We start from the raw sequence: 144,179 nt of genomic DNA, 5'->3' as shown, positions 1-144,179 counted from the left end.
TTGTACAAGCTCATTGCCAAGGTTCTTGCTAACCACCTCAAGATGATGATCGACTCTTTATCAGTGCCAATCAATCAGCTTTCATCCCAGCAGATCCAAGAAACATCCTTCTATGTTCTAAGCTTGTCAGAAGCTTTGACAGACACCTCAATTCTGTTTTTAATGAAAATCAACATTCATAAAGCTTTTGATTCTTTATCCTCTGATCTTATAATCAATGTCTTGCACATGATGTCCTTCCCGCCACCCTATCTTCATAAACCTGTTCTTGTGTATTTCCTCCCTTGTTTTTTCAGTTGAGTGCAATGGTAGTGCTACTACATTCATCTTCTTACACAAGCATCCCCAAACGCTACATGTCTCCTACAACTTCACTTGTGGACTTGAAGTCCTTCCCAAAAAAAGCCAACTCAGCATGGATCAGCTCCTCATTTTCCCTTTGTCAAAATGAAAATTTCTCATTTGGCTCTTGTGGATGATCTCATGATCTTCCCAAAAGAGGACCCCTTTCTGATTCAATCCATTTCATCTGGTCTAAGCCACTTCCAATGTTTTTCAAGCCATGGGCATCCACCACAAATCCGCCTTGTTCCTTGTCGATGCACAAGTGAGGCTGACTCTTCTTGCTTTGCCATCATGACTAAGTTTTCCTTGTGAAGACTTACAGCTGAGTTTACCCTCAATTCCGTCCAGGTTAACAGCTCACTGCTGCCACACCCCACCCCCCAGATCTTGGATTGTCTACACAAACAAAGGTAGTCAGATTTGTGAAGGAAAGTTTCTCCCTTATGCCAACCTCATAGAGTTGTTGAGATTTGTTCCTCAGACTTCACATCTTTTCTAGTCTGCCATTTTTGGTCTCCCTCAGTCTCTTATTTCACAGTTGGAGGGGGTATGTTTCAGCCAGATGCCTCCACCCTGTCAGTTGGGCTTCTGTTTGTGTACAGAAAGATGACGAGCGCCTTAGCTTGCCAAAAATAGAAGATTTTAATTATTTCGATATTCTCAAGTTATTCTAGAAGATTACATCCAATTGGAAGAATGCTACAGTTGATTGAGTCTAATACTCTGTCCTGGGTAAGGATTTTATTTGGTTTTGTTACACCTTCACCCAATGTTTCAAGTGTTTGAAGGAAATCCTTGTACTCAGACATCTTGCTTTGAAACCACCAAATCTCATATTGGCGATGGATTTTCTATCGGATTATTGCTGGACTCCTAGAACCCCAGTGAAGCTCTCCTTCAAACAGCCAGGAGCTTAGCTATTTATAACTTTGATTTCAGCAAACTGGATACAATCTCTAATTCTACTCAGCAGGGAGCTGGATTCTCCCTCCACTGTTCTCCCTTTAGTCCTCTCTTCAGAGTGCTTTGCCCAGTAATCCCAATAGACCTACTAGCAGTGAAGTCTATCAGTCTACCTCCTCATCAAGTCTCTGCAGTTCCCAAGTAGCCTAGGACCTCAATAGGCCTCATGACAGCTTCACAGCTTTGAAGGTTTTCATCCGCACCTACCCTGTCAGTCCTTCATCGTCCACCCGGTAAATCCAATCTCCTCTCCCCCACCACCTCAACTCACACACAAAAAGCTGCTACCATTACTGGATTGCCTCCATATGTGTGGCTCGCCTATTCTTTGGCTACCACTCTTCCTCTACAATTTGGAAGGGTTTTCCAGCCAGGTGCTGGCCTAGGAAGATAATTTTACCTTTGATAAAGAACGAATCTAGATTGACAATCACTTGTTGGAAAATCCTGTTGTGACACAGTGGGAAAATTGGCTTCTGGAGCTTCTGTCTTGCACATCTGGATTTAGCACAACCTTAGAAGTCCTTATTCTAAGGTTGTGCTAAATCCAGATCTCTCATCAGAGTTGAGTCTCTATTCTCCTTAAAGTCAAAGCTAAGATCTCTGGGGCTCCTGGTTGGTGTATTAACTCCCGAAATAAGCTTACTGTAAACTTTGTGTACTGCTACTATAGAATTACACAAATGCTTCCTAAAGCATTCCATGAAAGCAGTCCAAACTAAGAAACGAACCACCGTAAGTTGACAAAATAGTAAAAGAATCCATCACAGAATGGGACCTGAACCACACCCGTAGAGACACATTTCCACATGAAATAAAAAACTATGCAGCAAGAAATTAAGAGCAAACAAACAACAAAAAACAGAACTTATACTGACATTATAGACCAACAACAACAAGCCTTGTCCCAACTGAATGGGGTAGGCTACATGGATTCTTGCCTTCCAATCAGTTTTGTTTGAGGCCATGCTAGATACAAGGCCTAAGCTATACAGAACTTATACTGATGTTATAGACCACCCACAATTATTTAAAAAAAAAATGCATGAACCACTTGGCTAGGTAAACATCACCAACATGCAGCAGCCCGGCAAATGTACTGGTTTGTAGTAAGATTATTATCACCCAACACATGAACATGCTTCACAGGATATGGTCGATATTGCATTCTCCTGGTTTCCAATTATTGTGTTGACATTTCCCCTTTTCTCAAAGCTACCAGATCTTCCGACATTTACTTGGAAGGAATTGACAGCAATAGCTTTGTAGTCTGTGCTCCCTATGCTCCACAAGATCTCCCCTCCTCCACCCAAATGCCCCATCCCCCCCCCCCCCAAAAAAAAAAAAACCCGTACCAGATGGATTTCCCATGCCAAACTCCTATGCCCAAGAACCTTACCATTCTGCAATGTTAATCAAACAGAGAGAAGGTCTTCATTTAATCGATTTGCTTGTAATACAAAATAAATTTTCATAAAGAATATCAAGTCCCATCCCCTTATGGCGATACATGTCTTAAATTGGAGAATAGGATAGCGAGTTTAAGGGTTTCAAATGAGATATGGTTCAAGGAAGTGAAGGACTTAAAGAATCATGAATATATAAAAGATTTGGTGGCTGACAGGTAATAACTAGGATTTTGGTAACTTCAATCATGAATGGTACACTATGTAATATTTTTCAACCCCTTTTTTTGGTGGAATGGGGGGAGATTTGTATATTGGACTTGATACAAGCCCTGCTCTGCTTTCAACCCCATTCATCCATATTTTGCCAGGCTGGGATAGTTTAAGAGAAGCTTTCCAGAATTCTAGGGGTCTGAGTACACATGGATGAGAGGATCGCATCAGGTGAATTGGAGATTTTGGGCCATTTATTTAAGGGTTGTCCTTACATCCCCCCTACTTTTCTTTTTTCCTTCTTTTTTTTTGTGTTAGGGGATGGGGGGGGGGGTTGGTTTTTCCTTTTTTCTTTCCACTAGGAAACAGATGCTGCAGATGTTTTGCTTGGAGAGAAACAGATGAGGATTTCAGAGGCCTTTGGACCCATCTTCCTTCTGTCCATCTTCATCTCCTCATGGTACTTTTACTCTAAAAAAGTCTGTCATTGACTGAGCTATAAACTGATTATCATTGTGTTCACTGCAACACCATCATCGCAGTCACAGATTCGCTTGCAACAAAATGCTGCTTTGGTTAAACTCTTATGATTCTTCCCAAAACTCAAAGGAAAACCTTAATTAATATTTCAAAATGTATGGGAAGCTTTGAATTGCAGAAGAAGAAGAAGAAGACGACAAATTTTTACCGTTAGAACACAAATTTCCATGAAAATGGCAAATATGCATAAACATCTTCCATGAAACCACTCAATCCAACCTATATTACACTACATTAAGTTTAGAGAAGGGTGTTACTCTAAGTTCGGATCTTACAAAAACCTTGCTAATATGCAGAAAGTTGTCGACATGGATGCAGTGCAGTTGTCACCAGTCCTTAGTTCCAAAAGAAATGTGGGTGAACTAGCCATAAATACAAGATCTGGAGTTTTTAATGATTTCCCCCTCTAGCAAGCAAAACAATTTGAAATTCATGAAAGGGGTTGAAAACTGAAATAGTGTGTCGGAATTTGAAGAAATCATTGCTCACAAGGTGTTATTTCATTCATAGGCCCCAATGGGGTATTTATAGTTATAATTTAAGTAAATCCCACTCTGAGTAGGAAAAGAAATACAAAGAACAAGTATTTCTTCCACCGTTCCCTTAAAGTCAGAAACAACCTGAACTCCATCCCGGCTCTCCTCTCTAGGAATGGTTCTTGGATCCTTGATCCTCCGGGAATCAAAGCTGAGGTTGTTTCCTTCTTTACTGATCTTCTTTCTCCCCCCCCTTACTCTCTTCCGCCGCCCCCCTACCCCTTGATTTAATCAATAAATTTGTGAGCCCTCAATCCCTCCCCTCTCTCACTTCCATCCCTTCCCATGACGAGATCATTCAGGCCATTCGCTCCCACAAGACGAATCGTGCTCCCGGCCCTGATGGTTTTAGTATGGGTTTCTTCTTTAGTGCCTGGGATATCATTGAGCACGATCTTATCAGAGCTATCCGTAGTTTCTTTCTCAATCCTTCCCAGCTCTCATCAATCAACCAAACTTTTCTTTGTCTCATTCCCAAAAAGGCTGGTGCATCCTCCCTTTTCCGATTTTCGCCCCATCTCCCTCTGTAATCTCCTCTACAAGTTCATCTCTAAAATCCTAGCGAATCGGCTCAAAAAGATTATGCCTAACCTAGTTAGCGCAAACCAATCTACTTTCATATCGGGTCGCAGCATTGCGGATAATGTTCTCCTTTGTGCAAAGATTGTCAGGGGATTTAAGAGATCTTCTCATTCCCCTACAGCTCTCCTCAAAGTTGATCTCCACAAAGCATTCAACTCCATCCGCTGGGATTTTATTAGCGATGTTCTTTTTGCCATGAAATTCCCTCCCTCCTTTATCCATTGGATCGAAGTTTGCATCTCCACTCCTTTCTTTTCTATTATTACCAATGGTTCGCCGGCGGGATACTTTCCCTCTAGTGTTGGCATTCGCCAAGGTTGCCCTCTCTCCCCCTACCTTTTCTCCTTGGCTTTGGAAGTTCTTTCACAACTTCTCCAAGCCAAGACGGATCAGCTCCTGATTTCTCCCATCCCCAAATGTAAATCCATCAATCTCACCCATCTTGCCTTTGCTGATGATCTTATGATCTTCTCCAAAGCGAACCATTCCTCCATCTCCTCTATCCTCTCTGCCCTCTCCTTCTTTGGGTCCATCTCTGGCCTCAAGGTCAACCTCGACAAATCCTCCATTTTCCATTATGGAGTGTCCGAGCCTCTTCGATCCAATCTCCTAAATCTTTTAGGGTTCAAGTTTGGCTCTTTCCCTGTAATCTATCTCAGTCTTCCTCTTATCCTGGGTGGACTCTCTCGCCATCATTGTTCTCCTATGTTGGATCACATCCATAAGAGTCTCCAACTCTGGAAAAGTCGTCTCCTTTCCTTCGCCGGTAGGGTTGAACTCATTCAATCTATACTCCAATCCTCCTACCTTTATTGGAGTGGCATTTTCCCGATCCCCAAGGCCATCTCGTCTACTATGGAATCTCTCTTTTGTGCCTTTCTTTGGAAGGGCCAGGAATCCAAACATTTCCTTCGCCCCATCAATTGGTCCAATGTCTGCCGGCCCAAATCTGAAGGGGGCTTAGGAATTCGCTGGATCCAAGAAGTTAATTCCGCTGCTCTACTCAAGCTCATCTGGAAAATTGTCACCAAACACGACTCTATCTAGGTTAATTGGGTGCACTCCTATCTTCTCAAATCTAACTCGTTTTGGATTGTCTATATCCCCTCTAATCCTTCATGGACTTGGAGGAAACTTTTGCTTCTCCGTCCCAGAGCTCTCCCTGCCATTACCACCCATATCTCTACTGGTTCCACTACTTTTTGGCTAGATCCATGGCATCCGATGGGAATCCTCCTCTCGCTTTTCCCTCCCCGCACAATCTATGAAACCCGCATACCCAAATCTACCCTTCTCTCGAAGTTTATCTCTAGAGGTTCCTGGGTTCCATCCCCTCACCATAGTCTCATGCATGTTTGGAACTCCCCCCCCATTTTCCCCCACCTCCATGATATTGTTATTTGGACCCCCTCCTCTACCAAATCATTCACTCCCTCCTCTGCTTGGAACATTTTCCGCCTCCCCTCCCCTCCCCTCCCCTCCCCCTCCTTGGCCCACATTGGTCTGGTTTAAAGATCACATTCCCCATCACTCCCTAACCCTCTGGAGAGCCCTGAACCTAGCCCTTCCTACCCATTCTTTCCTCCTTTCTCGCCACATTCCCGTGAGCCAAAATTGTATCTTGTGTTGGAATGGTATTGAGGACATTGAGCATTTGTTCTTTTCTTACCCTTTATCTAGCGCTCTTTGGAGAAAAGCCCTTAGCTATATTTGGCCCCGGTCCCGCCGCTCATTTGGGTTTGTCCGTGACTGGTCTTGGATTTTGAGTAAATTTTCAAGTACCTCTATTTGTGATCGGATTGGTAAGCTTGTCTTTGGTGCAATAGTCCACCATTTGTGGTGGGAGCGAAATCTCAGGCGTTGGACCTCCAAATCCCGCTCTATAGACTCTATTTGGAATGCTATTTATTTTGAGGTTTCTTCTAGGATCTCATTTGCTCCCCATCCCCCAATTGTTGATTCCCCAAGGAACAGGCTCATTGTTGTTTCCTGGGGTCTCAACTCCCATCTCCATACTCCTATTTGATCTTGCTTTTGGATCCTTTGTTGTTTGCTTCTTCGTCTTTAATTAATTATTTATTCATCCAAAAAAAAGAACAAGTAGATAAACTAATCTTAGACTTATTAGGAAACCAATCTAACACCAAATAGGAAACCAATATAGAAAATATCAGATAATAAAATATAATTAAAATAGTAAATTTAAAAGGAAATCTATTCCAATTGGGAAACCTCAGTCATACTTCAGAAACTCCCCCTCAAGGTGAAGCATGGATATCACACATGCTCAACTTGATCAAAATAGGATGAAACATCTGTCCAAGTAAATATCTACAACTTCATCTTCGTACTTCACAAATGAATGACCGCTTTCCAATTTTTGTCTAATAAAATGTCTGTCAATTTTCACTTGTTTCATCCTCATCAGCTGCTATAACTTTAGGTCTCCAAAGAAGATCGTCCAAGGAAAAAGGAAAAATCTTTAAATATTGATAAGACCAATTTTTGCGGAAATCTTAGGAGAAATATATTTTAGAGGGTAACAACTACTAGGGTATAGCAAGAAAAAATAAAACTTTAGATCTGCAACAATGTTAGATCTATAGAGGGAAAATTTGCCAAGGTAAGGGATAATCTTCAAAGGTAATAGAGATTAGGTTTTGCGTAGGATAAACACTAAATCTACAGCAAGGTTAGATCTCCAAAGTGGAAGATTGTCAAGGTAAGGGGCAAATCTCCACAAGTAAACAGAGATCAGATTTTGTGCAAGTCAAATGTCAGATTTATAGCAATGATAAATCTCCAAAGGGTAATAGAGATCAAGTTCTACGCAGATCCTAAGAAAGACACTCAAACAAGAAGAAAACTGATTGGATCTAACCCAAATGAAAAGGAATCACAATAGAACAAATCTAGGGGGAAAAATAAAATCTGAAAGGTTCATGGAAACCCTAGTTCATCTTCTTCATTGAACTAGGGTCCAATTCTTCAAACTAGAAACTCAAACGACTATCAAAACAACGATCTCAAGAAGGCTTTGATACCATGTTGGAATTTGAAGAAATTATTGTTCAGAAAGTGTTATGTCATTCATAGGCCCCAGTTGGGGTATTTATAGTTATAATCTAAGTAAATTCTACTTTGAGTAGGAAAAGAAATACAAAGAACAAGTAGATAAACTAATCTTAGACTTATTAGGAAACCAATCTAACACCAAATAGGAAACCAATATAGAAAATATAAGATAAAAAAATATAATTAAAATAGGAAATTTAAATGGAAATTGTATTCCAATTACGAAACCTCAGTCATACTTCCAACATAGTGTTTTTATTTATAATGCTCTTACCAAAACAGAAACTTTGACCAAAATTCAAAATTTTGACTTGATCCCAGCATACCTACTAAGTTAATTCCATTTCGACGTCAGATGAACCTAAATATTTCAGGAAATCTTAGCGGTTTGACTGAGACTTCAAACTGTCTATTTCCAAGCGATGTTGGTATGTTTCTATAGGCATTCTTCAATAGATTTAGTGCAGATTAATGTGTCTTTTCATCTGGTAGTTTCTTTGATTTGTCTTGGTTTTTCATGTTCTGGGAAGCAAGAATCTGTTTTTTTACCCCCCCACCCCCAAACCAAAAAAAAAAAAGGAGAAGAAGCAAGAATCTGTTTTGTCTTGAAATGATACATGTGGATTTTGCTCTAGGGCAAAAATTATCATTTTTGTGGTCCTCAGTTGTGTTAGCATAGTTGGTGAGTTTGTGGTACAGATACAACCCTAGCTGTGATCTAATGTGGCCAGGACAACCCTGCAAGTGTGAGAGAGAGAATGCATTGCTTCACATCCAACCTCCATAGAATTCATGTATATCTGAGACTTGGGACACTTCATGAAAGGGCTTTTTTCTTTTCTTTTTGACAGAAGAGTATTGATTTATTCAGTTATTTGCTTTTATCAACCGCTCCTTATACAGACAGGGATGAGCCATCCATATGAATGGGCATGTTTGGCAAATAACAATCATAGATATGACTACTGTATTCTTCCATCCCATTTTGTTTCTCCTATAGTAGTCTCACCAAAATTATTAGCAATTCACTCCGTGAAGTAAAACTTCTTCTTCAATGTAATATGGATCAGCCTCTTGGATATTGTATCTATGACTAGAAAATGTGATCAAGCTGATGGCAAGCAGCATGACCACCAAAAATTCTTTGATGAAAGATCAAGCATCAATTGATATCATCGACGTTACGATGTGAGATTGGGAAAACGTTTTAAAAGGCTTAGGAGTTTTAGAATGCTCACCAGAAGCTAAACGGGTACATGGAACTGGACAAAGGTATTGAAACAGGTTTAATGGGTTTGAGCACAATTATCTAGAAAGTTAACAAGGCCAGCCACCTTAAGATGTATGTGTGCCATCAATTCAAATGAAACCTTAACAAACCATGGGATCTTAGTAATATATTCAGGTCACATGGGGACAGAGCCTTGCTACTATTCCCCCCCCCCCCTTTTGGCAGACAGTAACAACGAAAAACAGGCCCACCAACATGATAGAACAAATGAAATGGACTAAGACTAAGAAGTGAAATTTTGCCCAGGTCTGTTAGATAATACAGTAAATTACAAAACAAGTAGGGATGAATTTGTTTTACTTGTAATACTCTTGTAACCTACTTGTTTTGTAAGTATTGTTCAAATCTAGTAGATCCAAGAAATTATCCCAAAAATTAGAAGGAAGGCTGAGACTCCAAGTAACCTAGGTTCACACAACCACTCCAATCCTTTTATGGAGCCAACAATAAAACCATAATTGACCCCATTCAAAAAACTTTATTCTGACTGCATGCCTAGATCTGACGTTTTCACCCTTCTTTTCTGTTTTGAAAGATACCCAGCCTTCAATTTCTCTCAAACTATGAGCACATCAGATTTGTCAGACTAGAATTAAACTTGATGACGACATGCTGGTCATTTTTATCAATAGGAGCAAATGAGTCAAATATAATTATTTTGCGATTAGAAGATTATCTTCTCTTGTTGATAGAATCAGTTCTAACACTACAACTATTCAGATTCTTGGTATGGAATTGGATCAGAAACAGCTCATTAAACTAAATGGCAAGGCTGCACATACACACACACACAAAAACAAAGAAACAAACAAACACTACTCTGAAAGTAGGGAGGCTGAAATTTAGAAAATCAAAGGTGACAGCAAGAAGTGTAAGGCAAACCTCAATGAAGTACACCTAAAAGACATTCCACTTATCAGGTGTTACCATTTCTTCTGCCATTAGTTCATCAAATGCAGATTACAGATCTACCCAAAAGAATACCCTGATTGTGAAACTAAACTTGTCATAGCCATGCTCAGAAGCCCTATCAAGAACCACCTAGGGAATCCAAATCTTGGATATTTACACACATAAAAATGTAAATTCTCCAAAAAACAAAGCCAGCAAGGAATAATTTGTGTGGAAAAAAACCAGCTATATCAAATGGGAATTAGAACTACACAAAGTTGTCACATGATGCAAGGTGACAACAAAAAGGCAAGCACTAAGGTGCCTGGATGCCTAGGCAACACCTTGGCAATTTTGATCTAGAGATCAAGGAAACACTTAAAGGTCATAAATTTGGAGGGGAGATATTATGTTCAACATTAAAAGGAGGGTTTAGAACTAAGATTCTATAGTAGATCCTATTAGGGATAGGCCTTATGAATATGAATGAAATTACAGTTAAGCTTGAATTAGCTTAATCAGGAAGAAAAAAAATGTTCTGAGGCAAAACAAGCATGCTCACGCCATACTTACGATCACAATCCAAGATTAGGTCAATTTTATCCATACAAGAAAATAATAACAACAATAATAAAGCAAGCTTGCCACTTTTTGGAGATAGACCAACAGACTACAGCATCCCTCATTCCAGCTGATATTATACTCGATTACCCACTGAGGACCATGCTGAACTGTGGCTTCCAACAAGTCAGCCTCTTACATACAGTCACAAGTTACTAAGCCAAAGGTGACAAGGCATCTTCACTAAAAGATGAACCACCAAAAAATCATCCAAAAGGCTGGTCAACTTATCATCACCTTAAGCAGATCTAAATGTTCATATGTCCACCTAGTAAAAGCATCCCTGCTAAAAAATGCCCATGTAACTGAATGAGGAAAACACGATCTCCCTTGGTAATGAACAACAGTACAACACTACCACCCCACCAGTCCTAGACACCAGGATACCAGTCCCTATTGGATAAACTGAGTGAGCCACCCCGAACATGTGGAGCTTATCATAAGCCTTTGAATATAACTAAAATCCAAAGTACCTAATATGCCTTGTTGTCAGCATGCTCTATCTCCATCCAATTACAGGAACACAAAGAAAGAACTTTAAATCTATTCTACAGTCAAATTCAAGATGACCTGGTGTTGTGTCATTTAAATGTAGATTGACCATTAAGTAAGAAATTAACCAATATATGAGAGGATGTAATAACATAGTGTTCTGTAACCCTTCAAAGTTTGAAGAAGATGCGGTGAGACAGAAAATTATTGGTTCCTCAAGCAATTCCATGGGTATACCTGATTCATCCTATGCATTGTATCTTCTCAGTATTCAACCTAATCATACTATCAAAAACTAAGAATGATAAAACCAGGAGTCAGAGATGAATAGCAATTGACATGAAAATGAAGATTAATTCTCCTTACAAAGTACCCAAATGCATTTTATATAGGTCATGCACATAGTTGTATCAGAAACAATAAGAAAGCGCATAGTCAATCTGACAACATAAAAACTGAATTGAACCCACTTCACTATAGTAGCAAGTAGAAACAAAGACAAAACCTAGCAAAGAAAATCGTCACCATCACACAATTAAAACCCAGCAAGAACAATATCAATAACATCAACACATGGAACCCATAAAAAAGAAAAACAAGAAATATATACCACTAATCCTCCTGGAGAACCCGTCCCACCAATCAGCACGCTCCTCCTGTTCCGAAGACGCAGAAGCGTTTCGCTCGAACTTCTTCTCAACCTTTCTCCTCTTCTTGAACCCTCTCACTGGTCCCATCGAAAATCTATAACACCCAAAGGATGGCAGCTCAAAAGGCCCTACCAATATCAGCAGACCAAAATCAAACAAACGAAACAATTCATTCCAGCAAGACCCATTACATATTCCATGCCAACAACACAAACCCACATAGAGAGGTGAGGTTTAGCAGAAGAATGAATGGAATGGCGAGTGCTTAAGAGTCCGATCATGCAACAATGCTTAACAGGTGGATGTGGGTAGTTGTGTTAAAATTCAGAAGTGGTAGTGCTTGAAATTTCAAGCTTTGAACAAGAAAAACATGTATTGGAGGAAGGAGAGAAGAAGAAGCGTTGAAGGAATCAGAAAAGTAAAACTAGAAAAAGACTATGAAAGACTGAAGAGAGAAAAGAAGATGCAAAAATTTTCAAGGACGTGGAATGAAGGGTGACCAACAAAAAAGATTGTTGTCTCGTACGAACAATGTAGGAGGTTAGCTATGTTTATAACACATAACTCACAAAAGGAACTTCGACATGGACAGCCACTACTGACTACTGCTTCCTGCTGCTAAAACTCGAAACTCAAAAGCTCTTTCTTTTCATACACAATTAGAAGAAAAAGAACTGGGTTGGGGAGGATGGAATGGAACCAAACACGAGAGTGTCAGAGAACAGTGAAAGAAACTGATCATAGATTCATATGTATCATCACCAAACACGAATAAATAGGGGTCAGAAATCAAACTGGGATAGAATAGCCATGCTGGCGGCTTGGGATTTAAGTGCAAGATCATGAGACATGGTTTAGAAATTCTTTTCGGTCAAATGAGATGGTTTTTAGAAATTAGAATCAAGGAAAAATGCCAAGATGGAGAGATAAATATTGACCAACACTAAAATTTATTCACAATGAAATTCTCTTTTCTTTTTTTTTAATTGTCATTGTCTGTGTACTTTAACCGTGTGGATCTATTTAGGTCATGTTCTTTCTTTCTATATACCATTTTTGTGGTATGAGAGATTTCCACTAGGTCATCTATCATCAATTGGAAGAAACTAAAATAAATAAATAAATCAAGAGAATTTTTTATGGGTAATAACAGAGAATGCGAGTTCTATGGGACTAGAAAGAGATGCTTTTGAGTCATTGGGAAGGAGAAAGAGCATTCTCTCCCTCCACTCTTTATATAAATTAACCTAAAAACCCTTGGTTTGCCTTCTTATCCTATTTATGAAATCAATCCACCAACTTCATCATTTGTTGGTGCACCTTGTTCAACCTCTTTCGTAGTTTAAATAATATTTTTTAAAAGTAATAAAGATATTTATTCAAGAGTAATAACATGTATACAGTTTACAACATTCAAAAAACGCATTTGTGAAGCCAAAGAATGAAATGTGATTGTTCTGTTACACATGATAGATAGAGCCTTCTAGTCTAGAAAGTCGATGATAGAGTTTGTTTTCCTACGAATATAAGAGAAAGAGGCTCGCTCCAATAAAGAACTAAGCAGTATGAATATCTTGAAGTACCAAGAGCACTTTCCTAGTTTAAATTAATTGAGCAAAGAAAAAATAGAAAGAGAGAATGCACCTCGGTGCAACGACAATGTTCAATGATATATAGTCATGAAACAATTCTCTATTAAATCAATAATAAAACGATATACATTATAAACCTCTTCAATAGAAAATGACAATTTTATAATGTAATCGAGGAATGAAAATTTCAAAAATTACTTTTTTAGTCCCAATAAATACCTAATTTGTCAAGCAAATATTCATAATTGATTCCATCTTGATCATGCAATCATCATATGTGATCTTCTCTCTATTTCAAAACTCGACCTAAAGATCAAATCTTTTTTTTGAATCTTTGGAGTTTAAAATTAGAGAAGGTGATCATTCTATTGAGATAAATAAAAGCAAACTACATCTCCAACTAGTTTCCATAGTCATCATCAATTCAAAACTCACCAACTATTACACAAGAGGGGGGGGGGAGAGACCTGTCTTATCGCTTCGCCGGAATTTATAAGAGTAGTTATTGATTCAATCAAAGACTTGGGAGAAGGTGATCATTCTATTGAGATAAATAAAAGCAAACTACATCTCCAACTAGTTTCCATAGTCATCATCAATTCAAAACTTACCAACTATTACACGAGGGGAGAGAGACAGACCTGTCTTATTGCTTCGCCATAATTTATAAGACTAGTTATTGATTCAGACAAAGACGTGAGAGTTTCTCTTTGTGAGAGAAGAGAATAGAAGTGAAACCCTAGAACTGAGAGAGTAAAAGGAAAATAAATAGAAAGAGGGATGCAATAGGGTTGGTTGGATCGAGCTTTTCGAAACCCTTATATTGATCTCGAATTCCCGATCTTAACCTTGACCTTGGCCCTAAACTTGCCAGTCTGAGCGAGCTCAAACACTGAACCTTGGCCTTGACCTTGATTAAAATAATCCAGAATTGCATATACTTGTCATAATTTAACAAAAATGTTCTCAGGGTGGTAGATTGAGCAAATCTAGGGGAAATGCTCAGTCTTAACCCTAATTTTGAACTAAAATATCTTGACTGCTATCGTCCTAAGGACCAAAATTTTGAACCTAGCTCTGCTTGGACTTAGGGTGGAGTGGTGGACCAAGGTGAGTTCAAGCAATTATGGTAAGCTTACACCCCTTTAAATAGAAAGTTGTGATTGTAAAGTGAAAAGTGGGAACACCAACACTAGAAGTAGAAGTCAAAATTTAGGTGTAATTTATGATAAATAATTAAAAATAAAAATGACCATACAACTAGAGGCAAGTTGGGCCAGGCTGATTACCAAAAAGCAAAAAGTTGGGCTAGGCTTGGCCTTCAAAATTGAAAGGAATTCTTCGAAATTCTAAGCACATAAATTTGGGCTTTTCACGAACTTCGTTCTTCACTTCTTCTATATTTCTTGGGCAGAGCCCATATTCTTAATTAGGCCCAATAGGTTCAAGATACAGAAATGCCCAAACCACTGCTAGCACACGCTGGACGGCTGTTTATTGCTGGCCCAATTTTCGTATGGGCTGGTGGCCCATTTCTATGGAAGCAGAACAAATATAAGAGATTTCCTTGGGCTGCTTGGTTAGATTGGTCTCGGCAAGGCCAAATGGGCTGGCCCATCCCGAATGGAAACCGAGACCAGCGTTCAACGGGTTCGAGCCCAAAGCCCAGAACCAAAACTATGGGAATTGAGATCAATCCGACTGATTTAGGGCTTAAATTTTGATAGCATTGGATCCATGGGCCAAAGCTCGAGTCTGGATTCTCTACTCCTACATAATAGAACTTTTTTTGGGTATGGTTTGACTAAAAGTTGAATAAACCCCAAAAACCCCAATTTTTGAAACCCCCCCCAAATATCACTTTAATCCCCTCTTAACTGGACAAATAGCACTTACACCCCCTCTTAGTTGGATAATATCACTTACCTCCCCTCTTATCTAACAAATATATCAAACACCTCCCCTTTCTTAACTTTTTTTGTTAAATTTAACTTTTACCGTTAAATATTTTTCTAAAACTCCAAACTACCCTTGGTTAATAATATTTTTTTATTTTAAACCTTAAATTACTGTATCATTCTAGTAGTTAAAATACTAAATTACCTTCAATTAAAATAATTGTTAAAAACTCAAATTATCTTTAATTATTAAAAGCCCACCATACCCTTTTAAAAAAAAAATTTATCAAGCAATTAAAAAAAACCCAAAATAGTAGTACGGGTTTAATTTTATCAACATAGCTTCTTTTTGAGAAAAAAATTTAACGGTAAAAGTTAAATTTAACCGAGAAAGTTAACGAGGGGGAGGTGATTGATATATTTGCTAGGTAAGAGGGGAGATAAGTGATATTATCCAACTAAGAGGGAGTATAAATGCTATTTGTCCAACTAAGAGGGGAGGTAAGTGATATTAACCTTTTTTTTTTGGGAGGAGGGACTATAAAGGTGCTTTCTATATATAGAAAATTGTAGATGGGATATTACATATGCCGCCAGCAAGGGTTGAACTGACAGCCTCTCCACTAAGAAATGAACCATTCCACTAACCCCTCCATTTGAGACATATGAGATCTTACTTGTGTAGTGCATCTGATGTGGTGGTGCCCACTATTGGATGCACGCCATGTGAATCTATCGAATCCCAACTGCTCAAAATATGGTTCAATTCATTTTAAAGAAAAACTAGTTTTGTCTTGCTTAAGTTGTTTAAATGTACTCATGGTATTTTGAGCGATTTAATGAAAGCTACATGGTATGCATTCAACAGTGGGTATTACAGACACCACCATGTCAAACACACCATAAAGCACGATCACACAGATAGAGGATTGTACTTCTCTCATTCTTTCACCACATATTTATGAGTAAGGCACATCTTTGTGCATCTATGATCCACTTTATTAATGCCCAGACCCCTTCAAATGTGCGATGGAAGATTATGAAGAGAACACTATCCATTACCCATTACCCCCAACAAGTAGATGATCCCAACTTGAACACTAGCTAGCTTTATTTTTTTACCAAACAAGCATAGACTTATTCTTTGGTTTGATTCTATTGCCACAAAAGTAGTCTAAGAAGTTTGAATGATGTCAAAGGTGGGAGGTTGTTGAGTACAAAAATGTCAAAACAGTTGAAGAAGGCATAAGCAAAGATTAATTAATTGATGGCAAAACAAACCATGAATCCACCAAGTATGGAAAAGTAGTAGGAAGGATTTGGAGACAAACAAACTCCCAAATTCTATTTCCAAGTTCCAAAGTCAAATCTGATCCATCAAAACCCGGAACCCGGACTCCCACATATGGAAAGAGACACTAACTCTACTTTCCACCAACTCTCCAGTTCCCAACTTAAATTCTAATGAAAACCATGGAGATTGTAAAGAGATTTTGGAAGAAAGGAGAAGGAACAATCTTCCAAAGTTCCAAGCTTTGTTAGATTGGATCTGAACTTGAACCTTTCAAGACTTTCGTGTGTGCCGTGGCTTACAAGGCATAGCTGAAGATTAGATTTCCTTTCCTTGATTCTCTGAAGTTCCCACTCTCCAATAATTATTCCTGCTTCCTAGAATCAGTACTGTACAGTCACAAGACTCACAAGTCACAACACTAAAAACCATAAAATAAGAGAAATTGTTTCTCCTTCTTCTACAATCATCTGTTATTGATGATCTCATGGGCTACTCTTTCTTTGAAGAACTTCCTTGAATACTCTTAATTGCTGTCTTTGACTTCCTGGGTATGCATTTCGTTCTAGCTCCTTGTATCTCCTCCTCTGTCGCTGCTAACTCTATCCTGCAACCTCTGCAAAACCCACATCATTATTATATTAATGTCAATCAAAAAAACTTCAAAAAGTAGAATGAAGCAGCGGGAAAAGTGAAATTTGATTTCTCACCAGTCACCACCCCACCTAAAATAAACACTATTTTCTGGAACCCGTACCAGTCTCAATTTTAAACGGAAAACAGAGCACCAGGGTTTAAGAAAGAAGAGAGACTGGGTTGCATACATCCAAAACCCAGAAAGAAACAAAGAATACGGAAGCTGGAAAATTGACTGAGGAAAGTAAAGGCAGTTTCATTGAAATTAATGGATTGGTACACCTACCCATCTGCATTGTAGGAAGAAGATCTCTTTAAAGCTGCAAATTCATCTTTCTTCGTCTCGATTAAGCTTCCGCTGAAGTACTCTTTGTCTTCTAGTTGAATCCCCGCAAAACTAGGTTTTTTGCCCATACCCACCACCTCCTTCAACGCTTCCCGAGGAGAAGGAGCTAGCTTTCCTGGGTACCTGTAATGTGAAATCAACGACAAGGCTCCTCCTCCTGCTTCTTCTCCCTTCCGAGGAAGAATCGTTTCGCAATCCTTGACAGCGAATGATCCACATGAAATCAGCTGCATCAGGACGGCCGAAGCCCTCATTCTGCCGCTTGGGTAATTGTTTTCCGTTAGAGATCTAATACTCCCTGATTCGTTAAACCCTTCTCTGTGATTCGCTTTGATAAGAGATTCTAGGGTTTCTGGACTGGAAGAGGAAGGAGGTGGAGATATCTCTTCTCTGCTCAGCTCAGTTGTGTGATTTTGAAATTGTTCCATTTCAGCAATTGCCGCTGCTGCTTCCGCTTTCTCTCTTTCTTCATCTTCATGCTTTTCCTCTTCTTCTCCGACTGCTCGTCTTCTTCTCCTCTTCTCGTAGGTCTGTGTAGAAGCGTCCGCGGCAGCTCTCCCGGCTGTCTCACCGGTGGATTCGGCCTTGTAGACCTTGTATTCATGCAGATCGATTGAACTCCATGACTGGTTTCTCCGCCTTATGACTGGGAATTCGCCGTCCTCGCTGGATTTTGTAGTATCCGACGTTCTCTCAGTTTCAGAGGACCCTGTTGCAGGAGACCTGAAACTCACAGAGCCTTCCAAAAGCTCTGAACCTTTGAGAACGTATTCCTGGCCGTGTGCCGGATAAATAAAGTCATTATCTGACAAATCGTGCCACACAAATCCGCTCTTGTAGCTTCTGAATCAAGCATTTGAGATGCATAATTAATCAGAATCAGAGCGCATCACGCAAGTAACAAGGAAAAAAACTAGAGAACAGAGGAGAGACAGAGCAGAAGAAGTGAATAGACATACCGTTTTGAAGACCAAGAATACATGCTCGCCATGCCTTTACCTCGTAGGAAGTTTAATCGGTTGACAACATCTGAAATACAGAACAACAAATTCAAATACAAAAAAAGACAAGCTTCTGGGTTCTCCAAAACTATTAACAGAAGGGTCGGGGGAGTTGAGTTTACCACTGAGGTAGAGACCCTCAGAGGAAGATAAAGGGACCTCCATGAAATGAGGATGTTCAAGGTGGCCACTCCTGGAGAGATAGTAGACAACAGGAACCTTTCTCTCGGATTTGGACTTGGGTTCAGTCCAAACTCTGGTGCGTTCAGGGCTGATGTCTTTGTCAGTCCGTTTGTTAGACAAAACAGGAAGCTCTGTTCTTCCCCTCGAAGAAACCGCCATTACTGATAGTTACTCTGCAACATCCGAGTTGTAGGGTCGATGAATTACATTTTAATCTTACAAGAAGAAGGAAATTGAAACCCAACAGTTCAAAGGTTTAAAAGATAAAGGTAAAGGCAAGGTATCAAAGAGCAGTAGAAGATATGAAAAGGGAAAAGGAAAAAGAGAAGTCAAAACAACAGTTGAAGGCTTACCGACGCCAATGTGGGTTCCTCTTCTTCTACGCAGAGAGAGTGAGTTTGAGCTCGAAGAGACTTATAGGGTGGAGGGTTTTGGATTCTGAAGAGGGAACAGTAGGATTTGGGAATGGATTCAAAACTGGGTTCTCGCAGACAATGGGAAAGGAACAAAAACAAGTCTTGTTTGTCTATAAAATATCAAAATATATAGGATTTTTGTAGAGAACACGGTGATGGTGTGACGTCCGATTGAAGTCTTTCTTGCCAGCACATGCATTGGGACCCAGTTTGACTGACTCAGTGGGCCCTGCTGGGGTTTATGTCAATACAATTCAAAACGCGAAGAAAAAGGTGCCTAAGAGTGAGTGAGTCAGAGAGGGAATGCTGAAATTCTGGAACCGGCGCCGATTTGGTTTTAGCCATAGGCCCATAGGCCCATAGCTCCAATTCTATTAATAAGAGTGAATACTTAAAATTTTGAATTTAAAGGGTTTCAAAATTTAAAGGGTTTTAGATAATATCCGAAATTGATTCTGATTATTAAATATAAAGCAAATGACACGGACACCCCAAAATACAAGCTTAAAAGCACTTTTTTTTTATTTTTAGAACAAGCCTAAAAGCACTAACACCCCAATTTATGTTTGAACACACAGGTCCTATTCCGTTAACATGGTTAGTTATTCAATTTGAAAGACTATTATACCCTCGTATATACAATGACTCATCAACCTTATATAAAAAACTGGAGAAGACTCTGTTAGCTCCTTCACTCATACCTGCAATAACCATATCGATCCTTGCAAACCTTCCACCAAACCGGTTTCCACCGGCATCTAACTAAAATCTAAAATAACTGAAACTGATGGGTGATATTCGGCAATGAATCTCATCTGATCTACCATCTGAAATCCTCCTCTCTTTCTATCTCTCTTCTTCACGCACGATTGAAGTGAAGAACTGAAACTGAAAAAGAAAAAGGAAAAAAAATAAAAATGAATCTCATCTGAAATCCTCCTCTGTTTCTAAAAAAAACAATGAATCTCATATGAAATCCTCCTCTGTTTCTATCTCTCTTCTTCACCCACAATTGAAGAACTGAAACTAAAAAAGAAAAAGGAAAAAAAAAACAATGAATCTCATATGAAATCCTCCTATGTTTCTATCTCTCTTCTTCACGCACAATTGAAGAACTGAAACTGAAAAAGAAAAAGGAAAAAAAAACAATGAATCTCATATGAAATCCTCCTTTGTTTCTATCTCTCTTCTTCACGCACAATTGAAGAACTGAAACTGAAAAAGAAAAAGGAAGAAAAAACAATGAATCTTGTGATCGCAAGGTCAAAATTCCTCATGCCCTAATCGTTTCGGACCAATCATACAAGGGTAAAAACGAAACAGAGAACAGAGAAGACAATCAACTGATGACGGAGTTCGGCTATTAAGCCTACGTCTCCGGGACTCGAGTGTGAATCCAATCCACTATAGGTTTGGGTGATTACAAACTAAAGAAGAAGAACAAGAAGGAACATATAACCCGTAATACAATGTCTCCGGTTCTCATAAGACCATCGAACGATCGCCTTGCTCATACGATCAGAAGCCCTATCTTTCCATGATCAACAACCACCTAGAACCATAGGTACAGAAGATCGAAGACGAACGCCATGAATGAAACCCTCAAGACGCTTCAAGAACCCGTAGCAGAGAGCAAATCAAAAACCGAAAAACCGAGTTGCATAACTCGTGCGAACCAAAACCCCAGCCTTAATATAATAAGACTTGAACCACATGAACCAAAAGAAACCGGTTCGGTTCAATCACTAAATACAAGATTACCAGATTACCCCAACATTCTCCCCTTAATCTGATCCCCAATGAACTAACTAAGTGAATTGAGAGAGAGAAGAAAAAGACAAAAGAAAAAAGTACAAAACAAATAAAGAAATGCAAAAAAGAAAAAAGAAAAGAAGGAAAAGAGAGAGAGAGAAAATAAACATAAAAACAAACACATACAACAATGAAGAGAAAATGAACAGGATATATCCAAAGAGATAAACAAAATAAGAGTTATAAAAATTGGAGATCTCCCCAAGAACAAATGAAAGATAAACAAACAAAAAAAGAACAACACAATCTAAACAAGAATAACAAAAAAAAAAAATAGAAATATGTACAAAAGAAACATTAAATCAACAAACAAGACAATGTAAAAATTTAGAAAGAGGAAGACTAGTACAAGGATATGGACTACTTTCAACAAAAGGAACAGTTATTTATCGAGAAAGAAGTATTTAATATCTATATGTTTGGTTCATCATGATAAAAGATTTTACATAAGAAGATAGCATGTATCAACAAAGACAAAGGTTAACTCAAAATACAAGTCACAAACAAAAAAAAACAAAAGAGGAAAAGAGGAGGGAGAGCAACTATAGGGGTGCACCAAGAGCAATAGATAATGGAAAGAAATAAGAAGATAATGATGTATCATATACTAGCATAACGAGTAAGATATCCTTCAAGAAAAGATCAGTGTGGACGAACAAGACCAGAAAGACTTTCAAATACCAAAAAAAGAGAAGAATGTCTAGGGGTAGACATAAACCAAAACACAACAGAGAGAAACGGTCAGTAATACATAAGAACAAAGAGAACCAAAAGACTAGAATAAGGGATCTTGACATCACTTTTCAAAATATCTAGGAAATGATCATTTGAGAGTTTAAAAGTGAAGCTAAAGGAACAAAGTACAATCAAGCATGTAAACCAAGACAAAAAAAACCAAAGAAAAGACTATCAGAACAATCCCAAAAGGGCCCAAGATCCCACAAATGATTAGCGTCAACACGAAGGACAGAATCAAAAAGAACAAAACATCAACAAAAGAAAGATAAAAAAGAAAAATGAGAAAATAAGGAAGAAAAAAAAACACAAAAAATGAATCAAAAGTATCATGCCAGAGCCGTAAGCCATAGAGAGATTTCTCAACAAGAGGATACAGGAGATGCAAAGGAGTGAATATATCCTCTCAAATGATGAAGAAAGGGAGAATGTATGCAGGAGAACAAGGGAAAAAAAAAGTTATACGGAAGGAGAGAATATCACAAACCACCCTTGAAAAAACCTGAAAAGTGCTTATATCTTTTGGAATACAATTCCACATCTTGATTTTAAATATCCACAAAGGAAAACCTGATCCGGCTGAAAAAAAGGTTCTATTTAATGAATCTAATTCATCATTAATGGCTTGAACCATAAATTATCGAACAAAGTAAGGAAGGTAAAAAGAGAAAAAGCAGGAAGTGAAAACCTTAGGTGGAACACAGCACAAGGAACACGGAGAACCCACACAAGAGAAGCGGAGAGGGAAGGACACAAACAAACAAAGAGCAGGTTGAGGGAAGCAAGGGACGGTAACAGAATCAAGAGTGAGGACTAAGAAAAAAGCTAAATCAAATGAGTGAAGTGCATTCTTGATCAAGTGGATTCAAGTTGGTATGTCAATGGAAAGACAAGGGAAACACCTCCCTAAAGAGAACATCCCACAATAAAGGTCTTAACACAGGACAGCCATCCCAAGCTTGTATCCACCCCCAGAAACCAGAAAGATGCCTTACGAAAAACGAGAGCAAAGGAACACCAAAACCGAGGAACAAGACGGAGGTTACCCAACATCCCAGGGGTTTAAACCAAGGTAACAGAGGGACTCTATTGATTAGGTGAACAAGGAAAGACCAAACCAGGTAGAACGATGAGCATACATCTAGTCTTGTTTAAAATTGTCTTATTCATTCTTTCAGAATACCATTTGCTGAGGGGTGTATTTAAAGCCTATGCCTTTGAACTATCATTACAAAATCCATTAAACATTTCATTAACAAATCTAACCATTGTCAGCCTAATGTTTTGACTTTCCTATCACTCAAGTTTTCACCAAAGCAACCCAATACTTGAACTTTTCAAAAGTTTCATCCTTGGTCTTCAATAAGAAGATCACACTTCCTGAGTAGTCATCAACAAGGGATAAGAAATAAGAATTTCTACCAAAGAAAGAAGAGCACAAAAGAGAAACTCAAAATCCCGGATAAGGAGAAGCAAAGAACGGGGACCAAGAACAGACCACAAAACTCTAAGTTATCAATGACATCCTGCAAACAGGCCTGTTTACTTAGAGCTGCATCCTTATGCTATGTGTCCAGCCAGCATGCCACACACTAGTGATATTTGATTCACTTGACGGACAACAAGTATTGGAGATATTATTAAGGAATGTACTACCATCAAAAAAACAAAGATGAGAAATGCCCTTAAAAACAGAGATCCCTAGATAGAGGACTACCCGAGAACAAGTTACAAATCCAAAGAGCCAAGGCTACTAATTGAAATCAAGTTTCTCTTTAAGTCGTATGTATCTAACATCATGTAATGTAAAAACAGATTTATTGTGATTTAACAATTCAAAGAACCAAACCAACTACATCACATAAATCATCATTACCCATCATAACTTTGGCATTATTCAACCGACAAGGTGTAAACCAAGGGTAAGTGTGGAACATGGAAGAAATGAATCTAAAATCCATCCTCTGCCACAACCCGAAATGGTAAGCACCTCACCGATGTCTTCATAGACATTGGCTTGACCATCTGGGTCAGGATATCGAATGGGTATTCTCCAATTCCTTCATCTTTCTCTTATAAGCAAAAAGTTTTTCTTAAAATGTCCTACTTTCTGCAAAAGAAGCATCTCTGAGGTTTGTATCGGACTTGTTGTTCCATTATTATTCTTATTGTTAGACTCATGGCTTTAATAACTTTCCTTTTCCTTGGTCTCCTGTTTGTAAGAGCCGCCTTAAAAAGGTTTCAGCCCTTAGTCTTACCGGAAGCAATAGTTCGGACTCTATTCTTTAAGGCATCAATCAATTGTTCTAGGGAAATGTTTTGACATGCATATTTGATTGAGTTCTTCACAACAAGGTAATCATTATGTAATGAATTCAATAGGATAATAGACAAGTCCCGATTTTCCAATTTAGTCTTTTCACCGTATTGGCTAAGTCTTGAATAAGCTTCTTAAATATATCTAGGTTCTTGTCAAGGGTAGTTGTAGGGTCCATCAAACCAAAACCCTCCTTAAAAAATTTTGTTACCAGATTCTTCTTCGGTATATCTGCTCAAGCTTGTTCGGACTTTTATAGGGGTGTTGTCTTCATCATCAAGACACCGATGACCCCATCGTGATATTCGAGCATGCATCCAATTGCATTCTCCATCACTCAGCCTCAAGATCGGATCAATACTTTCAAAGAAAGCATCCGGGTCATCAATTGATCTTAGAGCTTCGTTGAGCCAAAGGCGAACCTTCCTCTTCCAAATCCCAAAGTCCCCAGCCATCGAACTTCTCAATGTCTACCGGAACTCCCCATAGGAGTATCCAAACTTAGGTAACTAGGGTCCCTCCTAGTCCTACAGCTCTACTAGAGCCCGTGGTTATAACACTAACCACACCGGGAGGTGTATCCTCCCCCGGTAGACTAAACCCTTTCGGGCTCCACTTTGAACCCGGTCCAAAACACTAATCAAGATATATAAGAATCCAATTCACAATACCGATTAATCAATTCTGAAAAATGAAGATTATTCTAACAAAGTGTTAAATAATCAATATTAATTAATCACAAAAAAGAATAATCTCAGTTTATACAAATTATAAAAACAGCAGCCTAATAATCAGATGTTAACACCACAGATCAATACATACCAAGTATTAGATCAATACTAACACAGAATAATTAGACAGCATATAGTATAATGAGAAATTCAAGATTAAATGAGATTAATTACAGCCAAAAAACATATCAGAATCATATATCTATACTCAGATTGTTTCCTTAACGATTCTAAACACTTAACAGAGCAAACAAACAAGCTATATGAAGATATAACGTAGATTTATATAACCCGAATCAGAGTCATATCACATACCACACATATGAGATGAGAATCAATTTCATACGTTAATACTTATGACAGAACTTGAATGGAAATTATACAAACAACATAATAATTCATATAACAGAAAATGTCAGCAGCGAAAGAAATTAAAAAGAATTTAGAATAACATGTTACAATCTTAACCGTATAGACTATCTTCACAATTTAGGGTTTAATTGTTTTCACAAAACCTAAACGGAAGAGGACCATGATTAACTAGCTCGATGCCAATCGGATCGCAAGGTCAAAATTCCTCATGCCCAATCGTTGGACCAATCATACAAGGGTAAAAACGAAACAGAGAACAAGAGAAGACAATCAACCGATGACGGAGTTCGGCATTAAGCCTACGCTCGGGACTCGAGTGTGAATCCAATCCACTATAGGTTTGGGTGATTACAAACTAAAGAAGAAGAACAAAGAAGGAACATATAACCCGTAATACAATGTCCTCGGTTCTCATAAGACCATCGAACGATCGCCTTGCTCATACGATCGAAGCCCTATCTTTCCATGATCAACAACCACCTAGAACCATAGGTACAGAAGATCAAGACGAACGCCATGAACGAAACCCTCAAGACGCTTCAAGAACCCACAAGAGCAAATCAAAAACAGAAAAACCGAGTTGCATAACCGTGAACCAAAACCCCACCTTAATATAATAAGACTTGAACCACATGAACCAAAAGAAACCGGTTCGGTTCAATCACTAAATACAAGATTACAAACCCCAAAAAAAAATAAAAAAAAAACCCTTTTTTCTCTCCCTCTTCCCCGAAAATAAAAAAAAAAAAAAAAAAAAAAAAAAAAAAAAAAAAAAAAAAAAAAAAAACAAAAAAACAACACAAAAAAACCCCCCCTCTCTCCTCCTTCCCCCCCCCACAAAAAAAAAAGAAAAAGAAAAAAAAAAAAAAAAAAAATAATAATATCGCCATCGAAAAAAAAAAAAAAAAAAAAAAAAAAAAAAAAAAAAAAAAAAAAAAAAAAAAGAGCAAAACCGAAAGTGCAATGATCAAGAAGAAACAGAAACCGCTAATGATCAGAAATCGAAAGCTTAACAAATTTGGTCTCATCCAGTATCAATAGGATTTACAATGCAATTTTTTTTTTCTCTTACAACCTGCTTTGGATTCTCAAAGAGCTATTGTTTTGATTTTCATTTCAGATTTTGAGAAGATGAATGGAGAGGTAGAAAGACATCGCAGGTTTCGAGAAGATGAATGGTTTTGATTTTTAGTTCAGAGTTTATTTTTCTTTCTCAGATTTAGTAAGGACAATTTTGAAATTCAAAAAAAATAAACAGTGAATTAACAATTTTACTAACAGAATTGACTAATGTGTTTAATGAACTGAGGTGCCTGTGTTTTTTAAACATAAAGTAGGTGTGAGTGCTATTAGGCTTCTATTTTGGGGTGTCCGTTCAATTTGCCTCTTAAATATATTATCCGGAATTACTTAGATGTGAAAATTTATAATCGAATACAAATTTGTTTAATTATTCGAATTTTTGTATGATATCTGATTGAATTTAAAGTAATCGAATGATGAAAATATCCGAATATACTTTCTCGGACATTTGCTTAAGGTAAGTATTGATAGTTTAATATAATTAAATACTATAAACAAAAATCAATGAAGGAGTAATGATTTATTTTTTAAAATTAAACTTTAATTAAATTCAGATAATATCTATTGACTATCTAATAAAATCAAATAATATCCAACTCAAAATTGACATATCCAAATTTGAAAAAAATCAGATTAAATGCTCTTAAAATGAGACAAATACGAAACCAATTCAAATTTTCAACTACCCGTTTACATACTAACTTTTAAAGATATGAGTCGGATCGGCCTTCGGGGTCTAGATTCAATATGCTGATCCGCACTGGATTTGACGGGTTGGTTGTATTTTCGCCCACCCGGGTCGGCAATCCAACCAATTTGGGTTAGACGGATCGGCATTAATCATTTAAACCGGACCAGGATCCGTTTCTATTAAGGTAGATTATTTTAATGTTCGGGAGGTGAGCAGACGACATTGTTTTGGGCTTTTAGCTGCAGTGTGAAACCAGTAAGGGGCAAAATTTTGACGCTTTTGGGAGTTTGTCAAATTCACATGCAATAGATACATAAATCCAAAAAACCAAAACCTAAAATTCTCACATGTTACGTGAGGACTTTGACCATAGGGTAGTCTATACCGATTTGGGGTTTTGGCAGCTCTGGGAAGGACTTACACAGTTACATTACACTCAATTCAAGGTTCAAACTTATTTATTTTTTATCCAAAGTTCATCATGATCAGTTTTAGCCTATTTTAAGTGTATCTTCGAGAGAGCTTTTATAATATATGTGAGACATTTTCTTAATTTATAGGAAATTCTGTTGGGTTTGGGTATCTTCTATTTTGTGAGTTCATGTTTTTATGGTTTTGATTGTATTTATAATTGAAACAGGATTTTAGTCAATTACTAATATTAAAGATAAAATTGTAATTACATTGGGATTATGGTTTTAGGTTTTCCTATAAATAGTCTCTGTGATAACCTATAGACATCAATCTCCTGAAATTAATTTCTGCAAGGGATTGGGAAATCAATTCCTGTAGGGGATTGGGGAACCCATCTTGAGGATAAGGATTGGGTGTGAAAGTGGTGTGAGATTTTTCTGAAATAATGAAACTCTTTTTCTCTCTAGTGGACATAAGCATGGTTTTGCCAAACCACGTTAAATCCCTCTTGTGTGCTTTGCTTATGTTCTTCTATGTTCATAACTGTGCATTCCATTATCCCTAATAAATTCGAACTCTAACCCCCTATGTAGAAGCTCAATAACTTATTAAATATGCCGTGAATAATCCCTAATCCACACTTCAACACTAGCATGTTTTGATAATTTAGGATTCTCATTCTTATTTTATTGATAAACTAACTCTTTTAAGATGTCACTTTTGATCATGAGAATTGATCATTATTATTTTTTATTTTTATAGAAAACTAATTTATTGAAAATCAGGGCAAGGGAATATTCAACAACTTGACTACAAAGATTAAGAAGCCAAGACAAGAAAATGGGCCAGGATGTCTTACTTGCTAAAGACAATGCCCCTCATAGTTAGAGCATCGAGGGTACGTGCACAGTTAGCCTCTCTGAAAAAAAGGGACAAAGACTAACTAGGGATGAGCTGTGATAGATCTCTAATATTCTCCAGAATCGATCGATCGAACCTCCAATGGATCATCAAGACCATCACCATTAACCAGAGAAAGCAGCCCAGCTGCAAGCACTCGTACTCAAAGCACACCACACCTGAGAAAAAAATTTGCCTCAATCAATTGATCATTCACGTGGCTAGGATTCGTGATTCATGACATGGTGTTTTGATTTATTAGATGATGATGAGGAAGAAGACTAATGTAGTACTGTAACCAGAAAGCTCCAAACTCCCAGGCCCCCCATGCATGGGTCATTGGGTTGGTCCTTGCCTCCTTGGTCGGTACTGTAGTCCAACTTTTCGGCGAATCCGACATACATATATGATTCTGTGCCGGAGAATTCGTCAAGAGTCCAATATCCACATCCACTAGAGTTGTTGTCAAAGTCTAAGTCTCATCTTTTTATTTATGGGACCGCCATGGTTTGATGGTTCAAACAAAAACTTCCAATTACTCACACGTGCATTGGCCCCGTGTGTCAAGCGCTGAGTTGATCGATCTCGGTCGTCGAAATTTTGAACTTGACCATCGAGATTGAACTTCAAATGCTGGAATCCTTCATTACATGCAGAGATGCATGCGATCTGGGCTTTAATTCTCTTTGTTATGCGATTCGGTGTATCAGGAAAAGCCTAAAAGACAAGTGTATGCATGCAGTGAAGGGGGTTTCATAAACTTCCACATTTGTGTTCTCTGTTGACTGGAAGTACGTAGCTTCTACCCTAAGAAAATCAAAGTTCGTGAGAGATTCTTATGAACAATTCACCTTCACAAAGCCTGTGGACACAACAACAAGTACTCGATATACATTGTTTGTCAATTTCAAACTACTCCATGTGATGTTGCGGTCAATATATATCTGGTTTGATGACGATCTTTTAAATGTCCTTCCTACCTACAAACAGTAGATACATAGGTGAGGTGAAGTGAAGGCATCGTCTCCTTGCACATGGCAGAGAGCCAGAAGCAAAGGCAAAGGCAAAGGGAAAGTCTTCTTATTTAGTCTCATCCGGGTAAAGGGTTGTGCGCCTCTTACAATTCTTCACCGTACATTTAGGAGAGTTTGTATCACCTCCCTAACAAGTAACAAGGGAGAACAATGTGCTCTCCTAACGCTTTTGAACCACACATAGTGGTGGAACCACGGTTCGACATGTTGCTCCATGTCGCCGTGTCGGACTGTGGCAACACGGGGACTCGGGCGACATGGAGCGACATGTCACCCGATATTTTGCAGAAGAAAAATGAGACGGATGGGAGATCGTCAATCTGTCTAATTCTTCACAGAAGTTTTTGACAAGTTTTTTGAATAGGAAGAAAAGGAGGGAAGATGGTGCTTTTGTTGCAAAATGATCCTCATCATGCTTTTTGATGTGTATTTGGAAATCTAGCTTTTTCGTTTTTTTGTAGAAATTTGGAATCTTGGTTGGTTTGAGATTTTTGAGAGAGTTGGAAAAAAAGAAAGAAAATGAAGATAAAGTTGAAGGAGAGGAAGAAGATGAGGGAGGTTGAAGTTTAGACTTGCAGACTGCAGTTCGCATAACCCAGTTCGCATGGTCCCCCTCCATATCCCTCTTGAAACCGGTGGGTGGCAGGGTTCTGGACTTCTGGTTTGGGTGGAGGTGGCTCTGGCTTGGGTGCCGGAGGTGGGGGTGGAGGTGGTTCTCGCTTGGGTTCCTGAGGTGACGGCGGACTGTCGTCAAAAAAGTCGACTGTCGGCGATATATCGCCGACTTTTGGTAAAGTCCGTGTCGCCCCTCAGCGACACGGCGAAAAATCTCCCCGTGTCGGCGATAAATCGCCACCACAAGGGACCGTGGGTGGAACCTACCTTGGAATATTAAATAGTAAAATATCAGAGGTAAAAATCTTGGTGGGTCCCATGTGGCCCCGCCACCTATTATGTGGTTCAAAAGCTTCCTTAGAGCACATTGGTTTTTGCTAGGGGGAACTGATCCAGACTCTATTTAGAAGGGGGTCCGTCTCTAAGTATTGATAAAATGAACCAAAATGTGTCGTAGAGAGGCGCGAAGGGAATACAATCCTTCTACACGTCGAGGTAGAGGATTCCGACGGGTTAAGTTGGTACCTTGAGGCCTTACCGGGCTACTGATCTTGGGGTTCGAGTTCGGCCCAATGAGCCAGGGCCCACCCAAGCCCCAAAGACTAGATTTATAAGGCTTGGGCTGGGCTGGGCTGGGCTGGGCTGGGCTGGGCTGGGCTGGGCTGGGCCAGCATGGGGTTTCCAGGTCAGAGGTTGGATCAGGTTGGATGTAGGCTGAGGCCTACTGGGCTGGTCGTGGGCTGAAAATTTTTCCTCATCAGAAATGAAACAATAATGGTATTTGCTTTGAGCTCAAATTAGGGCGTTGTATGATTTCTAATTTCTTAGACTTCATTCCTCGACTACATACCAAATCCAAGATTAGTTAACTTGGTACAAATTTTATATATTTACATATTTGTATTTTGTGTCAACCACTTAACTGAATAAGACAATCACCCTAATTAAATAGGGGTATCAAATATATATTTCAACTATATAACCGAAGTGACTTATCTACTCATTATAATTGTGATTTTACACTAAAAGGGAATAGGTAAGTTCAGGAACAAAAGACAAAGAACGAGAAAGAGACAGAGAAGGAAGGAGAGGGAGGGGTCTCATAAAACTCACAAATTATTATATTTTTACTTTTTTTTGGTAGAACTCATAAATTATAGATTATGAATCCTCTTTATTGAGCTCAAACCAAATACTAAATAAATTCAAGCATTCTCTAGAGCTAAATAATAAATAATTAACAGTAAAGCATATATAATAAAAATGATTTGATGTCTTACAAACAAAGGAAAGCACTTCAAATCTTAAGACTGCATTAAATGATACTAGCTCTGGCAGTTAGCTTATTTAAATTTTGGTGCTTAAAAGAAAACAATGATTATTTTTCAGAGAAAAAAAAGAAGGTAATGTAATATTTTGGTGTGATGGGTTCTCTCTAAAATTTTACAATCTAAGCTTTAGGTTGGGGTTCAACTTCAGTGCTGGACATTTAATACGCAACACTATGCTACCAAAGGTCAAATTTCGATTTCGACCGTCCATCTCGCTTTCTACCACCTGCAAGACGGACGGTCGAAATTGAAATCTCGGTCGAAATTTTAATCTTGACCGTTAACAGCAAATGCTACACATTAAATGCACAACATTCAACTCTTGCCCTCTAGATTGAGCCCCTCCAAAATGGGTGAGAAAACAACAATACGACTTATAATTGGAAAATCTTGCATAGTTTCTAATTTTGCTTAATTATATTACATTAGTTTTAAAAACAGCCTAGACATTGTTAAGCATCCATCCAAATGTGTAGCTAGTAAACCCAAAAAGAGACTAGACATTACATATTTACATTGTTAATATCACATGGTTTCTACATTTTATATTCTTGAATAAATTATTGAATCTTGACCACCCAAATCTAAGATAATGCATTTATATAAAAATGAATAATTTCAGAGATAGAGGATCATTTCTTCCTTCAATTAGTCCTCCAAAGTCCAAACTCATTTATGGCAATATCTATTTTTGGGTAGATATTTATGGCAATATCTCATGCATGGAATTAAAAGTCAAGATAGATCACTCCAGAACACCCACCACCATGATTGTTGCTTTCCTTTTATGGGTTACTTCCACCAACCCAGATCATAAGGTCACTCAAAGGCAGGCCAGATCCAGACCCAGAGGGATTATGATGCACCCCAAATACCCACTGACTAATCCTCCCAAAGGTGCAAAACTAAAAACCAACACTGGTGGCATACAATATATTTTTGAAGATCCAAGATATACTAAACAATTTGGATACAATATTTTAACTTTGAAACTACAACTGAGTCACAATTCTATATTTTATGTAACACTACAAAGAGATAGATGAGAAAAAAGGTTTTTTAGTGGAAAACCCATCTAACACTGGTGGCATCCACGTCATGTTTAATTCATCTAATGGTTAGCTCATTCATTTTTAGTCTCTTCTCCTCTCTTTCCACTCCTTCCATCTCTGTGGGAGAAGAGATCTAAAAGCTAGAGAAACCCACCTGCTTCCTCAATCTTACTTTCCTGTTGAGGCTTGTTTTATGTTTTTTTCTCTCATTCTTTAATTTCAGTAGCAGCTCGTATATGGATGGAAACAATGCTGAAATCACAGAGACCTACAATGGGGAAAAGCCGAAGCAGATGATGCTATTCTCCACTTTGAGGTTTCTGCTTATAATAACCACCCGTGCATGCTAACCCTGATGGTATCCTTTAAAACTGTTATTCTACATAAATTAAATCATTATTTTTTGGGTAATCTCTTCAAAGTTAGTGATAAAGATAATCATTGACAAATAATAAAGAGTTAATTAGTTTGTTGAGATCGTATGTAATGCTAAATTGTTTCTGACCTTTCATTCTTAACAACTGGTTAATTCCCATGCCCACTGTTTTGGAAATCTGGATTTTAACTTCACAAGAATTAATTCTGAATCATCGATGGCTGCCAGCCAATGCAGCTGCTTCTCCCATGCCTTAAATCCTCTATGATGTTGCGTATATTAATTAACTCTGTCCATTGTATAAACGTGGTTGTTAATACTAATGTTGAGATCATGTACCTTAATTAATTCAAATGCAATGAATTTAGACATAGGAGGTGTCTCTTTGCGTGTTGATCCCGTTATATATCATATTTAATAATGACCGATCCTACACTGATCTCACCTGTTGCAAACCGATTCAAACTTTACTGTTCAACCCCACAAGGCCACCAAGGTTGCCAATGCCACCATTGTATTTAATATGATACAACACATAAGTACAAATCTATTAACCTACAAAATTAGGGTTAAAGTACTAATAATAAATGATCACTTCTCTTCTCTCATTCATTTGAATATATGAAGAACATCCAACCGACTTCCATTAAGTTAACACAAAATCTTTTTCAAACTTCAAATTAAGTACTGTTCCCTTTATGTTCTTGGGGTTTCTGTTTGTTTACTCTCTTTAACTCTTCTATCTTTAGCACAAAAGGAAGAAACGAGCAGCATGGGAAGTGCATTCTCTAATATCTTTGGCCACTAATGCATGGTGGTCTCCAACGTTCTACTTAAATAATTTCCTTTTTCCTAAAGAAACGATGTTCTTTATTTTCTTCGAGCATCCATGAAACTGCCCAGGACTTAATCTAGTACTGATCAAAAAGAAAAATTAACCAATCTAGGGTTACGAAAGAACTAGGATGTCGATTAAACAGGAAGCTAGCAAGCTACTACATATTCATGCATGCAGAAGAAAATCGGGGGAAAAGAAATCTCTATCTGTGTGTATTCCCCCGCGTATGTAATTTCCATTTGTTTTCTGCATCAATTTTGTTCATTATTTTCCTACTGTAGCAAAGGATATGTTTGAGTTCGAATATTTCAAGAACCCATATCAACAAGACTCAAAACAAGAAAATGATAAGAGTTGTTTTAAATTTCAAATTGAAGAGAGTTGTGTACCTACGATATAGTGTCTCTAGCTTGTTAGGGTAAAGGTTCACTAAATTCAAGTATAACCGATCCCTAGATCTAGAAGCTGGTCAATCTAGGACTCCCAATAATTATTTTATAAGAGATGTACTATTCAATCAGTAAACGCTGAGAAAGCTCATTCAATAGAGGACGTCATAGGTTGCACACTGCATCCGAACCATTCTAATCCTATTTCATCTCTATCATCTTCTTCTCTTGTATTTTCCTCTCAAACCCTAACTTAACACTATGTGACTAGCATGTGATGATAGAGCTTATGTCAAATATAAGGAATATTGGACATCAAAAGATGGTTCTATCACCACCAACCATACATGATGATTTGGCTTCAGTGCTGCGCAATAACTGAGCTGCAAATGGTCCAGATCTAAAATGGAGATCTACGACCACCCATTTTGTTTCTTCTTTTTATTTTTATTGAGTTTTAGTGGTGTAGTTCAAAAAGTGGGGGGAAAAAAATCAAAAGGGATGGTTGAGATTCAATCTGGACTAACACTTTAGATTTAGAGCATTCGCACCTCAGCAGCATTGAAATAATTTTTCATGGATGGTGGATACAAAGTCACTATAATGATAACAATAATAATTAAGATCCGTACTATTAGTTAATTATATTTTCGAAAACCAAATGGCTTGTCCCCAGTGAGAATCACGAGATTGTATAAATAGAGGCATCTTAAGCTTCGTGGGTGAAAGCAAGTTAGATCATCAGTGTGATCAGTTCAAGAGCTTCAGCAACTCTCAGACAGGTGCAAGTGGGACTGTGACCAGAGAGAGTGAGAGAGAAGCAATATGATGAAGAAGATGATGGTTGCTGCAGAGGAAACTCGAAAGGGACCATGGACAGAGCAAGAAGATGTTCAACTGATGTGCTTCGTGCGCTTATTTGGAGAACGTCGATGGGATTTCATAGCCAAGTTTTCAGGTTCGATGGTGGAGGGATAATACAATAAATGTACAACTGCAACTACTACGTACTTGATAAGCTTAGGTAAGCTTATTTAGAGAGGGGGGGTTGGGGGGTTACCATTAACCACCTAAGCTCCTTTTTTTGTAGGTCTCAACAGAACTGGGAAGAGCTGTAGATTACGTTGGGTTAATTACTTGCACCCAGGCCTAAAACGTGGAAGAATGACTCCTCAGGAAGAACGTCTCGTGCTTGAACTCCACTCTCGCTGGGGAAATAGGTTTGATATATGTTGAATTATCTCCGGAGAATATTTCTCTCTCGCTTCTTGCAGTATTTGTATATGGGTTTGCTAGTTGTTGTTAGAGATTTAAGCACAAGGTTTACTTAAAGCATTACATAGAGTATCTAGTTTTGAATACTCAGACCATTGCTTCCAACTAGTATTCATAGAAAATGCTAGGTTCCATGATTAATTAATCTCCCATAAGGTTTATTATACCACTGCTCAGATGACCTATATATATATTAGAAGATAGTTAAGTATAACTCAAATTCCTCAACAGTTGTAATTAATTAATCTTGTTTTTACTTAAAATTGTGCACTTGCAGATGGTCAAGGATTGCTCGAAGATTACCAGGCCGAACTGATAATGAGATAAAGAATTATTGGAGGACACATATGAGGAAGAAAGCACAAGAGAGGAAAAGGGCTCTGTCACCATCTTCAGCCTCTTCTTCTAATTCTGTACAAGATAGTACTACTTCAGGGGTTTCTCTCCCTGGAAGCCAGATGATCATAGAAGAAAGCTTACCGATCAATGATGACAAAGATAGTAGCATTACTGACTATTTGGTTGTGAGTACAGGAGATCATCATATTGAGGAAGGAGTTGCACAAGGGTATTACTACTCCATGGATCAAATATGGAAGGAAATTGCCTTAATGGAAGAAGATGTTATCAGCAGCAGTAGTAGTACTGAACCAATTTATTTTGGAAATGAAGGTGGCAACGAAGATGCAGCTTATACTTTCTTAACTCCTATTCCGATGGCTCCACCTCCTCCTCCTTCTTGGAATAACTATTGTTCAGATTCACCATGGAAAATGGTTGATCATGAAGACATCAAGATGCCCTTTCCCACCATGGGAGGTTACTTTGTTTCTGACTATGGTAATGGGATAGAATACTGAACCATAACATCAGGCAGTAAAAAATAAGTTTATAGCTATTCCTTGTTTATAGCTGTTCTACCCGTTAATATAATATAAATGAACTCTAACTTCTTAGTATGACATTTCACTTCATGTAATCTATAGTGTTCTCTGTGTATGGAAACTCATCAGTTTGTCACTCATCTCTTGTCTTCCAAGTGTCACTATGTTGTATTCATAGTATATACTTTGTGCAGAATCCTACAGAGCTTTAGAGAGAGGGAGAGAGAGAGAGGATCCATAAAACCAGAGAATCCAAAGATCCAAAAACATTAATCTATAGTATAGTTGGTCCAATGGACAGGCAACCAATTGAAATGATTCTGTTAATGATTGTATAATTGTATGTGGCTGTCCAAACATGAAAAAGGTCATCAGGACAGTATCTATTTTCTCATGGAAATTGTAAAACTAGCTTTTCCTCTCCCAAGGGGAAAGGCAAAGACATGGTTGGTTCACTAAGTCACTACAAAGTCCAAGTCAAGGACTTATAATAACACCTAAGAAAAGGAAAATTCTCCGATTGAAGAGTGGGGAAGTGCAACACCAGCAAAAGCTAAGCCACACTTTTAGAATACCTGGGCATTTTGAGTGTTTAAACTATTAATCTCTGAACCGTGTAATAAGCTAAGCAATGCTTCACAACTGTTAAGTAATGAAATCAGTCAGTCATTTTCATATTTTCCATAAATATGTCTCTGTAATTAGATTAATTGCAAGAAATTCATCATATAAATATGAGTCTGAATCCTTATCCATGAGGATAGAGAATTATATTATTTTCACATTCGTTCATCACACATTTAAGGAGTCTACTTTTGAGCACTAATAAGGTGGACATGTGAACTCTCCTTCTAAATGCGTGGTAAAGGAGTGTGAGAATAGTGCATTTCTTTACCCTCACGTCCGATAAAAGATCTAGACTAACATCATTTAAGCATACGTGAAACATACATGTATGAATAAGTTATTTAGCCTCAACCCAAAAGACCTTGTGTGGCTTTTTATCTTTTTTTATTTTTTTTTTTTTTTTTTTTTAATTTTGTTAATGAACTTTCTTAATTTTTTTGTTGGAGGTGGGGGGATGTATTACCTACGCCACTTATATTCCAAACTGATCTAAAGGGGATTAATCAAGTTTGGTGTGCATGGAGCATGCAACAAGCTTGGCTACATTTAAATTTCTTGAGGGTGGGGGTAGTTGGGGGTGTTGAACACAATATTATCCATTACTATTTGATGAGGATTCATAATGGAAATCAACAGGAATGCCACAATTTGATTTGCATTGCATGGAGCATGCAACAAAGCTTGGCTGCATATATATTTTGAATTCTTGAGGGGAGGGGTTGGTGTTAGGGTAGTTAAACACAATTTTTTCCAATGGAGAGCAAGAAATAACAGTTAAAACATTTATATGGAAGAAAGCATGTAGAAATTTCTCTCCAATGGAGAAGATGATATTGGCTTTCAGTATGATAAGGTCCAGATCAATTCAACTAGTGGTTCCAGTGCTAACACACTTATCACCACTGGTATTTAAAGCACCTTAAAGAGATAAGAATGAGAAAGATAGTGTGTGGTTGTCAATTTCCAGTGATAGCAAACGAAAAGAATTACTATATAGTGATAGAGTCCAGTACTTAGAAAAGAATCTGATAGCAGGCCAGTTTACTCCTTAATATAAATTAAAATCTATTCATATACAACGGCTAATGCTCATTATTTTGAGCAATCAAAGACCATAGAAACCCATAGAACTGTTTGCCAAAAGTAAAAATCCATAAAACTCGTTGTCATGACCTGATCAGTGATGGGAAACCTGTACTTCTTAGGTGTCATATTTATAATATGGCTCATGTCATGGATAGAAAGTCTTTCGTGCTGTAAGGGTAAAAATAAATGAAAAACAATATTATCTTGGCAGCCCTAGAGATCATCCTACTCCAATAATCCTCGGCCACTGATATATATATAGTAATATTCAACTCTAACCATACATTGCAGTTGCATAGATAGGTGGACTTTTACTTCAAAAGTTTTTTCATCTTTGCTAATGAGTTTCAAATGAGGATGATGAGGCCAGAGAGTAATTTAAGTTCCTGATAAAAATACCAAACTCACCAATAAAATAGAAATGCTCGGTGGGACAAAGATACTGACAAGATTCATGAACAAGAAAATATCATAGTTTCGAAAGGTAAGCCATCATCAGAAAGATGCCCAGTTGTGATAGCAAAGTAATGTAAGAAATACACAAGGCAAGATTTACATGGTTCAATTCACCCAAAGTAATGTTCGCAGCCAAGCATATATCATAGTTTTTCATTATGAAGAAAAAGAATAATGGACACAACTTTGGCTGCTTTTCTACCCCTCTCAACTATTTAAGAGACTGTAGATATAGAAACGGGTTAAAACCCAACTTCAAGGAAAACAACTAAAATCTCCCAAAACCAAAAATGTTCAAAACAGCAAGATAGCACCTCAAAAAAAGTTTGGGACCAACAAATCAGTCCATCATTTTCAAGAGCTAGCTTGAAATTCTGAACAAGATCCATGCCTATACAACGATTCAGACTTGTTTAGGCCCCAATCCCTTAACATTTCTCATGGTAAAAATTGTACTCCACTCTCCACAACAGAGTGGGCAGTTGTTTTGCTTGTTTTTTTCTATTTTCTGAGGATTGTAAACTTGCCATATATATTGTTTGGGCAATGTCATGCATTTCTCTGTATGTTTCTGCTTCTTCTTCTTCCTCCTCTGTCTCTTTCAAAACATATTATTCTTAAACGTAACCTCAGAAAACAAGACAAATTCCAAAAAACTCATACTAGCAAGTTGAAAATTACGGTCTTGGAAATGTTTGTGCGTTACAATGCTCAATCAAACCAATTGTAGAAAGAAACTCGTTCTTGAGAAAAGTGATGACTTAGTGTCACTGCCATTATAGAACACAGTAGAAGAAGGAAGCCTATTAGATAGCTCAATTGAAAATAATTGAGTTCTTACAGGGCCTACCTGGTTAAGGACAAAGGTTTCATAGTTCTAGAACGCGAGTTGCCCACCATGTCATTTGACTTATTTGGTCCTGCTGCTCCTACATCATCAGTTGATAAGTTTTGCAGGTCATTATTGTCATCATTATAAAAAGATAAACGATTAGTGCATGCAAATCCAAGATAAGGATTTCCAGGCCACAATTCACATTAAAAAAAAAGAGAGCAAAGAGGATTGAGATTTGAGAAGTTATGACTTATCTCAGAACAACAAAAACCTGAGTGTCGGCTTTATATCCAACACTCCTTCCTATACCTAATTTTTTGGATTGTTTATGACTTTTAAGGTTTAGGATTGATGTTGAGATATTTGAATTACACCTAACTTATGTTTCAAGATAGACCGTCATATTGGTTATGATTTTATGGTGTACGTGATACACGTGAAAGTCTATAAAACCTAGCGTTGTCTATAAATACTGATTCAAAGTAATGTTCTAAACATTCTAAACTAGGTACTTAGAACGTAATGATGTCTTCCATGAAATAACATTTCATCAAATTATCATGAGGTACTTGAATTGCCACTTTCTTCAAAGATCAATCTTCTGTTATCTTCTTTTAAGTTACATTCCACTAAACTAATTCCCCATTGAGGTACTTGGATCATCACTTTCTACAAAGATATCAAGTCATGGCTTGTTTTGACTAAATTAAAGCAATTTCAAGTTCCTCACATTATTACTGAAAGCAACTTCCACAGATTGTGACCCAAACCTGGAAGCATTTCCAGGAATTAGTACATCTACAATACGGATATTAGAATATCCTTATATGAGAATAGGAATGAGCATATTTCATCAGATGACCCACCCACCCAATCATTCATTAATTCTATTTTTGGATTCCATTTGGATAATTTTATATATCAGTTGGCCTCACAAACCTAAAAACCCAAATTCCAATTGGCATATTTTAAGTTGATCATTGGCTGCAGTGGTGACAAGTGACAAGTGACAAGCATGTTTTTGTTTTTCTGCAATCTTTACCAGTTTTCCTTTTTGATTTTTCTGAACCACATTCTTGTCATAATTGTGGGTACTTGAGCACTTCTTACATACTAAATTTCATAAAATATAATTGTTGATGCAAAATCTTGTTCGACTGCACAGACAAGTGAACCTGCAAAAAAGTGCTCGACTGAGTTGGTCGAATAATGCCTCCGACAATCTATTTAGTTGAATTCCAATCTTTGAATGAAGAAAGCAGGTTGCTAAAAGCAGATACTAGTTGGTATGGTTCTAAAGCATACTTGTCCATTGGTGAGTATGGGTATTTATAGTTTAGGAGATGTTACCTTGGTTATGCAGTGACTGAGTTCGATCTGAACTCTATAATTGCTCTTTTACTTGTAGGAGGAAGAATTGAGTCTTATTCATTTAAGAGAAAGGTTGAGCCACATATTGTTTGTAATATCTCTGCAGCTATCCACTGTGAGTCCAAACGGACTCTAAAGAGCAATTCATCCTTCCGGAATTGATTAGGATTCTCATCTAATTTTAAGGTGGTAAGCTACAACTTAGAATGCAGTCATTATTGAGCATGAATTCCTTGGTTCGCTCATGGTCCAAGGTCCAACCAGAACTTGGTCAAACCAAATTGGACCTGGTCGGTCTCTATCAACTCAATCCAACGGAATTTGCCAATATCAATAACTATTGTGATGAGATCATAATAAAAAAAAAAATAAACAACCTTAGATTAGAAATAAGATGCCATGTAATATGAATCACTAAAACACTAGCAGGCAATTTTGAAGAAAAAAACTAGAGTGGTTAGCCATTACAAATTGAAAAATCAAAAACACAGAAAAAAAAAGTAAGAGAAGACTTCCAGATTTGAGAATTGAATAGCCTAGTCATGTAAACACGATTGTCTTTCTCACTCAGTTTTGGATTTCCCAAGGCCTTCAGGGCAGATCAGCCATGCAGCTCTAGGAAGAAAAATGAAATCTTGAGAGACATGCATTAAAAGAGTGAAGGTTTATGATAATCTGATTTTGATACAGGCCTACCCGGGTGGAAAGGATCTATATGATGCAGGCCTAAAGACCTACTACATCTGCAAAAAGAAGCCCAGATTGCTCTCAAGATTAGGCCCATGGGTTTCATGCATGCATTCTGGAAGATTCACACACAGCAAGACAACACTTGGATCCATATAGATGACTCTAAGAAGCTCTATCCAATGAGCTGAGGATCCTCTACCCGTCAGGATAGAAGTTTGTACTCTTCTTACACTTCTTCACTACATGTTGAGGATGAGTCCTACTTTTGAGTACTGAAAAATTAAATCAGAGGTGGGACCACTAGTGAATCCATGTGGGTCCTACGACTAATATGCAGTGAAGAGGTATGAAGGGGAGTATAGACTTCTAACTTGATAGGTAGAACCATACATAGAGGATCTAGACTCGCACTAAAAGTCCTTCATCTATTCATTCTTATAATTAAGTCGGGGAAAGTTGATGCAGGCCTAGAAAACCAACATCTGGAAGAAGAAAGCCCAAATGGGGCTCTTAAGATGTGACCCAACAGTATGACAAAGTAATAGTAGCATACAAAAATGTAAGACTATTCATGAGTCAGGGCTTTAACTAGAGCTCCACCATTTAGAGGTTAGGCTAGTGTTTTAATCTGAATACATGAATCGACTTAATTTCCAAGTGCCACGGCTAGCTGTTTGTATAGTCATCATATTCATATGTACCCTGATCATTTCTGAATTATTGTTTATGAGCTTTTCTGGTCTCTCTAAGTTTCCTGACCTAAGTGCCTTAAGATTGATCTGGTTGCTTGGTGGTTAAAGTCCAAGAAGCATCGGGTCCATGGTACTTCAAATCCTAGGTGCATGACTTGAAGGTTCTTAAAGGTTCTTAGTATCAGCTGTAACTGAGACCATTAAGCTTGTTGAAGGTTGTAACATTCACAACCAATTAATTTTGTTGCCTAAAATTGAAATGGAAGAACCATCAAGCTTTACAGCAACAATGAACCCTTAACAAGTAGAAGAAATCCAAAAATAGAAGCCAACTTGGACAAATCACATAGTGGAAAGAAAGAAACCCAATTGCACAATCTTAGTCCAGCCCAGCCCAGCCCAACACTAGAACCACTACACTCATCCTCTTCCCCCCCAGAAATAAGAGGGAAGGAGGGAGATGTAGAGAGAGAGAGAGAAACAGAGACAGAAAAAGAAAGACCTACTACAACTTGATCTGATTGAATGATTTGATTACAGATTCTTAATAATCAGCGGTGGGGAGTTGCTCATGAGTGTTGCTGCCAATGAAGATGTTGTCATAGATGAGAGCAGCAGTTCCAGCACCAATTAGTGGTCCAACCCAGTAGACCCAGTGACTGGTCCATGTCCAACTGACCACGGCCGGTCCAAAGGAAACTGCTGGGTTCATGGATGCACCATCGAAGGCCCCACCGGCTAAGATGTTGGCACCCACAATGAAACCAATGGCAAGAGGAGCGATGGTTCCCACGTCTCCCTTCTTGGGATCCATTGCAGTTGCGTAAACTGTGTAGACCAACCCGAAGGTCATCACGATCTCGAACACCAGAGCATTCCACACGCTCACATCAGTTGATAGAGAGAATGCCGAAGTTGTCTGCACAAGATAAAGATCCAACGTTTAATTAATGGAACACAATTTGGTCATGTATTATGAGATTGGTCAAAGCTAGGGCTTGATTTAGGACTAGCTGAAGTAGAATGAAAACTTACCAATCCACCAGTGGCGAACTTAAGAAGCAAGCAAGCTGCGGTGGAGCCAAGCAACTGTGCGATCCAGTACAAGATTCCTCTCAACAGTGTAATACGTCCACCGATGAAAGCTCCAAAGGTCACAGCTGGGTTAACATGTCCACCTGAAATGTTAGCTCCCACAGACACTGCAACAAACAGTCCAAAGGCATGAGCTAAAGAAGCCTGAACAAGGCCGGCCGGCGTTGTTGATCCGTCGCTCGTGAGCTTGTCTGACAAAATACAACAAACCCAACAACATAGTTAGATCACGACTACTAATAAGACTGAAATAACGAACTGGGTAGTGATCGAGGCAGTTGAAGGTCTTACTGAAAGCCATGCCAGAGCCTTCGCCGGCGAAGACGAAGATAAGCATGGAGAAGAACTCTGCAAGTGCAGCCTTGAGTGCATCAGGTTGGCTGGCCTCTCCGGGGGATCCAAATGCAATTCTTGTAATAGGCATTTTCAAAGCTTCAATGGAAACTACTTCTCTTCAAAATTTTGGAAGCTTTGAGTGCCTAAAGCTTTTTCTTTCTTCTTCTTCTTCTTAATTTGTGTGTGATGTTGATCAGGAGTCTAGTTATATATACACAGGCACACAGCTAAAGAGATGACCGCGGAAGCGGTCCAACCGGTTCTGGTTCAGCAAATGAGACCAGAAACTTCAGGAACGAACGAAAGGCAGGTGAAAGTTTTCTTAAATTACGGAAAAGACATCTCACGCTGTCGGGCTCTAGACAGCTAATGGCCGGAGCCTCCAGTTTGTTCTAATGCTGACACGTGTCAGGCTGGAGTTGATGGAATGTATGGTCCTACGTCGTTGCGATGATAGCAATCATCATGATGGGGACGTGTTCGTGCACTTTGCCAGTTAAAAAAATCGGCGATTTTTTAAAAGTTATCGCCGACCAAGTGACGTGGTGAGCGGGTCCCAGAGTTTTGTACCACTTGATAGTTTTAAAACTCGAAAATCACGTGGCCGGTCGAAAGGGTTGGAAATGGACCAACGGTTGGCCGACTTGTTGACATTTGGACTTTTGTGTCCCTTATAGATTTATAGATTAGATTTTGGATTCTACTTACCGACCATTTTGGCAAGAAATATTTTCCAAATATATTTTTAAAATTAGTAGGGCCCAATTTTGAACCCTCGAGTGAACCACGGTTGATAGCTGCTGATTTGGCTTCAGACTTATTCAGAAAAGAGAGAAGTGATTGCGAGTCGACTCTCGTGGTTTTAGGCAGCTAGCTGTCTCTGAAGATTAAGTTAAATTAAAAGATAATATCATCTTTTGATATTCAAGCTGAAAAAGCTTAATGAATATAATAAGGAGTAAATGAGTAATACCATTAAATGTGATAGGAAAGAAATGTTTATAGTAGAACTTGACTCTTATCTTTGGTGTAGTTGGATCATCTAGCTGGTATGGATCTTCTCATTGGTTGACATGTCCTGCTTGGGAATCAACCATTCTAACCAATCAGTCCCAAATACTACGGCAGGGGGGGAATGTAATATAACAATTTGGTCTACGCAACTGACAATTTGTGAAGTGCCAATGCAAAAAGGATGTGAAAGCAAGTCAATGTATCTTTTGACATGTACAACCTTGTGGCTCTAGGGGATACAGGGATCTCTTAAGCAAACAAGTCAAAGAAACCTTAGGTAAACACTTTACCTTGCCTACTTCTTAGGGTCTAGAGTTGAGTTTGAGTTTATGCATCTTCCTCTCGAGAACAATGATCAAACTTGGGGCAGACTTGAATGCTGCACATTAAATGCACAACACCTCTGCTGCTAACGGTGTCAATATCGAAATCAATGCATTGCACTAAAATTTAACCCATCAAACCCCCTGGCCTCGAGCATGTCTGGTCTTCAGCTTGTGGTCAGCAGTCATCTATGCTATAGCAAAATCTTCACTGGGTCAAACCCCCGGTTTACTAATAGTTGATCCATCATTTGGTTGGGGACCAAACTGTCATAGTTCGTGCAAAATAGCACAATAAAAAATTTATTAATAAAAATGAAAAAAAAATTCTCCGAATTCTAAAGTGAGGAATTGCCTTTCATGCGCATAGTAATTAAAAAGTCATATTAATGATTTCTCTAACTAGCTAGCCAAGCCTCTAGGGGATAGATGGTATGGTATACATTTACCTTTTGTTGTCCTCTTAATTGGAAGCATTACATTTTGAACCACGAGAAATACCTTTATAGAGGTATTCAATTCTCTTTATATCGGTTGTGTAGGTGACAAGTGGAGCATTACCCAACTTCCATCACATGATGGTGATTGCCTATTTATATTTATCACGTGCTTAGGTGAAGAGAGCTGATAAGGTGAATTAACACTAACAAACAAACATTGCATCTTCTTGCATGTGACTCTTCACTCTTCCCTTACCTTCAGGGTACAAGTTCAACCAACCGTTCCTCCCTAATCGTGTGTGTGTGTTAAAAACTTAAAATCATATTAGTTGTACCATTTCCTCTTTTACTTATTAGGGGGTTTTATTTTATATTCATTTTCTGAAGGGGATATTAAACAATTTATTATTTTATTCTTTAACCCTTTTTTATAATTAGATCATATTTTTTGAAAATAATACTTAAATTAATTAGTATATTAGTATATTTCAAAATATACAATATTAATGCATGATGTATTATTGTATGCATATTTGTTAGGTCCACAATTAGTGACTGTTGCTCCAGAAACCTCTCCTTATGGATGGGAATCTGCAAAATAATGTATCGGTCAATTGTGATCGAAGGAACGTCTCCGATAATCAAATTAGTAGATTCAAGTAGTTTGAAGAGCACTCGATGTGCTCTATGTCCTCAAGAAAGAGACGTTACATAGCCAAGAATGCATGAGATGATGATATCAGATATAAAGGGCTCAAGCCTAGGAGCGCCAATTAGACCTGTAAAATGATAGGATTCGGCTCGGAATACACCAGTATCCGAATCTGAATCCAAATCTCGCAGAAATTTAGAAAAGGCAACCGAGTTCGAATCTAGAACTTTATCGAATATCCGATAATAATCCGACCTACTAAACTATTCGATTATTGATCGGTGATTGTCATGTTTTTAATTTTTTTTCTTCTGATTTTCAATATCCGATTATCCATTACCGGTTTCGAATCCGATTATTAGCATCTTTTTTAGAAAAAGTATTTAATACTTTACTCTAACCGGATAATTTCCAATTACCAGTATCCCGACTCCGATTATTATCCATTTTCGGAGAAAAAAAATGTTGAATCTTTTACTCTATCTGGATAAATTTTTATCCGGATATTATCCGATCAGATAACAATTATCTGAATCCAATCCGGTTGCTTAATGAACAGATACAAATATTTTATGATAAAACAAATTCGGATACCGGATACCCTTAAACGAATACGAATGCGAATTTGGAGGCGGATTTCGACTATCCATTTACAGATCTAGCGCCAATGCCATAATAGCTCTATAACTTTCTAGTTAAGAGTCCCTAGTATCACATCTACTGGGGAAATGTATTGCTCCACATTCTGACTTGATTGTTAGATGTGACAAAGGTTTAAAGTATCCCACAATACCATATGATACTATCCGATACGTATCCATATTTGACACAAGTGATACGATACACCTCGATACGTCTCTCTATTGAACTACATTAAAATACATTATCCAAAGCGATACAATATTTGATACAGGACGATATGTCTCTTAAAATCATTTGACCGATACGGTAAGTATTCCTAAATCAAATCAATAAAAATACAACAGAAGCATTGCATGCATGTATCCCGAGTCAATCACGTGACCTCGTGGGTCCAACCTACTGGTTCAGTATTAAAAATGGGACCTAGCTATACCGATTAGATCTAAATGGAAATACCTAAAACATGCATGGGTAGCTGGGAGATTAGTTAGAGAGAAAGACTTGTAGGTGGCTGAAGATGACAAAATTAATTAAAATCCAACTAATAGTTTTTAGAAAAATGATAATGATAATGATAATGATAATTAATTAAGTGTGGTATGGTTTACGATTTGTGAGTTGTAACTGGCGCAACCACAGATTAGGTTTAGCAATTATTAGTAGATATGTTAGTTTATGCTCATTAAAAATTGAACCTATAGCTATGCATGTTGGCCATGGCTCATACAGTTCCAAGCTTTGGATTATTAAAAAATGTAAGCTATTGTAAGCATGGTTTATCAGTATTATCTTGTCCAGGGAATTTTTTGGATCAAATAATGTCTTCTTATTTCTTGCTTGACTCAGCATTAATCCTCCCTAATGGTGGGGTAGTTACCAGTTAAAATATATATATATATATACCCCAACATGGCATTCTATATTACTTGTAAAAAATAGTTTTAAAGAGACAAATGGGTGTTTTTTTTTAAGTCTCTAAAGTGAATTTAGATGAGGGGGGAGTGTTGACTCGTTGTAATGTTTACTCATTTTTCTCATTCTTATGTATTGATCTGGCACACAGATGATAAGAAACAATGTGCTAGTGATTGAAGAGAACATATATTAACATAAGAGTGGTGTTCATTACATTAAATCAAATGCAATGTAGAACATATAGTTGTGGCAAGTATGTGTGCTACCATTCCATTACTTGGTTAACTTTTGATGAGGAGAAAATAAGGCTAGACCGAGTTCAATTACGGTCAGGCGATGACCTTCGGTTGGGACTGGCTTGACGATCGAACCATCGATCCTTTTCATTCGAACCCAAGCCTATCAGCAACACCCCAAGAGGTGCTAGCCGCATTACCTTAGTCCTGGGTATCTTGATCTATGGCATTGACCAACACCTATTTTTTCCTTAGGAATTGGATGGAGAGTAACGTGAAGAAGAAGGGACTTGAACATAGTTATAGAAGGTGACATGATCCCTGAAGATTTGGGGTAGATGATTGTGTTCCAATTGGTAACTAACACCAGTATGAAATGAACAATCGTGCCAAATGGGGTAACTACCATTATCTCTAAAAGAGAGGTAAAACCCTAGGGTCAAATGGCTACGAAAGAGGATGATAAACGAATCCAACGGTCGGGAATAAAAGATAAATCCTATATAAACTAAAAGGTCACAAACAGCGAAGGTCCTTCCATTATCATTTTCAATTGAAGCTATGCAACTAATCAGAACTCTGTGGTGATCCATTATTGACTCGAAGCTAGGTGGTTACCCAACCGTGCGGTCGGATTGCGTCTAATATGATTTTACGGACCATTCTTCAAGGATCTGAAAATTGAACGGTTTTTCAGATGCATCAACTTTCATGTAAAAACATTGGCATATAGACATCTCGAATATATATAATAAAAATATTTCACCAACTTGGGCCTAGAATATAATCATCTTTAACTATTCCATACATTCCATAGGGATCATGGTTTGAGGAATCGTCATCATATCGGTTGATGTGTATTAATATTGATGGACACCAACATGGGTAATGAGATGTGATAAAATAGTCACTAATATTTTATATTGAAAGCTAGCATATGATGTAAAAAGGAGAGTTTATAATAATTTATAGCATATGATCGCATTTAAGAATCAACCATCGATGGGACAAAAGTAGTTAAGTCCATAAATGATAAGCATAGGAGTTAGTGATTACTCCAGAATCATAACTCGTATCAATTGGAAATTGGAGCGTGCCTCGTATTTTGCAGGTACACATAATGGTAGAATTGAATTTTGAGTCAATTATGTAGGTATAATTTAAAATATGGGATTTGGATAATGAATTTCTTGTGTATATTGTTTTATTTATTTATTTATTTATTATTTTTTTGGTTTACCAGAAAAAAAGAGAGGAAGTTTATATTATTTGTAGTAACCCTAGTAACAAGCAAAGAAAACACTACTTGCAAATCATGTTACGACTGTTTTTTACCTACCGGACGAGCTTAATGCGATCACTGATGTAGACCAAAATGGTCATATATATATTACCGTTCTTAAATTTACTATGTACTATATATCTTATTTATTATAATATAACGCGCATTTTTTACCAAAAAAAAATTTATGGACCGGTTAATATTCATTTACAAAATGGGCCATCCGGTTCACTCTTGAAACTCACTTTATTTTGGGCTTTCTTCATAGGAAAAAAAAGAAAGAAAAAAAGATAAGAACTATTGGCCCAACACTACTTAGTTATGGGCTGGTTAATATTCATAGCCCAAAATTTCAATCCAAACAATTCGTGAGTTTCTTATTGGCCATTTGACTGGTTTTAGATCAGATTTTGTATTCAAGAGATGAAACAATTGAGTAGATTAAAAGTGGAGGTATCCATCATTCATTCATCCATGAGATTCGTTAAGAATTTGTAGAAAAGTTCCAAAAGGTTCTTATTGGATTCCTTTTATGATCGATTGAATTTGAGATTTAAGCAAACTTTCACTTCAACTAATGATGAAGAGAGTGGGGTGTCAATTGTATGTCAAAACCATGTAAACTGTACTGAACAATGCCTTTTAAATTATACTGAATAGCACCGTTCAAAATTCAATATAATATGTACCCAAATCAAATTTAGAAATTTGGTGCGGTACGATTTCGATTTCAGGTATTATGCCGTCGATATGTACTGAAACCGTACCGAATTTTAATTTCATCTCTTAAGGATTGGATATTACAAGAAAACACATTTTCTGCAGCAACAAACATATATTTCGATTTCTGATGCACAATTAAAATTGGATTCTACTCTAAATGATTCCCTGGGCATTCCTCATTTTCCTTTGGTGAACCTTGCTTGGAATTGTTTAAGCCCAATCTCTGTTCTTAGTATTGTTTCTCAAGTGTTTTATCTCACTTCACTTCACTTCATGAATTTAAATTAGGAAATGCCTGATCAGTTGATTTCTGAATGAATAAAATTCAGGCTTGATTGCCATCTATTGATTCTACAAACAAACATATAATTTGATTTTTTATGCATAATCAAAATTGGGTTACATCCTTCAGCATGGCAACTAACCTTGCATGTATTAGTTTCAACAATAGAGAACATCATCATCGCATGCCATTTTTCATACTAAAATTATACCGTACCATAAACTGGGTTTAAACCGTTTTTTTTTCCATTGAAACTAGGGCTGCAACAGGGCCGGGCTTTTGCAATCCCACTCCCAGCCCTATTTCTAATCTAAGCCCATTCCTGCCCTGAGGGTCAAGGATATTGTCCTTGACCCTAAGCCCTACAATGCCAATCCAAACCCATTCCCTCCCTAATTGGCCCTGATTGGCTTTGTCCCTAGTCTGGTCTTGATTGACCCTATATTTAGCCCTGGCTCTGATTGGCCCTATCCTTATCCATGTTTCTAGTTCATTGAGACCAAGCATCAGGGACAAAACTAGGGTCAGGATTAAGGCAAAATCAAGGCTAAAAAACCAAGAACGATTCGGGACTAGCCTGGCAGGCCAATAAATAACCCCAAACCGCCTTTAACCCTAGTTAGGTCCAGAATATTTTGGTCCTAATCCACCCTTAAGACCAAAATCTTGAGCCCAAACCCTATTCGAACTTAGGGCGGTTAAGGCCATTAGGGCCAAACTTATTATGCCATTTTTGCAAATACCTTTATACCATATTGTATAAATTTGGTCCAGCATACTTGTGATTTTCAATATTTAATTTTGATACAATATCAATAGCATACAGAATTACTAACATCGTACCGATTGACACCCTTACATGAAGTTGTTTGTTGGTTTTCAATCTGTCGGTGTAAGAGCAATGATTTTGTTGAAAGGTCTAATTTGGTTGGTCTCCAATATGTCGGTGTAAAGAGCAATGATTTTATTGAAAAGTCTAATTTGACTATGTGAATCTACAAGGATTAGTTTCTTAATAATTTTCAGTTTTTCAAACACTATTGATTCATAATTTGGCCTTCCATTTTTTTTTTTTTTTTGGGCAATTTAAATTGATATCTACTACAAGTTGGTTTTAAAAATTGTTCCATCCTTTTGTACTTAGTAACAGCTTTTCAATTTAGCAAATCTTTGAAGATTGGATTTAAGTATATGATTAGGGAAGATTTATGTTTTTTGGGTAGAAATTAGGGAAGACTATTATGCGTGCATTGATATTAAAGAACTCAAGTTTTAATTAATTTTATGGTTTAATATAAATTCCACCAAAATAGATTAATAGATAAAGTTTTTATATCAAAAGTGTAATATTTTTTCTTTTCTTTTAGGGGAGCAATGAGAAGGTGGACTTAAAAGTGAATTTCATTCTAAATATACAGAGGAAAGAAGATAGTTTTTTATTTATGAGAGTGAAGGATTCCAATTCCATATCATTGCATGCATGTGTCTTGTGATGTGGTGAATGTGCGGTGTGGTGTTTTCTGGTATATACAAAGATTCGAAGACCTTCCTCCAATAAAAAAGAAGAAAGAGAAGAAGAAGAAGAATGTGAAATATTTTTTTGAGCAAATTACACAATACTTGCTATCAAGGTTTAAAGTATAAAGTATCATATAAGTCAGGTGATTTTAAGAGACGTATCATCCTGTATCAAGTATTGTATCACTCTAGCTATTGTATTTTAGTGTAATTCAATGGAGAGATGTATCGTATCGGTTTGGTTAAATAGGCGTATCGGCTAGTATCGTGGGATCTTGTCTTCTATATTTGGGGTGAAACTAGTGACCACCTAATATTGTCTTAAAAATTATATAGTACCCACATGCATAATTACAAATTACCCACAGTTAAATTCACTGTTTAAATGAGTTATAAAATTACTCAAATGCCCTTACTTTTGTTTAAATCATTTAAAATTAACTTAGGGAGAGAGTGCGGCAGAGGGGTGATCAGAGAAGATGGGTTGCAGAGAGAGACAACACTATTAGGGCAATTAGTTTTGAATATTTTGGTAATCTCAATTAGCGAAGGCCATTTACATAATTTGGTTCGGATTTTCAATCATTAAAATCTCAGTAAGAGTATTAATGTCATTTGCTTAATCAAGATGGGGGCATTATAGTCATTTTTCAATTCAAAGGGCATTTAGGTAATTTAAAACTTAAATGATTTAATAAAAGTAAGGACATTTGGTTAATTTTATAACCTATTTTAATAAAAAATTTTAATTGTGAGTAACTTATAATTATTCATATGGGTGCCATGTAATTTTTGAGACAATAGTAAATAGTTAGTAATTTCATCCCATACTAGTATAGTGGGTGCTGTAGAATTTGCTCCAATTTTTTTATATTAGTAAAAGAAGTATCTTTTTATCTTTTGTCAACTATGATAATAGACACCCCAATAAATTAAGTATAATTCTCTTATCTCTTATCTTCACGGATAAGGGTTGGTCCTCTTTTTATATAATGGAAAGAAGATAGTTTGGATTTATAGTTCTTTATTAACGAGGGTAAAGGATTTCAACTCCATATCATTGTATGCATGTGTCTTGTGATGTGGCGAAGGTGTGGCGTGGTGTCTTCTGATACATACAAAGATTCAAAGACATTCTTACCAAAAAAAACGAAAAAAGGGAAGAAAAAGAAGAAAATAAAATATATTTTTTATTGATGAAAGAAATATTGAGAAAAAAATGAAAAAAAAATCTCTCTTATCAACTATAACAATGGAGTCAATGGACACCACCTTAGGATCCACATCTTCTGTAATTCCTTTTTCTATAATTTTCGGTAATTTTCTCACAGGATTGTGCCATGTGGATTCAAATTTAGTTTAAATTGGATAACCTTTGGATTACTTTAATGCCACATGGCACAATCCTATGAGAGAATTACAAGAAATTGTAAGGAAAAGAATTATGGTACAATAGTTTTATATAGAAAACTGAGAACTTATACATCTCAGCTGAACAACAATGCCGAGTTTGTTACATAAGGTTTTAAATTTTCTTATAAGTAACGGTTTTGTAAATATATCTGTCAATTGATGTTGTGAAGTAACAAAACATGTTATGAGATGTCCAAATGCCACCTTCTCCCTTACAAAATGGTAATCTAACTTAACGTGTTTGGTGCAAGTATGAAAAAATAGAGATTACAGTAGTCATGATAGAAGCAAGAAAGAGCTTCGCACACGTGACTAAACCTCATGTGTCAACAAGAAGAACGACCCATCAGTAAGCATGGATGATAAAGCAAGATAAGTTTTGGATGTAATGTACGGTGAAGAGAGCAAAATCCTCCCCACTTTGGATGGAAAGGAGGATTTCAAAAAGGCTATGGCCCATGAGCCATGGGCCATGGGGCCATGGGGCCATGGGACACGGATCGAAAAGAAGGAGAAAAAAGGATAACCTCCATGTGCTTGTAGCGTTTCATGTGCACTAGTGAACAACTCTGTGTGGGCTCCGTGGAAATTCTCTTCCATTCAAAACCAGAAAATTCCGTTTCCGTCTTTCAGAAATCCAAACACCACCCTCTTTTCTCAGCAACCAACCATTGACAATCGCACTTTCTGTCTGTCTCTATCTCTATCTCTTCTCTCTGTGTGATGCTGAAAGGTTGAAAGGTCTAAAGGTCTAGGAGAGAATCTCTTCGCCACTCATGAGTGTTCGTGTGGTGTGGTGTGGTGTGGAGAACAGCTTATAAAAACGCGTGGGGTCCGATGAATAAAGCAGTTGTAAATTGTAATTCCCAATTTTTTTTTGGTTCGGAAAAAAAACGATTATTCCAGTCATTTTCTCACCGTATGATCTGGGTTGTCGTTTTCGTTCCAAGATCCGGTTTCCGTATCGGTTTATTAGTCGTAAGGATCGGGTATCCATATCGGCATTAATTTGAATAATGAATGTCGTGTTTGAAATTTGTAAATGTCGGTGGTGGTGAGAGAGAAATGATTGGACTGGTTCAGTGGTCCCCACTTTCCAACCAATTAAGCTTCTTCTTCTCCATGTCCACCGCACCGCACCGCACGTTGCATGTGGAATTGTGGATCGGGTCAGCACGCATTCATGCGGACTCTACTCTACTCTACTCCACTCCGCCGGTCCACCCTACTTTGCTCTGCTCTTGAATATGGGGATACGAGTATTATGATTATTTCACATTTTTCCATTACACATTAGGAGTGGAGATTCTTTCATATTTTTCCATCACACATTAGGTGAGTGAGTTTGAATCGCTTCTTCATCAGATATGCTTCCCTGATGTATGTTTTTTCACCACATATATTGTATAGAGTTCGTGTCTAAAATTAATAAAATAATTTAGAAGTGAGATTCACAGTGGGTTTTACGTAGACTTCACACAATATGTGTGGAGCGCTAAAGGAACACCATGTGCTTTCCCTTTCCTGATAGAGCGGTGATTCAAAGTCCCTTTGAGTTTTGATGAAGTATTTCCATCTATGCGGGAAAATGTGTGAAAGACGTACGGTCCTCTACGCGGGATCTCAACTTTTGACCAATTCCCAACTATACAAAAATTTCTTTTGAGCGTGTGATGCTTGTGTCCAATGATCAGTTGGGAGTCTTGGGAACCTTGGGACCTACATCTATTATTATTATTATTATTATTATTATTATTATTATTATTATTATTATTATTATTATTATTATTATTATTATTATTATTATTATTATTATTATTATTATTATTATTATTGTTATTTTCATCAAATTGTTGATTTGGAAAGAAAGGAAAAAAAAACACCAAAAGGTCAAGGTTTGATACAGTTAACATGTAGAGATATCATATGCAAACCCTGACACTGATTACTTAAAAAGGAGAGAACCAAGGTTGGGAGAGCAATACTTTTGAAGTTGAATTTTTTTATTTTCATGAAATAGATAAAACCTCGTGTAAAATGTGAAGGGTAAAGGACTTCAAAATCTAGTTACTAAAATAGAATACACTGGATTTAGCATCAACATTTGAACAACACTAAATCAATAATTTATGTTGAACAAACAGTTCTGGTGGTGGGTTGATCACAAACATGTGAAATTCTTTCAGAATCACGAATAACTATTAAACTATCGCAATCATTCAAATCGATCGAAAAGTTAGAACAGAAGTAAAAGAAAGTTTATCTTACCGATGTTCTCTTCTACGAGTAGCACAAAGTCAAGCTCAGCACGTAATCAAAGTTGTATAACACATGAAGACACAGGAACGTGAAACACGATCATCTTAATCCACTAACAAAGAAGTGATACATTACTGTTGCAGATGAGCCTTCAGATGGTGAAGTGCAATGCACCAAACAAACTAAAGAACCCCAAAATGGGTTTTTGAGAGAGTAATAACTTGCCGTCTTCTTCTTCTTCTTGATAAGCATTAATTTTCCAGATGCACCCAACGGTCTGCTGTAGTGTGGAGTAACTGGACCTCAATATCGAGTTTGATGAGTCTCTTTCACAGTAGAACAATGCATTAGTTTGACATTTCTCAACCACACAATAGGTGGAATGGATAACTCACATGAGACCCATTGGAGGAGTCCCACTTCTAATCTATTTTTCAGTATTCAAAGGAGGGGGAGTCCTATCTCCGTTGTGTGGTTGAGAAGCGTCAAAGACTACATTGTTCTCGCTAGAGAGGTGATAGCTTTTATGGGTCTGTACCAACACGTACTACAACCTTAGCATAATGAGAGCAGGTTTCCGATTAAGGAAGTTCCAACTGGATTGACAATGACAGAGTCCCCTCCCTCTCACTATGCCTCACCCCATGTAAGGGGTCTCATGAGTAGTGTGGGTTGTGGTAGAGAATTTTCAAGAGAGACAAAACCCCTGGAAAAGCGGGTTCTTTTTTTCTGGAAATTATATTTTTCTGAGAAAGAAATGGGGTTTCTTATTGTTTACTGTATCCTTTACCTGGAAGGAAGTTTCACATTCCTTATTTTCTTTGATGTGAATTGATTTCTGGATGTATTTGAGGAGCCATCCCCTCTTTGTCCCTATTCAATATTATATAATCCCTTTCCGCTAATTGAATTTGAACTCTACTGCTGGGACGACTTCTTCTTCTTCTTCTATTACAGAGAAAAAGAGAGATGGAAGAGTTTACTTCAGTTTGGAATTACCAAGAGGTGGGTTACCTACTAACTTTAAATTCCTTCATCTGACGATCTTTTTTCATCTGTAATGGCTTTTCTTTCTGCATTGAAGAGGTTTTAGCTTCATGGGTTCCTTTGAATCCTTGTTTTTTTAACAGTTTTATGGTTAGTTTTGCCGTTTTATGTACTCCTATCACCTCTGAAAATAAAACATGGACCCGGATTGCTGTTTCAATTAATGGGTTTCTTTCAATGGGAATTCATTCACTTTTTAGATTCTTGTTAACAGGGAACCAATCCCTAACTATATGGATGTATGTTGGAAAGGTCATCTCTGCATTCTCATTACCTCTTTCCCAAATAGTTCCTCTGTTTTCAAGTTCTTGATCTGGTGAAACTGATGTACAGAATGAGGTTTGCAGATGTATATTTCTGATTTCTATGTTTACAGGGAATATAGTGGTTATGGCCTTTGGCTTTGAATGAAATAGTGAAGTACACTGCTTTTAGTTCTAGTGCTGGTTCTGTTCTGGGGAAGATGTGTGTTTGTTTCTGTTAATGATACATGAAATGAAGCACAGGCTTTCGGGGTTTAACATTAGGATGAATTAACCTTCTTAGGACTTGATCCTCGTTTGGGTTCAATTTTCCTTTTTAAATTGTGTCGAATCTAGTTGAAATTGTGATTTTAGTAGTTGATACTGATCCTAGTTCTGAAATTTCAAAGGATTGCCTTGAGAGGGGAAAAGCAGGTGCAGAATGAAATTCCCATTAGTAGGTGTTTCTTTTCCTTGTGGTATGGACTGAATCCAATCTTTCTTTTGTACTGGATTTGATCAACTAAATTTAACTGCCATGCTTAGTAAGTCTTTTTTGTTCCCTGTATGAATGATCAGATTGTTTTACTAACTTGTTTTTGTACTAACAGAATCTCAGTGAGCTGAAGAAAAAGCTTATTTACATTACATATGAACTCGAATCTACGAGAACAGATGCGAAAAAGGAGATTAGAAAATATCAAGAGTACACAAAGCAACTTCTGCAACTGCTAAATGCTGCTTACCGTGAAAGAGATGAAGCACGAGATCAGCTGCAACGACTATTAAGCAAAGTAGTGCCAAAGAGCACCACAGATATCCTGAGTTCTCGATCTGAGGGTCCTTCATTGACAAATAAAAGAGCAAATTCAAGCTTTGCAGAATCAGATAGTTTATCTGAGGCATACAATCATCACTCCTTTGGTTCCTCCCTTGTAGATTCATCTGTTGATCCAGTTTCTTCTCCTGAAATGTCAAACATGAATGCTGTTGATTCAAGTAACCTTACAAAGGCATACCAGCCAATCATTCAAGAATCAAATGTACCCAAATCAGTGGGAAATCTCACTTCAGGAAATGTATCTGCATCAATTGGTATTATATCTTCAGGTGAACACAAGGTTGATATTGCTTCATCAGTAATTGATAAACTTATCGAGGGAAGACCTCTGCCTTCAAAAGGGAGACTCTTACAAGCTGTAATTGAAGCAGGCCCTCTGCTTCAAACACTACTTCTTGCAGGACCACTTCCTCAATGGCAAAATCCTCCACCTTTGCAACCATTTCAAGTACCAGTTGTGTCTATAAAAGGTTGTGATCCTGAAAATGTTAACCAGAATCAAGTTCCCCATTCGAATTTCGTGGCTCAAGGTTCATTGGCTTCATCATACCTGGGGATGTCTTCCCAGATACACTCCACTTCTGCATTAAATTTTTTGTGCAGTTCAGGGTCTTGTTTATCGCCTGTACTGAATCAGGATCTTCCCCTCAGAGACAGGAGTAGCAGGAGATAGAGACTCCAATAAGATGAAGCTTTCATCTGTATCAGATGGACAAAACCCTTAAGACTTTTTTGCTGCTCCTGTATAAAATTCAGATGTTGATGGAGAAAACCGAATAAATTTTTTACAAATACTTTTCAGTGACTTAAGCACAATCTTAGTTACAGATGAACCAGAGTAGCAATTCCAAGTTCCACAAAACAGTATTGTTGATCTCATTCACATTTCAGGCAAGACAATCTCACAAATTTTCTGGGCATTTCAAGGTTCTACTACAGCAGAGGATGCATTGTTTTTTGGATTGTTTAGTGGGATAAGCCTCAGACCAGGACCACTTTTTGGAACAAAATCTTAAGCAAACTCATTTAGAAATATCCAGGAAAAGTCCACAAAGCAGCAGATAACTCCGTCGTTTTTGCTGGAGCTATGGAGTGGGTTCAATGCAAACTGGTTACTACAAATGTTGAAAACGAGAGCATTCATGTCGGTTCTTATGTTGATATGCGTCATATAACCTTTTCAAAATTTCAATTCTAGCTGCATGTGGCCTTACTGTATTCAATCCACCACGCAATGAAGTTCATTGCTTATAGACACCTGGGTATTTCACAACTGCCAACCCTTCATGGCCATAGAACTCTTGAAAGCGTCCCAAGGAAAAGAGAGAAGACAATTTCTTAGATAATTATATTATTGGCGCTTTTTCGGTGAAAATATTTATATCAGGTTTATACTTTAAAAAATAAACCATAGATTATTTTAATTAATAAAAAAACAAACTGTTTCGAATTTGAATTTACAAAGCCCTTCTTCAGATTGGGCTTCGTCTACTTCCTGTACATTAGAACTGGATAAAAAATTACTACAGGTACAGCAAATCGTAGTACCACTCACAGTGGTGTTGTTCATGTACAATTAAATGGCTTCATGCCACAGATTGTAGCTTCCCTTGCATTGAAACATTCATAAAGCAGTTCATTGGATCAGAAATCAACCTTTACTTGACTAGCTCTGTAAATCCAAGCGTAAGACAGTTCGTTTTTGTTAATTCAAACGATGGATGGTCAGTCTCACCACCGAAAAACAGACGATAGGTGGTCAGTTTTGTAAAAGTGAGCTAGTATTCTCTTCTCTAATTAAATAGTTATTCACAAGAGGGAATACATAAAGTGGATCCTGACACTGGATCCTTAAGATATTTCGTCTTATGTAATGCCAATTTAACTTGGAAAACTAAAATCTTGAATCAAGGGAAACAAGGTAAGCCAAATCATCATACACAAAATTGAGGGAGCTCCACGGGCAAGATCACCCCCAACCGTGTTGACAACTCTTGGAATATAAATAGAAGAGCATGACATAAAAATAGGGTTCCAGTCAAAGCTTCTCATACTTGAGACCAACAACCCATCCCAAACCCAAACCAAAGCCAAAACCCATTCACCACCTGGAACCTTCACCTTCTATTCAGATCCAAAGTTTTGAGTCAAAAGACATATCAAGATGGTTAACTAGCCTTGTTTCAAGCATTTCTATTTTCATTTGAGGAATCACAAACCACGATGGACGCAGCGAAGGGCACCCAAATATTTATCTTTACGAATGCAAGGGTTCTAAAAACTCAGTTTTCTAGAGGCTGACATTCATAGCATTGACCGAAGCCCCAAAGATTTACAGATGGAGCTGACCTAACCACAATACAAACACCGCAGCCTTTGTTTAGGGATAATCTGTCAATAATAATTAATAAGTTCACAAAACAGAGACAGCCACAATAAGTTTACCCGGCAGCAGTCTCCCTGTCATGCTAGCAACAATTCTACTCAAACAGTTCATCATTCCTAGAAGATTCTACCAATTATCTCCTCTTCATATGCCCAGAGAGTGCAGGAGCAGCAGGACAATAGGAATTAGAAAAAAGAAATAAAACCCATGATAAGGTACTCCCACTTTAATACAGCTGTCTAGCTACTACTACAACATCAATTTTGTTGGAATTGACTCAGGCCCTCAACAGCGTTTGAAGCCGCACCAGTATTAAAATACAACTGATGCTGCCTGAGTGTGTTTCTTTATTTTTCTTAACAAAATAATCAAGAGCAGGACAGCATCCTCGTCCAATAATCCAATGACATGAGTACACAGAATATAATTAACATTTTATTAAGAACATAAAAATAAATTACATTGCGTATAACGGTCATGGGAAAAGATCACCATGAAAAAGGGCTTGCTCCCATCAAGAATATTTCATTTTCCACATCTCTCACCCACTGACAGACTCGGTTGCACGTAGTTATAGCTGAAGCCTGCATTTCAATAAAACAGTGTTTGATGAGAAGGGAGAGGAGGAGAAGAATCTTTGAGACAAGGTTGAGTGAAGCAAACCACTCTGTGGAATCAGTGACTTATCAAAGTGGCCACTAGAGAGAGTTCAACAATGAAATGTGAATCCTTCAATAAAACTGGAACGGGTTTCCCAGGCAATGTTGAGCAGTCCCAGAACAGTTGCAGATCTTTTTATACATTACACAAGTCAAACATCTAGAAAGCCAGGGAATTATCATTCCAGTTCCTTGCTGACTTCCTATTTTGGTCATTTTACCCCCTTTTTCAGAGCACCAGTAGGGCTAGTTAAGTGCAGAATAATGTAAGGAGTCTACATCTATTTTAATTTTTAGGTTTTGTTTTGGTTAAGTTATTGAAGAGTCTGTCTGAGCAGGCATCCTAGTTGAAATCCAATTCTCAAGTAGGTTCCTTCTATAAGTCGGTTGTTTATTTTGCATGTTATCTTTGTTCAAGAGTCCTCTAGAAGACACTTTTTCTAGTTGTTTTGAATCCTTTTGCTTTCAAGTTGTTGAGTTGTAATTGGATTCCCTAAGTTGAGTCTTAGTTGGTTTCCCTCAATTGCAAGGCTATAAAAAGCCCCAACCTCATTGTAAGCAAATCAGTTTTGAGAATAAAATAAAATCAGCAGATCTAGGGTTGTGAGGAGCAAGTCCATGCCCTGGGTTTTGAGGGATATGAATTGTTTTCAAGTTCCACTTCATCTTCTTCAAGCCTGTGGCAATCCTAGAAGTCATCAATGCTGCCTTCACTGAACATCCCCTTTCCTAAGCAAAGTAAATGAGATCCCCGCCACCCCTACCCCAATCCACTCTCCCAACCCTGCATAGTCCTTCCTCTTCTCCCTACACGTGGCACCCTTCCCCATCACCAAACTGTAGCTCTAGTTATCCCCAAAATTCTAATCCCCCCCCCCCCCCCCCCAGCAGCAGAATCTGGAATTTCCAAAATTCTGGAAATTATGTTAAGCTGCATAAGGTAAAACCATCAGCAAACCCCTTTCCCCTACCTTTGATACTAACCCTAACCCGAGGATCATAAAATCCTAAAAAATTACAAAACCCTAGCTGGTAAAATCCTGCAATTACAGTCTGTTTGAAAACAGAATATTTTCTCCTAATTTCAGACCTGATTCTAATCTGGCCAAACCCTAGATCCCTTCCCAATTAACCCTAGACCTACCCTATACCTATACCTAAGAGTTGGGAACCTTGCAGCAGGGTTCCTTGTGTGTTTTAAGTACAAAAAAGCTTCTGTCCTTGAATTCGAGACTTAGAACAGCAAAGTTACAAGCCCTAATTGCTGCTGTCCTTTGAGATCTTGATGCAAACAGCAAGAATTGAACCCTAGATGAGATATTACCAAACGAGGAGGAATTCCAAGAACGGAGAGCATCCTTGATATTATGGAGTTTGCTGAGGGGGAGGGAATGACAATGGATAAGCTTTAACCAAGCCTCTTTGACTGTAGGAATGAAGGAAGGGTTAGAAGTCTACATGTCAAAGAATTTGAAAGGCTTGGGACCAAAAGAGGTGGGGGGAAGAAGATGGACAAGACGGGGAGTGGTCAAAAAGACGAGTGAGAGAAGGAAGCATGGGAGGCAGGAAAGTCAGGAATCATTCGATAGGAAGTGATCAAGCTTAGAAGCAACTCTGGCAAATCCTACTCAACAATTTTGCCAAGTAATGGGTTGGCCCAACCAACAAAGATCAGAAATACAAGAGTCATCGATGCAGGAGTTGAAAGCATCAATTGCGGCAGGGTCAGCAGGAGAGCCTTCAACACGCTCATAAGAATACCGGATAATGTTGAAGTCCCCACTGATACCCCAAGGAAGACACACAGTGGAAGAGGAGATAAAACGGATATCCTCCCCAAGGGGGATACGCTCGGAGGCTCAGTTGAAGCCATAGACAATGGTAAGAAAGAAGGGGGGAGAGTAGGAAGTGGAGATACTGAGGTGCATAAATTGAGAAGAGAAATTCAACAGAGTGATTTGGAATCTAGTGGAATCCCAAAGAATCCAAATATGACCATTTGGAGAGTGAGAGGAATTGGAGACGAAAGACCAAGATGGGGCAATGGAGTGGGCAATCCAATGGGCACTATCAAATTGGACATGGGTTTCAAGAAGGGCACAAAGAGAGGCTTTAGATTCTTTAATGGTGTTTTTAACTACGGCTTGTTTTGTAAGGGAGTTGGTTCCCCTGACATTCTGGACAAATTAGTCAGACATTATAACCGGGGGGGGGGGGGGGGAGGGCAACATTATAGCTACTGGGGTTGGGGCAAATAATAGGGATGGAAGCATCCATATCAGTAAAACTTTAAGGGGAAGTCTCCCACTAGGGGGAATTCAAAGGGGAAGGGGTTTCAAATAAATTAGGGTCCAATGAAGAACCCAAGATGAGTGACGACGGTTCAGGGGATAGGGGTTGGTTCAGAGGGGTGGTAGATGGGCTTGGGTCACGGGGTTTGAGATGGGTTGTCATATGGTTCAAAGGACAAGAAGGGTTAGGAGAAATAGCTTTAATGCAGGCTAAGGGGGAGGTGGGTGGATTAAAATTGGGCCCAAATAACGAACAGAGAAGAGGCCCATTAGGGGAGGCTAAGCCGAAAGCAAGGTCTCGGTCCATGAAGGGGAATAAGACGATGGGAGTTAAAATATCGAGTGGGCCCCAAGCATTGTGGTAGTGGGTAAGGGTAAAATGGGCAAAGCAGTGTTGGTGTGGGTAGGTGAGAGAGAGGGATAAGAGCGAAGGGGAGTCGGGAAGGTTCCTAAGGTCTCCATTTACTGAGAGAGGGAGAGGACACAATAAGAGGGGTGCAGGGGTATCGTCTTCGAGGCTAGCATAGAAAGGGGAAATCTTTGCTTGAGGGTTAGGGTTGAGAGGTGATGGGACCTGTAATGACTAGACAGAAGCTAGGGATCCATCGATAGTCGAGGGGGAGGCAACAATCTGAGCTGAAGCAGGTGCTTCGATTGCAGGGATCTAACTAGTAGAGGCGGTACAGTTCTATGCTTCCTGGGAATCAGAGCTCACAGTAAGGGGCTTCTGAGGGTGTTTGTTGCGGCTTCTTCTTCTTCTCCAGTAAGTGTTAGCAACCGGTGGGATGGAGGCTTCGGAAGTAGAGTCTTCAATTGCCACTAGAACAATAATTTCTTCAAGAACATCAATAGTTCACGGTGGAGGAACAGGGAGGTTCGGGGGCATGCGATCACTTAGAGGAGTCGTAATAGTGGCGGAATTGGCGTGAGGGCGAACAAACGAGGGCAGGGAGCAGGGACTAGGATCATGTCCAAAGGAGGAGCAAAGATCATAGCGCAGAGGCACCCAGTCGTAGACAATAACTTGATCGTACTTCAAAAACCGCTGTCATCTTCAATAAAGAGGAACGGAGGGAGAGGCTTAGTAGTGGGAAACTCCACGCAAATTCGAGCATAAGAAAGTCTTTCCATCTTGAGTGTTTTAGAATTAGTTCGAAGGGGCTTTCCAATAGCTGATCCAATACAACTTAGGCAATAACAATTCCAAAATTCGAGCGGAAGATCAGGAAGATCGATCCACGGGGGGAGAGTGCTGAAGTCAACCCCGCAGAGAGGCAAAGAGGGAGTCCAAGACACGGGCCTCACAATTCAGAGAGGCAAAATTGAATAGAAAAATACCAGAGTCAAGGAGGTATGTTTCCATGAGACCTTGCTTCCATTGTTTGGTGAGGGAAGCTTTAAGGATGCTTGTTGGGGGGGGGAGGCAAGGCCAAAGAATGGCAGAATTCCAGCAGTTAATACCTATAGCTATAGAGGAGGGACAATGGGCTGAGGGGACAAGGTTGGTGGATATAGGTGGGAAAAAAGTAAGGTTCAGATTAGTAGCAGAGGGGTTGGGTTTAAGGAAGAGGGAGTTCCAAGGTCAAAAGAGAGGACAAGCGTGGGATGGGAGGCATCAAGGGAGAGTCAGGTCATCGGAGGGTGAGGAAGAGGGTAATAGCAACGGGATGCCATCAGGCTTGCTTATGGTGAAAGTTGGAACATTAGGAAGCTTCATTGCATGAATATGCCATGTCTCCACATCGAAGATGTTACTCATTGCACAAATACGCCACTGTTATTTCACTTAATCCTAATGAATTCTACGCCGTACCCGGTTGATATATTTATAGCCTTACATGAATGACCTCACACTAGAACTCAAACTTTGAAGGTAATTCTAATTAGGACTCTAATTTGGACAAAGGAAACTTCTTCCAATAAGGACTCTGTTGTAACTCAATTTAGAATGATCCAAATTACAAAACAAGAATAGATCTAGACTCTTTGCAGTAGATTGGATTGTGACTAAGGGAATCCCTCTTTATAATTGGGACTCCCAACTTAACTAGGACTCTTCAATAACTTTGACCGAAACAAAACCAAATTCAAAAACAAAAGTACATTTGAAATCCTACAAACAACCTGGATCCAACTAAATGAATCCTTCTCTAATTAGGACTCCCAACTATACTAGGACTCTTTCACAACTTAACAAAGACCAACTCAAATAACAAAACAAACGTATACTTGGACTTGTGACAAAATTCTAATTTGGGCTAGACCAAATTGGGTTCGATTAGGGGTACCCACAATGACCAAAATGCCCCTATGCTGGCCGAAATTCCCTGGGATGCTGGCAGGGCAGCGGGGTACTGGTAACCTCCCTAGGCCTTCTTTAGGTGGTCTTGGATCCAGTTCACATCAGCGGGTCGAAGCATTGCCACTCCCTTTGGCAGCACCGACTAATTTGAAACTTAATTTGAAAAGCATATTTCGATCTAGATGTTTTCAAGAGTTCTTTGGATATCAAACAGACCTCCAGAGAAGGTAATTTTAATGCGGCCAATTTCCTTCGTTTCAGTCAGTTCCGCTATAGTACTCGCTGCTCTAGCTAATTGTCCACCCTTTCCGAGTGTAATTTCTTGGTAATGTATAGCCATGCCTAGGAGCATATAATTTCTTTTTCTTCAAATAATTTCTTTTTGTTTTATAGGGTAAAAAAATTCTAGACAAAATAACAGTCTGTTCATTTGATGGAGAAAAATAGGTGGGTCAGTTGCATGTGTAAGACCCACGTAAAACTAGGGTGAGGGGTCAGAAAAGGAAAGGGGGAAAATATGATAAAATTGAAATGCGTGGGCTTCACAACCAAAAAATTAATTTTCCCTCTGCTTTCCACTGAGTCCCACCTAAAATGGTATGAGATTTTTAAGGCAATGAGTGGGAAAAAAGTGATTGATACCTCAGCAGACAAAACTCTTTAATTTAAGAAAGCTTGTCTCTACAATCCACCACCCCCGTTCAACCAAAGAAACTCCTAATTTGGTATTCTGTGGGAAGTAATTCTTTTCTTTAAACTACTTTTTTTCCCGGCCCTTTTTGTTCACCACTTAATATTCTGTCAAACAGAAGGTCTCTAATGGAACAAGAACACATAAATACTGACATATCATAAAGATCATTTTGAAAAGGAGAAGTGGAGAATGATTCTAACCTTGTCAGCCAGTGGATCAAATGCTGCATAAAATTCAAAATCCTGAGTGATCCAGCATAAAAGAACTGTCACATAATAGTAAATCCATCAGATTTACAGGTAAAACTTGTATTCCACATGGATTACATTGAATGACAGAACTACACAAAGGTGTTTGCTTAGGTGGATCAATATGGATTATATATTTAATGCGAAAGGATATTTTCAATGAAAATAATAGTAACAGCACTTCCCCATATTGGTTCAATTACAAAAGGGTAACCAGTCAGAACCGCCTCAAACATTGGATCAATAACATGACAAAGAATCAGTAGTCAGCACTTAACCATTGTCCAGGTAACATCAGTTTGAGCAAGAAGAGCCTAGGACCAGGCCTTGTACTAGTGAAACCATACATGCTATATTTCATTAAGTATACGTTTGGTTCAAAATTAATAAGAAAAGAAACACACTTTTTTTCTTGCAACTTCAGGTTATGATGTTTTCTCAGAAGTTGATTACATTTTTCTATCCATTTCCTCTTAACCAACCATTTCTCTAAGACCCAGTGATTCAGCAGTTGAACTCTACCTTCCAACATGGTCCATCAAAGATCTTTTGAGATAGTCCAACTTCCTCCCACTAATGGCAGCTTTCTTGTAGCATCCGCCTCAGAGGCTGCTTCTTCAACACCTTAAGTATGATTTCTGTTAGATGATATTGGGGTTTTACCTTTTTACCCTTTTAATTTTAGTTACTTGGATGTCAAACGAGGTGTCACAGTTTGAGCAAGAAGAGCCTACAACCAGGCACTGTACTAGTGAAACCATACATGCTATATTCATTAAGTCTACATTTGGTTCAAATTTAATAAGACAAGAAACACAAACTTTTTTTCTTGCAACTGCAGGTTATGATGTTTCTCAGAAGTCGATTGCATTTTTCTACACATTTCCTCTGAACCAACCAATATTCCCTTTTAAAATTGGATGCACCAAAGCACCTGAAGATGAATTAGTCTTGCGAGATCCCCTTCTATTCTCCAGAAAAAATAAAATAAATAGGGACCGTTCTCTAAAACCCAGTGATTGAGCAGTTGAACTTGACCTTCCGACATCGTCCCTCATAGATCATTGACATAGTCCAACTTCCTCCCACTTAGTCCCACATATGGCAGCTTTCTCATAGGACCCACTTCAGAGGCTGCTTCTTCAACACCTCAAGTATGATTTCTGTTAGATGATATTGGGTTTATATTTTTAGTTACTTGGGTGTCAAACCAGGTATCACAGGTTAGATTTGGCACTGATTTATTTCCAGATTCCCAGTGTAATTAGTTTAGGAAACTCAGATTTAGACCTTATTTGAAGTGAGCTGTAGAAGCTACTATTTTTCAGTCTTTCTATTTTTCGTCAAGTGGACAGAATATTCTGTTCAGATTTATTTAATCTTTTTCTATAGATAAAGGGCCTGAGACTCAAGGATTCTGTCCAGAATAGCAGGGAGCTTCTTCCTAAGCTGGTTCGACCCTCCCTCCTTTCTTCATCTCTCCCTTTTGGTCTTGGGTTTGATTACTAGTGCTAACTTTCTAAATTACTGCATCTATTACATTTCCATCTAGGATTACTTAGTAGAACATCAGTCCAGGATACAGTCTGTAGTTTCTAACAATGATGGCATATAAACAGGGCAGGGCCTAAACCATTATGACACAGAAAAAACCCACGAAAAAAAATGAGAAAGAGAGCAGGTAAAACTATATCAAAACAGATACGGACATCCGATGCATATGCATGGGCTTCCAAAACGCAAAAATCTCAGTTTTAGAAAGAAAGCTTCTCAAAACTGATATTTTTTCCAAAATTCTACTCAGGATTCCATATACACATAACAATAAACAAAAGCTGCAAAAAAACTCATCAAAGATGCATCCTCTCTCCTACCCCTAGGGTATTGATTCGACCATCTGGCTCGCCTTCCACTACAGAGTCTAGTTCAAAGGTCATATGACATTCCTACCTCTCTCTCTCTTTCCCTCCTACCCCTAAGGTATTGACTCGACCATCTGGCTAGCCTTCCACTATAGAGTCTAGTTCAAAGGTCATGATATTCCTTCACAACCTGGATACCCTAATTCTTACACTGCCATCATATGGAACCTTAAAACTTAAAAGAAATATCTACCATATTAAATCCAAGGTGTGAAATTTCATTCATCTCAGTAGGTGCCAAGGTGACCGAAATTTTAAAATTTCAGAAACTTTTTCTGAGAGTTCTTTTTTGGGATCATTCTAGCATGGTTTCAATGTCCAGCCTAATTTGAGGCCAATAAACACATTGGGAGTGTTATTTTTTCCTAAAACCTAAATCAAAGTGGTGTGCTTGATCAGCACATGCTTGACTGTATAAAGGCAAAACTCGATGTGAAATCCCCTGGATTTCTAACCCGTTAACCCATGGTTTTAGGACCGCAAACCCGCGCCTCGAGTCGGCAACAATTGTGGGCCATTCGAATTGAGCCCAAAGTTTCTAAAGTGGACTTAATGATTTTGAATGAACCTAGTGATGATTTGATAACTCTCATATAGTTTAAAAAAAGAAAGAAGATTAATCACGATAGTGTTAAAAGACAATTTTGGCACTTCCGTAAACCGGCGATGGAGAATCCGATTGATGAGAATAAGGTATCAAATCGAAGATCGTCGAAAGAACTTTCCATCAAACCAAAATCCACCGAAATCGGAGTTCATTTGGGGGCCCAACCAAGGGTCGGTCGAGTGGCCAGTCGAGTGACCAACCCCCCAACCCCATTTTCTGTTTTGGGGAAAAGTCGAAATTTCGGGTTTTAAAGCCCTATTTCATGTTTTAACTCACCTCTAAACACTTTTTTTTTTATGCTAGAATGAGGTTGAGGTTGTGGGAAGAGGAGAAACCAAGGAGAAGAGCAGATCCCATCCATTCGAAGGTGCTTTGTGACTCGGATCTTTGCGGAAACGTTAGGAAATGTTAGATTTCTTAAATCCTTTTATTAGACACAATTTTGTGAGTAATTCTCTTCTCTCCTTTGATGAGATTGTGGTAGTGGGAGCATGTTAGGTTTATTGTTCATTCTTGAATCCTCTTGTTGAGTTTGCTTTTTAGTATAAGAGATAATGGTGCAATCCCTTGCAAAGGATTTCGCATTTCGACTCTCTTAAGTTGCCCACGGGCGATTTAAGAGAGCCAATTTGGGGCTTCTTGATCTACATCGAATTAGATCAAATTGAAGGCACCCTTATGATCCTTTTACTGCCAATTAGACTTTCCCAAGGTTTTGTTTTGACTTTGAATCGATGGCAAAATTATAACTTTTATCCGATTTAGGTTAAAAAGGCAAGTTTTAACATTGTTTTTAGTTTGGGTTTTTGTGGTAGATTTTGAGATAATTTTCTAAACCCAAATTAACTTCTACTTTATTTTTGTTAATCCTCTTGCATGATTAAGTTTAATTATCTTTTTGTCACCTTCTTGTGGGAGGGAATTTTTTATCTTTGGAGAAGAATCCAATTGAACGGTGAGGAATAATTAACCATGTTATACTTAATTATTTGTTGTTATTTTAATTTCTCATGTCAATATAAATTGCTATAATTTCTATTTACTATGATATGCTTGTGTGTGACTTTGCGCAGAAGGAAGATGAAGCTATTTGTTTTGATATCGCTATTTATGTTTGGATCTTATATTATTGCTATGAAAGCAATATGATAATGTATGAGAAGAAAGAGGAGGAATACTATTATTCTCCTTACCTTGTATTTTCTAATAGGGTTGTGGGTTCGTCCATTACCCTAGTAACCATATGTTAAACCCAAATGCATGATTGATAGGTGTCTAGAAGTGTTGGCTTAAGAATCCCTATGAATACTACTACCCTTCCGATATAGGTATTGAAGCCGGTTAACCCGTGATGCTAGTGGTTGGGTCATGTATGTCAAACAGACACACTATCATCATAGACAAGTAGGGTTGCATATAATAGATAAAGGCTCCTGGGCACTCAAGACCGGTAACCAACCCGTGAGAGGATATGAAGAGCATCATATCCATTATATGTGGATAACCGCTGGGTTAAGGAATGGGGTCCAACAGATGCCTCCCGTTGAGGATTTCATTCATAGGTGGAAAGGTATTGAACCAAAAGGGTACTAGGCACAAGGGGAGATATTCGGATTATATGCAATATAAGACCCTATGACTTTGCATTGGGCTTAGGTTTATCCATGACACGCACCAAATCTTATACCAAACAGTGATGTGAGAAAGTGGTTCTCCCACACTTAGATTAAGCTTGTCCTCAAGCAAAAATAAAAGAAAAATACAAATGCAGGTAATAAACTAATGTAATAAAATAAATCCTAACTCACTTTCGTAGGAATCACGGTTACACTTAGCACGTGCAACAAGCCTTTAAACCACTAGGTTACCCCTAGAGGAGGAGTTTTGTCTCGTAGATGTTTGCAAAGAATATACATCCAAAATTCCAATTTAGCTCAAAACATTGCAAATTCCAACTCTAACAATTGGTAAGTACTCATATAGGATCAATAGCTATAACAATTTTTCTCACCATTGATTTCAAATCCCCCACACTTGAACTTTATTACCCCATATTGATTCTTGAAACTAAGCAGGTATCTCAATCAAAGACTCACCTTATATCTTTCAAGTACACCTCTCTTTTAAGCAAAACCACTCATAAAGTAAGGGGACCAAAGATTAAGGTTTTGAAGTATTTTTTACCAAACAATTTTACTAAGGCATACTTGTATTTATCTCTCTTTTCTTTTGAGTTGTGAACTTTACTTTACTTCACTACGGTTGGCTTGAATGACATGGTGGAGCAAACACCAGAAACCCAAGTTACTTTGTAGCTTTGCTTTGCATATGCGGATATGCCCACATAGACAGTGATGCGATAATTCTTTTCAATAATCTCATTTCTAAAAGTTTCAATCAAGTCACTTCGATTCCTGAGTCGGAGTGCCCTGTTCAATTCCAAGGAATTCAACTTTTACTTTCTACTCTCTCTTTTTTTTCTTTTCTTTTTTTCCCCTTTTTTTTTCCATGTCATACAAAAAATTGATCTCAACTCCTAGCCAAAGAAACAATGACCCACAAAACCCATAGATGGTCCAACGCCTTAAGTTAAGGGCCTTTTATTTTTCTAAGGAAATCTCATCTCAATATACATACAAGTTACCTTCCTCTCAACAGGGATTTTATGTGTTCACGATGGGTACCAAAATCACTCTCATTTCACACATCATAGTAGTTGAAAGGGTATGTACACTAACCAAAAGTTAAAGTTAAAATTTACAAAGAAGGTATTCCCCCACACACTTAAGTAATGCAATGTCCTCAATGCATGCATGAAAAGATAAACAACGAAGATAAATGAGGGGTATACCTTTCAGGCAAGATGTGCTTATCTTGGGAAGCTTTAATCTTATCTTCAATATCGATGTACGATGGGGAAGACACTCCAAATAAGAAAAACCATGAATAGAAAAGTCATCCCTAAAGACTTTAAGAAAAACCTTCACCATGTAAGAGAATATTCTCATCATACGTTGAGGTTCTCTAGAAGGTTTAACATCCTTCATAAGATGAATATGATGTTGTACAATGGAGGAGCTTAGACATTTGATATTAGTGATAGACCAACCCAATGCTCTTCTATTATCATTCAACAATGTGATAAACTATTCTGCTTTGTTAGAAGTTAAATTAGAGACAACAATGACAGGAAGAGAATTATCTTGTCCCAGGAAAGCATACTTCAAATGAGAAGGCAACTATTACAATTATTGAGGGTTTGGGAATGGAGATAGAGATGGATAGGGGTTTAATAGGCTCCAAAGGTGTGTGAAAATTTAAGACTTCAGAAAATAAAGTTTCACCATCATCATCCAACATATCCATACATTCTTGAAATTCAGAATCAAAATCAATCTCAAAGTTGGTAATCACATCATTAGGAAAATCTAAAGATTCCTTAAACATATTAATCCCTTCTTTTATATGTGATTGCTTCCCTATTATGAACATATTAAACTCCATAGTTCGATTTCCAATAGACGGTTAAGATGCCATTTCGACAATTGATTAATGCATTATTAGTAGTCAAAAATGGTCTTCCTAGAATTATTGGGATTTCATCCTTGATTGAAAACGGTTTAGTATCTAGCATAATAAAATCAACTAGAAAAATAAATTCTCCCACCTTCAAGAAACATCTTCAACCATCCCTTTAGGAATCTTAATTGACCTATCCGCCAACTGAAGAACAGTTTTAGTTGCTTTCAATTCTCCCAATCCTATTTGCTTATAAACATGGTAAGGCAAAAGATTCACATTAGCACCAAGATCAAGTAAAGTATGCTCAATGTATATATTGCCTATGACACAAGCTATGGTATGGCTCCCTGGATCCTTATACTTGGCTGCTACAGGTTGAGTAATTATGGAATTGATGTTACCTTCTAAGAACGCCTTTTTCGCTACGCTAGTGATTCTTTTATGAGTGCATAAATCTTTCAACACTTTCGCATAGGTGGGGATCTAGCATCTAAAAGAGGGATATTCACTTCTACCTTTTTAAAGACGTCAAAAATTTTCTCCATAGTTGCAATCTTTTTCTTATTAACTAGACGGCTGGGATAAGGGGCGTTAGGAATATAAGGACTCTCATTTGAAATTTGTTCTTTTCTCATAGTTTTTGATAGTGGTTCAGCAAACTTAGGATCCGCTAAAACAACTGGCTCATCCTCATCTTCTATGGGTTCCTCAGACAAACCCTTATTAGAAGATACTTGAACATTCTCCTTATCACAGTGGTCACTAATCTTGCTCTTTTCATTAATATGTGACTCCCCTGTTAAATACCTTTTCCCACTTCTCAATGCATACACAGAATTAATTGAAGCTAAAGAAGAAGGGGAGGATTCAACTTAGTTGACTTGATTTGGTAAATTTGATGGTCGTTGTTGAATCTGAATCCTAAGATTTAACTCAGGTTGGCTTGGCATTTTACCTCCGCCCAAGCAGCAAAGGAAAGTCCAAACGCGAGCAGAAGGAGACCCCCGGAAGGAAACCCGGATTATTACCCAACCAAAGAGATTGATTTGGCGGGAGAGGCCGAGGCAAGGGGATGGGCCAGCAACGGTTCGAAATTTGGGGCATAAGGGAACTAGAAATTTTGATTATGAGAAAATTATGCACTTTGTTGTTGAGGAGCACCAAATTGATTTTGTGTGGAATAATTGTTTAATCCATTTTGGTTTTGCCCTTGAAACCATGGAAAGTTAGGATGATTCTTCCACCCAGGATTGTATGTGTTATTGTACGAGTCTGGAAACATCGCACTGACATTTTCATGTTGTCCTCTAGAATAGCTAGGGCATTCCTCAATTACATGTGTAGGAGACTGACACCATGCACACATAACAATAGATTTGTCAATAAAATGTGCTTGACTTGGTGGTGGTGCAGCTTTTACTACCAAAGTTTCTAACTTTTTCAAAAGACTATATATTTGTGCGTCCTTATGCTTGGCTATCAACAAAATATCCCCTACTGGTCCTTTCAAATTCTTGGGTTGACTCCCATTTTCTAGTTCTATCTGTTAGGTCTAAAAAATTTCCCAAGCTTCGGAATCATCAATGAACGATGTAAATTCTGTGGGGCACATAAATTCCAAAAGTTGCTTTGTTTGATAATCGATACCATCATAAATTATTTGGCATAAATGACATAATTCTATACTATGGTGAGAGCATTTTTGGAGAAGGCTTTGGAACCTCTCCATTACCTTAACAAAGGACTCATTGGTTTTTTGACAAAATTGAAGAATATCATTTCTTATTTTATTCATCTTGGAAAAAGGAAAGAATTTCTTTAAGAATAGGATAGTGAATTCTTCTCATGTGATAATGCTATCTAGAGGCAGGCTATAAAGCCACTTTTTGACTTGGTCTTTTAATGCAAATGTTATAAACCGTAGTCTTACGGCATCATCAGTGAGTTGTTGCACTTTCATAAGGACACAAACCTCCTCAAACTCCCTAAGGAACAAATATGCATCTTGATCAAGAAACCCATGAAATTGGGGTAACATAGACAAATAATGAGATTTAAGTTCAAAATTATTACCCCTCACTTCAGGTAAACGTATACATGAGGGTTGTACAGATCGAGTTGGATAAAATCTATCTCTAAGACTCTTAGGTGGAGGTAGGTCTTCCATGGTCAAGGTAGACACTTTGGACAATTTGATTTGTGGAATCACGAGTCCAGACACACATGCACTAACCACCTAATGCAATTAAAGGCTCTTATAAGAGAATGAGGTTATATCATGGGTTACCTAATCAAGATGCATATTTGTTCCTTACGGAGTTTGAGGAGGTTTGTGTCCTTATGAAAGTGCAACAACTCACTGATGATGCCGTAAGACTACGGTTTATAACATTTGCATTAAAAGACCAAGCCAAAAAGTGGCTTTATAGCCTGCCTCTAGATAGCATTACCACATGGGAACATTTACTGTTCTATTCTTAAAGAAATTCTTTCTTTTTTCCAAGACGAATAAAATAAGAAAGGACATTCTTCAATTTCGTCAAAAACCCAATGAGCCATTTGCTAAGGTAATGGAGAGGTTCCAAAGCCTTCTCCAAGAATGCCCTCACCACGGTTTAGAATTATGGCATTTATGCCAAATAATTTATGAGGAAATCAATTATCAAACAAAGCAACTTTTGGAATCTATGTGCCCCATAGGATTTACATCGTTCACTGATGATTCCGAAGCTTGGGAATTTCTTTTAGACCTAGCAGATAAAACTAGAGAATGGGAGTAAACCCAAGAATTTGAAAGGACCAGTAGGGGATATTTTGTTGATAGCCAAGCATAAGGACGCACAAATAGATAGTCTTTTGAAAACGTTAGAAACTTTGGTCGTAAAAGCTGCACCACCACCACCAAGTCAAGCACATTTTATTGACAAATCTATTGCTATGTGTGCATGGTGTCAGTCTCCTACACATGTAATTAAGGAATGCCCTAGCTCTTCTGGAGGCCAACATGAAAATGTAAGTGCGATGTTTCCAAACCCGTACAGTAACAAGTACAATCCTGGGTGGAAGAATCATCCTAACTTTTCATAATCTCAAGAGCAAAACCAAAATGGATTAAGCAATTATTCCACACAAAATCACTTTGGTGCCCCTCAAAAACAAAGTGCACAATTTTCTCATAATCAAAATTTTCAGAATGCCAATTTAGCTAGGCCTGTCAATCCACCTATTGTGCCTCGTATGCCTCATATTGCACAAAATCAATCACCATCTGGTTTCAATAGAGGTAATAATCCGGAGTTTTCTCGTCTTTCTACCTTAGAGAAGAATATGGAAGTACTTTCCAGCACCTTCATTACTTCTATGCATAATATGAAAAAACAAATTTCTACTCTTGCAAATGCTTTGTCTGAGCGAGAAAAATGTAAAATGCCTAGCCAACCTGAGTTAAATCCTATGACTCAGATTCAACAAAGACCACCAAATCAAGTCAACCAAGTTTAAACCACTTCTTCTTCTTTAGAGCCAATTACTTCTATGTATGCATTGAGAAGTGGAAAATGGTATTTAACAAATGAATCTCCTATTACTGACCAGAGCAAAATTACTGATCATCGTGATGCGGAGAATGTTCAAGTATCTCCTAATGAGGGTTTGTCTCAGAAACCCATAGAAGTTGAGGATAAGCCAATTGCTATAGCGGTACCTAAGTTTGCTGAACCACTATCTGGAAGTATGAGAAAAGAGAAAATTTCAAATGAGAGTCCTCATGTTCGTAAGACCCCTTATCCCAAGCTGTCTAGTTAATAAGAAAAAGACTGCAACTATGGAGAAAATTTTTTATGTCTTCAAAAAGGTAGATGTGAATATCCCTCTTTTAGATGTCATATCCCAGATCCCCTCCTATGCGAAAGTGTTGAAAGATTTATGCACTCATAAAATAATCACTAGTGTTCCTAAAAAGGCATTATTAGCAGGTAACATCAGTTCCATAATTACTCAACCTGTAGCAGCCAAGTATAAGGATCCACGGAGCCCTATCATTTCTTGTGTCATAGGCAATATACACATTGAACATGCTTTACTTGATCTTGGTGCAAGTGTGAATCTTTTGCCTTACCATGTTTATAAGCAATTAGGATTGGGAGAATTGAAAGCAACTAGAACTACTCTTCTGTTGGCAGATAGGTCAATTAACATTCCTAAAGGGATGGTTGAAGATGTTTTACTGAAGGTGGGAGAATTTATTTTTCCAGTTGATTTCATTGTGCTAGATACTAAATCTTTTTCAATCAAGGATGAAATCCCAATAATTCTAGGAAGACTATTTTTGGCTACTAGTAATGCATTAATCAATTGTCGAAATGGCCTCTTACGGTTGTCTTTTGGAAATCGAACTGTGGAGTTTAATATGTTCAAGATAGGGAAACAACCACAAATAGAAGAAGAGATCAATATGCTTAAGGAATCTTTGGATTTTTCTAATGATTTGATTACCAACTTTGAGATTGATTTTGATTATGAATTCAAGAATGTATGGATATGTTGGATGATGATAGTGAAACTTTATTTTCTGAAGTCTTAAATTTTCATACACCTTCGGAGCCTATTAAATCCCTATCCATCTCCATCTCCATTCCCAAGCCCTCAATAATTGAACCCCCTAAGCTAGAATTGAAAGAGTTGCCTTCTAATTTGAAGTATGCTTTATTGGGACAAGATAATTCTCTTCCTGTCATTGTTGTCTCTAATTTAACTTTTGACAAAGCAAAAGAATGATAATAGAGAAGCATTGGGTTGGTTTATCACTAACGTCAAAGGTCTAAGCCCTTCCATTGTACAACATCATATTCATCTTATGAAGGATGCTAAACCTTCTAGGGAGCCTCAACGGATTATGAAAATTTTCTATTACATGGTAAAGGTTTTTCTTGAAGTCTTTAGAGATGACTTTTCTATTCATGGTTTTTCATATTTAGAGTGTCTTCCCCATCATACATTGATATTGAAGATAAGACTAAAGCATCCCATGATAAGCACATCTTGACTGAAAGGTATACCCCTCATTTGTCTTCCTTGTTTATCTTTTCATGCATGCATTTAGGAAATTGCATTAATTAAGTGTTGGGGGTTTGGGAAACCTTCTTTATAAATTTTAACTTTGGCTTTTGGTTAATGTACATACCATTTCAATTGTTATCATGTGTGAAATGAGAGTGATTTTTGTACCCATCGTCAACACATAAAAACCCTGTTGAGAGGAAGGTAACTTGTATGTATGTTGAGATGGGATTTTCCTTAGAAAAATAAAAGGCCCTTAACTTAAGGCGTTGGACCATCTATAGGTTTTGTGGGTCCTTGTTTCTTTGCCTAGGAGTTGAGATCAATTTTTTGTATGGCATAACAAAAGTTTCAAAAAAAAGAGTAGAAAGTAAAGGTTGAATTCCTTGGAACTAGACAGGGCACTTCAACTCAGGAATCAAGGTGACTTGATCAAAACTCTTAGGAATGAGATTATTGAAAAGAACTCTCGCATCACTATCTATGTGGGCATATCTGCATATGCAAAGCAAAGCTACAAAGTAACTTGGGTTTCTGGTGTTTGCTCCACCATGTCATTCAAGCCAATCGTAGTGGAGTAAAGTAAAGTTCACTACTCAAAAGAAAAGAGAGATAAATACAAGTGTCATCAATGCCTTGGTAAAATTGTTTGGTCAAAAATACTTCAAAACCTTAGTCCTTGGTCCCCTTACTTTATGAGTGGTTTTGCTTAAAGGAGAGGTGTACTTGAAAGATATAAGGTGAGTCTTTGATTGAGATATATGCTTAGTCTCAAGAATCAATATGGGATAATAAAGTTCAAGTGTGGGGGATGTTAAATCATTGGTGAGAAAAATTGTCATAGCTATTGATACTGTATGAGTACTTACCAATTGTTAAGAGTTGAAATTTGCAATGTTTTATTTTAAGCTGAATTGGAATTTTGGATGTATATTCTCTACAAACATCCACGAGACAAAACTCGTCCTCTAGGGGTAACCTAGTGGTTTAATGGCTTGTTGCACATGCTAAGTGTAACCGTGATTCCTACGAAAGTGAGTTAGGGTTTTATTTTGTTGCATTAGTTTTTTCCCTGCATTTGTATTTTTTCCTTTTATTCTTGCTCGAGGACAAGCTTAGTCTAAGTGTTGGGGAATCTGATGAGCACATAAATGTGTGAAATCTTAGGGCATAAATCATGATTTTACACACTTAGAGTGGAGCTACCATGGGTTTTATGTTGTTTTTGCACAGTTTAAGACTTTTCAAGATTTAAACAAATATTTGGAGTATTGGGTATAAATCAAGCAATTTTACATGTCAAGAGGTCCGTTCAAATTCTCAAATGCGAAAATGGGTCTGATTTGGAGCATGATGGGCTAGAGATGTCATTATGGGCCAACTCCAAAATATTTTAGAGATAAATAAGCAAATTTTGATCTACGGCTGAGATTATAAATTATCAATCAAATCTACAGAGATATTATAGAGAGAGTCCTAATGGAGAAAAGAGTCCTTGCATACTTCAATATCTTATTTCCTATTTGGGATTTGATCAAAGAAAGAAAAAGAGGAAAAAGAATTATATTCAGAGAAGGAAGAGGGAAAAATCCCGTTTTTGAATGTCTCTGACCAATTTCGATCAAGCCCTTCATCGAACGGTCATCCGGTGTCCGATTGAGCTGATTTTCGGAGGAGAGCTTCACGACTTCTTGATCCTCAAATCCAACAATGGAATTGTGCATTTGATCTATCTAAACCAGTCCGATTAGTTCACCAAAACCCTAATTGGTTAAGTCATATAGGATCTCTGAGTTTGATTCAAATTCTGTCAAGATTCATATCCCATGTAAACTCTATAAAAGGAGAACGTGTTTTAGAGCTTAGGCAGAGCACATTTTCTTTTCTCTTCAATTTATTTTAGGATTTCTTTAGTTTTCTTTGATTGCTTTCATGAGATTTTAATTTCTAGAATGAATGTTTAGGTTTGATTTTTCTATGCAATGCAATTTCAAGTTCAAGTTTCAAGTTTGAGAATTCATTTTTCTCTGGGTCTAGCAATTGCAAATCTAGTTATTAGGGTTGGTTGAGATTCAAATCGTTTGTTCAATTCTTTTTTATTATTTGAAGTATAAAGATGTAAGTAACCTTCTTCAATAGTCTTCTCTCCCCCCTCCATTCCAACTTCTATCTACCCCTTCATATTCTTAATTTATGATTTACTTTCAGCATAAAAAAAGTTGTTTGTGAAATAAAAATAACCGCAAGCGCACGGTATCGTGTAGCTAAGGGGAAAATCTCAAGCAGATATGCCACTTAGAATTCAATCTCTTAATGGTAATATGAAAGTGCAATAATTCAAAGATTTTAACTAATTGATTAGATTAAATGAGCGGTCCTAATCCATACATCTAATTCAATTGAATTAAGACGAAAAATAAAGCAAACATAACCAACACATAATTAATAAAAGGCAGAAAAAAATGCGAACAATAAATAAATAAAAATAAAAGGAATCTGATCCGAGTGTCAGCTATGGATCTAGGGAAGGGGAGTATAATTATAATGACTTTGACCGTGGACCATTTGCCGTAGCTTACAGTCCACCGATCAGGGGAAAGGATATTAGAAGAACAAAAATTGCAGAAAAGAAATAATCAAAGCAATAAAAGGAAAGAGAAACCTTAACCAAAGAGAGGCACGATTGTAGGCATCTTTGATCAAGGACCCAAGGGAAGGGAGAACAATAAATTGTTGAAAGTAAATAACAGATAAATAAAAGAAAAAAGAAAACATTAACCAAAGAGAGGCACGACTGTAGGCATCTTTGATCAAGGACCCAGGGGAAGGGAAAACAATAAATAAATGCTGAAAGTAAATAACAGAGCAATAAAAATAAATATGAAACCTTAACCAAAGAGAGGCACGACTGTAGGCATCTTTGATCAAGGACCCAGGTGAAGGAAGAACAATAAATAAATGCTGAAAGTAATTGCTGAAAGTAAATCCTAAATTAAGAATATGGAGGGGTAGATAGAAGTGGGAATGGAGGGGGAAGAGAAGATTATTGAAGAATGTTACTTACTTGCATCTTTGAACTCCAAATAATAAAAAAGAATTGAACAAACAATTCGAATCTCAACCAACCCTAACAACCAGATCTAGATCTAGAATGATCTAGATCTACAATTGCTAGACCCAGAGAAAAACAAATCCTCAAACTTGAAACTTGAACTTGAACTTGAAGTTTCATTACATACAAAAATTAAACCTAAACATTCAATCTAAAAATTAGAATCTCACAAAAGTAATCAAGGAAAACTAGAGAAAGCCTAAATAAACTAAAGAGAAAAGAAAGAATGCTTCTACTAAGCTCTAAAAACGTTCTCCCTTGATGGAGTATGCTTTCCTTTTATAAAGTTTACATGGGATATGAATCTCGATAGAGTTTGAATCAAACTCAGAGTTCCTATCTAACTCAACCAATTAGGGTTTTGGCATACTAATCAGACTGACTTAGAGATATCAAATACACAATTCCACCATTGGATTTGAGGTTTAAGAAGTCGTGAAGTTCTCCTCCAAAAATCAACTCGATTGGACATCGGATGACCGTTCGATGAAGGGCTTGATCGAAATTGGACAGAGACATTCAAAAACGGGATTTTTGCCTCTTCCTTCTCTGAATATAATTTTTTTTCCTCTTTTTCTTTCTTTGACCAAGTCCCAAATAGGAAATAAGATATTGAAGTATGCAAGGACTCTTTTTCTCCATTAGGACTCTGTTAATAATATCTCTGTAGATTTGATTGATAATTTCTAATCTCAACCGTAGATAAAAATTTGTTTCTTTATCTCTAAAATACTTTGGAGTTGGCCCATAATCACATCTCTAGCCCATCATGCTCCAAGTCAGGCCCATTTTCGCACTTGAGAATTTGAACAAACCTATTGATGTGTTAAATTGAATGTTTCATACCCAAAACTCTAAATATTTGCTTAAATCTTGAAAAAGTCCTAAAATCTGCAAAAACAACATAAAACCCAAGGTAGCTCCACTTTAAGTGTGTAAAATGCATGTTTTATGCCCTAAGATTTCACACATAAATGTGCTCATCAGTGGTGACCTAAACCCCAACCACGGTTCGACAAGACTTTACCCAACAATCGTGGAGAACCCAATAGACGCTTCTTGTTGAGGGAGAGTGATTGAGACCCCCCAAAGGAGATTGGTGTTTACACTTAATGCATGTCTACCTTAGAGACTACATTATAGAGTTAGGAACCTCATACTATCACCATGCATATGTTTATTTATATTATCAGATACATGATTCTCTTATGAATTATGACATGGGAATTGGATGAATATATGATGTGAATGTTAGTTACCTCATTGAGTTCTATGAACTCATTCCTTTATTTTGCTTCTTTCTATAGACTTCATACAAATTATGAGGACCCCGCATTCGTTGAGGATCCTTTGTCAAGTGGCTATAAGGACAACGTAATTGGAGAGGAAGTGGAAGCACATGACGCTTCCTGTTTGTGTCAGGACTACTCTTATGGAGTTACATTTCCTTAGAGTTTCCTTAGATTATTTTCCACTACAGACTTTAGACATTCTTTCTTTTCTTGGAACTCTGGTGTTTAGTTTTTGAAGAGAAGTTTTGAACTATTGTAATCCTTTCTTTTTCATTCTTGATAATTAAATACTTGAATTTGTTTTATTTCATGTCCACTTAATTGTACTTTGTTATGTATTGTATGAAATTGTCACTGAACCTAGATCTTGGGTATAACCAATGTAAATATGGAAATGATGCAAGAGAAGACTAAGATCTTTATTAAAATGCAACAAAAAAGACAACAGCTAAAATTCAATATACAAGTAGTCAAATACAAGTGTAGAAGTCAGTAGTACACAGTTAACATAGTATAAATGTATAACATAACAGTATATGAATGAATTACAAATTACAAATCTACAATATGCATCACACCTATGAATAACCTAATAGTAGTTGCGCCATGGCGGCATCATCCTCATAAAACAGCCTACCCATTTTAAAGAAACCGTCATAAGGGTAAGGATTGTCACGGTGAAATTTAGAAAATTTCTCCCGAAATCTATACTTTTCCACTTCGACCCATATTTCGTTTCGGTTTTGCAAAATTTAAAACATTGATTAAATCAATATCTCTCACTCTCACATTCTCCCCCCCCCAGCCCCCAACCATCTGCAAATATGGCCTAACCCTAGTGCTGAGCACTCTCACCTCAACCTATCTCCTTAATAGAGTTCCCCTTTTTGGGCCAATGTGCCTAAAGTTAGATAATCCTAAACTACACGGTTATAAGAAGCCAATAACTTTTACAAAATTTGATTCTGCTTATTAAAGTCTGGATAAAAACGTTTCATCAGAATCTAAGAATGTTTATCAAGATATGAACGCATATTATAGTTACCTATCAAAAAGAAAAGAGCAAATTGCACTATCACCCCAAAATGGAGGCTTTAAAGCACTGACACCCCACTTTATGTTTGAAAAACACATAGGTCCTACTCTATTAGAATGGTTCGTTATATTATCGCAAAGACTATTTTACCCTTCCAAGAAATCTTATTTTCATTTACCCAAGAAAAAAAAAACATTCTTCCGCCTACGAAGGTTATTTGATGAAAGACATTGTTGTTGGATTTTTTCCTCCTCATATTTTGGTAAGGGCATTTTTTGAATTAAAAAAAAATAAACAGTGGGTTAACTGTTTTACTAACATAATGGACTAATGTGTTTAATGAATTGGGACGTCTGTGTTTTTCAAATATAAAGTAGGGTGTCAATGCTTTAAAGGCTCCATTTTGGAGTGCCAGTGCAATTTGCTCAAAAGAAAAAGGAGAAGAAAAGAAAAAATACCATAATTTTCATCTCTTCTGAACTGCGTTTTATGGGGTCCAGTTCCTTCATCATGCATGGAAGCATAAAGCTTTTGGTAGGCTCTATACAATCTGCAACACAATTTAGCCACAACTAATAAATCAAACTATAGCATAAAAATGTTTTCTAACCCATTACCCACCTCAAACTCACCCCTGAACAATAACACACATACACCCCACCCAAAAAATATATATATATATATATATATATATATATATATATATATATATATATATATATATATATATATATATATATATAGTTTGGAAGTTCAATCCTCACAAGGTGAATACAAGGTCCAGTAGTATCACCTTTTCTGTTGGCTGGAACTGTTAATTGGTGATGCGAACTCTGAAGATACATATTGATCCAGGAAAATGCTTCGATAAATGAAATGCCAAAGTCCAGCAGGACCACCAATTCCAAGATGAGCTTCTTTGAATCTCTCCTGTGATTCAGTTGATTGTCTGTCTTGCCCCAAATGAGGAGACAAAGACCCCAAGCGAGAAGAATCAACAGGAAGGTCTTCAACTCGCAGACCACCATCTAGCATGGACTTCTCCACTTCACTGAGAACATTTGACTTTAAGAGGACCACCTCAACCCGAACCCTGCAAATTTCTCTCTTTTAGACACCAAGAAAAAAAATGAATAGATGAAATTTCAGATAATGTAAAATTTGCAACACAAACAAATCGCACATTTGACTTGCTTCTCTATCAAAGGATAAATTTTATGTAAAAGGTTGCATGGACCTAATTTTGTGCTTCATTTTAACATATTAATTGAATGTTGTACACTCATATGTGTTCTACAATCTAACCAACCTAAAAATAAATTTACTTCAACTCGTAACAGAACAAAAACACGCAATGCTAATAACATAGGCATAAGCCAATAGGTGAGAAAACAAGTCGCGAAGTAAAATGATGCAGCTCCATCCAGAAGATCTAAGACGAATATCCAAACCAATAAAACATGAGTTTTGGACAACCCAGGAAGTGCCATAACAAGTTGTTTCAAAATGAAGAATATAAACACACTTCAACCAGAACAACTCAATGATCTCAGACTGTTGCTTCCCCAGTAATAACCAATCCCCCCACCTCCCCCCAAAAAAAAATGTTTGCCCTCATGTCCAAAGTAATGGTCAAATGCACCATGTACTGAGAATACCTTAAAGGAAATATGAAGAGGAAGAAAACCCTCTTTCTACTGTGCCTAAAAGGCATACACTTGACCTCACGGACTATCTGCCTAAGTCATTAATATTAATGATATTAAACCACAGATACAATTACCTGCAGTCTTTAAGATGAAAGAAGGAATCAGAATTAGTTGTAAGCAACACCAAGTATGTCTCTACCTGCCAAAAGATTATACACTCATATAAAACCTTGCATAATGGCATGGTCAATTATAAAATTAGCGCAAAAAGGTGGAAAGGGGGGAAAATGGAAGGCAAACAAAGGCTTCACATGCAAAAATAAATAAATAAATAGCATGTATTCAATGATCAGTGGCCTCCTCAGATTAGAACACAACTATTTGACCAAGATCCTTAAAAGTGTTCATATGAAATATAAAATGAATGCAAATATTACTCACGTCAAGGTAATGGACATAGGCATAAAGAAAGGCCATTGGATTATATCTTGGCAAGCAGATTGGTGAGAACGATTCGGATGTCCTGTGCAAAACAAACGGACCATAATACAAGTTAGAGACAATAAAGGAGTTTTAGACAAGAGGATGCTGATGCTTCAAACTTTTCATTATGTAAGAGGGATGCTAGTCTCTCCAAGGAAAGATTTAACCAGAAAATACAGGTTTTTTGAAGTATATGTTGGCTCCTTTGAGAAATTGACCATCAACCCAAGTCCCTAATTGAGTCACTGGTCCATTTGGAAAGAGTTGTAAGGATACCGTTAATAATTTCTTTTAGACATGATCTGCCAGTGGCAATGATGATTCACCTGAGCTTCTAAATAGTGTTAACTTTTTCATGCTATATTTTTATAAGATACCTTTGCAATTATTGATTTTCTTATGAAAGATGCATGTAAAATAAAAAGCAGAAACCATATGTATCCAACCAATTGTTGGAAAAGAACAAGAAGTTTTGCCATGGGTAGTAATCTTTGAGGTCAGGAATGTTCCTAACAATTTTAACAACATCCTAAAGGGTCAAGAGCTTAACAATTGAATAGGAATTGTTCTGTTAAACTACAAACACCCTTCATATGTCCCCCAGGAAGGCTGGAGAAAGCTTTAACCAAAAACTGAGATCTGTTATCCTATCTGAACACATCCCTATTGCAGAAGAGGGGGGGGGGGAGAAAAAAGGGGAAAAAAAGAAAGAAGGAAAAGGGCTGAGAATGTCTGTAACCCTTGAAACCAGACAATACACCATTTGGACAGTTGAATGGCTGAGGATATCTCTATCAGACTTATTTGTAGCTCTGATGAACATTTCTAAGGGTTTTCCTTTCCCTCGTCACCAGCTTTAAAATGCAAGGATAGGCTGTGGGGTTACAGTTTCTAAACAATTAATATAAACTGTGAGATTATTTATTTTGTTGCCACAACAGTGACATATCTTCACCAAACCTGAATACCTGAACCAGCAGTACCAAAAATAGGGGTTCTACCAGGCACAGGAGCTCAGCCAGAACCAGCCCCACAGTCATGATTACCACAAGTCCCTGACCCAAACTAGCCCAGGTTAGGAGTCAAAGACCAAAGTTGAAGTATCCAAAGTGTTTAAATCATGAGAAGTCTCAACCAATCAGCAGCAGGTTTAGTCTTGGTCAAAGATAATGTTGGTCACAACTTGCAACCAATTAATACCAACCTGACAACCTTTCTTCTCCTGCTGGGTGCTGGTGTTCCTTTGAGTGCTTCCCAATGATACGGTTAGATGATAAAGATAAAACCTACTCATAAGTCATAACAGCCTTTGGTAGGAAAGGCCAAGATCTCAATCTCGAGGCCCATCTCCCAACCCCCCAAAAAGAGTTGGCTCGAGATCTCACTGAGTTGGTGGACCTTTTCCCCAACTCAAGGAGTATTAGGGGTCATCTTGGGTGAAACTTGCCGTCCAGCCTATTTCAGCGCTTCTGAACATACTAGTAACCTCATATTTATGGGGGAAAACATGTAAATTCCATTTTGGACCCCAAGTGGGAAACGACTACAAAGTGAACCCCTAAAATGGCTTATTTGTACACATTATATATTCATGCAATAACGCTCAAATTTCAAAATTCAAACAAGCCTAATGCATTACACATGTTCATGGTTCAAAAACAGAGTTTAAATGATAATCAAATCATCAAAGTTACCACTTGAGAGTCAAGACTTGAGACCCTATGTGCTAAGCACATCATCTCACCTTGCTAAATGAAAAATCCCGTGAGATCTCAAGAGTTCTCCTACCATGTTTGGTAGAGGAGACATTTCAACAAACACAAGGTACATAGCAAAGATTCGAAGAAAGAATCAAAACCTTGAAAAAGTTGATACAACAACAACAACAATAAGCCTTGTCCCAACTAAATGGGGTCGGCTACATGGATTCTTGCCCTCCAATCAGTTCTGTTCGAGGCCATGCTAGATACAAGGCCTAAGCTATACATATCCTTTCTCACCACTTCTCCTAAGGTTATCTTAGGTCTACCCCTAGCTCTTCTAGTTCCTTCAATATGGATTATATCACTTCTCCGTACAGGAGCATTTATAGGTCTCCGTTGAACGTGGTCGTGCCACCTCAAACGACTTTCTCTAAGCTTATCACTTATGGGAGCAACTCCCAGCCCAACTCTAATATGATCGTTTCTTATCTTATCCATCCTAGTTTTGCCACTCATCCATCTTAGCATCCTCATTCTGCTACACTGAGTTTATCTATATGATTCTTTTTAACAGCCCAACAATCTGCACCGTACATCATGCTGGTCGAACAACAGTCCTATAAAATTTTCCTTTAAGCTTTAATGGAATACGCCGATCACATAAGACCCCGGACGCACCTCTCCACTTCATCCACCCTATTTTAATTCTTTGGGAAACCTCATCTTCCAAATCACCTCTTTTATTTATGATTGAACCTAGGTACCTAAAACAATCACTCTGAGGAATCTCTTTATCGTCAAGTATCACCACCTCATCATCTGGCCGATCATGACTAAAGTTACAAACTAAATATTCTGTCTTCGATCTACTAAGTTTAAAGCCTTTTGATTCCAAAGCTAATCTCCATGATTCTAATTTGGTATTAATCCCCACTTGGGTCTCATCAATCAACACAATATCATCCGCAAAAAGCATACACTAGGGGACCTTGAAAAAGTTGATATCAACACCAAAACCCTGAAAAGTCGATTTAAATCAATAAAAGGTTGTTTGGATCAACCTTGATTTCAGCTTCCAAGTTCCAACTCATTGAGAATCATCAATAAGAATCAACACAAAAATTGATAAAAATTGACTTCACGACCATCTTCCTGAAACTCAATCTCAAACCCCAAAACCATCAATCTCTACCTTTTTCCCTAAAAATGAACCAAAAACTTGATTTATTTGTTCTTGAATGCATCTAACACTCCATGAACAGTCACCACAAACAAAAGAAGAAAAAGAAGACCTAGTTCTCGATATTCAAACAAGAATTAGTCTCAAAAAATATTTCCAAGAATATAGCATAAGGTACTCTAGAAGGTTATAGCACTCCCTAGAGATCTTGCTCTAATACCATGTAAGCAACAATGAGAGAGAAGTTGAGGGAGAAGTGGAAGAAGAAAATCAAGACAAAGAAGTAGTACAATAAAAATCAATCCATTTGTGTAACCTTGGGACCCTCAACATTGTGTTGGATCTCCCTCCACATCCAATTAATAAGGACTCAAGTGACACCAAGGAAATACAAAACAAGAAAATAAATCAAAATAACTAAATATCCCCAACTAAAACGGAAACATTGAACTTCTGTTCTAACAGTTATCCAAACGATGCAAGTATGTCACCTAGAAGGCTTGCTCCAAAGGAAAAAGCTTTTGGATGGGTTATGTAGGAGTTAAGCCTTTGATTCGATGGGTAAGGGGCCCAAAAGAGGGGTAGACATTAGGAAAACAGAATAAAGAAAGATAGGAGTTTAGAAGCCTTTGGCAAGTCATCCTCCACCATCTTCTTCTAATTTCTCCCTGAACTCCAAGCCTTTATACCAACTGGTTGCTGGTTATGTTCTTTTACATGATTAATGAGCTCAAGAAACCTAAAAAGATGGAAAAGTACGATAAAGATCGAGCCGTTAACATATACATAATCAAACATGAACTGAGAAAATTAAGTTAAATTTTCACAAAAGAAAAAATCTCAATTGGTTACAGGAAAGAAAATCTAGCTTCCACAGGAACCTACCTACCTTTTCCCTTGGGAGATAGAATAAGCTTTTAACTAATTTCATCCTGCTAAACACATACTAATGTTAGGTCTAACTTCAACCGAAACTGCAATAGGTATTTTTATGAAGCCTTGTTTATGACTTGGTTTGACTTCATGTGTTTCCACTGAGCAATGATTCATAGGTGGTTCAAAAACCTTAATAACTGCAGGACGTAGGATTTATGACTAAAACACTAATTAAATAGGGATAATTTGAAGTACCTATGTTCATCAGTCTGGACATCCCCCAAGGTCGATGGAGGCCGATATGAGAAGCCATGAAATTCAGCTCAAATACTTTTTTTTTCAAGTTCTCATGAGTCATGACACATTCATACACATATATTAAAGGAACTTTGAAAACATATCACATATAAAATCTAAAAGAATATAAATGCAAAAAATAATTCTAGTATTTTTCCATGCAATAATTACTTTGCAAAATTCTCAAGACAAACAGATAAAAACAAAGCAAGAGATGAGCAACCCAATAGAGCTTCTAATTACCTAAAGGATTCAGAAGACAAGATAAAATTGGAAAGTAGCAGCATATCATCAGGATGAAGTGAAGCCTTTTGTGCACCAACAAGACTGATAACCTGCAACAGTATACTTCGGGTCATGTTATACTCTAGATCATAATTCATATTCTCGGAAAGTGCAATTTTGTGGCATAATAAGGTATGAGTTTCTAATAACTCAAACTACTGATATTTAAAGCAAGTGGAGGATTTGATAAGATTGTAGCTGGGGTGGCGGCTATACAAATAGATATAGGATGATTGGTCACATTTCTACAGGAATACATTAATGTTTCAATATGTAGCTCGTAATCCACTCACTAGCCTCTAGAAAGTCAAATACTAGACTGATAAAAGAGTCACAAGCAAGGCTCCTAAAGAGTAGTAAAGCCTCACAAAATAATAAAGTGTACGGAGTAAAACCGGCCACTTTCCAACATGGCACGCCAAATAGGGTTGAGGCCTACACCAAACAGCGCTAGTGTTGAGGTTATGGGGTGTCAGACATGTTTGAACCATTGCATGCAAAAATGTTTTTGAAATCAGAACCTAAAAGTATATATTACATACACCTAAACATTGATAAAATGTGAATTGTTATGCTTTCGCTCGTGAGGAGGTTTTAACTCTACCTAAAACAACTCATATACCATAAATTTAGTATAAACCAACATGATCCATTGACCAAATATTAATACTATACTGAGAAAACATGTCATTGTGCGCTAACACAACATGACCTGTTAATAAACAAGCAGATCTACAGTTAGGATACTTTGACAATTCTGAAAAATGGGCAGGTTAGGATTAAAACAATTTTGACACAGCTCAGAAACCAAAATTGACATAATCCATCGCTCTATCAGTTTATCAAGTGTACATAGATAAGGCTAATATCAGCCCATTAAAACACCCTTTCACAATAGATAACCCAAAAATAAATATTCAAAGCCCTTATAATCCACTCGGGCCTTGAGATCAAGCCCATACAGAGAAAAACAAACTGAGTAGCCCAGATGTGAACTAAAACTCCCAGGTTCAGTTAAACTAGAAAACTAATTCAAACCATGAAACACAAGACCAGTGTACGAGGGGAAAATAGGAAATAAAGGAGTCTTGATATTTAGCGCCAAGCACTGAATCTCGAGAGGGCTTTGGTGACTTATTTGACTCCAGATAGGATCCCATTTTGGGGGTTTCAAGATTAAGTGCAATTCTCTTTATTTTTCTATAAATGAAACCGATAGTACATGGAGTATCTCACGACGACAGTGAAGCTCCCATCATCCTCTCTCTCCGATTTCTCTTCTCTACTCTATCTCCCTTTGCTCTTCTTCTCAAGCTCTCTCTCTCTCTCTCTCCTTTGTTTCTCTAAAAGATCACAACTAGAATAGACACCGGCCTACATACTCGCAATCTTAATGTGGACCATCAGAAGGTGCAAGAAGACTTAGGGAGCCATCTCTTCCACAACCCACTGATGTATCCCACCCCCAGGCAGCCCAAAAAGAGCCTAGAAGGGGCTCAAGCCCATCCAAAATAGGGTCCAAACAAAGGGGGGCTGAATATCACCAAGGGGCAAAATGGTCATTTCCCCCTAGAATCAAGTTTATTTAGCAGGGTTAGTTCAGAATTATTTCTGGTTTTATTTTCTAACTTGCAGTCTTAGTGATTAAGTAATTGGTGTTTCCCTTTATTAAGAGTCTTTGAGTCGTAAAGTAGGAAAGATTTACTTCCAGTACTAATTTTTAGGTGCTAGTCTAGTAAGTTTGGGTTGCTTAGCAACCAAGCTTCCTTATTCGAGTCTAAGTCCTTTGTTTCAAGCTATAAATAGCCTTTTTAGTGTAAGTTATTTACAATTTGGATTAATGAATTGATTTGAGTTTGAGAATTTGACTTTGGGAAAGTTGTCAGATTCCCCTTGGAACCCTACGGCTGGAATAGAGTGCTCTTGTTTCAAGTTTTGAGATTCTTTCATCATCTTTTCAAGCTCATCTGCAGAATTCCAGCAAGCTTACCTCAATTCAAGTAAAATTAAGACAAGACACCCCATCCCCTATAGTTGCAGCCATTCCCAAACCCAAACCCTAACCACAGTAGCTCTTTTCCCCCTTTTACTTCTTCCCACGTTTTCAGTCCCAACCCCACTAGGATTCCCTCAATCCCAGCCCCAAAACCATAGTTGTCAAAGCATCCGCCGAGGTGGCAAAGCGGTTTTTAAGCTGCTTAATTTTTGACTGCTTAATTGAATAATTGATTTTTTTTCCCCGCCTTGTGCGCCTTATTGCTGCCTAGACGCTAAAGCAGCCGCTTGTTTTACATTTTGTAATTTGTACATATTATTGTCTCACTTTTTTTAATCATAATGTATTCTACAAAGCCATCATAGTTGTCAAGGCGTCGCTTAATCGTCGCCTCGGCGTCTAGGCTCCTTTGGAGCGCCTCAAATTGGCGTCGCCTTATTTTTAGGCAATAAGGCGTCCACTTTTTTTTCTTTCTTTTTTAAATCACGAGAAAAATGCCTAATCGAAGGCATATATTGAAATACTTATTAGATTCCAATTGTAAAGTATCTATTGTTTGAACCTATATGCATATGTATAATGACGCTACATGTGATCAAATGTTAAAATAAAAATAAAAACAAACAAAATTGAAAGAGAATAAGTTTTTGACTCAAGTCTCACACTCTCACTCTCACTCCTAATCCCTAATCTCTTTCTCTCTTCCTCTCTTCTTCTCTTCCATTCCTGCAGCGACACTCCGGCAAGCAGTGGCCAATGACAAGCAACTTCTTCTCTTCCTTTCTTCTTGCGACTTTTTATTTAGGACCTATTATGTGTGGTTTGTAGTATGTTGGATGACTTGAGGTAGTCTGATATTAGTTTTTTTATTATATAAGATATGATAGATTTAGAGTGAATGAGATGTACACTAAAAATTTCACTTAAAACGCCTCAAAAGCGCCTCGGAGGGCGCCTCGTCGACTCATCACCTCAATTAGCCTAAACAGCCTTGCATCGCCTTGTCGCCGTGACAACTATGAAAGCCATATATAAATTTATAGAGGTGAGTCATTTCGGAATCGAAGCCCAATTTGCAAATGAACTCCGAGGCCCAAAGTGTCTGTCGGCAACAGAATGTGAAGCATAAGTCATACTCAACATCGATAATCAATGAGTCATTAAATAAACAATGACTTGGAACAGACAACAGAATGTGAAGCATAAGTCATACTCAACATCGATAATCAATGAGTCATTAAATAAACAATGACTTGGAAATCGGAATAATGAGATCTATTAACTTATCATGTTGGCACTGTTTGATAAAAAAATAAAAATGAAAAATGGATACATCAATTTTGATTCCAATTCAAATATTATTCATGTATATTTAAGAAAAAAATCAAGTTAAAAATAATTTGTAAAATAATTTCACTAAACTATATATGAATAATATTGTTGAATGTTTAACTTATTATAAAAAGTATTTGTATAAAAAAGTAGTTTAAAAGTAGTTGTATTAAAAAATTTGACAACTTTAGCCGCTTTATTGTCACCTAAGCGCCGCTTTGTCGCCTATGCAAAACCCCAGTCGCTTTGCCGCTTTGACAACTATGCCCAAAACCACCCATTGTACCCTCATTAGGATTGCCTAAGCTAGAACCTAGTCCTAATCTTAAAAACCCCAAAGTAGCCCTAATTCTAGTGTTCAGAATTTCTGCACCTCATCTTCTTCTTTGAGAAGAGTTGCAGAATTTTCTTTAGAAGCTCCATTAACCCTAAGTCAGACTTTCCAATCCCCATTAACCTTTCCAAAGCCCTTAGTCCTAAATCTGAAATATAAAACCAGCAAACTCAGAGACCAAAAGCCCACTGGCCGAAACTTCTGAAGCTCCAACTGAATCCCAGTTGCATTAGGATTCCAATTTCGAACCTAAACGGCTAAACCTCAAACATCACTTTGTTTCAGATCTGTAACTCAATCACAACAGGTTAGAACGGCAATCCAAGGCCCATCCTAAATCCTAACCAAAACCTAACCCTAACTGAGTCCCAATTGGCCAAGGACTGGAATTCCCAAATCTAAGTTGAATTAATATTTAATTTCAGACCTGAAATCACAATCCCAGCAGCCTTATAACCCCTAGAACCCTTAGCCAAAGCCTCCATAAACCTAGTTGAGTGCTGAAATGCAATTAGAAGATCTTGAAGTCTAACCCTAAACCTGGGTTAACATCACCCACTGAGGAGCCTCATCATTCAAGGGTATTTAGGTTTTTTTGGTGCCCTAATCTATCTTGACTAATCCCAGTAGAATCAGAAGTTCACCAGGAGTCCAGGTCTATCCTTACTTTGCTGACTGGATCACTCTTTGATGAGATATGAGAGAGTTCTAGTCCATCTAGGAGTCTTAATTTAAGGTCTGTTATAGTCAGAGTCCTAGTAGAAGTTAGCAGTCCTTTTTACCTTTTACTTTGCTTATTTAAATTCAGTTGTAATTAGTAGTGGCTAAGTCTAGCTTGAGTTGGAGTCCATATTAGAGTAGAAGTCTTTTAAAGAGTAGGTCTGCCTCAAGTTGAACTCCCTAGGTAACGAATTTCACTGGGAGTTCCTTTTTGTTTGGATACAAATTCAACGCCAGGGAATGTAACAAACCAGATATGATTATTGAATAAAATTGCTGAGAATTATAGCCAAGGAGGATCAATGGGTTAAGTTAGGTTTCCAAAAGGAGGAACCCTGTTGCAGCCCCAGTGACTGTTTTTCATCATTCAAGCAATTCAGCAGCAGCCTTGTTTCTTCACTCCTTCAAGTTTCAGCAAGTACCAATCCCACCCCCCACCCCCCCAAATTCCCAACCCAAAGGCATACCCCAGCCTTTCCCCCCCCCCTCTTTCCCTGCGGCATTCTTCTGGAACCTTCTCAGCCCTAGAAACTTAAAAACCTTCTGTCCCCTCACTCTAAACCCTAATTCTCAGCCTGTCACCTTCGATTACAGCAACTTGCATGCCCCACCATTTCAAAACCCTAGAAATTAACCCTATTTATGTGCAACCCAAACCCTAGACCTAAAAAGAGAAACTGCAGGAAAATTAAGCAATTCATTGAAACCCTAGGCCTGTTAAACCCTATTGATTGAACCTACACCTCAATTCCCTTTAACCCTAGCGAACCTAAACACTAGAAACCCTAGTTGTAAACTGAAAACCTTAATTTCCCTTAGCCACAGGCTCTAAAAACCCTAATTGGGTCTGCTATTCATCAATAAACCAGTAAAGGTAATTCCCCCCTCCTTGGTTCACATCAAATCTGCATCACTGCTCCTCTTGAAGACCTAGAACTGCAAGCTCCTTAGCAAATGTACTAGCTAAAGAAGGAGCTAAGTGATAAATATTATACACAGAATTACTGAACCATATCCAATTGACAGTTACAAGGCATAAAGGTATTTGCATTGCTCCTGCCTATTTAGCACTAGAGGGTAAGTTTTGTGCTTGGTGCAACATCTTGTAGATCAATTACATCTCACAGTGCTAGCACAGTATTCATGGCAATATTTCAAACAATCATTTGTTGAGTTGCCAAAAAAAAAAAGAAATTGAAGCCATTTCAGGAACATCAATGATTCACACTGCATGTGCCGCAAATGGCACAAATCCAACAGAATATGATATATATTGTAGCATTTTAGCTTCCCACATACAAAAATATGATTAAAACTGAATCAGATAAGCTACAGACTTAATTGAGTGATCAATTCTCTAAATTCAAACCAACAACTGAAAAAAATTTCAAATAATCCAACATAGTTTAACTTTGGAATTTCATCTCCAGTATCCTGGTAAAATGATGAAATACCGTCTCTCATCGGTGTAATGCATAATTGCGTTTTTAACTTAGGTATAAAGACAAACCTTGTGCTTACACATTAATAATGCAAAAAGGACCCCAGATTCAGCAACATCTTGCAGTATAGCACCTGCTGCTTGCCTTGTTGGGTACGCAAGAGGGAGACAAGTATAAGCATGAAGAAATGTAGCAGGGTTCCTAAAATCAAATTAATAAAAAGGATTAGCAGCACCATCCAAATAACAAGAAATTCAAGTGATACATAGTATACTTTAAGATATTGATTTTGATATCTATTGTAAGTTCTATGTTGATTGCTGATGACTTGATGTCGCTTAGTATTGATTCTTTATGACTTGATGTTACTAAATATTGATTTTTTGATGACTTGATGTGCCTCGAAGTTTACTCTCTATGATGACGTGGCTTAATGTTGATCTTTTCAATGATATAAGGTATCTATTGTGACATACTAAACAATGTTAGGAAAAGGGGGCAAATAAAAATTAACACTTGGGCACCTTGCATGGTCAAAGAACTAACAAGATCTAGCAAGGTATCTGCTTTTTGTAAATGGCAAGACAAGACCAAAGGTGATCCAAGAAATTAGATCTCAGTCCAGTCAAGATCTCAGTTGAGCCAAGATTTTGACCCAAACTCTAACAAACCCATCTTGTAAAAAGGGTCCAATTTAATCGAGTTGAGCCGTCCCGATCGCACCGGGAGGAAGCACTTTCCCCACTTTCTGAGCTGCTGCTGCAGGATTTGCTGGAAATGCTCTACTACTTCGCCAGATCTTTGCTATGACAACATACTCCAATTGATTTTCGCATTCCTACACCATTTATACTTCATTCTGTTCATTTCCAAGCTAATCTACAAGAAGGTAATCTTTATTTGTATAGTGCTTAGCAAAGAGGGTCTTGAATCTCGATCTCAACTTGTAACTTTGCCATTTTGATTATCAATACAACTTAGTAATTCAAATTATGTAAAATGTGTGATGTACCGGACTTGTTTGAAGTTGAACATTGAACATTAATGTATGAGTACATGATTTATAATTTGTACAACAGGTTATCTTAAAGTTTTATTTTAGCGAGGGAACCCCCATTTACTACCCCTTTTTATACATATGAGGTCACCAGGGTGTTCAAAAGTGTGAAATAGGCAGGACAGCAAGTTAATATAGTTCATATCCTAAGTGTGGGTGGGTGGGGGTGGGTGGGGAATCCCCCCAGCTTGGTGAGATCTCAGGTCAAACTGTTTTTTTTGAAGTGGCAAGATTGGCCTGGAGATTGAGTTTCACCTCCCCAGTCCCCACCAACCTGGGTCACCTTGCCACCTTGATACACGAATATACATCAGAAGGCAACTCTTGAAATGTGTACATAGATTACTTGTTCATCAGAAGTGTTCAATGCCATAAAGGATATTGAGATTAAAAAAATCGACAAAGTAAACTTTTATTTATATTCACAACGTAGAAAGGGGAAAAGTGAGAAAGTAACCAGCTGAAGGAATGAATCAGCGATGAGAAAACAGCATCTGTCCCTCCAAGCAGTGGAGACATATCAAATTTTGGGTTCTTATCAAAGCATCTATTTACTGACTTCGTCAAAATTAGTATAATCTGCCACCATAAAACCAAAACACTAATCAATGAGTAAAATGAAAACAAACCTGGAGAAAGTGAACATCCATTGGAATGTAAAGCATATTTAATTGAGATAATAACTTGCTGCAAATATAAAAGTGGCAGTGTTCCCATACTTTATTCCCTTTGTAGGAACCCTTCCCCCACACATGCCCACTGTAGATGACAAAGCATACAGATTGAAGATTGGCACGTGCTCAAAATTCAACGGAAATGTTTCCTAAATCACCACTCAGTCATTGTCTAACATTCCAGGATCATCCAGTTTCTCCATGTTCATTAAGTGATCTCAAACTAGTCATGCCTTATGTTTCATGCTCATCCAGTTACTCCATGTGTCATTAAGTGATCTCGAACTTTTATTTTCTTGCAACTGTCTGAACAGAAGGCATCATTCAAAAAACATGGAGAAAACCCATATATGGTAGATCTTAAAATAAAAATAGGCCCTCAAGTTTGACATAGGACCTATACTAGGAATTCCCCAAAATTCCACAATATCTTGTCCACATAAGAAAAGGTAGTGAATCTATGGGAATGGAATTCTACAGTTCTTACACCATAAACTTGGCTGTGGAGTAAAGAGCGTATTTTGGCTATCCACCCCCAGATAAGATCCACATTAGGAAGGTTGAAAAGATAGGAGTACTACCTGTCCATAAATGAGATCCAGTTGCCCCTTTAAAACTTCATATGGTTCTTCAGTACAGCTGATGCACACTAAGTAAATGGGCCCCTTCACGAGAAAAACCACCTGAAATAAAGCAATTTCTAGTGAACCAACAACATTATTATCTATAATCTAAGGCACGCCTGTTCCTCTCTTCTCTCTCCCTTGTGAGTGCTATGCCTTACATATCCAATATGGATCAAAGCAAAAACAGCATAAATTAGCCACAAACACTCTGAAAAAGAAGATTAACGTCAACTTTTTTTTCCCCTTCCTTTTTGTATGTGACAGTGTGTTTGTATTAAATTATTTCACAAGGACTTAAGTGCCCCAAAAACAAAGACGAGTTCTAATGACACCCTGCCCTTTGTCTGTACAGTCATCTACCAAAGATTAGTCAACTGGAATAAAATGGATTCTCTTTTAATTAAATACAGAATTAATCGACCATGAATGTCTAATTAGTTAAGGGCCTGTTTGGTTACATGAATCCAAAGATTTGAAATATCTGGATTCATGAATGCGAGATTTATACCCGTTTGGTTGTGAAAATATCTAGATTCATGAAATCTAGAGATAAGGAAAATCTTTTTACACTAAAAACGTGAATCTGTCAATTTATGGGTATGGGGTGAAATCCAAAGATTTCATCTCTACTATAAAAACGCTAAACATTTGTGCATTCACAAAAATCACAAATGAATCTACAGATTTCATTCCACATATTCGGTTAACCAAATAGTTAATTTCATAAATTATGACTCCACAGATTTAAAATCTATAGATTTGAAATCTCCAAACTCATGTAACCAAACGGGCCCTAAGATAACCTCCAAGTCACTATCATCACTAAATAAGCAGTCTGCCACTGTCAATAATCTTCCCAAAACAAGTAACCTGCAGGATTCTACCCATTTCAGCCCAGCCCAAAATTGTCCCACCCACACCATTGTATCAGCAGGGTAAAGGGCCTGGCCTGTATTTTAAAAGCTTAAGCTGATTTTGGGCTGGCTCCAAAGTCCAGACAAGGGTTGGTTCTGCCCAAGCATTGAGCAGTCAGAACACTCTCCCTTCGCCAGTAATTTGCAGGACAGTACCTACTTCAGCCAAGAATTTTTGCGAAATCCACTTCATAAGAATAAGCAAGTGGAGTATCAAATGGAAAAGATTAAGCGTAAGAAAGGGCCATCAGAGAATATATGTAGAAGCACATTCTTCACTCTTTTTTTTTTTTTTCTTTTTTTTTTTGGGGGTGGGGGGGAGGAGGGAAACTAGCATACCTGGTGTTTCCCGGCCCTTACAAATTTAACACGATCTCCCCTATAATAAGATTAGCAGAAAAAACAATCAATCCCTCTTTTCAGTGTATCTTCAACCTAAGTGTGACCTAGAATTACAAATAACTTAGTGGTCACATACCCATCCTCCACAAAGGAAATGATTGCTTGCAAGGTTGCCGAAAATCCTGCTAGCTTGTGCTCGTCCCCATACCTAGAATATCAACAATATAACATAGAAAGCTTATAAAATAAATAAGACAGACATTCTAGACTCCCGGATAGACAAATTTTGGGGTTTCTCAGCAACTAAGACAGACCTGGAGAATATTGGCTTGCCGGAGTGACTCAGCACAAAAAAATGCTTCTTCCTTTTTCTCCAAGAAATTGAAGCATCATCCTGCATCATTGATTAACGGAAACATTGATGAGGTAGTTCAAACCCTGGGTAGAAGTAACAACTATCTTAACCAAAGCTGTGATAAAGGAAAGGCAATTCACTGGTTCAGATTTATTGGCCAAGATATCTATCCAATTTATGGATATCACAGTCAGATGTAAGTATGTAACCACTACTGCCACAGTAATTAGGCTGTCCAATTAACCAACACCCTAATTTTAATCATAAGTCAAAAACTTGTCATACTCTCAGGAAAATTTTGTTGAGCTTGACAAGGCCAGAATTTCAGCTGATGTTCCTTTGGCCAAAGTTCCACCAATTTCAGTCAAAATTTAGTGACTTTTGGTCCACTTTGTAGTCCATACTTTGTATCATGTACTTGTAACAGTATTACATAGTTGGGACATGAATGTCCAAGTTACGACTTACAAGTACTTTGTGCTATTTCATAAATAATTTAATCAAAATTGTGTTTCTTTATTCATGGTGCATACTTTGGGTGTATACACAAACTAACTAGTTTCCTAATCAAACTGCGGATAACTGCTTAATTCCTACTTCTACTAGGACATATAAGAAGAACCACAATAAGTTCAATTTTAACATTCAAATGCATGCTTCAGCCACATTCAAGAAAACCAACAAAAGCAGAGTCTGAAGAGCGATAGAGAGAGAGAAGGGGGTTAGCAACTAAATCAAACATAACTACATAACAAAGAAAAAAGAAAAAAAAAACAAAGAAGCCCCACCACCAATAAGACCTCATAAGTAGTTTTGCATTGCAATAACTTGGGTCCTCTAAGAAAGATGACTGGAGATGCTTTCAAGTAGATAAACTCATATTAAGTGGACAAGTATAGACTTCCCAAAGTATCCTCCAAAACACATGTAACCCATATAAATAACCTAAGCACCAAAGAATTATTATTACACAGTATTATATATTCAATTCCTCCTCTTAACTAGATATTGATTCAAAGTAGCCTAATTAGTGGTTTTGCTTTTTGGACATCAATGGAGCGTTACAGTGTTTGATACAACTCTGATTAGCTCCGGAGTTTGGCATTTCTGTTTTTTCTTTTTTCTTTTCTTTTTCTTTTTTTTTTTTTTTTTTTTTTTTTTTTTTTCGGGGGGAGGGGGGCGCGGCTAGTCAGCCAGCCTAAACAATTGAAATTGGTATAAGCCTGAGAGTTTTTATGTGACCAAAACATGCCTCCCCTACAAGGTTTCTAATGCTAAAAGCATCCTTTGCTCAATAGCAAAGGCTTAAATAAGACAAATATGAACAGCAACGTTCACTGTTATTTATAAGTCTTCAACCCCCAAAACCTATAAGAAACTTATGTCGTCCTTGTAAAACAATCTGATAGTTTCCTTGGATACTTAGCAATAGTACGCCCAGGGAACAGCTACACTAGCTGGGCAGTCAACCACGACAAAACCTTTCAATTGGTGCACAAATACAAGCAATGAAATGTGTACGGACCAAGAAAATATCATGCATTATATTCGGCTACTTAAATTATTTGAACCTCCATTTTTCAGGACGTATATTTCAATGCCCGACGTCGATTGCCAGTTAAGGGTAAAGAGAACGCACCACTCACCTCATCGACATGCCGTTTCCCAGGAATCCACGAAACTGAATCCGAAGCAGAATCAGCAGACCCATTCTGCTGAGTTACTGTGTTATCTATTTCGTTCTCATCAACCTCCTCGATTTCAGACGCACTGTTAGCACTGCTGCTACCCCTTTCTCCAGCGTAACCACTGCTACTAGGGCTCAATGGCGGATCAGCTTCCGGCTCTGAATTGTCTCTAAACGCAACATCGGTAGAAAAAATCCTCGGGGGACTGTTCACGAGAGGTTCTTCGATTTGAGGCCTGTCCGTCGCATTATCCTCGGCACCCACTAAACCATTCTCCACCTCGCCATCAACAACGACATTGGAATCTTCCAATTGCAGCACTTGCAACCGATCCTGGGTTGTTTCTTGAGCAGTAATCCTAGGGTTTTGGTCGGTGGCATCATCGAACGAGGTAGAAGCATCGGAATCAGAGGTCATTGCGACGGAATCCGGTTGAGGTAAATCCAATTTTCTGATACAACGTCGTATGCCAGAACAGAATTTGGGATTTGAAAATATCTGAGAGAGGATAATCGAAAGAAAGAAAGACACCTACCAGTCTCTCTCTTGACTGGTAGTTTTTGTTGTCTGGAGATTAGCTTACTAGTATCCAAACAATGGATGTAGAGATTGATCGGCTGCGTTGAGCACTTCGCGCAACGGACTTGAGAGTTTAGTTTGGGAGATTTATTGAGAACACGAGAAAGTGAAAAAAATTGGATAAGCAGAAGCTTCTTTTGACGAGCAGAAACGGCAACAGAGAGGATGTAAAGCAACGATCGCAGAATGTGACTATAGAAAATCAACCTCAAGGTGCCGGCTTAGCACGTCGGCCGTTGTATAGGAAAAAGGGAAACACTCCTCTCTCTCTCTCTCAGCCATGCGCCTTGAACTGAGCAGGCTCTTGGAATAGAAAATGACCATCATGCCCTTTCTCCTTCTTCTTCTTTTTTTTTTTTTTTTTTTTTTTTTTCCGTAGCAAGGGCCCTTTATATATAGGGAAATTGGGGCTGGGATATTACCTATGCCGCCGGTATGGATTGAACCCACAATCTCTCCACTGAGAGGTGAGTTCTCAACCACTCCACTATCCTTCCATTGGTGCCTCTCCTATTGGATGATCATGCATTTGCACGTCTGTTCTTATCCCACCGTTGAAAGTTTGAATCACCAATGATGGGTTAGTAAAGCGGTTAAAGACTCTACCTCCCATGGGGATTCGGCGGCATTCATTTGAGGACACCTAGCTTTTGAAGAGTATTTTGGGTCATTTTAGTTTGAATTTTATGCAATCAAACTGATTTATTTAAAAGTAGAAGCAAGGTTTGAAAAATTGCTCCATGTCACGACATTTGGAAGGTGTCGAAACACCTAACGTTATTTTAACCTAAAACATCAAACTGATTTATTTTGTACCCTTCCCTAGATGAGAAAATGGGTCAGATCAAACTTATGGAACTTAAGGAATGATGGAAGGAAGTAAAAAAAGAAAAGAGAGCAAAAGAAAATAGAAAGCCACCTAAATTAATGTTCATAATCGACACATGCCGGCTGTATGTTGGAGAAACTGGAAGTTTGAAAAACTCGCGGATTTATATGAAATCCCGCTTGATCGACACAAACAATATGATAGTCAGCGATAACAAAGCAAGATGTACTTATAAACGTCGAAGATTATAGCAAAATAGGGTTAAAATACAATAAGCAAGAGAGAGAAATGACATATCAGCGACATTGGCAATATATCGTTAATTATTGTCGATCTCATGTCGGAGGCTGGTGTCGTGTCGCCCCACTCTGACATGGCGATATATCGCTGTCGACACTTCGAACCATGTATAGAAGAACAACGTGCTTGCCTAACACTTCTAAACCACACAACAAGAGTGGGATCCATGAATAACTCACCTCTAATCCATTTTATTCGAATTTGAAGGAAGGAGGGTTCCACCCCTATTGTGGGGTTAGCCAATGTCAAGGGAAAACATGTTGACGTGGAGGTGACCTAGACTCCTCAGCGATAAATATTTGCGAACTTTTTAGGGCCACTCCCTTATCCCTTTAAATTAATGCGACCCCTTGAGTTATCCAATTTATGAACCAAACCCATATATGATGAAAATATATCAATGACACTCCTTACTATTAAGAAATCACAATTAAATGTTTATATAAATAAATAAAACTTTCCAAAAAGAAAAGAATAACCCTAACAAAAAAACTTTTATGGTCGACTCGTTTCTTTATCTTCCTGTAACATCTGCAACAGTCCCCTCTCCCCCAATCTTTCTTTCTTTCTTTTTTTCTTTTTTTTTTTTTTTTTTTTTTTTTTTTTTTTTTTTTTTTTTTGTAAAAAAAGAAGTGATAAAGTAGTGGCAACCTTACACCTGCAATAACAAATTTGAAAGGCTGACAAACTATTCAGGACTCTTTGTCTATTTTTGAAGCATCTCTTCTTGAAAAACCTGTGTAGAAGTCCAAATATTAAAGAATTTGAAAGGCTTCAGCCCAAACTCTTTTTCCCTGGACAAGCAGGTAGGGCTTTGATCAGATACCGATGGGCATAATTGTCAAAGCTACTTTTGTGGTTTCAATTCGGACTCTTGATCTGTACTTGGCATTTCTCAATTTCAAACCTTTTCTTTTCCCATAATCTTATGCTCCCTCCTTCCTGAGTGAAATTTAATCATTTTGAAATCAATTAGGTTATTTATTGCTTTTGTGGATGCATAATCTGTGGCTATCATTTCAGTTCCAAGCAGGAAATGCTTTAAACTCATGTTACCTGGGTAATCAATATCATGTGATATTGAAGAGGCTTCTTAATGATTCCTATGGCTCTTAAAAGAATTATGGATTAGCCTATTTCTTGACTAAAGCTTAGTGGTGTATTTTTTTCAATATTGTATTGTTTTTTTTTATTATACTCTATCTAGTTGTATATTTCCTGGTTGTTGTTTCTCATACTGTTGTTAACTGAGGAAGCCCTTCTCTGTACTTTTTTGACTCACATTTCTGTTTAGTGTGTATTACTATATTTTTGTTTATGTACTCTCTTTTTCAACCTTGGCACCTCATGTTTTGTCCACTACAGAGCATCCTCCTATATTGAACCTTAAGTTATGCCTCCTTGAAAAGTGAGGGAGACGCGTCCTCGTGCAGGGCATGCTCTAATTCGAGCTTAGGAGAAAGTTGAGCAGCAAAACGAACATGGTCCCATGCGTCTAAGAAGACGCATGAAGAAGGAAGAAGCTTAAAATGAACAGTGTGTGCAAGGAGCGAGTAGAAAAATGTTGTTTCTTCGTAAAACCAGAGATCTATTCCATTCAAGCTTACACAATCTATAACTCTATTGTAGAAATGGCTCATAATATAGGTTATCTTCTTCTTTTTGTGGTTTATATAGCCTAGTGATTTTTGTGGTGGATGAAGTGTATTCCATTGTAGTGATTGTGACAATTCACATTTGTGTATGTTCATTAACAAGAAACAATAGTGTTTTTTCAAATCGTGGACTGCTGGCAACTAACCTGAGATATTATTAATAAGATATGGATATGGTATTACCCCTTTTTTACTAAATTTATCCGATTAAGTTACTTATTTAAAATTATTATTCTTATTTTTATAAATTTTACCTATGACATGTGATTATTTTTGTAGATTTTCTACTAAAATAACTACCAAAGTTGTTAAATTATTAAATTTCAAACCTAACCCTCACAAATAAAAAGGTAAAGATGTAAATAGGTAGTCGAAAACTTGTATCCAATCTATATTCATGCCCATTTAGAAGAATCTACTCAAGAAAATAACTATCCAATTATCATCCGAATCCAACATAATCTGTCCGAAAATCGATAGGATATTATCCGGATCCGCCCGAATATAATAGGATGCTGATATAGATATACCACTATCCGAATCCGAATCCGAATCCGGTCCGTTTACACCCCTACATTCCACAGAAAACTATTAAACAGGGCCCCCAATAACTGTAAGATAGATATAAGGGCTTTCTAGGTAAGCAATTAGGCGTCGCCATTCCCTGTAGCATTATGGAACAAAAACTGATGTAAATTGGACAAAACATTTTTTGTCAAAATTGAATCATGGATTTTCTCATTTGACCCTAAAGAAGATCGCTAAGCCTCACTGAATAATTAACAAATTAATACACAAAGGATGGCACAATCACTCACTCAGAATGTGTGCCTCCAAAAGAATATGCATGACTGCCCCTAGGGCATGCCCTATGACCCTCCTAGGCTCTATCCACCAAGTTGAAAATACACTTCCAACTTCTCAAACCTAACTTTGAACAGTTGTAACCCCACATCAGCCCTAAAACCCTCCAAATAAACATTTTACAGACCCATTAGTTCTCTGCACCCCTGCTGCATGGCCCCATCGTCAATTGATTGCATCCAAAGTGATCTTGCGGTTCACCGTATCTTGGCTGTCAGGGGATGGATGAATTGAGAACTTGACCCAGAAGACTATAAATTACATCATAATCCACAACCTAAACAAGTCGATGCTGGCGCAAGCCCTTCCCGAAGTGAGGTTGCATCAAACGAACATACAAACCATTTGCTGCAACTAGGGAATCATGTGTTCCTTGCTCCACAATGCGTCCACAATTGAGAACTACAATGTTGTCTACATGCCTCATCATTGCTGCTCTATGGGCAATAAGAATAGTTGTCTTGTTCCCCATTATCAAGGTATCAAGTGCTTCCTGTACCACACGGCTTGACTCTGACTCAATTGAGGAGCTGGCCTCATCTAATAATAAGATTGGAGCATTCTTTAGCACAACCCTGGCAATGGCAATTCTCTGCTTCTGTCCTGGTGATAGATCGACACCCCTCATCCCTATGTGTGTGTCATAACCGTGAGGCAAACTACTGATGAAATGGTGAGCATTAGCTATTCTGGCTGCCTCTTTCAACTCAGCCTCAGTAGCATTGTGCCTTGCATAAATTATGTTCTCCCTTATAGTTGTTGAAAAGATAATTGGCTCCTGTTGAACAAGTCCCAAATGGCTCCTTAACCATCTAAGATTATACAGGTTCAGATCTCTGCCATCCAGTAAAATTTGACCAGCAACTGGATCATAGAATCTCTCAATCAAAGAGATAATAGTACTTTTTCCAGACCCTGAAACTCCTACTACTGCCACAGTTTGTCCTCCACTGACTTTGAGACTGAAATTTCTCAATACCATCAACTCAGGACGAGTTGGATAACAAAAATCAACATTTCTCAACTCGATGCTTCCATACACATTAGGGGGTTTTAGTCCCGAATTATCATCTGAATCAATATTAGGGACACGGTCTATGATCTCAAATACTGAAATGAGAGACTTTCGTCGCTTAAGTATGTATGGAGCCAACCCAAATGGCTCCACCAGCGCAAAGGTCGCAAAGGAGAAGACAATGTACTCCTTGATAGCCGTAGGCAGGTCCAGGTTACCCCTTTTAATGGAGATGGCAGTGTACCAGAGGAGGAGGGCATTACAGGCAAAAAGCAGGAACTGTGAAAATCCAAAGGCAAAACCAATGGCCATCCCATGTATTAAACTCTGTCTGAATATTTTCCCAAGCTGAAACCTGTAAAGCTCCATCACCTTGTTACCAGCACAAAATGCCACCACAGTGTAGATGTTTCTAACAGCATCCTCAAGGACCAAAGATGCCTTCCTATGCATTTCTTGTATACCTTTCGAGAACCCAGCAAGCCACAACTTCTGCAAAATGGGAATTGACAACCAGTCACATTTTAGAGAGAGAGAAAAAAAAAACAGAGACAAGCTATGTATTTCTTTGTTCCTTGCCATCTTTCTGTTTATTGTCTAAAGAATTATTTTCCTATGCGCATGTTGGGTTTGGGATGTTGGGAAGGGTCAATCAGCATTCAGTGATTTGATACTCTAAATCAAGGGCTCATAAAATTTTGGTGAGTATAACTGGGGCTGAGATAGTGCTTTTCCAGAAACACAAGCAAAATTTCAACATCCGAGTTGCTGCTCACTTACAGGTTCCAATGCTGTTGGTTTTGGTATGATCTGCTCGCTTATGGCAAATCTGGTATGTATAGTTGATACAGATACACTACCCAGGACTAACAAAAACCTAGTTGGATAACCACATGGAGATGAACCAGATCAAGTCCTCTCACCAAAATTTTATGAGTTGTTGATTCAGAGTACCTAATACATGTATGTACCATGAATTTATAATGGAGAGACACAAGATATACTAACAATACATATGGAAATGCTCATGATAAATTTGAAATACAGTTTATATGCATAAAACTATAAAATAAGCAAGGGAGTAGTTTTCATGCATGGCTGTGCAGAATACAGAAGTTTTTAGATGGGCATGACCATGTAAAATAAACGACACCTCACCTCCATTCAACAGCAGAAAGCAAGGTCATGCACCATGCAGAGGCATGCACAAAACCTTTTGTCAACAAGTAGTATGTACCCCGAAAAAGTCAATAAAGATGCACACAGCACAAAACCACCCCCCCCCAACCAAAAAAAAATGCCCCTCTACCCCCTCCCCTTTTTTATTATTATTATTATTTTTTTTGGGGGGGGGGGGGGGGGGTCAAAGGCCACCAATTGAACCCAAGTTTGCTCCCTGTCCTTGGAACAACAGTCCAATCAATAGTGCAACCCTAATACTTCCATCAAACTACCATAGAGCAGGAAGCCCTGCAACTATCAATTCCACAGGGTTCTACATCTCAGTTTGAGTTCTCCTTTGGTTGAAATCATCTATCCTAGGCCCCTTCCCCTCCCTCCAAATTGCAACCCTAGAATCTTGACTGTAGCCCCTCTGGATCTTCCATCTCAAAGTCAACTAAGCTATAAAATTTGGAAACTAACCGAAACATTCCAAAATTATCAAGACTACTGTTAAGTCACAACCAAAACACCCCCAACAGAGCCCTGAAAATCCATTAACGAAGCTGCTTGAATTTCTGTTTTGTCAGAATTTGACGGTTGATGCCTTTGTTCAATGACTTAATTCAGGGCGGCATCACAATTGCTGCATGAAAAGCTTTAGAAAATAAGTTTTAATGAATCAAATCAGTGCTAGAAGGAGAAGAAGAGGAAGAAGATGAGAGAAGAACCACACAAAGGCCTGCAATTCTAGCAAGGTAAACTAGAATTGCAGGCTTCCTCTATTTATAAAACTTAATTGCTAAGCATACAACTTGAGAGACAATAAACTTGTCCTCTAAAAAGGAAATAAAAAGTACAATCATGGACAAAATCTTCTAGTCTTCTAACTCCTAAAATCTGTCCAAATAGAAACTACAGAAGAAGGAAAGTTCTGAAATTAGTACCTAACAGAAAATAGAAACTAAGCTTTCTAAAAACTCCCAAAACATGTGTACCAAAGTTCCTACCCCAGAAATAGAAAGTAATGTAGCATATCTAAATAAAGGAAACCACCATCAAAGCATGCTTGCGCACCAAGGCAGCAGCCTTGTTGCTCCTGCGTATTCTTCAACACTCCCCTTCAAGCTGGAGCATACAAGTCTCCGATGCCCAGCTTGCAACAAATAGACTAAAAACTAGGCCTGAATAGAGCTTTAGTCAATAACTCAGCTGGCTGAGCAGCAGAACCCACAAAAGGAGTCTCGATTAGTTTCTTCTTAACTGCATCTCCAACAAAGTGACAATCTACCTCTATATGCCTCACCTTCTCATGGAACACAGGGTTACTAGCGATATAAGTAGTAGCCTGATTACCACAGAACATCTTCATAGGGGCAGATATTGGAAAATCCAATTTCCTCCAACAACGAGCGAAGCCACATTAACTCGATAGCCGTGTGGTCCATGGCTCTATATTCTGCTTCAGCACTAGAACAAGCAACAGCGGACTGCTTCTTACTCCTCCAAGTCACATGATTTCCACCAAGAAATGTATAATAACCTGTAGTAAATCAGCGATCATCTTAAGATCCTACAGTCCTACCCAATTGCATATGAAAAGGCAACCAAATCCACACTCCCATTTGGTCAATAGATGAGCCGTTTCCTAGGCGCACTCTTAAGATACCGAAGTACTCACGTAGTCACGTTATTGCATCCCAATAGGCCTTCCTAAGAGACTATATAAACTGACTCAACACACCAACAAGATAAGAAATATCAGGACGAGTAACGATGAGATAAATAAGTTTCCCAATAAGACTCCTGTAACAATGGACATTATCCAACAAGTCACCATCATCTAGTCCTAACTTCAACTGAGGATCTATGGGAATGTCAGTAGGTTTAGATGCAAGCATGTTAGTTTCGTCAAAAGATCCAACACATACTTTCTTTGTGACAAACTAATTCCTCGTTTACTACGAATTACCTTGATTCCCAGGAAATATTGTAAATGACCCAAGTCTTCGGTTTGGAAGTACTTTTGTAAGCATGCCTTGATTGTATCAATAGCCCAATATCACTGCCTGAAATAATAATGTCATCAACATAAACTGTCATAATGACAATACTAGCATCCTATCGTCTAATAAAAATACAATGATCAGAATATTGGATAGATCCAAAAGATTCCATTGTCTTGCTAAACTTCTCAAACCAAGTTTGTGGGGATTGTTTGAATCCATAGATGGCTTTATGAAGCCTACAAACATGAGCATGATCCTCCCCCTGAGCAACATACCCTGAAGGTTGCTCCATATAAACCTCCTCATTGAGGTCACCATACAAGAAGGCATTATATATGTCAAGCTGAAAGAAAGGCCAATCATAATTAACAGCTAAAGATATCAACACACAAACAGAATTCAGTCTAGCCAAGGGAGAAAAAGTCTCAAAGTAGTCCACACCATACGTTTGTGTATAGCCCTTAGCCACCAAACGAGCCTTGAGCCATTCAACCATAACATCAGAATGATACTTAATGGTATATACCCACCGACAACAAACCACATATTTTCCAGGGGGCAAGTCTACCAAAGACCATATATGACGAGATTGTAAAGCATCCATTTCCACATCCATGGCAACATTCCAACTAAGGTTTTTAAGGGTCTCATTATGATGGGTAGAAAATAGAAAAAGGGCAAGCCAACAAAAGTTAGGAGGTAGATGAGAAACAGATACATAATTATAAACAATATAGAAAGTAAAATGCAAGTACATCTACCTTTTCTCAAGGGAATGGATAAGCCATCTGAAATAGGAGGAAGATCTCCACTAGAAGAATCCATTGGTGGAGAGGATGAAGAGGGTACTTCTATAGGACCAGCCTCAATCTCCACTATAGCAGAGCCGCCAATATTAGTTTAGTGGGAGGAATTGTACTATCCACAATACGCTCCACCAACTTACGTCTCCGCTGATAAACCTGTAGAGGGGCACTGTCGTTTGAAGGAACTAAAGATGGAATGGGAGGAGGACCATTCAAAACACGATTTTCATCAAACAGATGGACTAGTATAATACGGGGTGTCCTCAAAAAAAGTCACATTGGCACTCAAAATTGTTTCCAGTGAACAAAATCATAAGACCAAAAACCTTTTTGAGTAGAGAGTACCCCAAGAAAATACACTTGATAAATCGAGGAGAAAGTTTATCCACAGTACGTGGCATGTGAACAAAACAAACACAAACAAAAAATTTGCGTAGAACTAAAAACGGTTCTCCATTTGGAAAAACAATTGAAAAAGGAGATTTGTCAAAAAGTAAAGTCGTAGGCATTCAGTTAATTAAATGATCAACGGATAAACTGCATCACACAGTAACTCTTGGGAACAATCATCTGAATTAAAAGAGCACATGCAACCTCCAAGAGGTGGCGATTCTTACGTTCAACCATTACATTTTGTTGGGGAGTGAATGAACAACTAGTTTGATGAATCATTCCAAGAGAGTCACACAAATTGGATATATCATTTTGTACGCATTCTAGAGCATTATCCGATCTAAAAACTTTAACAGGAGAGAAATTTTAGTATTTATTTCATGAATAAAATTTTTAAATATAGGCAAAATCTCAACCAGATCCTTTAAAAGAAACAACCATGTAAGACGTGAAAAATCGTCCATGAAAGTTATAAAAACAACGAAAAACATGCCTATTACTAGATGTACAAAGACCCAAATATCTAAATGAACTAAAGAAAACAAAGACTCACAATGAGGGCAGAGTGTGGAGGACATGTGGCATGGTGGTGTTTCCCCAACCCACACGTCTCACAATTTAACCTAGATACGGACTTTAAAGAAGGAAATAAAATTTTTAATCTAGTTAAGGAAAGCTGGCCTAAACGACAGTGCCACTAGAAAGCATCTACACCATCATCAAAAAGGGCTGCAGTAGGGGCAACATAGTCCAGATATTAGAGTCCGTTCCGTTCACACCCTCCACCAATCGTCTTCTTCATGTGAAGGTCCAAAAAAACACAAAAATTAGGAGCAAAGGTTATGGAGCAATTCAAAGCTCTAGTTAACTAGCTAACAAATAATAGATTGAAAGGAAAATTAGCAACATGGAATACAGGAGATAAAGTAAGAGAAGGTGTAGTAGAAACATTTCCAGAGCCAGAATAGGTGTAGAAGTTCCATTAGCTATGATAACAGAGTTATTAGCAGTAGATTTAGAAAAAGAAGTAAAAAGTGATGACCTACCAATCATGCGGGAAGTAGCCCCTGAATCAATGATCCAAAGGTAGGATGCAGAAGTGAGAAGAGTAGTGTTATTTGCATGAGAAAGAATGGCAGTAGAAGTACTAGTGAATATGAAAGCGGTGTGCTCAATATTTTGTAGACGGCAAAGAATTTGGCTTACATCCTCTTGAAAAGTCTTAGATAGGTCCTCAGAAGAAAATTCAGATCACCATCGTTGTTTGCTACTGTGTCAGTACCACCATTAGATACGGCATGATTGGCAAGTTGTTTGGCTCATTCTGGCTTTCCATGTTTGGCCCAACAAGCTTCCACCAAGTGTCCAGTTTTACCACAGTGAGTACAAAGCCTAGATGCCTTATCGACAAGTTGAACACCATAGCTTCTAGGAGGTCGACTAACTCCCCCTGAACCACAACCACATCACCTTCCACAAGATTGTAGTAAAAGCAGCATTTTCTCCTTTAGAACTATTTCTAGAAGAACCCCCTTCAGGCAAGGCAATACGTGTAAGTCTAGAATATGTTTTACTAAGGTTGGGGGCATACTCACCAACAAGAAGATGTCCTTTTACACATTCTAGTTCAGGGTACAATCCTGCAAGAAACTTAAGAGACAAAAAACTCATTCCATTGTGCCTTAAGCTTCTATGTCTGTAGTTATAGGTTAAAAGACATTCAAATCCTCTATCATGCCTTTAAAAGAGTCGTAATAATCCTGCAAAGAATTGTCATCTTGCTGAAATTGATACAATTTTTCATAAATACTATAAATTCAAGTCATATTTTTAGCTTGGGAAAGGTTTCATCCCATATTCCCCTAATAGTCTTGTGAAACATAATATTGGCTGCAATATCAGTTTCCATGCTATTCCATATCCAGATTTTGATGATAGCATCATGTGGGTCCAATTAGCATAGGATTTGTCAATCTCAGTAGGTGGTTCAGCATCAATGAACTTAAGCTTACCTTTTGCAAATATGTAAACACGAACAGCTTGTGACCAAAGCAAATAATTAGAACTACCTTTGAGTTTGATGGAGGTAATTTGAACATTCACTAGATCAACTTGTGACCTCTTGGAATCTACAGTACTTGTAGTTGAATCAACAGTGATTGAAGACATTATAAGTTGTAATAGATATCACACAATCAGTAGGGTAGAAACTTGAATAAGTACCCCAGAACTTGGAAGTAGAAAACACAGCAGAAATCTGCAATTTCTAGGCCAAATAAGGGGAAAAACAGAATATACAGAGTGCAGAAACAGAAGCAAACAAAAAGTGATAAAAACCAGAATATAATCTGAGTTCTGGGACCTTAAAATATAGGGTAATAGGAAGAATAGATCAGTTCATATGAACACCTGATCTAACAGTGTATTAGGTGGAGCATTAGGTGGTTGTGCACCAAGGAAACAGAACACAGAAAAAGAACTTCAGAAGAAAGACTGGAACAGCACCATTTTTCATTTAATAAAGCTCTGATGTCATGTTAGAAAATAAGGTTTAATGAATCAAATCAGTGCTGGAAGAAGGAGAAGAAGAGGAAGAAGATGAGAGAAGAACCACACAAAGACTTGCAATTCTAGCAAAGTAAAACTAGAATTGTAGGCTTCCTTTATTTATAAAACTTAAAGTGCTAAGCATACAACTTGAAAGACAAGAAACTTGTCCTCTAAAAAAAGGAATTAAAAAGTACAACTCATGGTAGAATCTTCTAGTCTTATAACTCCTAAAATCTGTCCAAAATAGAAACTACATAAAAAGGAAAGTTCTGAAATAAGTAACTAACAGAAAATAGAAACTATGCTTTCTAAAAACTCCCAAAACTTGTGTACCAAGGTTCTTAACCAGAAATAGAAAGCAATGTAGCATATCTAAAGAAAGGAAACCACCATCAAAGTATACTTGTGCACCAAGACAGCAGCTTCTTCAACAGAGCTGAAGATGAGGAACAACACACAAACCACTCACCCTTTGAAGCTCTTTTTAGTTGCTATATTTCTAAGGTGAGACCACGAAAACGTCATAATATCTAATAAGACTAAACATATAATGTAAATATGAAGGTTCATAAATAAGACTAAACATATAATGTAAATACGAAGGTAATGAACCAACTGAAGGGGGTAAAAGAAAAAGACTCTCAGTAGAAATTTTAGGTAACCACCAGTGTCAAGAAACCAATACTAAAATCAAGGGGGAAAACACTAATGCAGATAAATGATCTCAATGAAAATGTTACAAAAGCTTGAATTCAAACCTGTGCAATCGCAGAAACAATTAGAATTGGTAGGGTTCCCAAAGCCACAAGTGCCACCCGCCACTCCAGTAGCATCCCAATAAGAACAGCCACGACAATAGCTGCAGTGTCTTGGATAAATATAGAAAGCCTGTTGCTGAAAGCAGCACGAACAAATGTAGCATCATTGGCCAAACGCATGGATAAGTTGTCAGCACTGTTCTCCTCTTCATCGAACCATCCAACTTCATTGCGCAACATTGCTGTATGGTAGTGCAGACATAGATTAACTAAAAATGGACAGTACACATTTACAAAGTAAGGTAGAACTGTAGAAGCTAGTAAAACCAGATGAAGGAATGGTACTTAGAGATTAAGGAAATGCATAAAGAAGCAAGCAAAGTCGTTTACCTGAGAACATCATTCTCCTAACTCGTTCAGTCATTTTCTCTCCCATGATGCCAAAATAAAAGTGCTGCAAAAAATTGGCAACCACCGTAACAACACCCATGCAGGCTATAAGCAGTGACCACTTGTCCACTTCATGGCCTAAGTGAGGAGGTCCATAATAGGCAATCACTATCAGCGCAATGACATAAGCAAGAAGGGGGTTAAATGAACCAAAAATAGCAGCACCAGTGCTCCCTAATGCAGCATAAAGCCACTCTGCAAGACTAAGCTCAGCAAGCCTCCAAAAAGATGGAGATTTCTGATGTTGTGTATCCTTAGGCTCCCTGGGTTTCACAGGCATATGATCATATTGATTTAGGGGTCGACTAAAGGTCTTTGAGTGGGAGCGTTCATTTGCGGGATCAGATGTCAATAGTGGAGAAATAGGGGACTCAGGATCTGAAGCATTTGATGCCTGCCGATGTTCAGGATGAACATCAAGCTTGGGCAGCTCTGGCAACCTCATTTCAAAACTGTCTTGCCGTTTTATGGATGGGGCCTTTTCTGCAGCATCCAAGGCTACCCCATTTTCCAACATCTGCTCTGAAGGTGGGCTCTGAATTTTTGGTGATTCTTGCAAGCTGAAGGTTCCATCCAAGGGCCGCAATGCATGGCCTCCATGCACTCTCTGAAGAGAAGGTGATTTTGACATCTTAGGAGATGATGGTTCCTGGACACTGTGACTTGCTGAAGAATCCTTTTCAATTTGGAAAGTTGTGATTTCCTTGTGATTCCTTATAGGCGTCCTGGTAAGAACACACCGCATGATCAGTAATGATCTAGAAGAACATATAATGGTTGACCAATATCTTCTTAGACAGGCATTTGGCAAGGCAGCATTAGATCCCAGACCTCGGATATGAGAAGCCTAATTATGCATATAAAGTATAATCCACAATGGTCAACAAAAGTGCTAATTAACATATTCATTATGTACCTCTTAGGAAGCTTAGCTGCTTCTTCACATCGGAGGAGTTCAGCATATAGGCCACCAAGAGCTAACAATTCATCATGTGTACCCATTTCAACTAGTTGGCCCTCCTCCATCACAGCTATATAATCAGCATTCCTTATAAGACTAAGCCGCCGAGCTATTATTATAGTTGAACGTCCCAACATGAGGATGTCTAAAGCCTCCTGAACAACCCTTTCTGCTTCAAAATCAAGGCCACCAGTGACTTCATCAAGTAAAAGAATTGATGGATTTGAAAGTACAGCTCTAGCGATGGAAAGTTTTATTTTCTGTTCTTCTGCCAATGATAAACCTGCCCTACCAATCTGAAATACATAAAATTAGAAAGCACCAACAAAAGAAATAATAATTATTGCATCCATCATGCAACATGATCTTAATGTGATAATCTATGAGTTTTCCTTGGTTCTGTTCTACCTGTGTCTCATATCCTTTCTCCAGCGAGCTGATAAATGTATGAGCATGTGCTATTTTAGCAGCTTCCTCAATCTGATCAGAAGTAACATCGGACCGTCCATATGCAATATTATCCCTAATGCTTAAGCTTAGCAAGGCCGGTTCCTGCGTGACAAGTCCTATTTGACTTCTTAACCAATCCAGTTTCAAGCTTTTAATGTTCTCACCATCCAGAAGTACTTCTCCTGCAAAATAAAACAAAACAAAAAGAAAACTGTTGGAAATACAAATAGATAGCATCACTAAAGGCTCTAGCAGAACAATAGGAGGGGAAAAATAAACAAAAGACAGACTATAAAGAGAAATAGCGTGATCATGACCTAATGTAGGATCATAAAACCGTTCCATGAGAGGAATTATACTGCTTTTCCCTGACCCATTCCTGCCAACAAGTGCCACAGTTTTTCTAGCTGGTACAGTAAGGTAAAAGCCACTTAAGATTGGGATTTCAGGACGAGAGAGGTAGCTGAAATACACATTTCGGAATTCAATGTTTCCTTGCACAGATGCTAAGATATTTCCATCCTGATTAACAGAAGAAGTTGAACGGCTTATCATCTCAAAGAGTCTATAAGCAGCAATTCGCCCTTGCTCAAACGAATAGAAGTTTGTTGCTGCTTGATTTAGACCACTAGAAAAGACAAGTAAGTAGAGATGAGAACATTTGTAAAATATGAGACTACGAAAAGGCATTGAAAGAAAAATAAAATAATTATTACTCACAGGCCACTCAAAATGACAGCGAAGAGAGCTATTACAATCTCACCACCATGGGCTTTTCCATGTGAAATTAGGAACTTTCCAACCCAAAGTTGCAAAGCACAAGAACATATAGCAAGTCCATAAGTAAATCCAAGTCCAAGACCTTGCACTAGACTTATCAATATACCATATCTCAGTGTTGCCTGGAGTGATGTGGCATAAGAATACTTGGCCAATGTTTCATTTGTGAATGCATACAAGGTCCTAATGTAGGAGACTGCCTGTATGTAAACAAAGTAAGCTTCCATTACCAAATAATAAAATTGCTCATCCCATAGAAGAACACAAATGGATCACCACTAAATCATAACTCAGTTTTTCATAAATGCATTAAGAACTATTTAACAAAATAAGATCATAAAGCCTTATTCATTACCAAAGCAACTGACAACCACCTTGAACTGCCTGCCACTTGTTCACAAATAGAATGAACCATGAGTTTACTGGTAATACAATTTCATTTACATACCATGGATTTGGTCCAAGTGACACAAGAGCAAAGTACAGGAAAGTACCTTACTCCAAATACAAGGGACCCTCTAAAGTTATCAAGTAGAGTATGAAGGTCGTGTAAGCATAATTCAAGATCAAGTTGAGACCTTGTCAAGATCACCCCCCCCCCCCCCAAAAAAAAAAAAAAGAAAGAAAGAGAATCTCAATGAGGTCAAGACAAGACACAGTCCAAGTTATGAAGATGCAACATCTTGTCAAGATCTTGAGATATCAAGAAAATGACACAAAGCTCACACGAGAAGGCCATAACAAAGTTTGAGGTTCGAAATTTCAACAGAGAACCTCCAAAACCTGTAGTTTTGCTCTAGAGAAGAGGAAACTTCATTTTTGTTCAACTTCTGGGACATGAATTTTAAGTTTCTATAACTTATGCTTTAACGTATTATTTTTCACCGTTTGATAGTCAATACGGATTGGTAGTCTATTGGTAGTTGATAATTGGTACTCAGGTGGCTAGTTGAAAGTTGGAGCTTGAAAATTTGGCATATGTAATATTGACTTACCATTAGAGTCCCCAAACGAGTTTGCACTTTAATTTATGTTTTGGGTCGTAGTAGAAAATTTCCAAGTCTTCAATTCAAGCTCCACTTATCATTTGGTCAATCAATAATATACTAGCTAATTGTCTCATATCATCCAAAATATCAAACTCTGCATAAAATATGCAATATTACATGTTTATAATTAGGGCTTGCTTTTAATTGTTTATGGCCGCATTTTTTTTTTATTTGAAGGCTTAAATATGTTTATTAATAGTAAAACAAGCTTCCCCCCCATTTGACCCTCAAAACAGCAATTCAAACTCAGAAAAGAATCGTCCCAGTAAGATCTCAAGATCCCAAGAATCTCGACCTGATCAAGGTAGCAATTCAAGATGAGTTTAAAACATAATAGATATAAGGAAAGATCATAACTCAATCTTATTTGGGGTTGTTGAATCATCTAATAGGAAATGAATTTAAATCTTTTCCACTAGCATCAACTTCGGAGAGTGTTATCCTGGGATAGGAGCTTTGAAGCTTTTGGCACATTGGTCAAGTACCTAGCATTTGGTGTCAAAGCTGGCACCACATTGAGGATTCAAATCCCAAAAAAGGCTACTAGAGTAGAGTGAAAGCTGCCAATGAAGAGATACCTGCAGTCTGGAAAATTTTGAGGGTGCAGTGTGTAGCTGCTAGGAGATGGACTACCCACTGCTTAGAGTTAGAGTTGTTGAGGACCATGATTGCAGCAGGGTGGAGATATGTAAAGTTCCTAATGGGGCACACTCTAGTGTATAGGCACTATAGTTTGGGCCAGACTAGTATGGGATAGGTTAAAGGGCTTGATTCAACTTGTTCGATCAACTTCGGAGGTTGGAATGCTGTGATATCACATGAAGATATTGGAGGTTTTTTCCAATTCCCCATCCCCTCTTTCTTACTGTTGCTATCAGCAAAGTAGTACGGAAGAGAGGAAGCAAAAAGAGGAAGAGATTAATAAAGACGGTATAGGAACTTTAACTCTGAAACCAAATGGATGCAGACTAAAGGGATGATCTACCATGTGGGCTTTCTTAACAGAGAGAAAGGTCAGAGTAACAGGGAGAAGAAAGGGGATGAAGAAAGCATAAGAACAGAGGGGGCGGGAGGAGAATGAATATGCAAACACAGCCAGACAAGCTTTCAAACTTGAAACTCCACTCATTCTATTCAATCGGAAGCTGCATCCTAGTACAAAGCTATTTAAAGAAGAAAATTCAAATAACAAAGAAATTATTTCAAGGACAAAATAATCTCATTGGATTCCCTACCAAGCTTACTTTTTGCAAATGTATCCCATTTTCTAAAATTGACGGAATCATATGTTATTACCAGAATAAATAAATTCCTACTATTCTACTAGACCAACGACTAAACTGGACCCGGTTTATCTTGGTCTGGAAAGGAAACCCGGTTCTTCTGCTTCAAGAAGAAGATGGTTACACAGTCATGCAATGCCATTGTACCTCACAAATAGCAATACAAAAAGCTCAAAATTCCACTCATCAATTTGTTTTCAACACCATTACAACCTACTAAATAAATAAACCCTCAACATTTGACTTCTATACTAAAAAGTAAAGTCTTACCACAATCCTTAATCCATTAGGTAACCTAACTGACTAGGACACTACACTAGAGTGAAACCAGGATCAATTACAACTTAAAAGAGAATATTCCCCTAGCCAAAAAGAAACTACTCCAAAATAACTCAAGTTGAACCACCAGTTCAAACCATCCAACCCAATCCAACTCAAATTATAAAATAAGAACTGCATATAGAAATAAATACCTAGCTTAGCATGCAACTTAATTATCCATAGTTTAGCCGACAAAGAAAATTTAAAGAGAAAAGAAGAGGAAAAAAAAAAGGAAGGAAGGAAGGAAGAAGAAGCCCAATTTGGAGATCTATCAACATTAGCTAAATTAATAAGAGATCAAATAGGAGCAAATTCTGCCAAGTTTCTAACAATTAGGTTCTAATGGGAATGGCTTGAAAACTCATTTCAACTTGTCACCTCAACCAGGTAGAGATTTTATGGAGGGGTTTGGGTGGGGAGGTTGAATTGATGGTTGGTTCTGTAAATTCAAAGGAAGCTTGGTCTACTATTAATGAACACATTTCAACTTTCAAATCGGGGGAAATAAAATGCACACACAATTTAGTGGTTTGAATTTCCACCAGTGGTTGGCAATCAAGGCTGAACCCAACTGCATATTCAACAGATAGTTTGAAACTTTGAATGATACGAAACATAACTAACAAGTCTATCGGGCACCAACCGACAAGTAAAATATACATTAAAGACTCAGAAGTTTTTACTATACGTAAATATTATATGATGCCAAACTATCAAGTACCAACAAATGATAAACACATGTCATAGAAAGTTAAAAAGCTTACTATTATTGTCTCCCATCAGTCCCATGTTCCCTAACTCCCAATGGTTGAATACATACAGATCTTAAGAAATAGGCAGAATCAACAAATTTGGAATGTAATCTCATAAAAATGAGTGAAAATCAGCCCAAAAATGTGAAAAAGAAACAGTTCCCCCTTCACCAAACCAAAACAACAAGTTTGGAGCATTTCCTGTCGAAATTTCAAATAGCACAGTTCAACTAAAAGCTTTTTTAATAAAACCACGCGATCCAAAATATTGTATCTCAATGAGATCTCAATTGAGATATGATACTTTCATACATTGTATGCTATCTCCTCTTGACCAAGTAAAGATTCTCAAGATTTTCAAGATCTCAAAGAGTTTCTTGAGCTATGTTAATGGGTCAAAATTAGGGTTTCCTTTGGATAATTGGGAAATCAAGTTGAGATGGTTGGATGGATCTACAAAGGTTTTGAGCATTACCGCTTCTTCATTTGGGTTCTCCCATGTGGAGAACTGGAGATGGTTTGGGGTGTACAAGATAAACATCTTGATATGGGTTCTCCTATGTGGAAATGGTTGGGTATCAATTTAGAGATGATGCCAGGGGATGGTTGGGATGTTGGCATGTTGCTAGGTAGATATCAGTTAGTTTGTCAAGAAATTAGAGAGATTGGATAGGAGATTAGGTTTAAGTGGGTTCGATGATTAGGAGAAAACAGGGGAATGAGTACTGATAGGATAGATCAAACTTACAATAGTATAGGGTTTCTTGGGCATCAGCGCCATTGCTTAGAGGATTAGGATTGTGATAATAGTAGAATCAAACTTACAATAGTGTAGAGTCTCTTGGGCACCAGCTCAGTTGGTTAGAGGATAAAAGTAGAATCTTGAACTTGTAAAGATCTTCAACCCAATTGAGAAGCACTTCAATTCAAACCTCCAAGCTTCTCACTGTCAAGGAGTTGAATGGATACACAAACCTGTCTCACAAATGAGCATCCCAGGCTTCCCACAAGCAAAGAGCGGATTGGGTACACAGCCATTCCACCACAGTTAGATCACTCCCAAGACCAAAATAAACTCATCTACTAAAAATGGAAGGCCTAAGCCAATCTTTAACCTATTAGGTAACCTAAATTCAGTAGGAAAGTGAAATGATAAAAGTAATAGACTCAAAACATGACTCTAACTAAATAAAATAAATAAATCAAGATCTCCAACTTTCTGCCCATATTTTAGGCTCATTAAATGGCAAATTAAAAAGTAAATCCAGGGGATCAAACATCCAATGCATATATGACTGCCTCAGCTTTTCTCCACAAAAATAAGCCTCGTGTGACTTATCTAAATCATTGCTCCCACAATCAACACCCACCATAGTTATTCTCTGAGATTCTATATCTGTACAGTGTTTCTATATCTTAACAATGTTTCTGCAGGTTTATAATCTCAGTTATTAATCAGAATATTACGAGGTTGTGGAGCGTCCTAAATTCTGGAATTAGTAATTATTAAAAGTGTTTTTTTCTTGAAAGTACTTCCTATTTCTGTTACTGCTTATAACACCAGATCCAACCATTGAATAGGAACCGTGCTCCCTTTCTATGATGTTCTTCAACCTAAATTACAGCCCTATATTATAAATAAAAATAAAAAAATCAGTTTTGACTTAATCCGAATCTCCCATAGACTGGTCTAATCTCAGCCTTGCGGTGCTGATATGCACAGACATTGAGTGGATGAGATAAAATGTGCTTTCTCATCTAGATAATTTTTCAAGACAGACCCTCGGGTTTTCAATTGTGGAATCCATCCAGTAGGTTCTGGAGCAGCCCCATTTCCCATGTACCTGCATAACAGAGATTTTGTCGAGATAAGGCACGTATCTTCAAGTAGTCGCAGAAGTCAGGTCTCAGACTCGCAGAAGACAAGTGAAAAGTATCTCGAGGTTTCGCCATGGGAATTTCGCGAGAGGGAGGAGTGCCATACAACAGTAAGTCCTCCATGGGGTTTTAAAAAAAAATCTATATATATTTATATGGACCTTCACCTCATGAAGGAACGTTCCTTGATGGGGCAGTTTCATGTGCATGTCACTGATATGCTTTCTTTTCCTTTTTCTTTTGGGGTGGCAGGGGTACTAGTAATGAAAAGTTCCTGATTCCTCATCACCAATCAAGGTATGTAAGAAAAGAGTAGGGTCACTTCCGGTGATTTAACTAGGCTAAAAGACCAAAACTCAACATAAGCTTACAGAAAAATAAAGCGAATCAGACTCCTAATGGTTAAGGATGAGATAATATTCTAAAGATGCAGATTTTTTTGGGTCAGAACTCAGAACTCAAAACAGCCACAAATAGCACATTCATATCAACAGATATTTTATTGCAGAACAGGAATAGCCTGCACATTCTCCCAAGGAATGTCCAAAACACCAAAATGTAGCATGCATATACAAGCTGATTATAGAAGAGTAAGAAGCCCATCAATCTTAGAAGGAGAAGCCCCAGCAATATGACAACATGAGGAAATAACCTGCTCAGCAATGCTCGCAGCCTCAGCATAGGCATCTTGAATATTTTCAGCAAGCCTGTGGAGGAATATGTTCGATATCCCTCCTGCAGCAACAATAAATGGTCCAGTGGCTAATGTGATGAGTGCAATCTCCCAACTGTTGACCAATCCAACCACCAGGCCGCTAAAAAATGTTGCCATGTTATGGATATAGTTTCCAACCTATTAAATCAAAGCAAATTAGATATAACATCCCAAAAAAGTAAAACATACTTGATAACCAAATAAAACAAGCATATAAATTCTGATTGGGACCATAAATCCTTCCAATTGCTTAAAGAAAAATATTGGAGTCTGAAACATACTTTCTCACTAAGAGCTGACTGAATGAGTAGCACATCACTAAGCACTTGGCTCACAATGTCACCATTGTTCCCGTATGTGTCAAAAAAACTCATGTCCTGGTTGAGTAATACTTGTACATATTTTGACCTGATGACTGCAGTCTGCCTCTCTCCAGTCAGAATCCAACATGAGACCTCTATTACATAGAGCTAATCAGCATTAGGCAGCAAAAGAGATTCCTAATAACATTATACAACATAACAAAGTGGCCGACATTATTCACCGAGAAAAAACAGTAAATACCATGTTTTATCTTACCAATCCATCCAGCAGCAAAAACACCTGATGCTATATAGATTATGTATAAAGCATGCTGCAGATAAACAGGAAAAGAGTTAATTACGAATTCTAAAGAACTGTTTAAATAAAATAAACAACAGGTCTAGGAAGGTATGCAAGAAAGCAATGTTCATTGCCTCAATCAACTATCCAGTTTTGATGGTCAGACCACACTCAGAATCAGATAATCAAACTACTTGACCAGACAATAAACATCATATGTTACACATTATTTAGTTCAAAAACTTTGTCAATGTTGTTTCAGTGCACCAGATTGGGGACATACAACCCCCTGGTCACTATAGTCAAACTGTGATATTTCATCCTGCACTCAACAAATGTTTCTTATGAGAACCAACCACCATTCTCTTTGTTTTGTTTTTCACCTAGCATATTCAACAAATTGGTGGAAGGAAGATAGGATGAAACCTAGGTGCAGGTCGCTCATCCCGTTAACAGGAGCCCAAGCAAAAACCCCAAAACATGTTATAGGGCAATGATAAGGTCAAAGTCAACAGTATCTGATGGATGCCAGATCCTGGCATTGTCCGTTAACTCCTAGAATAATAATCCCCAAAACAAAGCGACATTGTAACAGTTGGATTTGAGTTGACAGACAAAACAGTAAAATATTGGAACACAGTTTCTTATATCAACAGATTAACAGGTCTGATCTGGCTAAAACTTTGCTCAAAGGTCAGTTCTAGGATGAAGGCTCTAATGCCCCCAAAGTTCTGCGCAGAATGCAAAGGATAGATTCCATTTTGATGCCAACCCTGTTTCACTTTTCAGCCAAAAAGGCAACACTGTGAGCCTCTAGTAAGGTATCCCTTGCTGTTATTCAACCCCCAACATCACAGTACATGAACAGCAGCAAAGGATGAAGATTAATACCTCCAAACTCAATTTAAATCCCGGAAAATTCCAATAACTAGGATAAAAGAACACTTGAGAGAAGTGAATTCAGAAAAGGATATTATCTTTTACCAACCCAACCCAAGTCTTGTTTTCAGAAAAATAAACTAAAATCCATCCACATCACGTACTCTAGGAAATATAAAATCACTAAAAAGAAACTTCTACACCACACTATGTTTCAGAGTTTAATCCAATTGGCATCATTAAGATATTCAGATGGATGTTAATTCTTTATATGCATTGAGGAGACAGTTTTGCCTGCACTACTCATTGTTTGGGTGTATCATACCATCACGTCACGTCTGAGCCAATGTGTCTCGCATCGCAAGTTATCAACACAATACAATGAGATATGTCTCTGTTTTACTTTATCTTTCTTGAAAACTGGTAGCAATAAGTACCGCATTGTGTCAGCTGATAATGAACAATATGATATGATACATGGTGACACACTCAATAAGATTGATGTATGAGTTGGAAAAGAAATTATCAATACTATCGCATTGAATCGATCGATTTGGTGCCATGTAATATGATACATTCCTTATGATATGCACTTCAACAGACACAAGTGACATCAGAATTGTGACTCCAGAAAGCATCAACTACATTCATTTATACCATTTTTTGCTCCAAAACTGTTTTTTTTTTGTGTATTTTAATCGTTTCCATGTGTATCTGTAGTGTGTGATATGTATATCAGAAACAATACCATACATCTCCTTAGAGCACCTCACCAATATGATGCAATAACGATTCTTTAAACCTCAGCATTACTACTTTATTTACCTATCATTCCCTTCATTGTAGAAGTACAACTCCATACTCCTTGGAGTAGGTTGCAATTAACTCTCAAAAACCCAACTAACTCAACTCATCCTTATCCCAACTAAACAGGGTTGGTGACATGTATCTTTTTCCTCAGATCAGCTCTATGCAAAGCTCAAGGCCGTGCCTAGCGTGTTGGTCTGTTGGATGCTCAATCATGAATTCAAGTCATGGAAATAGTCTCTCAGGGGTAAGGGAGAGTACATCTGACCCCTCTCAAGACCCTGCTAGACACGAGAGCCTAGTGTATTGGTACAACCTCCTTTATTTTCAGCTCTTATGCAAAGCCATACCATACTAAAAAACTCCCAGCTGAGATCTCAATAATATCTCCTTTTTCAGGACCCCAAAATGAGATGCCCTGTGAGATACTAGAATGTCCCAGTATCTCGGCATCTTAGAATTTTGCCAAAATTTTATGTCTGTCACCCAAATCTGTCTTTGACACCAACCCCAAAAAAGAATGTGCATCAACTAGGTGAGGATCTTGGTCCAACTTGGGTACTGCAATACAAAAGTTAGCCACCAAAACCAAGTTCTCGAACCATAAGCCATACTTATTAACAGTCCTAAGCTATGCATGTCTTTTCTACCACTTTTTATAGTCATTATATGTCTACCCTCAGCTCTATTAGCTCCTTCAATCTGAATCTGTTGGAAGTAAGACTGAGGTTTTCTAATTGGATTGAGACTCTTCTTTAAAGCTCCTATTTTAATTATGTTTTTTGTTTTCATAAATTTTCTATTTTGATTTCCTGTTCTGTGTTAGACTAGTTTCTTAACCAATCTAGGATTAATTTTTCTATTCCTATTTGTTTTTGTATTTCTTTTCCTACTCAGAGTGTGATTTACTCAGATTGTAAATATAAAGACCCCATCAAGGCCATCAAGGCCTTATGAATAACATATACTTTATGAGCAATTTCTCTCAAAATTACAACATGGTATCAGAGCAGAAGTAACTAGTACTTGTTTCTCCCCGAGATTGCGGTTTTGAGAGTTGTTTAGGTTTCTAGTTTGAAGAACGAGACTCTAGTTCAATGAAGAAGATGAACTAGAGTTCCCATAAAGATTTAACATGTGATGTCTCCACTTGGTATCTGCAGCCATTGCTAACTTATGTGATTTTTATTGAAGTCGAAGATGAGAGATGGTGATGGTTGCTGAACTTCTTGCTGCTCCTGTCCTATCTTGTTCTTATGATGGTTTCTCAAGAAGTTCCATCGTCTGTCAGTGTATTGGTGATTCTAGTTTTCTTTCTACTCCTTTTTGCTGAATCCATTGTTTGTCGGCGTTGAGTAAAGATGCTTATTATATTTTGGTTATCTTTTAAAGCTTTCAGTTTGTGCTTTTTGATTTGTGTAGTTGTTTCCGGTTTCAAGTTAACCCTTGATATTCTGTGATTTCTATAATCACCTCCTAAATCGGTTCCCAAAAATAAAAATAAAAATAAACCGTGAGAGAGAGAGAGAGAGAGAGAGAGTTGGCACCTTTCAGATTTTAAGCTTCCTTCTTTTCAATTCCTAGATTTGTTTTATTGTGCTTCCGTTTTGTTTGGGTTAGATCCAATTAGGATTTTTCCCTCCTTGTTTCCTTTGATTTAGGCTTATTTCATCATATTCATCCATTATTTTTGGCTTATTTTTATTCCACCTCATGTTTCCTTTTTGACTTCTCCTTTTTCTTTTCCTTTTTCTAGGTAACTTATTCCATGATTATTTCCTACCTTAATTTCTACCTATACCTGTTCATGACATTTACATCTTGCCAGTTGCCACTAAAAGTTCTTTCCTTTCAAGTTTACCCTTTGGCTTTGGTTTGTGTTTTCTTTTGAGATTTCTCTACATTCACACTGTTTCCGATTCTGTTTTGTGATATTCACAAATTTGTCATTATCTACCAAAACTACATTGAAAAGTTCTAATTGACTACAGTATTGTCATTACTTCCTTCAGTTGGGACAATTTGCTGACTTCTGAAACCTATGTTCACGTGTAAAGCTAAACATCAAGGGGAGATTGAAGATGTCTACAATTCAATGTCTACTCAAAGAAATATTGTTTATATTTTGTGGAATTGTCTGTATTTTATGGACCCAATACGGAGTTTGATCGTTGTTGGAGTGCCTCCTTGGGACCTGCACAGAACTTGATCTCTCTTACACTTGGAGATCTGCCCCTTGTCTTGGCAAATCTTCCACTTTAGAGACCTAATCTTGCTGCAGATCTGACATTTGGCCTGTGCAAAACCCGATCTCTGTTACTCTTGAAGATTTGCCCCTTACCTTGGCGAATTTCCCCTTTAGAGACATAACATTGCTGCATAACTGAAGTTCTATTTTGGTTGTTGTACCCTAGCAGTTGTTACTCCCTTAAAATATATTTTCCAAACTACGCAGAAATTCATCTTCTCGATATTTGAATATTCTACTTTTTTCTTGGGTGTTCTTCCTTGGAGACCAAGAGTTGCGACAGAGATGAGGACAAAGCAAGTGGAAATCAACAATCGTTTTATTATCAAAGAAAAATTGGATAGAGGGCATAATCATTATGCCATTAGTGTAGTCTGAAGATCAAATTGCAAATGTTTACCTAGACAAACGTTTCATCCTATTTTGACCAAGTTGGGCATGTGTGATATCTATGCCTCAACTGGAGGGGGAGTGTCGGAAGTGGGACTGAAGTTTCTAATTGGAATAAGACTCTTCTTAAAGCTCCTATTTTTATTATGTTTCTTGTTTTCTTAAATTTTCTATTTTGATTTCTTATTCTGTGTTAGACTAGTTTCATAATCAGTCTAGGATTAATTTTTCTGTTCCTATTTGTTTTTGCATTTCTTTTCCTACTCAGAATGGGACTTAATCAGATTGAAACTATAAATACCCCCCATCAGGGCCTACGAATAAAATATACTTTCTAAGCAAGATCTCTCAAAATTACAACAGAATCAAATCATTCCTTCATACAGGAGCGTTCAAAGGCCAATATTGCACATGCCCATGCAACACCAAGCATCTTTTCCATAAATTATTTTGTGATGAGAAAACTCCCAATTAGCTCTATATTTTTATTTCTTACTTTTTCTAGCTTTATTATCATCCATCTCAAACATCTTCATTCAGCTACGCTAAGTTTATTCATACACTGTTTCTTTGACACCCAACATTCAGCACTATAGATAATGCATCGTTGTTGTTTGTCTAGCCCTTCAGCTCCCCCTTCTTAAGCCATGGGCTTTCCCCAGAGGTGGTAGTCATTGTATTATGCAGGGAAAAATTTTCTGAATAAAAAACTAAAACAAGTGCACTTAAGAAACCCTGTCAATTCTAGGTTACAAGGTACTCTTTTTTACTGAATATAGACTTCTTTTGTTCAACATCTTCACCCCACGATGACCACAAGACTTACAGATTCCACTTACAACGGTAATGCTACTAAACTTTTCCAAATAAATAATACAACTACAAGACTTTAGGAGCTAGAAGCTGGTAGCAGCCAGCAAGAATGGTACAGTATAGTTCATCTTCAAGTTTTGAGTCCATTACCCACAGGATATAAATTAGGCCTTTGATCACTGCCTGCATTAAGCTCTCCAGCATTGTGGACCCTTAAGCTTGAGGTTGTAAAATACAAAGGTTATGGCCAAACTAAGAGTCACCACAGAAGCTAATGCAAAAAATCTCTCGTAATCTTGGACTAGATTGTGCAATTGAGTTTTGGTCTCAAAGCCCAGGATATCAAATAGAAAAATTTACATGTGGGTCCTCTCAGTGATACCTAAACTATTGTTGGATCCCCTTAGTGCAAAAAATTATGTCATGTCCCAAATCACCTAAAACCGTTTGAAGGTGTTAAGTTTGTTCATGAAATGACTAAAATACCCCCTCCACCCACACCCAGCCCCCACACACCCCACGTCGACACCGAGCCACCCCCTCCACTCCTAGCCACCCCGCCGATAATCACCCACTACCAGCCCCCACTCTGTAGGATATCACCCAAAACAAATAAATAAATAAATAAAAAGCCAAAAAAGGGAAAACAAAATTGCCATTGAACTTTGTACTCCAAACGCAAAAGATGGGAATTCAACAGAGATCGGTTTTCCCAAATCAAACTCTATCCCATCCCAACCCCTTTATGTATGGTAAACAGGTTGTGCTCAGGAAACCTAAAAGATAATGCTCAAGTTCCCTCTCCAAAACACTCCCTCCCTCTCCCTGCCCCTGCTAACATCTCCATCTGCTCCATGGGCAATTTCTACATATTTGCTTCCATTTGTTCAATCCGATTGTCTCTGCAACTCACCTCCACCACCATCGATTCCACCCTCGCCACTCCCTCCCTCTCCCTACCCCTGCTAACATCTCCATCTGCTCCATGTGCAATTTCTACATATTTGTTTCCATTTGTTCAATCCGATTGTCTTTGCAACTCACCTCCACCATCATTGATTCCACCCTCGCCTTCAGCCCCCATCTCTCTGCAACTAGAAGGCACACCTGAGAAATCCCACCCATCACTGAAGCCCTTGGCACTCCTCCATGCTTGTAATCTCTGTTTCTCTTAATTCAGCTCCAGATTTTTCTTTTTATAGTCAAAAGTTTGTATTATAGAAATATAATAAAGTACATATTATTAGTTACATGTGTAAACCTGCCCATCAGATCTGCTTGCGAAAAGCCAAAGAAGTAAACTTATAAAAGACACGGAACTGTAAATACTTACATGAATTGTGTACCTAGCACAGAATGAAATCTCCAGAGTGTTTCCACAAATCACGGTAGGATTCCCAACCACATCCCAAAGTTGTTTCTTCATTCTTCTTTTCCACAATTACAATCCTCTTTGCAAGTTACAGGATATCCATCATCTAGTCTGAATGGAGTTTGTGATTTCTTAATCCTCTTTGAAGAAGGAAGATGTGAAGATCGAGGTGGAGGAAAATAGGGTTTTGACAATGGTGGTGAACGATTTCCGGCAGGTTGAAGGTGGGTTGGTGTTGGTTCTCTTTTTGTTTGGATTAGAGCGATCAATCTCACACAATTGAACAGAAAACAAGGAATAAAGAGACACGGATTTTACCCTGATTCACCTCAATGTGAGGCTACGTCCAACATTAGGTTTTCCCATAATCAACACTTTTTTTTCTTTTTTCTTTTTTTTTTTTTTTTTTTATTTTTGGGGTGGGTGATTTCCGGCAAGGTGCGGCAAATGGTGGGTGATTGCCAATAGGGCGAGGCCGATAGTGGGTGATTTCCAGCAAGGTGAGGCAGTGGTCGATGAATTCTGGCAAGGTGGTTAGTTGGATGTGGGTGAATGAGTATTTTGGTCATTCCACAAACAAGCTTCACACCTCTCAAATGGTGTTAGTTGATTTGGGACCTAGACGTAATTTTTTGCAATAAGGGGACCCAACAATAGTTTAGGCCTAACTTAGAGGACCTACACATAAATTTCTCTATAAAATAAAGAAAAAGATATATAAGACATAATAGTTCCAGCTTTAGTTGAATGTGTGACGTGAGTAGCGTCGAGCCCAAACAATCCCCATCAACGGAGTACCCTATCAAAAGACCCTCAACTAGTATCATTCAACCACATGGGGGTGAAAGATATGAGAGAACATAGAGCATTCATCAATGAGCAAGTAAGAAAATTATGGATACTGCTTCCAAAAGCAAGCATTAGGAGCCACCTTCAGGAAATCAAGCACATCACGTGGGGTCGGCTCCATGGATTATTGCCTTCCAATCAGCGTTGTTTGAGGCCATGTTAGATATAAGGCCTAAGTTATGCATATACTTTCTCACCACTTCTCTTGAGGTTATCTTAGGTCTAGCCCTAGCTCTTCTAATTCCTTCAATCTGAATTAAATCACTTCTTCATATAAGGGCATTACAGACGCTGAACATGGCCGTGCCACCTCAATTGAACTCATAGATTTTCTCAAACAAATATAGAAGTATATCTAACCATGCATAAGATGCAACAACAGGCTCAAGGCTTGCTGAAGGAAAAGGTTTAACCAGATTCAAGGCCAATTAAGAATCCCATGTGGTACGCACGTGATCCCATACTTATGACTTATGAGGCATGGTGATCCATGGGTACTCAAGCAAAGTATCTCCATGGTCAAACATGTTCCACATATTATCTCCACTAGTACATGCAAATGATAGCCCACATAACTGCAGTCTAGAATAAATAATCATCCCTAAATAGTAGGTTGTTTAGTAACTAGTCAAGCCAATATCTTCAATTCGCTTCACCTTTCACATAAATGACACCTCTTCAATATAATGATACCTCTGCTTCTTCTATCAACCATCTCAGCAGTAGGACCATGAAACTATAACAAGCAAAGACTCTTATGCAGGTCTCCCCATAATGATTGGCATCCAACTGCCATAAATTGTATAGGTTTTGGGCCATAAACTGTATAGGTTTTGGGCCACTGTATAGGTTTTGGCAGATCAAAGCATTGCTCCTCTAGTTCCTTGGAGAAACATGCCAATAACACCTTTATACATCTAATGCAGCGTAAAGAGCATGTCCATACAAACTAAACTGGAACCAACCAAATGGACTAAGAACAAACTATCCAAAACGTTGACCACCATTCAGCTGATGATTTCAAGGCCTATCCCAACCCTTACCCGCACATGTCAATTTCATAACACAACCATTCCTTTTCTCACTCAATCAGTCAAACATAAGCTATTCAACACCTCTAACAAATGTCTAACTCCCTCATCCAAACTTCCAAACATAGTTCAATTTCTCTTCCACGAGTGGTAAAAGAATTTGGTTATGTAAGAGAGATAAATAGAAGAAGCAGAAAGAGAACTACAAACTAAGCAAGCAATTCATAAGCTATCAGCAAACAGAGTTCATGACAGCATTTGAGGGCTTGCCTCCCCCTGGCTATCTGGCACGGAGGCCGACCGATGTCATTCTTTATGCTTTTTCACCCTTGAGTTCTTTTTGTGTTATTATTTGGAGGTACTAGCTCCAAGACTTTCTAGTCTAAATTTCTTCGTGAAAAGATCGATATCCAATTCCCTAATAACGTCGGACATATGGTTAACACTTCAGCCAGCCTTCATCCGGACTATAGCTAAAAGAACAGTACCAAATATGCCCAGTAGCAAACAGACAGGTAGGGAGAAGGCACAAATCTTCTTCAAGGATATTCAAACCAAACACAGCAGAAAGGCGTGGACGAGGAGAGAACCCAATTTCCAGAATTGTTACTGGGACAATAAGAGCAAAAGAGTATTGGTTAAAAGATAGAGAAGGTTCAAAACCCACCTGCGTGAACTTCTGAAATAGCTCTTCTGAACCTCCCGCAGGTTCATGCCAGTCAAGCAACTGAATAATCTTCCCAAAGTAATGTAAGTAGACAACAAGGGCCGTCCCATGAGCTGCAGCAGCTAAAGAACCAATAACCATCAAAAACCAATCGAAGCCATCGGCACAAGCAAAAAGCCTGGAGAAAGGAACCGCAGCAGGCGGTGGCTCGATCTCCTCCGTCTCCTCAATCTCCTGTTCATCCTCCACGGGTTCCGCCTCATTGTTATCCAAGTACGGCGACGGAGACTCAGGTGGTTCTGATACTTCCGAAACTGGCGTTAATGGTTGTATATGCGGCGGAGACCATCCAAAGAGCCCTCTTGATATCATCATCTTCTCAGTTAATTTCGTAAAACCCTAATTCATCGAAACCCTAAAAACATCACCAAGACTGGAGCTTTAGCGTCGAGGAGACATCTGTGAATGAAAATCGAAACAGAGGTTCATTCTACTGTTAGCTTTCTCTACATCAATGAAATCCGAGTCAGTACTCTTCCGTTACAAAGTGGACAGTCTAGTCTCGGTCAAAGAAGGCGGAGCCCTCTTGAGACACGCAATATTTCGTGTTTCGTCACCTCAGTAAACCCTTCTTACGCTTTTCCTTTCCTCTCTCTCTCTACAACACTTCTTCTCCGTTAAGGTTTTCTTTTGGTTCTTCTTCCGTAATGGAAGACTCAAGACTGAGTCAAACAAGGCGGAGAAGCAAATTCGTCACTGTCACACTCGCTGAATTCTTCTTCACTATTTTTTTTTTCCCCTTTTCGGTATTCCTTTTATCTCGAAAGTGTTTTCCTTTTTCCGGCGACGTTTCTCTTTGTTTAAGACTCTGTTGCCCTCAGTCGTCGATGGAGCTCAAAGCAGAGAAGCGCGTTCTCCTTTACAGCAGCGAAACCATTCGAGCTTCACTTGCAGACATCATTACGAAACGCTTTTCTGTGCCTGCCAGCTCTTCTGGCTCTCTCTCTCTCTCTCTCTTACTGGCAACTTTTACGTTATTATTTTAAAAATGCTATTTATTGATTAATGGGATCATTTATTTCGATAAATTAAATTAAAGAAAATTAAGAAAAAGGATTTTTTTTTTTTTTTTTTGCGTTAATTAATCTCCCAAGCATAAAAAGGCCAAAGATATCGGAACTACAGTCTACAGGTACAGTTTGGTTGACCGAGTTACGGAACTTCACCTACCGTTTGACTTGCTTACTATCCTAACGATTAGGCATTTAGGCGGATGATGAGGGGTAAATTAGGAAATTCAGTTTCAGGTGATTGAATTTGAAATTTGAAAATCAACGTCTTCTTTTTCTTCATTTTGGGTAAAAATTTGAAAATCAACTTCAAGGAGCACTTAAACGGATGACAAGGTTTGAACAAAAAACTTTATAATAAATAAAAAAGGAAAAATAAAACGGATGACAAGTGACTACATTTAATAATTTAATGCAACATGGATCATGCAATTTAATGATTTTTTTTTTTTTTTTGGGGTAAAATTGAGATCCTAAAATTTAAATTCAACATGTGAGTCATGTGACCAATAAATATTCCCCTTTTATGAGTTTTTATTATTCATTCAAAATTTATGGTTAACCGATTGATACCCAACATTCTATAAAAAAAAATGGTATGGTGAGGAATTATAAATACATGCACTATAAATATGGCCAAACATATGTTCCTCATCTAAAAGAAAAATGGCATAAAACATATTAAATATTTGAGTAATTTTCATCTCGACCCCCTAAGGTTTGGTCCATGTCACTTTTAGTCCAAAAAAAACTTTTCTTTGCATATGGCTCCCCTAAGGTTTCTAGAAATGACTAATTAATGACAAATCATAATTTTGATGACCAAAATACCCTTATGGTGCAATGGTCAAGATTGTACCATTTATGCCATTTCGATCTAACGGTATACGGTTAAAAAGACAAATTATAATTGCAATTTTAACTATTTTATTTTATATTTAAGGCTCTTAAGATTTCAAAATTACAAACGGATACCCTTGATTGAAATCCCATTTCCATATTTCTTGAAGATTCACACTGCTTACTTTGACAACATACAAATTTAAAGACAGAAACCAAGACAAGTCATTACGAAGACATTTCACTGAAAACACTAACCCCATAATATTCCTAGAAGATTTTATGTTCTTTGATTACTTAATTCTATCGACAGCTCGAGTGTTCTGCTTCATTTTCTCATAGATTCTTCGAAAACAGATATTCCAAGGGTTGTCGCCCCACCGCCCGAAGTTCCTCTGCTGTCATCCTTCAAAAACCCTAGCTTATTCTCAAATAAATTCGTCCTATTCATCATATAATCAAGATCGATATCAAGATTTTCCCGCACCTCCCGAAACCCTAGCTTTGAATTATCAAAACCCTCCGCCTCCAGCAGAGGCTGTTGATTTGTACAAACAATACCCGCCACCGCCGCCAGAAAGCCTTGTTGATGGTGAGAACCGGGTGCCCTCATACGAATTCATGCCTCAAATTATCAAGGTGAGGATCCAAACGTTATTTGGAAAACCAAAATCACGGAGCCAGCAGATCCGGACACAAATGGAAACAAGGATCGGATCCGAAGGCACCAAAACCGAGTTTCGAGCCTTTGTTGTTCGATGGTGGGATTACAAACCCTTATTCGATTTAACATTTCCAGACCGAAAGAGAAGTAAATTGGAGTATTCAAAAGCTGGCTAGAGAAACCAAATTTTAATTAATCAAACAAGCAATAAGACAAAACCCATAAAGAAAGAAACCTAAAATGAATCCTTCTTCAGCTCGATCCACGTATCAAAGAACTTTATACAAACAAACAAACCCTCTTTAATATTTCACCATTAAATTTAGAGATCTAATCTTTAGACGAACCAGGCGAACGGAGATTAACGAAACAAAGATAATGGAAGGGAAGGTAAGAGAAAAGAAGAAGAACGAAGCGGAAGCCCGGCCCAGCATATCGATCTAATATCACATTAAGACGGACAACGAATGTTAAATCGAATAAGGGTAAAGAAAATTTGGGGAAATCGTCTTCAATATTCTAGGATTAGTGTTTTCAGTGAAATGTCTTCGTAGTGAGTTGTCCATTTGGTTTCTATCTTGATTGACGATAGAAGCAAGTAGTGAACCCGTGTGGTTCCCTGGAATCGGAATGGGATTTCATTGAGTTTTATTCAAGGGTATAAGTTTGTAAATTTGAAATCTTAAGACCCTAATATAAAATAAAAAAGTTAAAATTGCAATTATAATTTGTCTTTTTACATCATAAGGGTATTTTGGGCATCAAAATTATGATTTGTCCTTAATTAGTCATTTCTAGAAACTTTAGGGGAGCCATATGCAAAGGAAAAAAAAATTGGACGAAAAGTAACGTGGACCAAATCTTAGGGGGTCCAGATGAAAATTACCCTAAATATTTTAAGATGTTTAAATTTGTGCCGTTAATATTATTATATATAAATGATGATCATTGATTCTTTTAATTAATTTATGATAAATTAAGTGCTTTCCCCATATTTAGTTAATAGACTTCGAATCTATCTTTTTTTTTATAATTTCTGTCACAATTTATTTTTCACCTTTTTTCTTTCATGATTTTTCAAAGTTTTTCTCCCACAATTTTAGTCCCTACTTTATTTTAATCTATTTTTTATAATTTACTTTTAATTGTGTTATCTATATTTTAGTTCTCTTATCAATTTATCTAAATTTTTAATGTAGACCTTACATGTCAAAATATAATAAAATATTATGAGATGAGACCCACACTGGATCCCGCATTAACCCATGTATATTCATTATATTCAGTCCCCTAATGTTCAATCTTGGCTCCGCCCCTATAGGCATCTAACACCTAATTTATAACAACCAAATTTAATATTTTCAGGATTGAGATTCAACTTAGTATTTTCTCATGTTGTTATTCTGTTTATCCAATTTCAACCAATTACTTATTAAAAAAATGAATTTATTTGATATGATCTTTCTTGGTCAAAGTTTGACACGTGGAAATTTTACAAGTAATCTCATTCCATTTTATAAAAATTCTTATCTCAATCTATAAATATTGTCAAAACCTTATAAATCAAGAAACTTCCCCCTCCCACTTCATGGTTGAGGATTTTACCTGACTAGATCCTTAGGATTACTTTATAACCATTTAGATATCTAATGAGGTTTTGACTCATACTATGAAGCATTGATATTCGTCAACAAAGCAAACTCCTTAGGAGTTTATTCTTATAATTCATATATAAGGTAAAGAGTTAAAATCCTCATAGCACCAGTGACGAAATTTTACCCAATTCTCTTATAAAACCACCCCAAGACGTATATGTTTGCTTAAATTTCTTCGACTTTAAAGCTATCTAAAGGTATGCATCACACCGGCAAAGATATGCATTCTTTATGTACAGGTGTGTGAAAGTGAAACTCGTTGGCATTGTCGACTACATGTGATCGACAGCGAGTACTCTTTAGTTTAGTAAATAAACAAATCAATTAATAATCATCAAATTAGGATGGTTCACACTCCACGCAGGCCTCGGTTCGAGAATCTTCCACAAGGCGGAGATGTCAAGAGACCGGTTCAGTCCGGTTCAGTTTGGCTGAATTGGTTTTGACTAGCAATAAATAAAGTTCAAGTCAGACCAACGGACCAATTCAATTATTATTTTACCCGGTGAAGTCTTCTTACTGATTTACCAAAAAAAAAAGAAGTCTTCTTACTGACTTAGCCTAATGGTTTTTGAGAGACTTTCGGCCTGGGTGCCCTACTGTTGTTTAATTCATAACTTGATTCACATACAAAAAACCAGGAGACAAAGCAGTTATGCATCCAGCTTCAGCATAGGCTCCATTTATGTTTTTGTGTTAAACCAATCTGATCATTCATACCTGCTCAAAAATTGACCTCAACACCACCTAAGGTTTTCAAAAGACACCCAATTGTTTGAACAAGCCTACCTAGGTGATCGGAAGAGACCCTTTTTTTTCTTGAATTTAGAACCCTCTAGGTTGTTTACAACCTAAATCACATATTACAGCAGCCAACAGAGTGGGTGAGGTTTAAAAATAGAACAGAGAGATTAACCAAATCAATTCTGAAATGTAAAATTAACACCATCTATTAACATAACAAAATTGGAAACACAGGCATGAATGCCTGCCGTGCATATATGGTTCCTACAATACCGCATTATCCTGGATAAAACTAACGGGTCACAAATACAGATTTCATAGGAAAAAAAACAAATGCAGGTCAAACGGGTTTAAATCTTAAATTATCCCAATTTTGTTTGCCACATCCAAGGCATCGTAGTCCGGGGTCAACCTAACATACGCCTTCTTGGTCCCGTCAGGCCTGAAATAACAGAGAATAAGGCAGGTATCAGTACTAAACGAGACTGAACAAGATTTGGGCCAGCAAACGGCTACAGTGGTGTTTAGGCCCTTGCTTGTCTCCCCTATCACAAGGTTAAGTAGTAAAGCTTTGTTAAACACACTGGTGGACTGTTACAAGGTGGGCAACAATCATGTTCTCCATACACTGATGAACAGTTTGTCATCATCCCAAAAAGAAAAGAAGCAGAACTGGGACACAAACGTCAGTTACCAACTAACCGCTCAGATTATAGCATTATATGAACATGAGTGCGAGTATAAAATCAATTAAACAGATCCTCCACAATCCCCAACTACTTTCAGTTAGCCATATGAATTCCGATTGCCCAGGGATGGATTGATTGCCATAACATATACAAAAGCAAATTACCATGGATAAATGTACCCCATGAAAGGAACTAGGGTCTGTCAACTATCATGAATTCAAATTTCAACTCCGCACCTATAGGAGTAAGTTAGGTCCCCTGTCTTGCTCCTATACTCCCCACACCTCACCTTTCTCTTTGAAAAGCCAAATTCAATTACTATATATTTTATTCACAGAGGTTATTATCATCCACATGAGCTTAAAATTAGATTTCCAATCCAATAAATATTTTGTGAAGACAAATGAACTTTGATATCATATCCCATTCTATAGTACTCATGTAAGTTGTAGCAAAGTTGGGGTTAAATAACTTCTATGGGGCTCATTTGATGAATCTGTCTTTCACTCGTGAAGCTAAATAGTGGCTTCAATGAATGGAGCTCCTTGTGCGTGGTATGATGTATTGAAACATCAAGAAAATAAGTGCCAAGAAAGAATTACTACTTTCAGAGTGAGTATAAAATAAGCTCCTAGTGCATGGTTTCAATGGCTACACATGACGAGTGGTTCTGGTTCCTATTGTTGTTTAGCTATGAAAGTTCACTTTATTTCTACTTTTAGTTGGTAACAGGAGAACAAAAAGTTGGCAACTATTTCTAATTTCAGATTCAGAAGGTAGGCCACCTATCCTCCTCTCCTACTTTTCGTCCTTTACATTCCAATCAATAGGCCTGTCTGTTATTCTGCTGCAACAGAAATATTATCTTGAACTACTCCTATATTAGAGTACTTTCACCCCCCCCCTTTTCTAGCAAATAAGTTACTCTTAAACTGTTAACCTATAAATATTAAACAGAACATAAGAAACACAAAAGTAAAAGTGGGTTCAGGTTTACCTGATCAAGGTATTCACTTTCTTGGTCTGAATATCATACATCTTCTTAACTGCATCTTTAATCTTTTTCTTGTCAGCCCGGATGTCAACTATGAAAACCAGGGTATTGTTGTCCTCAATCTTCTTCATTGCAGACTCTGTGGTAAGAGGAAACTTCAGTATCTGATAATGGTCAAGCTTGTTTCTTGGGGGTGCACTAATGCGGGGATACTTGGGATTCCTTTCCTTCTTCAATGTCTTTGGACGATGAAATGTAACCGATGTTCGGATCTTAGTGCTCTTCTTCTTCAAGGAAGATGCACCTGATTTCACTGCCTTGGCAGCCTTCAAGGCGCGGGCCTTAGGATCAGCCTTCTTTGTAGCGGGAGCTGCATAATGGACGAAAGAATTTCAGTAGGATAAGGTGAACAAAGCATAAAGATTTCAGAATATACATCAAAAAAGATTTTCAGTACTTCCAACTCATAATATTTTGCGGCAACCAAACTAATCCACTATCATAGTTTAATACCCCCAAATAATTTGAAAAAACAACTCAATACCTAAAACACAAAGCAATAAGATATCTTGGAAATAACTGACCTGATGCATAAGCTATTAAAGAAGGTATACCGGACACTTTAGAAACATGGGTTGATGCAAAAGCATATCACTTGTGGGTACAGACCCAACAAAGACACGTTGAGACACTTGATGGGAGAATTGAGTATTTTTTGCACGTGTGACTAGTGCTATGTTGGATTGATGTGCAAAATTGATATTACACAAAACCACAAACACAAAGATTTATGTGGTTCAACCATACAAACATCCATGAGGTAATTGGGAACAGTACAAGAAATACAGTTGGATTTATAGCAAACCCAACCCCCCTGTATACTAAACTTGGTATTATCCCATGTACAACCTCTCCATCTTCACACTCACAAACCCCTGAAGAAAATTAACAAGTCCAATATTCCAAACAACACCACTCACAGTTGTTCAATTGATTGTTCTAGCTTTATCTTTAGTGGTGCCAAACCCTTAAACCTTGCTGCTAATTATAGGGTGCAAGCGCTAGGAATACCCTTAACAATGATCCACTAATATACTATGCAAGATGGGCTACCAATTGAATGTCTAAAAAGGTACAGTAAAGAAAAATGATACCTAAACTTAAACTTTACCGTACCACACCGATTTCGTATCTATATTTGCCTAGTGATACAGTACATTTTTGTACAAGAACAGTATAGTATAGTTTCGATATGTAAAAGGTACGAAATCGGTAGAGAAACAGTATGGTAGGATTTCAACATGTAAAATGGCAAACCCCCCCCCCAACCAAATAAGAAGAAAAAAAGTACAATACCAAATCAGTATTATTCAGTACGGTTAGATATGTAAGGACACACCAGAAGCATCCTCAGTCAATAATACCTTTAGAAGGAGGCGCCATCTGAAGCTAAAGAAGGTCCCCACAACTCTTATCAATCAAACCTGGAAAAATACAGCCAAAAAACAATTTAGTACAGCAAAAAAGGGGGACAAGATAAAAGAAACAACAATTTGGAATAAACAGGAAATTGGCATTATTGAGATGGTCGGAATAGCTAATAGAATGTAATGTTGCACAGCCAAAGATAATGTATCATTAAACCTTTTCCCCTTAAACAATGTTCACACTCTTATTATCACCCTCAAAACTTAGCTAAAAGGCTAAAATCTCATCTAAAATTTAACTAAAAGACTAAACCCAATTTTAGAACAAGAAAATTCTGGTGAATCATACACACTGTTAGAACTCGCAAATCTTGCAAACAGGTTATCCCAACTAAGAGGGCAGGCCATCAGAGCAAGATGAAGACAGGCCATCAGAGCAGAACAAGATGAACACAAACCTCCACAAACAAAACACACACACACACACACAAAATCAAATTCATTTCTTTGGCGTGAACATAAAATCCAGAAAAATTGGTCCGATGAACACTCAAGTGAAACGAATCCGTTTTTCTCACTATTAGAAGTAACAATTTGCTATTAAAATATGCCTTGCGGTAACAAACCACGCAAGTAGGCTAAATAAATGCACACTACCATTTTGTTAGAACTACAATACAGAGTTAGGACCAACTTTAGATTGGGCAATGAAAACCCTGGTTTGAGAACCATTTGTAATTCCCATATCAGAGACTCACTTCCTCGTTGTCTTCCCAGGAAAAGTTTAGGGCAAGACAACCAGTAATTCAATAAACGCAAGTTCCACGACCAAGTACATTTCACTGACGGAAAAACAATAACAAATCTAGCAGACAAATATAAGGTTCGGAAACAAAAGAAAAATCTGAGGCAATCAAAATCCTAAACAAGGAACCATAAAAACCTTAAGGAATTGAGATCATCACAAGAGGCACAGAAAAAACTTGGCGATACCTGGACGCACAAAACAAACCGTGTGCAGCGGCCAACTTAGGGTTTATAGCGAAGAAGATGAAGAGCCAGGGTTATATAGACACCGTTAGATTGACTAATATATCCTTCATTTTCTGATCCAATTAAAATGAAGCCACCGAATAATGGGCCCCCCTACTGATCTCTACGGCCCACGATCTGTTGTTCTTTTTTGGAGTAACACCCACACGATCTGATATTCAGTCCCATCTCATTGTGGGCCTATTATAAAGCCCATTACTGGAGTAATCTCATATTTAAATTTTTTTGGTAGAACTAAAGTAATCTCATTATCTCATATTAAGGTGTGTAAATGGATAATCAAAATTTGCTAAGGGCCTATTTGGTAACTTGAGACTGAAGATTTAAAAAATCTAGAGATTTCAAATTTATGGAGTGAATATTCATAAAATTAACTGTTTGGTTAGCCTGAATCTTTAAAATGAAATCTATAAATTCATCCTAAAAAAAACATCTATAGAATAATGGTTAAAATGTTTAGTAGTTTTATAGTAGGGGTGAAATCTTTAAAAAAATTATATATATATATATATATATATATATATATATGGATTTCACCTCATACCCATAAATCTACCGATTTACATTTTTAGTGTTAAAAGATGAATCTCAATATTTCATGAATTTGAGGGATTCACACAACAAAACAGGTATAAATCTCCTATTTATGAATCTATAGATTTGAAATATATGGATTCAAGTAGCTAAAGAGGCCCTAATCCGTTTTCATTTCTAATCATATCACTTTCTAGGGAAATTTTACTAGATCGATTGATTTTTAAAAAATATTTACCAAATAAGAAGTTTTTAACAAATATTACTCAAATAGAACTTTCTTTTTTCTTTTTTAACAAAAAAGTGGTCAAAAGTCGACCCAAAAAAATAGGCTACATTACATTGACTTGTATAGAAAATCTAACTACAAAATTGCCTCTAGGTTCGGAGGAATTTTTTTTTTTTGTCTTAAGTTCATCCGGTCCAGCTTACGTGCACCTTGATTACCTCTCCATTGCGAAGTATGGATCTTACCAACCCTACATTGACATCTACTATGATTCTTCCCTACCATGACATCTATCAATAACAAATGGGTGGTTAATTAACCAACGCAACACTGGAGTCTATATACATTCTTAAACCCTAGCCAGAAGCTCTATTATCTTTGCTTCCCACATGAGTGAATTGGAGGATCTTACCAACCCTACATTGACATCTATCAATAACAAATGGGTGGTTAATTAACCAACGCAACACTGGGGTCTATATACATTCTTAAAGCCTAGCCAGAAGCTCTATTATCTTTGCTTCCCACACGAGTGAATTGGAGGATCTTACCAACCCTACATTGACATCTACTATGATTCTTCCCTACCATGACATCTATCAATAACAAATGGGTGGTTAATTAACCAACACAACACTGGGGTCTATATACATTCTTAAAGCCTAGCCAGAAGCTCTATTATCTTTGCTTCCCACATGAGTGAATTGGACATGGCCTCTAGATGCAACCATTATTTACTTCCCATGTTTCCCATGAGTATCAGTGTAGGATTCGAGCATTGTTATTGCTTTATGGGAATTGGACTCCACGTGAACAGGTCATGCTTTCATGTTTAATGCAGAGGCTAGCCCTTTCTACCAAAAAAAAAGGCTAGCCCATATTTAGTGAACTGAATAGGCGAGAGTATTATGAGAAAGAGAAATGTACCTATGTCTTTTGAGTTCATACTCTTTTTTTTTTTTTTTTTTTTGTTGCCAACCCCGGTTCCAAGGCTTTGCCCTGATTAATCCGGTGTTCGAGCTGGGTCGCACACCTGGCTGTGGTGGGTGAGTCTCCCAGCGGGGAGTTTTTGCATCCACTATCGAAACCTTGCTTAAGCGGACCAAGTTGCTTACCACTTGGACCAACCCCCGTTGGTGAGTTCATACTTTTATAATAGTGATTTGATAGTTTGATAGTTTGAAATGAAAAAATAATAATAATAATAATATTTATTATATTATTTTATTAACTAGTATTGTTTTCGTGAATAATAATTACAAAATTGAATATATTATATATTTTTTATTTTTTAAATGATTAAAATATCTAATGAACATAATTTTTAATTTATAGAAGCTAAACTTTTGGTATTGAATGAAGGATTAGACATTACTCTCAATATGGGGGCATGGTTTATTGAAATGGAATCTGACTCTTGTCATGCTATCTTGCTTCTTCATCCTTATTTGAAGATCCAAGGAAAGTTTGGGAACATTATTAATGATATCCGTCAAAGATTCATATCAAATTGACGTGTTCGTTTTACTCACATTAGACAAGAAGGAAACCAAGTAACCGATTTAGTGTTCAAGGATATTATGTGATGAAATGGGAAAGAAGTGTTTTATCTCTATGTAGTTCTTCATGAGATAAGAACTCTCGATGTCATTGTCAACATCTATTGATGATTGCGTTTGTCGTGACTTGCCGATAGCAGGCAACTTAGTCGTGGGACCTTGCTTCAGACACTTGAGAATGGGGGTGAATTTTTGGTATGTATGACAGGAACAAGGTTTTGACCTTGTAAATTGTCATCATCTTCGTAAACCTACATTGCTAGAAGATTGTAGAGCATGCTTGCAAATTGATTATTCTCTACGGTCAGCTATGAGGTCTAAATCGAAATCAATGCCCAAGGAGAGCAACGGAGCTTTGAAATCATCCATCAATGTGTTTTAGATTTAGAGTTTTAATTCATTTTGTTTTAGGGTTTTGAACCGGTGGAGGAGGGGAAGGTAGTTGTTGGCAGGGGAAGGTAGTTGGGGAAGAGGTGATGGTTGTTGGCCGTGGTGGGATTTTTGGCAAGGGGTAGGAGGAAGATAGGTGAAGGGAGGGGTTGAATATATAGTGAGTGAGATAAACATTTTGATCATTCGCATGGGTGAGAGGTATTTATGTCTTAATACGTGAAAACTTAACTGTCAAGTTAAAAAACTAAACGTAGGATTTTTTCTATAATATTACATTCATTAAATTGGACAAACTAAAATATTAACCACTTAGATGGACAAACAAGAGTTTGGCCCAAGTTAAGGAGTTCGGAAAGTCTCCTCCGACGTGCTCACCAATAGCTTTTGATCACAAATTACAAGGAACCCACAAGATTAGAGTGATGAGATTTATTTTTAATAATATTTTATTATTTTTTACTTGTGGCTCTCACATAATTTATAGTTGTAAGGCCATCGGGGAAAGAGTATTTCCTATCGGGGGAGAGTGCTCCCTATATGGGGAGATTATCCACACTCCAAGTTAAGTGGGCAAAATAGAAATACTCTAGGCTGCGTTTGTTTGTTGGAATAAAGGTGGGGTGGAAAAATTATTGAAAAAAATAAACTTTTTTCTTATTTTTCATTTAAATCATAAAATTGTAGTTTGTTTAGTTGCTCTGATGAAGTAGTAAGCCAACTTTCTCATTACAAGCCTTATCAAAACTCCAAAAAATGTGTGAGACTTTGTGGAATAATGTGAAAAATAAAAAAGCACACAACTAATATTTTTCCACAAAATATTTTCATTTCATTTTCTTATCTTCTCCCTCACCCTACTACACATGGGCCTACATATTTTTTTTTCCACCCCACATTTGCAAATAAACGCAGCATAATATAATTTGAAACCATACCCTCGCTCTCTCATAGGGGTGTCAATTTATAGCTCGAACCGTTAAAACCGAACTGCACCGGCCCGTTATAATGGGGCGTAATTGGATTGAGGGTTGTGGAGCCCGCACCAACACGAATCCGAACCGCAACCCGTTATAACCCGTTTTGTAATTTTACATTAAATAATATTTGAATCATTATATTACCATTAGGTAGTTGGTATAGACAATTAAAAAAATTAAGCATGAATTCAAAGATCAAATAGTCATTTTACTACTT

General features: G+C 37.7%; 7 protein-coding genes and 1 non-coding gene across 11 annotated transcripts; 3 read left to right on the top strand and 5 right to left on the bottom strand.

Annotated features, from left to right (window-relative positions):
* Nucleotides 1–16,211: 16,211 nt before the first annotated feature.
* On the bottom strand, nt 16,212–19,047 carry LOC149023439 (UPSTREAM OF FLC protein (DUF966)). 2 transcript variants are annotated; one of them, XM_089142797.1, is made up of 5 exons: nt 18,906–19,047; nt 18,492–18,725; nt 18,328–18,397; nt 17,309–18,208; nt 16,212–17,002 (listed from the first exon to the last, which is right to left on the bottom strand). In XM_089142797.1, the coding sequence occupies exons 2-5, from the start codon at nt 18,709–18,711 to the stop codon at nt 16,879–16,881; spliced, it is 1,314 nt and encodes a 437-aa protein (XP_088998923.1). In that variant the 5' UTR covers nt 18,712–18,725; nt 18,906–19,047; the 3' UTR covers nt 16,212–16,878. The 2 variants fall into 2 exon arrangements, with proteins under 2 accessions (XP_088998923.1, XP_088998922.1); XM_089142796.1 differs by having other exon boundaries at nt 16,213–17,002; nt 17,309–18,211.
* Nucleotides 19,048–34,400: 15,353 nt separating this feature from the next.
* On the top strand, nt 34,401–35,986 carry LOC149023438 (myb-related protein MYBAS1-like). The gene is made up of 3 exons (XM_089142795.1): nt 34,401–34,616; nt 34,749–34,878; nt 35,211–35,986. The coding sequence occupies exons 1-3, from the start codon at nt 34,484–34,486 to the stop codon at nt 35,791–35,793; spliced, it is 846 nt and encodes a 281-aa protein (XP_088998921.1). The 5' UTR covers nt 34,401–34,483; the 3' UTR covers nt 35,794–35,986.
* Nucleotides 35,987–41,787: 5,801 nt separating this feature from the next.
* LOC149023437 (aquaporin TIP1-2) lies at nt 41,788–43,204 on the bottom strand. The gene is made up of 3 exons (XM_089142794.1): nt 42,961–43,204; nt 42,610–42,860; nt 41,788–42,493 (listed from the first exon to the last, which is right to left on the bottom strand). Exons 1-3 carry the CDS (start codon nt 43,091–43,093, stop codon nt 42,119–42,121), a joined length of 759 nt encoding a protein of 252 aa, XP_088998920.1. The 5' UTR covers nt 43,094–43,204; the 3' UTR covers nt 41,788–42,118.
* A 12,266-nt stretch (nt 43,205–55,470) lies between these two features.
* LOC149023436 (uncharacterized) lies at nt 55,471–58,053 on the top strand. 2 transcript variants are annotated; one of them, XR_016171526.1, is made up of 3 exons: nt 55,634–55,710; nt 56,405–56,473; nt 56,606–56,689. XR_016171526.1 is itself a non-coding variant. In XM_089143975.1 (2 exons), exons 1-2 carry the CDS (start codon nt 55,675–55,677, stop codon nt 57,506–57,508), a joined length of 939 nt encoding a protein of 312 aa, XP_089000101.1. In that variant the 5' UTR covers nt 55,471–55,674; the 3' UTR covers nt 57,509–58,053. The 2 variants fall into 2 exon arrangements, 1 of the variants encoding a protein (XP_089000101.1); XM_089143975.1 differs by lacking the exon at nt 56,405–56,473 and having other exon boundaries at nt 55,471–55,710; nt 56,606–58,053.
* A 250-nt stretch (nt 58,054–58,303) lies between these two features.
* LOC149023434 (vacuolar fusion protein MON1 homolog) lies at nt 58,304–100,789 on the bottom strand. The gene is made up of 14 exons (XM_089143974.1): nt 99,876–100,789; nt 98,189–98,268; nt 98,011–98,082; nt 97,872–97,911; nt 96,574–96,675; nt 95,776–95,897; nt 94,330–94,462; nt 88,396–88,487; nt 84,055–84,136; nt 83,748–83,812; nt 82,758–83,057; nt 82,423–82,514; nt 65,368–65,432; nt 58,304–59,805 (listed from the first exon to the last, which is right to left on the bottom strand). The coding sequence occupies exons 1-14, from the start codon at nt 100,332–100,334 to the stop codon at nt 59,710–59,712; spliced, it is 1,800 nt and encodes a 599-aa protein (XP_089000100.1). The 5' UTR covers nt 100,335–100,789; the 3' UTR covers nt 58,304–59,709.
* LOC149023435 (small nucleolar RNA R71) lies at nt 73,149–73,255 on the top strand. The gene has a single exon (XR_016171903.1). It is a non-coding gene; the product is annotated as a small nucleolar RNA R71 (small nucleolar RNA).
* A 3,063-nt stretch (nt 100,790–103,852) lies between the features above and the next one.
* On the bottom strand, nt 103,853–132,148 carry LOC149023433 (ABC transporter B family member 20-like). The gene is made up of 11 exons (XM_089143973.1): nt 131,135–132,148; nt 122,055–122,109; nt 121,757–121,932; nt 121,413–121,613; nt 115,418–115,677; nt 115,015–115,325; nt 114,656–114,879; nt 114,203–114,543; nt 113,227–114,011; nt 112,837–113,078; nt 103,853–105,651 (listed from the first exon to the last, which is right to left on the bottom strand). Exons 1-11 carry the CDS (start codon nt 131,507–131,509, stop codon nt 104,422–104,424), a joined length of 4,200 nt encoding a protein of 1,399 aa, XP_089000099.1. The 5' UTR covers nt 131,510–132,148; the 3' UTR covers nt 103,853–104,421.
* A 4,139-nt stretch (nt 132,149–136,287) lies between these two features.
* Nucleotides 136,288–140,287, bottom strand: LOC149023432 (large ribosomal subunit protein uL23-like). 2 transcript variants are annotated; one of them, XM_089143971.1, is made up of 4 exons: nt 140,211–140,287; nt 139,215–139,274; nt 137,794–138,160; nt 136,288–136,549 (listed from the first exon to the last, which is right to left on the bottom strand). In XM_089143971.1, the coding sequence occupies exons 2-4, from the start codon at nt 139,231–139,233 to the stop codon at nt 136,465–136,467; spliced, it is 471 nt and encodes a 156-aa protein (XP_089000097.1). In that variant the 5' UTR covers nt 139,234–139,274; nt 140,211–140,287; the 3' UTR covers nt 136,288–136,464. The 2 variants fall into 2 exon arrangements, with proteins under 2 accessions (XP_089000097.1, XP_089000098.1); XM_089143972.1 differs by having other exon boundaries at nt 140,161–140,243.
* Nucleotides 140,288–144,179: the final 3,892 nt, after the last annotated feature.

This window comes from Hakea prostrata, chromosome 2, assembly GCF_041222555.1.
Source record: "Hakea prostrata isolate BN-2017 chromosome 2, UWA_Hpros_2, whole genome shotgun sequence".
In the NCBI taxonomy this organism is placed as follows: domain Eukaryota; kingdom Viridiplantae; phylum Streptophyta; class Magnoliopsida; order Proteales; family Proteaceae; genus Hakea; species Hakea prostrata.
The sequence above is the reverse complement of the archived record's forward strand: the minus strand, read 5'-3'. Positions and strand labels throughout refer to the sequence as shown.

Excerpts from the sequence above, each read along its gene's own strand:
- LOC149023439 (XM_089142796.1), bottom strand. The coding sequence starts at position 18,711 with ATGGCGGTTTCTTCGAGGGGAAGAACAGAGCTTCCTGTTTTGTCTAAC. Across the intron at positions 18,398-18,491 it reads TGAGGGTCTCTACCTCAGTG|ATGTTGTCAACCGATTAAAC; the intron begins GTAAACTCAACT and ends TCTGTATTTCAG. Across the intron at positions 17,003-17,308 it reads TCTTCCTACAATGCAGATGG|AGGTTGCAGGATAGAGTTAG; the intron begins GTAGGTGTACCA and ends TGGGTTTTGCAG.
- LOC149023438 (XM_089142795.1), top strand. The coding sequence starts at position 34,484 with ATGATGAAGAAGATGATGGTTGCTGCAGAGGAAACTCGAAAGGGACCA. Across the intron at positions 34,617-34,748 it reads TTTCATAGCCAAGTTTTCAG|GTCTCAACAGAACTGGGAAG; the intron begins GTTCGATGGTGG and ends CTTTTTTTGTAG. Across the intron at positions 34,879-35,210 it reads CACTCTCGCTGGGGAAATAG|ATGGTCAAGGATTGCTCGAA; the intron begins GTTTGATATATG and ends GTGCACTTGCAG.
- LOC149023437 (XM_089142794.1), bottom strand. The coding sequence starts at position 43,093 with ATGCCTATTACAAGAATTGCATTTGGATCCCCCGGAGAGGCCAGCCAA. Across the intron at positions 42,861-42,960 it reads AGGCTCTGGCATGGCTTTCA|ACAAGCTCACGAGCGACGGA; the intron begins GTAAGACCTTCA and ends GTATTTTGTCAG. Across the intron at positions 42,494-42,609 it reads AGTTCGCCACTGGTGGATTG|ACAACTTCGGCATTCTCTCT; the intron begins GTAAGTTTTCAT and ends TATCTTGTGCAG.
- LOC149023436 (XM_089143975.1), top strand. The coding sequence starts at position 55,675 with ATGGAAGAGTTTACTTCAGTTTGGAATTACCAAGAG. Across the intron at positions 55,711-56,605 it reads CAGTTTGGAATTACCAAGAG|AATCTCAGTGAGCTGAAGAA; the intron begins GTGGGTTACCTA and ends TTGTACTAACAG.
- LOC149023434 (XM_089143974.1), bottom strand. The coding sequence starts at position 100,334 with ATGACCTCTGATTCCGATGCTTCTACCTCGTTCGATGATGCCACCGAC. Across the intron at positions 88,488-94,329 it reads TATTAATGTGTAAGCACAAG|GTTATCAGTCTTGTTGGTGC; the intron begins GTTTGTCTTTAT and ends ATACTGTTGCAG. Across the intron at positions 84,137-88,395 it reads TTGTCTTCTGAATCCTTTAG|GACATCCGAATCGTTCTCAC; the intron begins GTAATTAGAAGC and ends TGTTTTGCACAG.
- LOC149023433 (XM_089143973.1), bottom strand. The coding sequence starts at position 131,509 with ATGATGATATCAAGAGGGCTCTTTGGATGGTCTCCGCCGCATATACAA. Across the intron at positions 121,933-122,054 it reads TTTTGCTGCTGGATGGATTG|AGGTCTCATGTTGGATTCTG; the intron begins GTAAGATAAAAC and ends TCTATGTAATAG. Across the intron at positions 115,326-115,417 it reads GCTGTCATTTTGAGTGGCCT|TGGTCTAAATCAAGCAGCAA; the intron begins GTGAGTAATAAT and ends TGTCTTTTCTAG.
- LOC149023432 (XM_089143971.1), bottom strand. Across the intron at positions 136,550-137,793 it reads AAAGTGAATACCTTGATCAG|GCCTGACGGGACCAAGAAGG; the intron begins GTAAACCTGAAC and ends CTGTTATTTCAG.